The sequence below is a fragment of the Leuresthes tenuis genome, unplaced genomic scaffold (assembly GCF_036924035.1).
Source record: "Leuresthes tenuis unplaced genomic scaffold, fLeuTen1.0.hap1 SCAF_7, whole genome shotgun sequence".
Taxonomy (NCBI): Eukaryota; Metazoa; Chordata; class Actinopteri; order Atheriniformes; family Atherinopsidae; genus Leuresthes; species Leuresthes tenuis.
The window spans coordinates 32258789-32402967 of NW_027325361.1; positions in this window are offsets into that span (position 1 = coordinate 32258789).

Sequence of the window (144179 nt, forward strand, 5' to 3'; positions counted from 1 at the left end):
AGCCAGAACTTCTGGACAGGCGCACAAAACCACAAAGCATGTGCATAATCATCAGGTGTGTTATCTGTGCAATGTGAGCAGATGTTTGAGTGTGTTAGACCCATCTTGAACATCCTTTGTCCTGTATAGTGTGTTCTATGAAGGATTTTGTATTGTATGAGCTGTAAATTAGGATTTCGAGTCTTTATGAAGGTGTTCAAACATATTTGTGGTTAGAAGCTATGACCAGAACTGATGGATAAATCTGCCTCCCATTTTGAGGATGGAAGAGACATTGTGTCATCTATCTTAGACAATAATTTATATATTTTTGATAGTAGTTTTTGGGTGCAGATGCTTAGAAATTCTGCTACCCTAGTCGGGAGTTGTAAGTCTGGTTGGTGGAGGATATATCCATCCATCCATCCATCATCTGCCGCTTATCCGGGGGTCGGGTCGCGGGGGCAGGAGCTTGAGCAGAGAAACCCAGACGTCTCTGTCCCCAGCCACTTCCTCCAGCTCTTCCGGGGGGACCCCGAGGCGTTCCCAGGCCAGCCGAGAGACATAGTCTCTCCAACGTGTCCTGGGTCTACCCCGGTTTCTCCTCCCAGTGGGACGTGCCCGGAACACCTCCCCAGGGAGGCGCCCAGGGGGCATCCTAACCAGATGCCCGAGCCACCTCATCTGACTCCTCTCAATGCGGAGGAGCAGCGGTTCTACTCCGAGCCCCTCCCGGAAGACTGACCTTCTCACCCTATCTCTAAGGGAGAGCCCAGACACCCTGCGGAGGAAACCCATTTCGGCTGCTTGTATTCGCGATCTTGTTCTTTCGGTCACTACCCACAACTCGTGACCATAGGTGAGGATGGGAACGTAGATTGACCAGTAAGTAGAGAGCTTCGCCTTCTGGCTCAGCTCCCTCTTCACTAGGACGGGTCGGTGCAGAGCCCGCAACACTGCAGACGCCGCACCGATCCGCCCGTCAATCTCCCGCTCCATTCGTCCCTCACTCGTGAACAAGATCCCGAGATACTTGAACTCCTCCACTTGGGGAAGGATCTCATTCCCGACCCGGAGAGAGCATTCCACCCTTTTCCGGCTGAGAACCATAGTCTCGGATTTGGAGGTGCTGATTCTCATCCCAGCCGCTTCACACTCGGCTGCGAATCGCTCCAGTAAGAGCTGAAGGTCACGGCCTGACGACGCTAACAGAACCACATCATCTGCAAAAAGCAGAGACCCGATTCTGAGGTCGCCAAATCGGACACCCTCAACGCCCTGGCTCCGCCTAGAAATTCTGTCCATAAAAGTTAGGAACAGAATCGGTGACAAAGGGCAGCCCTGACGGAGTCCAACTACCCCCGGAAATGTATCCCACTTACTGCCGGCAATGCGGACCAAACTCTGGCACCGGTCATACAGAGACCAAACGGCCCCTATCAAGGGGTCCGGCACTCCATATTCCCGGAGCAACCCCCACAGGACTCCATGAGGGACACGGTCGAACGCTTTCTCCAAGTCCACAAAACACATGTAGATGCATAGATAGCATAGTTTGCCAAAAGCGGGTAAGCTGCGAATGACCGACTAAATATCAACAAAAGTGGGGGCGGAGGTCTTCGGATGCAAGTGGGTGTGAATATCCCACCATACAAGTATGGTGGAGAGGAAGCTGTGAACAGCCGACCATAGTTTGCAAAAAGCGGGTGAGAAAAGGTGCGAATGTCCAACCATACATGATCAAAACAGGGAGCGGAGGTGTTTGGCTGTGACAAGGTGTGAATGTCCACCCAAAATTAATGAAAAGCGGGCAACAAGTAGGTTTGAATGCCCAACCATACATCATCAAAAGCAGGAGTGGATGTGTTCGGCTACAAGAAGGTTTTAATGTCCGAGCATAGTTTGTAAAAAGCGGGTAAGGAAAGATTCGAATGCCCGAACATACACCATCAAAAGAGGGAGCGGAGGAGCTCCGCTGTAAGACGGTCTGAATGTCCATTAATAATTGCTAGAAAACATGAAAGAAAAGTTTCGAATATCCAACCAAACATAATCAAAAGCGGGAGCAGAGCTTTTCGACTGCAAGTAGGTGTGAATGTCCAGCCATAATTACTCACAAACGGGTAAGAAAAGGTAGTATTGCCAGACCATACATGATCAAAACAGGGAGCTGAGGTTGTTCAGCTGCAAGGTGTGAATGTCTGACTATAGTTTGTAAAAAGCGGGTAAGATAAGGTGTGAATGCCCAACATTGTATAATCAAAAGAGAGAGCGGAGGTTTTCGGCTACAAGAAGGTTTGAATGTCCGACCATAGTTTGTAAAAAGCGGGTAAGAAAAGGTTCAAATGCTTGACTATACACCATCAAAAGCGCGGAGCGGAGGTGTTCCGCTGTAAGACGGTGTGAATGTCCGACCATAGTTGGTAAAAAGCAGGTAAGAAAAGGTTAAAATACCCGACTGTACACAATCAATAGCGGGGACGGAGTTGTTCGGCTACAAGAACGTGTGAAACTCCAACCATGGTTTGTAAAAAGCTGGTAAGAAAAGGTTCGAATGCCAGACAATGTATGATCAAAAGAGGGAGCGGAGGTGTTCGGCTGCAAGAAGGTCTGAATGTCCAACCATAATTTGTAAAAACCGGGAAGGAAAGGCTCGAAAGCCCGACTATACACCATCAAAAGCGGGAGCAGAGTGGTTCAGCTGCAAGAAGGTAAATATTCCTGTAGTCTTCTCATACCGACTATGGACCCATTCATTGTTTAACTTCACTGTTTTGCAAATCCTAATTGAATATTACACATTGACATTGAACTTTACTGGATAAGCAGGTCTTCATTGCATTCAGCAACCTATATGTGAGCATCTATGTGTAAGCTGTTCTTCTTTGCATTTATCAGCAGCAAGCAATTCTTCATTGCACATGCATATGAAAATAGTAAAACAATTCCAATGCGTTAGCGAAACCTTCTATATCAGGAGTGTCCATCATGATGCTGGGAATAGAACCTCTTTCCCAGAATAGTTCAACCTTCATTACTCAACTGATCATAACTCCGCAATGAGCACATTTCAAAGTATCATTCCTCTACATGTATTCAAAAATCTATGTGTAAATGTTTAATATTTCTTATATTTGTTGATGTCATTCTGTGTGCATGTGGCCTAAACCCAATCTCTGTGTGGCAATTTTAATTTAAACAAGTTGAACTCTGCCTCTGATCATTTAAAAAAGGTGTGTACCAATATCAACCTTTCTCAGGTAATTACTGATCCTACAAAACCAAAGAGATCCTTAAAGGTTGTCCCTGATTGGCTCAATCTTAATAAATCAAAGGTAGAATATCCACAGTATCTGAACTTGGTGTTAGTTATCACTGCTCAATAGCCTGTATCAGAATTGCAAAAATGAAAACATTAGGTCCACGCTTGGTATCCAGATCCTGAAACATCTCCATGAGCAGGCTTTTTTTAACTGATCTGTTGAATAGTTATATGACACTGTTAAAATCTCAGATGAAGATCTAGCACTTGACCATTTTTGTAAATCTTCTAATTCCATAGTTGATAAACACGCCCCTTTTAAAAAGTATAGAACTTAGAACAGGTCTAGTCCCTGACTTTCGGCAGAACTGTCTTCTTTACTTTTTTTTCCCCTTGTCCTGTTCAGCATTATGTCAGAAGAATTGTAGTCTGAATACCTTTGATGCCAAACAGATTTGCTTTGCCAAGGGAAGTTTTATAAATGTAAAGCTCCCCTTGATGCCCATTTATTTATTTCTGTTTACAATATATGACATGAACTGAACTGAACCGGACCGGGGGACAAGGAAAGAAGAAGAGGAAAGAAGAGGAAACAGAACAAAAATAGAAACAAAAACCAGACAACCAGCTGATACACCTGTAAAAAACAAAACAGACAACAATCCATGGCCTCTGAGGGGAATCCAGCCTTAGCGCCACCAGGAGCACCTGAAAGCAGACAAGCAGAGAAAAAACAAACACACAAACAAACAAAAACAAGCACAAGAAGCGGCAATCGCATACAACACAGCTGTGGATATAGATGACCTGAGACGACATGATAATACATCAACTGCTTAGCGACCATGCTACTGGACTAATGAATGTGTGTGTGTGTGTGTGTGTGTGTGTGAGAACATGCAACACCCATGGCACAGGACCTACATGATAACCGTGCTTAGTTATGAGTGTATAAGCGTACAGGGCCACAATCCACAGCCCCCCCCAAGCAATCAGAAGCAGGCAGAGAGGGCCACAAGACCCAGGCCACCAGCAGCCCCCACAGAGCACAGAACCCAGGTAGCCCACCGCAGGGGCAACCACGCATCCACCCAGAAGACTGCAGAGGAAGCCCCCGGAAAGAGCCCCCATAAGCATAGGGCAGAGGCCCTCCGGGAGCCAGGGGAGACAGCCCACCGACCCCGCCAGGCCCCAGCCGCCCAGACATGGGCCGTGCACTGGACCCGGGCCCCAGGGGCCCGAGCGCCCCCAAACCCCCCGGCAGAGGCCCCACCCAATACCCAGGAGGGCAAAGCACCCCAGACAGCCACAAAGTGGGTCAGCGCCTTCCCCAGCGCCCCTTGCCAAGTGCCCTGGGAGTCAAGACGTGCCCACAGGTGGGTGAAGTCGCGAGCAGTGGGGAGAGGCAACGCTGACGCCCCATCGGGAGAAGCACAGGCAGGCCAGGCGACAGCAAGTCCCAGATCCAGGCCCAATCATTACCACACACACTTTCACGTCCCATACATCCACACATCCACACGTCCTACCTCCCTCGACTCTGCTGGGGTATAGTGCAGCGGGCACACCAGGGGGCCAGCAACCCCCCAGCCACCACAGACCCCGAACCAGCAGAACAATTAATTAATCCTCCTGGCCCCTCCTGCCCCGAACAGACACCAGGAAGCAGGGGTGTGCGAAGAAGACCCCTCCCCTCACCCTTCTGGCTCTTCAATATTTTCTAATAGTGAGCAATTAAAATTGAGGGGCAGCCAAACTTGTAGAACTGGGAGCGCGGCACTCTGGGCAGCCTACATACCCAAAGAGCCCCGCCCACCACATGCCACACAGTATAACCGCCCCCCAAGACCTAATGTGTGTGTGTTTGATAAGTAGTAATGTCTAAGGTGTAATTAAAACAGGGGCAGGGAACTGCAGAGTGCAACCAAAGGGGACCACCTACGTGGCCCCATCCACTTCACCCCACCGAACACACACGCCCCCAAAACCCTTCATGTGTGAGTGTGTGCTGTGTACAGGAGCCAGAAGGGAGAGGGGTATGGGGATATATACCGGGGGAGCTACTCTCCCCCAGAGAGGGCAGCCAGGGACTGACTGTAATAGGCATCCCTGCTACCTGGGAGCCAACAATGGGCAGGAGGGCCTGATGTCCACCAGGCTCGGGGCCTGCAGCGACCATATTCCGGGAGCTACTGTACCCCCAGAAGGTACCCATCCCGCCCCACCCCACCCCACTCAACCCAACCCCACCTCGGAGGACCTCTACAAAAAACAAACAAACAACATAAAAAAACAATCAAACAAACCACCCGGTCACACCAGTCGCAGCAGCCCGGGCCTGAGACCCACCATCACCCAGCAACCCACCACCACCACTATGTGATAAAACTAATCAGAGGGGACCAGAGAGAATGAAATTCAGCCAATTGATGTTTTGAGGAGGCAGACATTGTTTCCATGCTAATATAATCTAAAAGAAAATTTCTAAACTGGTTAATACACAGATTGTTCTTCGCTTTCCAGTTCATGAGAATAGTTTTCTTTGCGATACATAACACTGTGAGAACCATGTGTGCTGAGTTAATTTCCATGTTGATGTTGTCTAAGTCACCCAGTATGCACAGTGTGGGGCATGCAGGGATGCTACACTTTAGCCATGTTGATAGGTCCTCACAGACTTCAAGCCAGAACTTCTGGACAGGCGCACAAAACCACAAAGCATGTGCATAATCATCAGGTGTGTTATCTGTGCAATGTGAGCAGATGTTTGAGTGTGTTAGACCCATCTTGAACATCCTTTGTCCTGTATAGTGTGTTCTATGAAGGATTTTGTATTGTATGAGCTGTAAATTAGGATTTCGAGTCTTTATGAAGGTGTTCAAACATATTTGTGGTTAGAAGCTATGACCAGAACTGATGGATAAATCTGCCTCCCATTTTGAGGATGGAAGAGACATTGTGTCATCTATCTTAGACAATAATTGATATATTTTTGATAGTAGTTTTTGGGTGCAGATGCTTAGAAATTCTGCTACCCTAGTCGGGAGTTGTAAGTCTGGTTGGTGGAGGATATATCCATCCATCCATCCATCATCTGCCGCTTATCCGGGGGTCGGGTCGCGGGGGCAGGAGCTTGAGCAGAGAAACCCAGACGTCTCTGTCCCCAGCCACTTCCTCCAGCTCTTCCGGGGGGACCCCGAGGCGTTCCCAGGCCAGCCGAGAGACATAGTCTCTCCAACGTGTCCTGGGTCTACCCCGGTTTCTCCTCCCAGTGGGACGTGCCCGGAACACCTCCCCAGGGAGGCGCCCAGGGGGCATCCTAACCAGATGCCCGAGCCACCTCATCTGACTCCTCTCAATGCGGAGGAGCAGCGGTTCTACTCCGAGCCCCTCCCGGAAGACTGACCTTCTCACCCTATCTCTAAGGGAGAGCCCAGACACCCTGCGGAGGAAACCCATTTCGGCTGCTTGTATTCGCGATCTTGTTCTTTCGGTCACTACCCACAACTCGTGACCATAGGTGAGGATGGGAACGTAGATTGACCAGTAAGTAGAGAGCTTCGCCTTCTGGCTCAGCTCCCTCTTCACTAGGACGGGTCGGTGCAGAGCCCGCAACACTGCAGACGCCGCACCGATCCGCCCGTCAATCTCCCGCTCCATTCGTCCCTCACTCGTGAACAAGATCCCGAGATACTTGAACTCCTCCACTTGGGGAAGGATCTCATTCCCGACCCGGAGAGAGCATTCCACCCTTTTCCGGCTGAGAACCATAGTCTCGGATTTGGAGGTGCTGATTCTCATCCCAGCCGCTTCACACTCGGCTGCGAATCGCTCCAGTAAGAGCTGAAGGTCACGGCCTGACGACGCTAACAGAACCACATCATCTGCAAAAAGCAGAGACCCGATTCTGAGGTCGCCAAATCGGACACCCTCAACGCCCTGGCTCCGCCTAGAAATTCTGTCCATAAAAGTTAGGAACAGAATCGGTGACAAAGGGCAGCCCTGACGGAGTCCAACTCTCACCGGAAACGTATCCCACTTACTGCCGGCAATGCGGACCAAACTCTGGCACCGGTCATACAGAGACCAAACGGCCCCTATCAAGGGGTCCGGCACTCCATATTCCCGGAGCAACCCCCACAGGACTCCATGAGGGACACGGTCGAACGCTTTCTCCAAGTCCACAAAACACATGTAGATGCATAGATAGCATAGTTTGCCAAAAGCGGGTAAGCTGCGAATGACCGACTAAATATCAACAAAAGTGGGGGCGGAGGTCTTCGGATGCAAGTGGGTGTGAATATCCCACCATACAAGTATGGTGGAGAGGAAGCTGTGAACAGCCGACCATAGTTTGCAAAAAGCGGGTGAGAAAAGGTGCGAATGTCCAACCATACATGATCAAAACAGGGAGCGGAGGTGTTTGGCTGTGACAAGGTGTGAATGTCCACCCAAAATTAATGAAAAGCGGGCAACAAGTAGGTTTGAATGCCCAACCATACATCATCAAAAGCAGGAGTGGATGTGTTCGGCTACAAGAAGGTTTTAATGTCCGAGCATAGTTTGTAAAAAGCGGGTAAGGAAAGATTCGAATGCCCGAACATACACCATCAAAAGAGGGAGCGGAGGAGCTCCGCTGTAAGACGGTCTGAATGTCCATTAATAATTGCTAGAAAACATGAAAGAAAAGTTTCGAATATCCAACCAAACATAATCAAAAGCGGGAGCAGAGCTTTTCGACTGCAAGTAGGTGTGAATGTCCAGCCATAATTACTCACAAACGGGTAAGAAAAGGTAGTATTGCCAGACCATACATGATCAAAACAGGGAGCTGAGGTTGTTCAGCTGCAAGGAAATTTCCAACCATAATCTATAAAATGCGGTGAAAAAAAAAGGTGTGAAGGAATGAATTTTATAGCAAAATCCGAAATCATGCATAACTCCGCAAAAGGAACGTATTGCTCAACCAAAGGGATTCTTCTTTCTCATTCAGGGTAATATGAGGAACTTTATGCTTGATACATTTTAGACATGGATAACTATGAAGGACAAAGCAATTTTAACTTGGTTTGAGCAAAGCAATTCATTTTATAGGAAAATCCGAAATCGTGCAGGACTCATGAAAGTAAGCTTATTCTCGGATTCCTGATCCTCCAGTGTTGCTCTTTCCTATACTGCAAAATACAGCCTTGTTCTTTGTTGAAATCGATATAGACATTGATAAATATGAAGGACAAAGCAGTTTCCACTTTGTTTGAGTGAAGGAATTAATTTTATAGCAAAATCCCAAATCAAGCAGAATCCTCCTGATCCTTCAGTGTTGCTATTTCTTCTACTGCAAAATACAATGTTGTTCTTTGTTGAAGTCAATCTAGACATTGATAAATATGAAGGACAAAGCAGTTTTAACATAGTTTGAGTAAAGGAATTCATTTTATACATAAAATCCCAAATCATGCAGAACGTATGAAAATAAGCTTATTCTCGGATTCCTGTTCCTTCAAGTGTTGCTCTTTCTACTACTGCAAAATACAATGTTGTTCTTTGTTGAAGTAAATCTAGACATTGATAAATATGAAGGACAAAGCAGTTTCCACTTTGTTTGAGTGAAGGAATTAATTTTATAGCAAAATCCCAAATCAAGCAGAACGTATGAAAATAAGCTTGTTTTCGGATTCCTGATCCTTCAGTGTTGCTATTTCTTCTACTGCAAAATACAATGTTGTTCTTTGTTGAAGTCAATCTAGACATTGATAAATATGAAGGACAAAGCAGTTTCCACTTTGTTTGAGTGAAGGAATTAATTTTATAGCAAAATCCCAAATCAAGCAGAACGTATGAAAATAAGCTTGTTTTCGGATTCCTGATCCTTCAGTGTTGCTATTTCTTCTACTGCAAAATACAATGTTGTTCTTTGTTGAAGTCAATCTAGACATTGATAAATATGAAGGACAAAGCAGTTTTAACATAGTTTGAGAAAAGGAATTCATTTTATACATAAAATCCCAAATCATGCAGAACGTATGAAAATAAGCTTATTCTCGGATTCCTGTTCCTTCAAGTGTTGCTCTTTCTACTACTGCAAAATACAATGTTGTTCTTTGTTGAAGTAAATCTAGACATTGATAAATATGAAGGACAAAGCAGTTTTCACTTGGTTTGAGTGAAGGATTTGCAGCTGAAAACCTCCCGCTCCCGCTTTTGATTGTGTATAGTCGGGCTTTCGAGCCTTTTCTTACCCGGTTTTTAGAAATTATGGTTGGACATTCAGACCTTGCAGCCGAAGACCTCCACTCCCTCTTTTGATCATACATTGTCGGGCATTCGCACCTTGTCTTACCCGCTTTTTACAAACTATAGTCAGACATTCACACCTTGCAGCTGAACCACCTCAGCTCCCTGTTTTGATCATGTATGGTCTGGCAATAGTACCTTTTCTTACCCGTTTGGGAGTAATTATGGCTGGACATTCACACCTACTTGCAGTCGAACAGCTCTGCTCCCGCTTTTGATGGTATATATTCGGGCATTCGAACCTTTTCTTAACTGCTTTTTGCAAACTTTGGTCGGACGTTCACACCTTCTTGCAGCCGAACACCTCTGCTTCCGCTTTTGATGGTATATATTCGGGCATTCGAACCTTTTCTTAGCAGCTTTTTACAAACCATGGTTGAACTTTCACACCTTCTTGTAGCCGAACACCTCCACTCCCGCTTTTGATGGTGTATAGTCAGGCATTTGAACCTTTTCTTACCCGCTTTTTACAAACTATGGTCGGACATTCAAACCTTCTTGTAGACGAAAACCTCCGCTCCCGCTATTGATTGTGTACAGTCGGGTATTTTAACCTTTTCTTACCCGTTTTTTACCAATAATGGTTGGACATTCACACCTTCTTACAGCGGAACACCTCCGCTCCCTCTTTTGATGGTGTATGTTTGGGCATTCGAACCTTTTCTTACCCGCTTTTTACAAACTATAGTCAGACATTCACACCTTGCAGCTGAACCACCTCAGCTCCCTGTTTTGATCATGTATGGTCTGGCAATACTACCTTTTCTTACCCGTTTGTGAGTAATTATGGCTGGACATTCACACCTACTTGCAGTCGAACAGCTCTGCTCCCGCTTTTGATGGTGTATAGTCAGGCATTTGAACCTTTTCTTACCCACTTTTTACAAACTATGGTCGGACATTCAAACCTTCTTGTAGCCGAAAACCTCCGCTCCCTCTTTTGATCATACATTGTCGGGCATTAGCACCTTTTCTTACCCGCTTTTTACAAACCATAGTCGGACTTTCACATCTTTTAGTAGCCAAACAACTCCGCTCCCGCTATTGATTGTGTACAGTCGGGTATTTTAACCTTTTCTTACCCGCTTTTTACCAACTATGGTCGGACATTCACACCTTCTTACAGCGGAACACCTCCGCTCCCTCCTTTGATGGTGTATGTTCGGGCATTCGAACCTTTTCTTACCCGCTTTTTACAAACTATGGTCAGACGTTCAAACCTTCTTGTAGCCGAACATATCCACTCCTGCTTTTGATGATGTATGGTTGGGCATTCGAACCTACTTGTTGCCCGCTTTTCATTAATTATGGGTGGACATTCACACCTTGTCTCAGCCAAACACCTCCGCTCCCTGTTTTGATCATGTATGGTTTGACATTCGCACCTTTGCTTACCCTCTTTTTATACTGATTGCTCAAGATTAAGTTGTTCTTTCTCAAACTACAAATTTTTTTTAATTGTTGAAACTTGATTTGAACTGGATAAATAAGGAAGACAAACAGTTTTAAGTCAGGCTGATAGCAATTAATTTTATAGCAAAATCTGTATTTCGTCATTTGTCGAGAGATGCTTATTGCTGAAGAAGTTCTTTCTCATTCTACAAAGTACAACGTTGTTTATCATTGAAACTTGATTAGACATGAATAAATATGAAGGACAAAGCAGTCTTAACTTGGTTTGAGTTAAGGAATTCGTTTTATAGGAGAATCCGAATTCGTGCATAACTCGTAAAATAGAGCTTATTTTCGGATTCCTAAAGAATGAGTCTGGTTCTTTCTCATAATACAAAGTTTGTTGTTTATTGTTGAAACTTCATCAGACCGTTAGATATAGTCGGACTCATCTCGACGCACGGCTTGGGATCTGGAACCAGAACTCTTGAGAGGGGTTGGACTCTCTTACACTCTGGAGTTGCCCGTGGTGAGAGGCGCAGAGCAGGTGTGGGCATACTTATTGCCCCCCGGCTGTGTGCCAGTACATTGGGGTTTACCCCAGTGAACGAGAGGGTAGCCTCCCTCCGCCTTGGGTGGGGGGACGAGTCCTGACTGTTGTTTGTGCCTATGCGCCAAACAGCAGTTCAGAGTACCTACCCTTTTTGGAGTCTCTGGGGGAGGCACTGGAGAATGCTCCTACCGGAGACTCCCTCATTCTGCTGGGGGACTTCAATGCTCACGTGGGCAATGACAGTGAGACCTGGAGGGGTGTGATTGGGAGGAACGGCCCCCCCGATCTGAATCAGAGTGGTGTTATGTTGTTGGACTTCTGTGCCAGTCATAGAGTGTCCATAACGAACACCATGTTCAGGCATAAGGGTGTCCATATGTGCACTTGGCACCAGGACACCCTTGGCCGCAGTTCGATGATCGACTTTGTGGTTGTATCATCGGACTTGCGGCCGTATGTCCTGGACACTCGGGTGAAGAGAGGGGCGGAGCTGTCAACTGATCACCACCTGGTGGTGAGTTGGCTCCGCTGGTGGGGGAGGATGCCGATCAGACCTGGCAGGCCCAAACGTATTGTGAGGGTCTGCTGGGAGCGTTTGTCAGAATCCCCCGTCAGAAGGAGCTTTAACTCCCACCTCCGGCAGAGCTTCAACCATATTTGAGGTGGGGGACATTGAATGGGCCATGTTCCGTGACTCCATTGCCGAGGCAGCTGGTCGGAGTTGTGGCCGTAAGGTGGTCGGTGCCTGTCGTGGCGGCAACCCTCGAACCTGCTGGTGGACACCAGTGGTGAGGGAAGCCGTCAAGCTGAAGAAGGAGTCCTATCGGGCCTTTTTGGCCAGTGGGACCCTGGAAGAAGCTGATAGGTACCGACGGGCCAGACGGGCCACGGCTTCGGCGGTTGCTGAGGCAAAAACTCGGGCCTGGGAGGAGTTCGGTGAGACCATGGAGAACGATTTCCGGACGGCCTCGAAAAGATTCTGGTCCACCATCCGGCGTCTCAGGGGGGGGAAGCGGCTCACAGTCAACACTGTTTACAGTGGGGACGGGGCTTTGCTGACCTCAACTAGGGATGTTGTGAGTCGGTGGGGGGAGTACTTCGAGGAACTCCTCAATCCTACCAACACGTGCTCGGAAGAGGCAGAGTCGGAGAGCTCGGAGACGGGGCCTCCCATTTCTGGGGCTGAGGTTGCCGAGGTGGTTAAAAAGCTCCTCGGTGGCAAGGCCCCGGGGGTGGATGAGGTCCGTCCTGAGTTTCTCAAGGCTCTGGATGTTGTAGGGCTGTCTTGGCAGACACGCCTCTGCAGTATCGCGTGGACATCGGGGACAGTGCCTCTGGACTGGCAGATTGGGGTGGTGGTCCCCCTCTTTAAAAAGGGGGACTGGAGGGTGTGTTCCAACTATAGGGGTATCACACTCCTCAGCCTCCCTGGTAAGGTCTATTCGGGGGTATTGGAGAGGAGGATCCGTCGGATAATCGAGCCTCGGATTCAGGAGATGCAGTGTGGCTTTCGTCCTGGCCGTGGAACAGTGGACCAGCTCTATACCCTCGGCAGGATCCTGGAGGGTGCATGGGAGTTCGCCCAACCAGTCTACATGTGTTTTGTGGACTTGGAGAAAGCGTTCGACCGTGTCCCTCGTGGAGTCCTGTGGGGGGTGCTCCGGGAATATGGAGTGCCGGACCCCTTGATAGGGGCCGTTCGGTCTCTGTATGACCGGTGCCAGAGTTTGGTCCGCATTGCCGGCAGTAAGTCGGATACGTTTCCGGTGAGAGTTGGACTCCGTCAGGGCTGCCCTTTGTCACCGATTCTGTTCCTAACTTTTATGGACAGAATTTCTAGGCGGAGCCAGGGCGTTGAGGGTGTCCCATTTGGCGACCTCAGAATCGGGTCTCTGCTTTTTTGCAGATGATGTGGTTCTGTTAGCGTCGTCAGGCCGTGACCTTCAGCTCTCACTGGAGTGATTCGCAGCCGAGTGTGAAGCGGCTGGGATGAGAATCAGCACCTCCAAATCCGAGACTATGGTTCTCAGCCGGAAAAGGGTGGAATGCTCTCTCCGGGTCGGGAATGAGATCCTTCCCCAAGAGGAGGAGTTCAAGTATCTCGGGGTCTTGTTCACGAGTGACGGACGAATGGAGCGGGAGATTGACGGGCGGATCGGTGCGGCGCCTGCAGTGTTGCAGGCTCTGCACCGACCCGTCGTTGTGAAGAGGGAGCTGAGCCAGAAGGCGAAGCTCTCTACTTACTGGTCAATCTACGTTCCCATCCTCACCTATGGTCACGAGTTGTGGGTAGTGACCGAAAGAACAAGATCGCGAATACAAGCGGCCGAAATGGGTTTCCTCCGCAGGGTGTCTGGGCTCTCCCTTAGAGATAGGGTGAGAAGCTCAGTCATCCGGGAGGGGCTCGGAGTAGAACCGCTGCTCCTCCGCATTGAGAGGAGTCAGATGAGCTGGCTCGGGCATCTGGTTAGGATGCCCCCTGGGCGCCTCCCTGGGGAGGTGTTCCGGGCACGTCCCACTGGGAGGAGACCCCGGGGGAGACCCAGGACACGTTGGAGAGACTATGTCTCTCGGCTGGCCTGGGAACGCCTCGGGGTCCCCCCGGAAGAGCTGGAGGAAGTGGCTGGGGACAGAGACGTCTGGGTTTCTCTGCTCAAGCTGCTGCCCCCGCGACCCGACCCCCGGATAAGAGGCAGATGATGGATGGATGGATGGATATATCCTCCACCAACCAGACTTACAACCCCCGACTAGGGTAGCAGAATTTCTAAGCATCTGTACCCCAAAACTACTATCAAAAATATATAAATTATTGTCTAAGATAGATGACACAATGTCTCTTCCATCCTCAAAATGGGAGGCAGATTTATCCATCAGTTCTGGTCATAGCTTCTAACCACAAATATGTTTGAACACCTTCATAAAGACTCGAAATCCTAATTTACAGCTCATACAATACAAAATCCTTCATAGAACACACTATACAGGACAAAGGATGTTCAGGATGGGTCTAACACACTCAAACATCTGCTCACATTGCACAGATAACACACCTGATGATTATGCACACGCTTTGTGGTTTTCTGCGCCTGTCCAGAAGTTCTGGCTTGAAGTCTGTGAGGACCTATCAACAAGGCTAAAGTGTAGCATCCCTGCATGCCCCACACTGTGCATACTGGGTGACTTAGACAACATCAACATGGAAATTAACTCAGCACACGTGGTTGTCACAGTGTTATGTATCGCAAAGAAAACTATTCTCATGAACTGGAAAGCGAAGAACAATCTGTGTATTAACCAGTTTAGAAATTTTCTTTTAGATTATATTAGCATGGAAACAATGTCTGCCTCCTCAAAACATCAATTGTCTGAATTTCATTCTCTCTGGTCCCCTCTGATTAGTTTTATCACATAGTGGTGGTGGTGGTGGGTTGCTGGGTGATGGTGGGTCTCAGGCCCGGGCTGCTGCGACTGGTGTGACCGGGTGGTTTGTTTGTTTGTTTTTTGATGTTGTTTGTTTGTTTTTTGTAGAGGTCCTCCTGGGTGGGGTTGGGTTGAGTGGGGTGGGGCGGGATGGGTACCTTCTGGGGGTACAGTAGCTCCCGGAATATGGTCGCTGCAGGCCCCGAGCCTGGTGGACATCAGGCCCTCCTGCCCATTGTTGGCTCCCAGGTAGCGGGGATGCCTATTGCAGCCAGTCCCTGGCTGCCCTCTCTGGGGGAGAGTAGCTCCCCCGGTATATATCCCCATACCCCTCTCCCTTCTGGCTCCTGTACACAGCACACACTCACACATGAAGGGTTTTGGGGGCGTGTGTGTTCGGTGGGGTGTAGTGGATGGGGCCACGTAGGTGGTCCCCTTTGGTTGCACTCTGCAGTTCCCTGCCCCTGTTTTAATTACACCTTAGACATTACTACTTATCAAACACACTCACACACACACATTAGGTCTTGGGGGGTGGTTACACTGAGTGGCATCTGGTGGGCGGGGCTCTTTGGGTATGTAGGCTGCCCAGAGTGCCGCGCTCCCAGTTCTACAAGTTTGGCTGTCCCTCAATTTTAATTGCTCACTATTAGAAAATATTGAAGAGCCAGAAGGGTGAGGGGAGGGGTCTTCTTCGCACACCCCTGCTTCCTGGTGTCTGCTCGGGGCAGGAGGGGCCAGGAGGATTAATTAATTGTTCTGCTGGTTCGGGGTCTGTGGTGGCTGGGGGGTTGCTGGCCTCCTGGTGTGCCCGCTGCACTACACCCCAGCAGAGTCGAGGGAGGTAGGATGTGTGGATGTGTGGATGTATGGGACGTGAAAGTGTGTGTTTGATTGGGCCTGGATCTGGGACTTGCTGTCGCCTGGCCTGCCTGTGTTTCTCCCGATGGGGCATCAGCGTTGCCTCTCCACACTGCTCGCGACTTCACCCACTTGTGGGCACGTCTTGACTCCCAGGGCACTTGGCCAGGGGCGCTGGGGCAGGCGCTGACCCACTTTGTGGCTGTCTGGGGCGCTTGGCCCTTCTGGGTATTGGGTGGGGCCTCTGCCGGGGGGTTTGGGGGCGCTCGGGCTCCTGGGGCCCAGGTCCAGTGCACGGCCCATGTCTGGGCGGCTGGGGCCTGGCGGGGTCGGTGGGCTGTTACCCCTGGTTCCCGGAGTGCCTCTGCCCTATGATTATGGGGGCTCTTTCCGGGGGCTTCCTCTGCAGTCTTCTGGGTGGATGCGTGGTTGCCCCTGCGGTGGGCTGCCTGGGTTCTGTGCTCTGTGGGGGCTGCTGGTGGCCTGGGTCTTGTGGCCCTCTCTGCCTGCTTCTGATTGCTTGGGGGGGGGCTGTGGATTGTGGCCCTGTACGCTTATACACTCATAACTAAGCACGGTTATCATGTAGGTCCTGTGCCATGGGTGTTGCATGTTCTCACACACACACACACACATTCATTAGTCCAGTAGCATGGTCACTAAGCAGTTGATGTATTATCATGTCGTCTCAGGTCATCTATATCCACAGCTGTGTTGTATGCAATTGCCGCTTCTTGTGCTTGTTTTTGTTTGTTTGTGTGTTTGTTTTTTCTCTGCTTGTCTGCTTTCAGGTGCTCATGGTGGCGCTAAGGCTGGATTCCCCTCATAGGCCATGGATTGTTGTCTGTTTTGTTTTTTACAGGTGTAGCAGCTGGTTGTCTGGTTTTTGTTTCTATTTTTGTTCTGTTTCCTCTTCTTTCCTCTTCTTCTTTCCTTGTCCCCCGGTCCGGTTCAGTTCAGTTCATGTCATATATTGTAAACAGAAATAAATAAATGGGCATCAAGGGGAGCTTTACATTTATAAAACTTCCCTTGGCAAAACAAATCTGTTTGGCATCAAAGGTATTCAGACTACAATTCTTCTGACATAATGCTGAACAGGACAAGGGGAAAAAAAAGTAAAGAAGACAGTTCTGCCGAAAGCCAGGGATAGACCTGTTCTAAGTTCTATACTTTTTAAAAGGGGCGTGTTTATCAACTATGGAATTAGAAGATTTACAAAAATGGTCAAGTGCTAGATCTTCATCTGGGATTTTAACAGTGTCATATAACTATTCAACAGATCAGTTAAAAAAAAGACTGCTCATGGAGATGTTTCAGGATCTGGATACCAAGCGTGGACATAATGTTTTCATTTTTGCAATTCTGATACAGGCTATTGAGCAGTGATAACTAACACCAAGTTCAGATACTGCGGATTTTCTACCTTTGATTTGTTAAGATTGAGCCAATCAGGGACAACCTTGAAGGATCTCTTTGGTTTTGTAGGATCAGTAATTACCTGAGAAAGGTTGATATTGGTACACACCTTTTTTAAATGATCAGAGGCAGAGTTCAACTTGTTTAAATTAAAATTGCCACACAGAGATTGGGTTTAGGCCACATGCACACAGAATGACATCAACAAATATAAGAAATATTAAACATTTACACATAGATTTTTGAATATATGTAGAGGAATGATACTTTGAAATGTGCTCATTGCGGAGTTATGATCAGTTGAGTAATGAAGGTTGAACTATTCTGGGAAAGAGGTTCTATTCCCAGCATCATGATGGACACTCCTTATATAGAAGGTTTCGCTAACGCATTGGAATTGTTTTACTATTTTCATATGCATGTGCAATGAAGAATTGCTTGCTGCTGATAAATGCAAAGAAGAACAGCTTACACATAGATGCTCACATATAGGCTGCTGAATGCAATGAAGACCTGCTTATCAAGTAAAGTTCAATGTCAATGTGTAATATTCAATTAGGATTTGCAAAACAGTGAAGTTAAACAATGAATGGGTCCATAGTCGGTATGAGAAGACTACAGGAATATTTACCTGGGTGTACGTTCAAACAGAGATGAGAAAATTGCGATAAATAATTGTTTGTTTGTTTGTTAGTTTGTATAGGAATGTTATGTGTATAAACTGTGTTGAGTTATAGTTACTCAGTAGTGTCTCAGTGAAACAACCGACGGGGGAAGCCTTGCGGTGACAACAAAAGCAGTGTTTTACTGATCAGTCAAGTTGCTCCAGTGTACTCCATACAAACTGGTTGGCTACTGAAGGGATAGAAAATGGGGAATACTTGTTTTAAAGCAAACAAGGAATTAGATGGGAAAAATACATGTTTTAACGGGACCCAGACAATATTAAATACTCAGACAGATGGGAGAAGAAGTGTAGTTTTGTAGGAAATCACAAAATTATTACATAGAATTAGTGAAATCAATTGAAGAATGCCTTTCTGAAGAGCTGTTTACCACAGATGAGCAGCTTTGCGACCAAGCACATTGTAGATCGCTTTACTGCCAAAATGATCTAATTTAATGGATTGGTTTAGACATGCATAACAGCATTTTAAGAACAAAGAGAGAAACAAAAAGGGACAACGCTTCATGGTGGAAGGTGATGTATAAATAACTGTGTATATGATGAAGGGGGTGGTAACACCCATTCCGAAATCCCGCCATTCCGACATCCCGCTATTCCGACATCCCACCATTCCGACATTCCACCATTCCGACATACCACCATTCCGACATGCAAACGTCCCACCATTGCGACATCCCGCTATTCTGACGTTCAAATGTCCCACCATTCCGACAAGGCTTTCCGTATAAGGAAATGTGTGTTACTCAACAGGTGAGTCCCTGAAACGAAAGTTAACTAAAAGAAAGCAAATAAACAGTATGAAGTGGTCAAAATTGGTTTTACGCATGCCTATGTGCGTCTGGCACATGCGTCTTCGGGCTCTCCCACGTTGGTTTGTGGATGAAAGCTATATGTTCAGCTGTAATGTCATGTAAAAACAATCTCTACATGACATTTACTCCCAGGTGTGACCAGTTAGGTCCTTAAGATATCAACAGGCTGTATAAAGCTACAACCGTTGCGGCTGTGTGTTTGTGCCAAATGCGCAAAGCCCATCCGCGCTTCCCAAAATTGGAGTGAGTACTCATAAATCACGTGAATAACATGAATAAACGTTTTTACTGAATTTTGTTGTGTTTTATACGTTCTATGCTGTCATTTCTCTCTTCTCCTATTGGCAAGGCAAGGCAGAGTGCTCGCAACTGTGTCCTGTGCAGTAGCCGTGATATCTGTAATTGCAATTATTACTTTTGCATATGATGACAGCGTGCAAAAGACGCATGGGCTCTGTGGAGAGCTCCGCTCCAGCTGGCTGCTGTGACAGCTCACTGACACTGTATTTCTGCTTAATCAGTTTCAGTCTCGCCAGAGTTACATTAATATCTGTATTTTTATATTTGAAATTCAGGGGATTTTGATAATAGATTATTAAAGTTTGTTTGCGAGGCTGTGGCCTCTGCATGTGCAAAGCTTGTGCGCCAAACTTTAGGGCGTATTTGCGCCGGCATATCATTAGTGCAAAATGTTTTGGGTAAAAAATAGGCTATTAAAAGGAACTGTCGGAATGGCGGTATGTTAAAAAAAACAAAAAACATACCGCCATTCCGACCATAGGAGGAAAAAAGTGTCGGAATGGTGGGACGTTTGATAAAAAATTAAGTGTCGCCATTCCGACAATTGGAGACCCATGTCGGAATGGCAGCATGTAACCATGATGAAGGAGAGACCATTTGAGCAGCACAGCCATTTCGCAGCACAGGGACAGCAGTCCAAGTTACAGGATCTCCCACGTGGTATCACCTGTCACATTGTGTCAAGGCATCAAAAGAAGAAAAAATCACCAAACTCAAGGACAAAAAGACGAAGACGCCGGTGAACGAAGAGAGAGTACTGACAAACCAGAAATACAAAAGGATTCTCGATATCAAGATCCAGAAGAAGAGGCTAACAATGCCACGAACACTTACGATGCTGGGAATGATGCCAGCAATGAACAGAGAAGAAGATTCAGTGTCATCAATCTGCAACACGTGCCTCTAATGAGGGGGTGAATATAGAATCCTCAACGATTACAACGTCTCTGGGAACTGTGACAACAACAAGTTTTAAACCATTTTGATATATATTGTAACCTATTGGCTAAGGAATAGTGCTGAAAATGAGGTAAATCTAATCCACCATTGTCCTTGGTCTTCTGTAGGGTTTTTAAACTAATACGTGGTGGTTTGTTTTTCCACAGAAATTTGGAGATGCATGAATCTAGTTACTTAAACCAAGTAGCAGATGGTTTTATGGGGATCATTGAGAACAAATAGTTAACTTTTGGTAGTATCATCATTTTAATGGATGTAATTCTCCCCATAAGTGATATAGGTAAGGACTTCCAACGAGAGAGATCGTCCTCTACTGTCTTTAATAATTGCACATAATTTAGCTTTGTTAGCTCTGAGAGCCTGGAGGAAATGTTTATGCCTAAATATCTAATATTTCCTGACTGTAAAGTGATCGCAGGTATATTATGGACCCTACAGTTAATGGGCAGAACTGTTGTCTTAGACCAGTTGATAGAGTAGTCAGAAAGTGTTGAGAATTTATTTATGAGTGTGATCGTGTGAGTGAGAGACGTCTGTGAGTTCTGAAGGAAAAGTAATACATCATCAGCATAAAGACTTTTTTTATGCTCAATATTTTGGGATTAATTACTCACAAACGGGTAAGAAAAGGTAGTATTACCAGACCATACATGATCAAAACAGGGAGCGGAGGTCGTTCAGCTGCAAGAAGGTGTGAATGTCCAACTAAAGTTTATAAAAAGCGGGTAAGACAAGGTGCGAATGCCCGACAATGCATGATCAAAAGAGGGAGCGGAGGTTTTCGGCTGCAAGAAGGTCTGAATGTCCACCCATAATTCCTGAAAAATGGGTAAAAAAAGGGTGCGAATGCCAAACCATACATCATCAAAAGCAGGAGTGGATGTGTTCGGCTACAAGAAGGTTTGAATGTCCGAGCATAGTTTGTAAAAAGCGGGTAAGAAAAGGTTCGAATGCCCAAACATACACCATCAAAAGAGGGAGCGGAGGTGTTCCGCTGTAAGAAGGTGTGAATGTCCGACCATAGTTGGTAAAAAGTGGGTAAGAAAAGGTTAAAATACCCGACTGTACACAATCAATAGGGGGAGCGGAGTTGTTCGGCTACAAGAAGGTGTGAAAGTCCAACCATGGTTTGTAAAAAGCTGCTAAGAAAAGGTTCGAATGCCCGAATATATACCATCAAAAGCGGAAGCGGAGGTGTTCGGCTGCAAGAAGGTGTGAACGTCCAACCAAAGTTTGTAAAAAGCAGTTAAGAAAAGGTTCGAATATTCAACCAAACATAATCAAAAGCGGGAGCAGAGTTGTTCGACTGCCAGTAGGTGTGAATGTCCAGCCATAATTACTCACAAACGGGTAAGAAAAGGTAGTATTGCCAGACCATACATGATCAAAACAGGGAGCTGAGGTGGTTCAGCACCAAGGTGTGAATGTCTGACTATAGTTTGTAAAAAGCGGGTAAGATAAGGTGCGAATGCCCGACAATGTATAATCAAAAGAGGGAGCAGAGGTTTTCGGCTACAAGAAGGTTTGAATGTCCGACCATAGTTTGTAAAAAGCGGGTAAGAAAAGGTTCAAATGCCTGACAATACACCATCAAAAGCGGGAGCGGAGGTGTTCCGCTGTAAGACGGTGTGAATGTCCGACCATAGTTGGTAAAAAGCGGGTAAGAAAAGGTTAAAATACCCGACTGTACACAATCAATAGCGGGAGCGGAGTTGTTCGGCTACAAGAAGGTGTGAAAGTCCAACCATGGTTTGTAAAAAGCTGCTAAGAAAAGGTTCGAATGCCCGAATATATACCATCAAAAGCGGAAGCGGAGGTGTTCGGCTGCAAAAAGGTGTGAACGTCCGACCAAAGTTTGTAAAAAGCAGTTAAGAAAAGGTTCGAATATCCAACCAAACATAATCAAAAGCAGAGCTGTTCGACTGCAAGTAGGTGTGAATGTCCAGCCATAATTACTCACAAACGGGTAAGAAAAGGTAGTATTGCCAGACCATACATGATCAAAACAGGGAGCGGAGGTGGTTCAGCACCAAGGTGTGAATGTCTGACTATAGTTTGTAAAAAGCGGGTAAGCTGCGAATGACCGACTAAATATCAACAAAAGGTCTTCGGATGCAAGTGGGTGTGAATATCCCACCATACAAGTATGGTGGAGAGGAAGCTGTGAACAGCCGACCATAGTTTGCAAAAAGCGGGTGAGACAAGGTGCGAATGTCCAACCATACATGATCAAAACAGGGAGCGGAGGTGTTTGGCTGTGACAAGGTGTGAATGTCCACCCAAAATTAATGAAAAGCGGGCAACAAGTAGGTTTGAATGCCCAACCATACATCATCAAAAGCAGGAGTGGATGTGTTCGGCTACAAGAAGGTTTGAATGTCCGAGCATAGTTTGTAAAAAGCGGGTAAGAAAAGGTTCGAATGCCCAAACATACACCATCAAAAGAGGGAGCGGAGGTGCTCCGCTGTAAGAAGGTGTGAATGTCCGACCATAGTTGGTAAAAAACGGGTAAGAAAAGGTTAAAATACCCGACTGTACACAATCAATAGCGGGAGCGGATGTGTTTGGCTACAAGAATGTGTGACAGTCCGACCATGGTTTGTAAAAAACGGGTAAGAAAAGGTGCGAATGCCCGACAATGTATAATCAAAAGAGGGAGCAGAGGTTTTCGGCTACAAGAAGGTGTGAAAGTCCAACCATCGTTTGTAAAAAGCTGGTAAGAAAAGGTTCGAATGCCCGAATATATACCATCAAAAGCGGATGCGGAGGTGTTCGGCTGCAAGAAGGTGTGAACGTCCGACCAAAGTTGGCAAAAAGCAGTAAAGAAAAGGTTCGAATATCCAAACATAATTAAAAGCGAGAGAGATTGTGTTCAGCTGCAAGTAGGTGTGAATATCCAGCCATAATTACTCACAAACGGGTAAGAAAATGTAGTATTGCCAGACCATACATGATCAAAACAGGGAGCGGAGGTGGTTTAGCTGCAAAAAGGGGTGAATGTCCAACTAAAGTTCAAATATATTAACAAAAGCGGGAGGAGAGGTCTTCGGATTAGAGTGGTTGAAATTTCCAACCATAATCTATAAAATGCGGTGAAAAAAAAAGGTGTGAAGGAATGAATTTTATAGCAAAATCCGAAATCATGCATAACTCCGCAAAAGGAACGTATTGCTCAACCAAAGGGATTCTTCTTTCTCATTCAGGGTAATATGAGGAACTTTATGCTTGATACATTTTAGACATGGATAACTATGAAGGACAAACCAATTTTAACTTGGTTGGAGCAAAGCAATTCATTTTATAGGAAAATCCGAAATCGTGCAGGACTCATGAAAGTAAGCTTATTCTCGGATTCCTGATCCTCCAGTGTTGCTCTTTCCTATACTGCAAAATAAAGCCTTGTTCTTTGTTGAAATCGATATAGACATTGATAAATATGAAGGACAAAGCAGTTTCCACTTTGTTTGAGTGAAGGAATTAATTTTATAGCAAAATCCCAAATCAAGCAGAACGTATGAAAATAAGCTTGTTTTCGGATTCCTGATCCTTCAGTGTTGCTATTTCTTCTACTGCAAAATACAATGTTGTTCTTTGTTGAAGTCAATCTAGACATTGATAAATATGAAGGACAAAGCAGTTTTAACATAGTTTGAGTAAAGTAATTCATTTTATACATAAAATCCCAAATCATGCAGAACGTATGAAAATAAGCTTATTCTCGGATTCCTGTTCCTTCAAGTGTTGCTCTTTCTACTACTGCAAAATACAATGTTGTTCTTTGTTGAAGTAAATCTAGACATTGATAAATATGAAGGACAAAGCAGTTTCCACTTTGTTTGAGTGAAGGAATTAATTTTATAGCAAAATCCCAAATCAAGCAGAACGTATGAAAATAAGCTTGTTTTCGGATTCCTGATCCTTCAGTGTTGCTATTTCTTCTACTGCAAAATACAATGTTGTTCTTTGTTGAAGTCAATCTAGACATTGATAAATATGAAGGACAAAGCAGTTTTAACATAGTTTGAGTAAAGTAATTCATTTTATACATAAAATCCCAAATCATGCAGAACGTATGAAAATAAGCTTATTCTCGGATTCCTGTTCCTTCAAGTGTTGCTCTTTCTACTACTGCAAAATACAATGTTGTTCTTTGTTGAAGTAAATCTAGACATTGATAAATATGAAGGACAAAGCAGTTTCCACTTTGTTTGAGTGAAGGAATTAATTTTATAGCAAAATCCCAAATCATGCAGAACGTATGAAAATAAGCTTGTTTTCGGATTCCTGATCCTTCAGTGTTGCTATTTCTTCTACTGCAAAATACAATGTTGTTCTTTGTTGAAGTCAATCTAGACATTGATAAATATGAAGGACAAAGCAGTTTTAACATAGTTTGAGTAAAGGAATTCATTTTATACATAAAATCCCAAATCATGCAGAACGTATGAAAATAAGCTTATTCTCGGATTCCTGTTCCTTCAAGTGTTGCTCTTTCTACTACTGCAAAATACAATGTTGTTCTTTGTTGAAGTAAATCTAGACATTGATAAATATGAAGGACAAAGCAGTTTTCACTTGGTTTGAGTGAAGGATTTGCAGCTGAAAACCTCCCGCTCCCGCTTTTGATTGTGTATAGTCGGGCTTTCGAGCCTTTTCTTACCCGGTTTTTAGAAATTATGGTTGGACACTCAGACCTTGCAGCCGAAGACCTCCACTCCCTCTTTTGATCATACATTGTCGGGCATTCGCACCTTGTCTTACCCGCTTTTTACAAACTATAGTCAGACATTCACACCTTGCAGCTGAACCACCTCAGCTCCCTGTTTTGATCATGTATGGTCTGGCAATACTACCTTTTCTTACCCGTTTGGGAGTAATTATGGCTGGACATTCACACCTACTTGCATTCGAACAGCTCTGCTCCCGCTTTTGATGGTATATATTCGGGCATTCGAACCTTTTCTTAACTGCTTTTTGCAAACTTTGGTCGGACGTTCACACATTCTTGCAGCCGAACACCTCTGCTTCCGCTTTTGATGGTATATATTCGGGCATTCGAACATTTTCTTAGCAGCTTTTTACAAACCATGGTTGAACTTTCACACCTTCTTGTAGCCGAACACCTCCACTCCCGCTTTTGATGGTGTATAGTCAGGCATTTGAACCTTTTCTTACCCGCTTTTTACAAACTATGGTCGGACATTCAAACCTTCTTGTAGCCGAAAACCTCCGCTCCCTCTTTTGATCATACATTGTCGGGCATTCGCACCTGTTCTTACCCGTTTTTTACAAACCATGGTCGGACTGTCACACATTCTTGTAGCCAAACACATCCGCTCCCGCTATTGATTGTGTACAGTCGGGTATTTTAACCTTTTCTTACCCGTTTTTTACCAACTATGGTTGGACATTCACACCTTCTTACAGCGGAACACCTCCGCTCCCTCTTTTGATGGTCTATGTTCGGGCATTCGAACCTTTTCTTACCCGCTTTTTACAAACTATAGTCAGACATTCACACCTTGCAGCTGAACCACCTCAGCTCCCTGTTTTGATCATGTATGGTCTGGCAATACTACCTTTTCTTACCCGTTTGTGAGTAATTATGGCTGGACATTCACACCTACTTGCAGCCGAACAGCTCTGCTCCCGCTTTTGATGGTATATATTCGGGCATTCGAACCTTTTCTTAACTGCTTTTTGCAAACTTTGGTCGGACGTTCACACCTTCTTGCAGCCGAACACCTCTGCTTCCGCTTTTTATGGTGTATAGTCAGGCATTTGAACCTTTTCTTACCCGCTTTTTACAAACTATGGTCGGACATTCAAACCTTCTTGTAGCCGAAAACCTCCGCTCCCTCTTTTGATCATACATTGTCGGGCATTCGCACCTGTTCTTACCCGTTTTTTACAAACCATGGTCGGACTGTCACACATTCTTGTAGCCAAACACATCCGCTCCCGCTATTGATTGTGTACAGTCGGGTATTTTAACCTTTTCTTACCCGTTTTTTACCAACTATGGTCGGACATTCACACCTTCTTACAGCGGAACACCTCTGCTCCCTCTTTTGATGGTGTATGTTTGGGCATTCGAACCTTTTCTTACCCGCTTTTTACAAACTATGCTCGGACATTCAAACCTTCTTGTAGCCGAACACATCCACTCCTGCTTTTGATGATGTATGGTTGGGCATTCAAACCTACTTGTTGCCCGCTTTTCATTAATTTTGGGTGGACATTCACACCTTGTCACAGCCAAACACCTCCGCTCCCTGTTTTGATCATGTATGGTTGAACATTCGCACCTTTTCTCACCCGCTTTTTGCCAACTATGGTCGGCTGTTCACAGCTTCCTCTCCACCATACTTGTATGGTGGGATATTCACACCCACTTGCATCCGAAGATCTTTTGTTGATATTTAGTCGGTCATTCGCAGCTTACCCGCTTTTGGCAAACTATGTTCTTCATGCAGCCAAACACCTCTGATCTCGCTTTTGATGATGTAAGGTTGGGCATTCAGACCTTGCTTCACCTGCTTTTCACCAAATATAGTCGGACATTCACACCTTCTTGCAGCCGAACACTTCCGCTCCACCTTTTAGTGTTCTATCACACCTTTTTTTTCACCGCATTTTATAGATTATGGTTGGAAATTCTCAACCACTCTCATCCGAAGACCTCTCCTCCCGCTTTTGTTAATATATTTGAACTTTAGTCGGACATTCACACCTTCTTGCAGCTGAACCACCTCCGCTCCCTGTTTTGATCATGTATGGTCTGGCAATACTACCTTTTCTTACCCGTTTGTTAGTAATTATGGCTGGACATTCACACCTACTTGCAGCCGAACACCACCTCTCCCGCTTTTGATGATGTATGGACCGGCATTCTTACCTTTTCTAACACATTTTTCAGCAATTATGGTCGGAGATTCACACTTACTCACAGCCGAACAACTCCGCTCCCGCATTTGATGGTGTATAGTCGGGCATTCTCACCCTTTCTCATCAGCTTTTTGCAAATTATGATCTGACATTCACACTTGCTTTTGATAATGTATGGTTGGGCATTCGCACCTTTTCTTACCCATTTTTCAGTAATTATGGGTGGACATTCACACCTTCTTGCAGCTGAACACCTCCTCTCCCGCTATTGATTGTGTACAGTCGGGTATTTTAACCTTTTCTTACCCGCTTTTTACCAAATATGGTCGGACATTCACACCGTCTTACAGCGGAACACCTCTGCTCCCGCTTTTGATGGTGTATAGTCAGGCATTTGAACCTTTTCTTACCCGCTTTTTACAAACTATGGTTGGACATTCAAACCTTCTTGTAGCCGAAAACCTCCGCTCCATCTTTTGATTATACATTGTTGGGCATTCGCACCTTATTTACAAACTATAGTCAGACATTCACACCTTGCAGCTGAGCCACCTCAGCTCCCTGTTTTGATAGTGTATGTTCGGGCATTCGAACCTATTCTTACCCCCTTTTTACAAACTATGCTCGGAGATTCACACCTACTCACAGCCGAACAACTCCGCTCCCGCATTTGATGATGTCTTGTCCGGCATTCTAGTCTCTTCTAACACATTTTTCAGCAATTATGGTCGGACATTCACACCTACTCACAGCCGAACACTTAAAATGATGATACTACCAAAAGTTAACTATTTGTTCTCAATGATCCCCATAAAACCATCTGCTACTTGGTTTAAGTCACTAGATTCATGCATCTCCAAATTTCTGTGGAAAAACTAACCACCACGTATTAGTTTAAAAACCCTACAGAAGACCAAGGACAGTGGTGGATTAGATTTACCTCATTTTCAGCACTATTCCTTAGACAATAGGTTACAATATATATCAAAATGGTTTAAACCTTGTTGTTGTCACAGTTCCCAGAGACGTTGTAATCGTTGAGGATTCTATATTCACCCCCTCATTAGAGGCACGTAATGCAGATTGATGACACTGAATCTTCTTCTCTGTTCATTGCTGGCATCATTCCCAGCATCGTAAGTGTTCGTGGCATTGTTAGCCTCTTCTTCTGGATCTTGATATCGAGAATCCTTTTGTATTTCTGGTTTGTCAGTCCTCTGTCTTCGTTCACCGGAGTCTTTGTCTTTTTGTCCTTGAGTTTGGTGATTTTTTCTTCTTTTGATGCCTTGACACAATGTGACAGGTGATACCACGTGGGAGATCCTGTAACTTGGATTGCTGTCCCTGTGCTGCGAAATGGCTGTGCTGCTCAAATGGTCTCTCCTTCATCATGGTTACATGCTGCCATTCCGACATGGGTCTCCAATTGTCGGAATGGCGACACTTAATTTTTTATCAAACGTCCCACCATTCCGACACTTTTTTCCTCCTATGGTCGGAATGGCGGTATGTTTTTTTGTTTTTTTTAACATACCGCCATTCCGACAGTTCCTTTTAATAGCCTATTTTTTACCCAAAACATTTTGCACTAATGATATGCCGGCGCAAATATGCCCTAAAGTTTGGCGCACAAGCTTTGCACATGCAGAGGCCACAGCCTCGCAAACAAACTTTAATAATCTATTATCAAAATCCCCTGAATTTCAAATATAAAAATACAGATATTAATGTAACTCTGGCGAGACTGAAACTGATTAAGCAGAAATACAGTGTCAGTGAGCCGTCACAGCAGCCAGCTGGAGCGGAGCTCTCCACAGAGCCCATGCGTCTTTTGCACGCTGTCATCATATGCAAAAGTAATAATTGCAATTACAGATATCACGGCTACTGCACAGGACACAGTTGCGAGCACTCTGCCTTGCCTTGCCAATAGGAGAAGAGAGAAATGACAGCATAGAACGTATAAAGCACAACAAAATGCAGTAAAAACGTTTATTCATGTTATTCACGTGATTTATGAGTACTCACTCCAATTTTGGGAAGCGCGGATGGGTTTTGCGCATTTGGCACAAACACACAGCCGCAACGGTTGTAGCTTTATACAGCCTGTTGATATCTTAAGGACCTAACTGGTCACACCTGGGAGTAAATGTCATGTAGAGATTGTTTTTACATGACATTACAGCTGAACATATAGCTTTCATCCACAAACCAACGTGGGAGAGCCCGAAGACGCATGTGCCAGACGCACATAGGCATGCGTAAAACCAATTTTGACCACTTCATACTGTTTATTTGCTTTCTTTTAGTTAACTTTCGTTTCTTTTGGATTCTTGTGCGTGTTATGGAGCCGTTTTGGTCCATTTGGTTTGTAAGCCTTTTTTTCCTGGATTAAATTTTCGGAAGTTGAAACAAGTGGCATTGGAGTGTGTGATTGAAAACCACCGCGGACTGCTTCTCCTCCTCCAGTTGCCGAGACTTTGTGTTTTTAATAAAGCTTGTCTATAAACATGTGTTAAACATATAAATTGCATGAACAGAAAGAAGGGACTCACCTGTTGAGTAACACACATTTCCTTATACGGAAAGCCTTGTCGGAATGGTGGGACATTTGAACGTCAGAATAGCGGGATGTCGCAATGGTGGGATGTCGGAATGGTGGGATGTTTGCATGTCGGAATGGTGGTATGTCGGAATGGTGGGATGTCGGAATGGTAGGATGTCGGAATAGCGGGATGTCGGAATGGCGGGATTTCGGAATGGGTGTTGCCACCCCCTTCATCATATACACAGTTATTTATACATCACCTTCCACCATGAAGCGTTGTCCCTTTTTGTTTCTCTCTTTGTTCTTAAAATGCTGTTATGCATGTCTAAACCAATCCATTAAATTAGATCATTTTGGCAGTAAAGCGATCTACAATGTGCTTGGTCGCAAAGCTGCTCATCTGTGGTAAACAGCTCTTCAGAAAGGCATTCTTCAATTGATTTCACTAATTCTATGTAATAATTTTGTGATTTCCTACAAAACTACACTTCTTCTCCCATCTGTCTGAGTATTTAATATTGTCTGGGTCCCGTTAAAACATGTATTTTTCCCATCTAATTCCTTGTTTGCTTTAAAACAAGTATTCCCCATTTTCTATCCCTTCAGTAGCCAACCAGTTTGTATGGAGTACACTGGAGCAACTTGACTGATCAGTAAAACACTGCTTTTGTTGTCACCGCAAGGCTTCCCCCGTCGGTTGTTTCACTGAGACACTACTGAGTAACTATAACTCAACACAGTTTATACACATAACATTCATATACATACTAACAAACAAACAAACAATTATTTATCGCAATTTTCTCATCTCTGTTTGAACGTACACCCAGGTAAATATTCCTGTAGTCTTCTCATACCGACTATGGACCCATTCATTGTTTAACTTCACTGTTTTGCAAATCCTAATTGAATATTACACATTGACATTGAACTTTACTTGATAAGCAGGTCTTCATTGCATTCAGCAGCCTATATATGAGCATCTATGTGTAAGCTGTTCTTCTTTGCATTTATCAGCAGCAAGCAATTCTTCATTGCACATGCATATGAAAATAGTAAAACAATTCCAATGCGTTAGCAAAACCTTCTATATCAGGAGTGTCCATCATGATGCTGGGAATAGAACCTCTTTCCCAGAATAGTTCAACCTTCATTACTCAACTGATCATAACTCCGCAATGAGCACATTTCAAAGTATCATTCCTCTACATATATACATATATATATATATACATATATACTTATATTTGTTGATGTCATTCTGTGTGCATGTGGCCTAAACCCAATCTCTGTGTGGCAATTTTAATTTAAACAAGTTGAACTCTGCCTCTGATCATTTAAAAAAGGTGTGTACCAATATCAACCTTTCTCAGGTAATTACTGATCCTACAAAACCAAAAAGATCCTTCAAGGTTGTCCCTGATTGGCTCAATCTTAACAAATCAAAGGTAGAAAATCCGCAGTATCTGAACTTGGTGTTAGTTATCACTGCTCAATAGCCTGTATCAGAATTGCAAAAATGAAAACATTAGGTCCACGCTTGGTATCCAGATCCTGAAACATCTCCATCAGCAGGCTTTTTTTTAACTGATCTGTTGAATAGTTATATGACACTGTTAAAATCCCAGATGAAGATCTAGCACTTGACCATTTTTGTAAATCTTCTAATTCCATAGTTGATAAACACGCCCCTTTTAAAAAGTATAGAACTTAGAACAGGTCTATCCCTGGCTTTCGGCAGAACTGTCTTCTTTACTTTTTTTTCCCCTTGTCCTGTTCAGCATTATGTCAGAAGAATTGTAGTCTGAATACCTTTGATGCCAAACAGATTTGTTTTGCCAAGGGAAGTTTTATAAATGTAAAGCTCCCCTTGATGCCCATTTATTTATTTCTGTTTACAATATATGACATGAACTGAACTGAACCGGACCAGGGGACAAGGAAAGAAGAAGAGGAAAGAAGAGGAAACAGAACAAAAATAGAAACAAAAACCAGACAACCAGCTGCTACACCTGTAAAAAACAAAACAGACAACAATCCATGGCCTATGAGGGGAATCCAGCCTTAGCGCCACCAGGAGCACCTGAAAGCAGACAAGCAGAGAAAAAACAAACACACAAACAAACAAAAACAAGCACAAGAAGCGGCAATCGCATACAACACAGCTGTGGATATAGATGACCTGACACGACATGATAATACATCAACTGCTTAGTGACCATGCTACTGGACTAATGAATGTGTGTGTGTGTGTGTGAGAACATGCAACACCCATGGCACAGGACCTAAATGATAACCGTGCTTAGTTATGAGTGTATAAGCGTACAGGGCCACAATCCACAGCCCCCCCCCAAGCAATCAGAAGCAGGCAGAGAGGGCCACAAGACCCAGGCCACCAGCAGCCCCCACAGAGCACAGAACCCAGGCAGCCCACCGCAGGGGCAACCACGCATCCACCCAGAAGACTGCAGAGGAAGCCCCCGGAAAGAGCCCCCATAAGCATAGGGCAGAGGCACTCCGGGAACCAGGGGCAACAGCCCACCTACCCCGCCAGGCCCCAGCCGCCCAGACATGGGCCGTGCACTGGACCTGGGCCCCAGGAGCCCGAGCGCCCCCAAACCCCCCGGCAGAGGCCCCACCCAATACCCAGGAAGGACAAGCGCCCCAGACAGCCACAAAGTGGGTCAGCGCCTGCCCCAGCGCCCCTGGCCAAGTGCCCTGGGAGTCAAGACGTGCCCACAGGTGGGTGAAGTCGCGAGCAGTGGGGAGAGGCAACGCTGATGCCCCATCGGGAGAAACACAGGCAGGCCAGGCGACAGCAAGTCCCAGATCCAGGCCCAATCATTACCACACACACTTTCACGTCCCATACATCCACACATCCACACGTCCTACCTCCCTCGACTCTGCTGGGGTGTAGTGCAGCGGGCACACCAGGAGGCCAGCAACCCCCCAGCCACCGCAGACCCCGAACCAGCAGAACAATTAATTAATCCTCCTGGCCCCTCCTGCCCCGAGCAGACACCAGGAAGCAGGGGTGTGCGAAGAAGACCCCTCCCCTCACCCTTCTGGCTCTTCAATATTTTCTAATAGTGAGCAATTAAAATTGAGGGGCAGCCAAACTTGTAGAACTGGGAGCGCGGCACTCTGGGCAGCCTACATACCCAAAGAGCCCCGCCCACCAGATGCCACTCAGTGCAACCACCCCCCAAGACCTAATGTGTGTGTGTGAGTGTGTTTGATAAGTAGTAATGTCTAAGGTGTAATTAAAACAGGGGCAGGGAACTGCAGAGTGCAACCAAAGGGGACCACCTACGTGGCCCCATCCACTACACCCCACCGAACACACACGCCCCCAAAACCCTTCATGTGTGAGTGTGTGCTGTGTACAGGAGCCAGAAGGGAGAGGGGTATGGGGATATATACCGGGGGAGCTACTCTCCCCCAGAGAGGGCAGCCAGGGACTGGCTGCAATAGGCATCCCCGCTACCTGGGAGCCAACAATGGGCAGGAGGGCCTGATATCCACCAGGCTCGGGGCCTGCAGCGACCATATTCCGGGAGCTACTGTACCCCCAGAAGGTACCCATCCCGCCCCACCCCACTCAACCCAACCCCACCCAGGAGGACCTCTACAAAAAACAAACAAACAACATCAAAACACAAACAAACAAACCACCCGGTCACACCAGTCGCAGCAGCCCGGGCCTGAGACCCACCATCACCCAGCAACCCACCACCACCACTATGTGATAAAACTAATCAGAGGGGACCAGAGAGAATGAAATTCAGCCAATTGATGTTTTGAGTAGGCAGACATTGTTTCCATGCTAATATAATCTAAAAGAAAATTTCTAAACTGGTTAATACACAGATTGTTCTTCGCTTTCCAGTTCATGAGAATAGTTTTCTTTGCGATACATAACACTGTGAGAACCATGTGTGCTGAGTTAATTTCCATGTTGATGTTGTCTAAGTCACCCAGTATGCACAGTGTGGGGCATGCAGGGATGCTACACTTTAGCCATGTTGATAGGTCCTCACAGACTTCAAGCCAGAACTTCTGGACAGGCGCAGAAAACCACAAAGCGTGTGCATAATCATCAGGTGTGTTATCTGTGCAATGTGAGCAGATGTTTGAGTGTGTTAGACCCATCCTGAACATCCTTTGTCATTTATAGTGTGTTCTATGAAGGATTTTGTATTGTATGAGCTGTAAATTAGGATTTCGAGTCTTTATGAAGGTGTTCAAACATATTTGTGGTTAGAAGCTATGACCAGAACTGATGGATAAATCTGCCTCCCATTTTGAGGATGGAAGAGACATTGTGTCATCTATCTTAGACAATAATTTATATATTTTTGATAGTAGTTTTGGGGTACAGATGCTTAGAAATTCTGCAACCCTAGTCGGGGGTTGTAAGTCTGGTTGGTGGAGGAAATATCCATCCATCCATCCATCATCTGCCGCTTATCCGGGGGTCGGGTCGCGGGGGCAGCAGCTTGAGCAGAGAAACCCAGACGTCTCTGTCCCCGGCCACTTCCTCCAGCTCTTCCGGGGGGACCCCGAGGCGTTCCCAGGCCAGCCGAGAGACATAGTCTCTCCAACGTGTCCTGGGTCTCCCCCGGGGTCTCCTCCCAGTGGGACGTGCCCGGAACACCTCCCCAGGGAGGCGCCCAGGGGGCATCCTAACCAGATGCCCGAGCCACCTCATCTGACTCCTCTCAATGCGGAGGAGCAGCGGTTCTACTCCGAGCCCCTCCCGGATGACTGAGCTTCTCACCCTATCTCTAAGGGAGAGCCCAGACACCCTGCGGAGGAAAGCCATTTCGGCCGCTTGTATTCGCGATCTTGTTCTTTCGGTCACTACCCACAACTCGTGACCATAGGAGAGGATGGGAACGTAGATTGACCAGTAAGTAGAGAGCTTCGCCTTCTGGCTCAGCTCCCTCTTCACAACGACGGGTCGGTGCAGAGCCTGCAACACTGCAGGCGCCGCACCGATCCGCCCGTCAATCTCCCGCTCCATTCGTCCGTCACTCGTGAACAAGACCCCGAGATACTTGAACTCCTCCTCTTGGGGAAGGATCTCATTCCCGACCCGGAGAGAGCATTCCACCCTTTTCCGGCTGAGAACCATAGTCTCGGATTTGGAGGTGCTGATTCTCATCCCAGCCGCTTCACACTCGGCTGCGAATCACTCCAGTGAGAGCTGAAGGTCACGGCCTGACGACGCTAACAGAACCACATCATCTGCAAAAAGCAGAGACCCGATTCTGAGGTCGCCAAATGGGACACCCTCAACGCCCTGGCTCCGCCTAGAAATTCTGTCCATAAAAGTTAGGAACAGAATCGGTGACAAAGGGCAGCCCTGACGGAGTCCAACTCTCACCGGAAACGTATCCGACTTACTGCCGGCAATGCGGACCAAACTCTGGCACCGGTCATACAGAGACCGAACGGCCCCTATCAAGGGGTCCGGCACTCCATATTCCCGGAGCACCCCCCACAGGACTCCACGAGGGACACGGTCGAACGCTTTCTCCAAGTCCACAAAACACATGTAGACTGGTTGGGTGAACTCCCATGCACCCTCCAGGATCCTGCCGAGGGTATAGAGCTGGTCCACTGTTCCACGGCCAGGACGAAAGCCACACTGCATCTCCTGAATCCGAGGCTCGATTATCCGACGGATCCTCCTCTCCAATACCCCCGAATAGACCTTACCAGGGAGGCTGAGGAGTGTGATACCCCTATAGTTGGAACACACCCTCCGGTCCCCCTTTTTAAAGAGGGGGACCACCACCCCAATCTGCCAGTCCAGAGGCACTGTCCCCGATGTCCACGCGATACTGCAGAGGCGTGTCAGCCAAGACAGCCCTACAACATCCAGAGCCTTGAAAAACTCAGGACGGACCTCATCCACCCCCGGGGCCTTGCCACCGAGGAGGTTTTTAACCACCTCGGCAACCTCAGCCCCAGAAATGGGAGGCCCCGTCTCCGAGCTCTCCGACTCTGCCTCTTCCGAGCACGTGTTGGTAGGATTGAGGAGTTCCTCGAAGTACTCCCCCCACCGACTCACAACATCCCTAGTTGAGGTCAGCAAAGTGAGCTTCCCCCCCCTGAGACGCCGGATGGTGGACCAGAATCTTTTCGAGGCCGTCCGGAAATCGTTCTCCATGGTCTCACCGAACTCCTCCCAGGCCCGAGTTTTTGCCTCAGCAAACGCCGAAGCCGCGGCCCGTCTGGCCCGTCGGTACCTATCAGCTTCTTCCAGGGTCCCACTGGCCAAAAAGGCCCGATAGGACTCCTTCTTCAGCTTGACGGCTTCCCTCACCACTGGTGTCCACCAGCAGGTTCGAGGGTTGCCGCCACGACAGGCACCGACCACCTTACGGCCACAACTCCGACCAGCTGCCTCGGCAATGGAGTCACGGAACATGGCCCATTCAATGTCCCCCACCTCAAATATGGTTGAAGCTCTGCCGGAGGTGGGAGTTAAAGCTCCTTCTGACGGGGGATTCTGACAAACGCTCCCAGCAGACCCTCACAATACGTTTGGGCCTGCCAGGTCTGATCGGCATCCTCCCCCACCAGCGGAGCCAACTCACCACCAGGTGGTGATCAGTTGACAGCTCCGCCCCTCTCTTCACCCGAGTGTCCAGGACATACGGCCGCAAGTCCGATGATACAACCACAAAGTCGATCATCGAACTGCGGCCAAGGGTGTCCTGGTGCCAAGTGCACATATGGACACCCTTATGCCTGAACATGGTGTTCGTTATGGACAGTCTATGACTGGCACAGAAGTCCAACACCATAACACCACTCTGATTCAGATCGGGGGGGCCGTTCCTCCCCATCACACCCCTCCAGGTCTCACTGTCATTGCCCACGTGAGCATTGAAGTCCCCCAGCAGAATGAGGGAGTCTCCGGTAGGAGCATTCTCCAGTGCCTCCCCCAGAGACTCCATAAAAGGGTAGGTACTCTGAACTGCTGTTTGGCGCATAGGCACAAACAACAGTCAGGACTCGTCCCCCCACCCAAGGCGGAGGGAGGCTACCCTCTCGTTCACTGGGGTAAACCCCAATGTACTGGCACACAGCCGGGGGGCAATAAGTATGCCCACACCTGCTCTGCGCCTCTCACCACGGGCAACTCCAGAGTGGAAGAGAGTCCAACCCCTCTCAAGAGTACTGGTTCCAGATCCCAAGCCGTGCGTCGAGGTGAGTCCGACTATATCTAACGGTCTGATGAAGTTTCAACAATAAACAACAAACTTTGTATTATAAGAAAGAACCAGACTCATTCTTCAGGAATCCGAAAATAAGCTCTATTTTACGAGTTATGCACGAATTCGGATTCTCCTATAAAACGAATTCCTTAACTCAAACCAAGTTAAGACTGCTTTGTCTTAACTTGGTGTTAAGATCCCGCTCCATTCGTCCGTCACTCGTGAACAAGACCCCGAGATACTTGAACTCCTCCTCTTGGGGAAGGATCTCATTCCCGACCCGGAGAGAGCATTCCACCCTTTTCCGGCTGAGAACCATAGTCTCGGATTTGGAGGTGCTGATTCTCATCCCAGCCGCTTCACACTCGGCTGCGAATCACTCCAGTGAGAGCTGAAGGTCACGGCCTGACGACGCTAACAGAACCACATCATCTGCAAAAAGCAGAGACCCGATTCTGAGGTCGCCAAATGGGACACCCTCAACGCCCTGGCTCCGCCTAGAAATTCTGTCCATAAAAGTTAGGAACAGAATCGGTGACAAAGGGCAGCCCTGACGGAGTCCAACTCTCACCGGAAACGTATCCGACTTACTGCCGGCAATGCGGACCAAACTCTGGCACCGGTCATACAGAGACCGAACGGCTCCTATCAAGGGGTCCGGCACTCCATATTCCCGGAGCACCCCCCACAGGACTCCACGAGGGACACGGTCGAACGCTTTCTCCAAGTCCACAAAAAACATGTAGACTGGTTGGGCGAACTCCCATGCACCCTCCAGTATCCTGCCGAGGGTATAGAGCTGGTCCACTGTTCCACGGCCAGGACGAAAGCCACACTGCATCTCCTGAATCCGAGGCTCGATTATCCGACGGATCCTCCTCTCCAATACCCCCGAATAGACCTTACCAGGGAGGCTGAGGAGTGTGATACCCCTATAGTTGGAACACACCCTCCGGTCCCCCTTTTTAAAGAGGTGGACCACCACCCCAATCTGCCAGTCCAGAGGCACTGTCCCCGATGTCCACGCGATACTGCAGAGGCGTGTCAGCCAAGACAGCCCTACAACATCCAGAGCCTTGAAAAACTCAGGACGGACCTCATCCACCCCCGGGGCCTTGCCACCGAGGAGGTTTTTAACCACCTCGGCAACCTCAGCCCCAGAAATGGGAGGCCCCGTCTCCGAGCTCTCCGACTCTGCCTCTTCCGAGCACGTGTTGGTAGGATTGAGGAGTTCCTCGAAGTACTCCCCCCACCGACTCACAACATCCCTAGTTGAGGTCAGCAAAGTGAGCTTCCCCCCCCTGAGACGCCGGATGGTGGACCAGAATCTTTTCGAGGCCGTCCGGAAATCGTTCTCCATGGTCTCACCGAACTCCTCCCAGGCCCGAGTTTTTGCCTCAGCAAACGCCGAAGCCGCAGCCCGTCTGGCCCGTCGGTACCTATCAGCTTCTTCCAGGGTCCCACTGGCCAAAAAGGCCCGATAGGACTCCTTCTTCAGCTTGACGGCTTCCCTCACCACTGGTGTCCACCAGCAGGTTCGAGGGTTGCCGCCACGACAGGCACCGACCACCTTACGGCCACAACTCCGACCAGCTGCCTCGGCAATGGAGTCACGGAACATGGCCCATTCAATGTCCCCCACCTCAAATATGGTTGAAGCTCTGCCGGAGGTGGGAGTTAAAGCTCCTTCTGACGGGGGATTCTGACAAACGCTCCCAGCAGACCCTCACAATACGTTTGGGCCTGCCAGGTCTGATCGGCATCCTCCCCCACCAGCGGAGCCAACTCACCACCAGGTGGTGATCAGTTGACAGCTCCGCCCCTCTCTTCACCCGAGTGTCCAGGACATACGGCCGCAAGTCCGATGATACAACCACAAAGTCGATCATCGAACTGCGGCCAAGGGTGTCCTGGTGCCAAGTGCACATATGGACACCCTTATGCCTGAACATGGTGTTCGTTATGGACAGTCTATGACTGGCACAGAAGTCCAACACCATAACACCACTCTGATTCAGATCGGGGGGGCCGTTCCTCCCCATCACACCCCTCCAGGTCTCACTGTCATTGCCCACGTGAGCATTGAAGTCCCCCAGCAGAATGAGGGAGTCTCCGGTAGGAGCATTCTCCAGTGCCTCCCCCAGAGACTCCATAAAAGGGTAGGTACTCTGAACTGCTGTTTGGCGCATAGGCACAAACAACAGTCAGGACTCGTCCCCCCACCCAAGGCGGAGGGAGGCTACCCTCTCGTTCACTGGGGTAAACCCCAATGTACTGGCACACAGCCGGGGGGCAATAAGTATGCCCACACCTGCTCTGCGCCTCTCACCACGGGCAACTCCAGAGTGGAAGAGAGTCCAACCCCTCTCAAGAGTACTGGTTCCAGATCCCAAGCCGTGCGTCGAGGTGAGTCCGACTATATCTAACGGTCTGATGAAGTTTCAACAATAAACAACAAACTTTGTATTATAAGAAAGAACCAGACAGGAATCCGAAAATAAGCTCTATTTTACGAGTTATGCACGAATTCGGATTCTCCTATAAAACGAATTCCTTAACTCAAACCAAGTTAAGACTGCTTTGTCCTTCATATTTATTCATGTCTAATCAAGTTTCAATGATAAACAACGTTGTACTTTGTAGAATGAGAAAGAACTTCTTCAGCAATAAGCATCTCTCGACAAATGACGAAATACAGATTTTGCTATAAAATTAATTGCTATCAGCCTGACTTAAAACTGTTTGTCTTCCTTATTTATCCACTTCAAATCAAGTTTCAACAATTAAAAAAAATTTGTAGTTGGAGAAAGAACAACTTAATCTTGAGGAATCAGTATAAAAAGAGGGTAAGCAAAGGTGCGAATGTCAAACCATACATGATCAAAACAGGGAGTGGAGGTGTTTGGCTGAGACAAGGTGTGAATGTCCACCCATAATTAATGAAAAGCGGGAAACAAGTAGGTTCGAATGCCCAACCATACATCATCAAAAGCAGGAGTGGATATGTTCGGCTACAAGAAGGTTTGAACGTCTGACCATAGTTTGTAAAAAGCGGGTAAGAAAAGGTTCGAATGCCCGAACATACACCATCAAAGGAGGGAGCGGAGGTGTTCCGCTGTAAGAAGGTGTGAATGTCCGACCATAGTTGGTAAAAAACGGGTAAGAAAAGGATAAAATACCCGACTGTACACAATCAGTAGCGGGTGCGGAGTTGTTCGGCTACTAAAAGGTGTGAAAGTCCAACCATGGTTTGTAAAAAGCGGGTAAGAAAAGGTGCGAATGCCCGAAAATGTATGATCAAAAGAGGGAGCGGAGGTGTTCGGCTGCAAGAAGGTGTGAATGTACACCCATAATTACTGAAAAATGGGTAAGAAAAGGTGCGAATGCCCAACTATACACCATCATAAGTGGGAGAGGAGGTGTTCAGCTGCAAGAAGGTGTGAATGTCCACCCATAATTACTGAAAAATGGGTAAGAAAAGGTGCGAATGCCCAAACATACATCATCAAAAGCAGGAGTGGATGTGTTGGGCTACATGAAGGTTTGAAAGTCCGACCATGGTTTGTAAAAAACGGGTAAGAAAAGGTGCGAATGCCCCACAATGTATGTTCAAAAGAGGGAGCGGAGGATTTTGGCTACAAGAAGGTTTGAATGTCCGACCATAGTTTGTAAAAAGCGGGTAAGAAAAGGTTCAAATGCCTGACTATACACAATCAAAAGCGGGAGCGGAGGTGTTCCGCTGTAAGACGGTGTGAATGTCCGACCATAGTTGGTAAAAAGCGGGTAAGAAAAGGTTAAAATACCCGACTGTACACAATCAAAAGGGGAAGCGGAGTTGTTCGGCTACAAGAAGGTGTGAAAGTCCAACCATGGTTTGTAAAAAGCTGGTAAGAAAAGGTTCGAATGCCCGAATATATACCATCAAAAGCGGAAGCGGAGGTGTTCGGCTGCAAGAAGGTGTGAACGTCCGACCAAAGTTTGTAAAAAGCAGTTAAGAAAAGGTTCGAATATCCAACCAAACATAATCAAAAGCGGGAGCAGAGCTGTTCAACTGCAAGTAGGTGTGAATGTCCAGCCATAATTACTCACAAACGGGTAAGAAAAGGTAGTATTGCCAGACCATACATGATCAAAACAGGGAGCAGAGGTGGTTCAGCTGCAAGGTGTGAATGTCTGACTATAGTTTGTAAAAAGCGGGTAAGATAAGGTGCGAATGCCCGACAATGTATGATCAAAAGAGGGAGCAGAGGTTTTCGGCTGCAAGAAGGTCTGAATGTCCACCCAAAATTCCTGAAAAATGGGTAAAAAAAGGGTGCGAATGCCAAACCATACATCATCAAAAGCAGGAGTGGATGTGTTCGGCTACAAGAAGATTTGAATGTCCATCAATAATTGCTTTAAAACATTAAAGAAAATTTTCGAATATCAAACCGCACATGATCATAAGCGGGAGAGGAGTTGTTCAGCTGCAAGAAGGTGTGAATGTCCACCCATAATTACTGAAAAATGGGTAAGAAAAGGTGAAAATGCCCAACCATACATCATCAAAAGCAGGAGTGGATGTGTTCGGCTACAAGAAGGTTTGAATGTCCGACCATAGTTTGTAAAAAGCGGGTAAGAAAAGGTTCGAATGCCCGAACATAGACCATCAAAAGAGGGAGCGGAGGTGTTCCGCTGTAAGAAGGTGTAAATGTCCGACCATAGTTGGTAAAAAGCTGGTAAGAAAAGGTTAAAATACCCGACTGTACACAATCAATAGCGGGAGCGGAGTTGTTTGGCTACAAGAAGGTGTGAAAGTCCGACCACGGTTTGTAAAAAGCGGGTAAGAAAAGGTTCGAATGCCAGAATATATACCATCAAAAGTGGAAGTGGATGTGTTCGGCTGCAAGAAGGTGTGAACGTCCGACCAAAGTTTGTAAAAAGCAGTTAAGAAAAGGTTCGAATATCCAACCAAACATAATCAAAAGCGGGAAAAGAGCTGTTCGACTGCAAGTAGGTGTGAATGTCAGATCATAATTTGCAAAAAGCTGATGAGAAAAGGTGAGAATGCCCGGCTATACACCATCAAATGCGGGAGCGGAAGTGTTTGGCTGTGAGTAGGTGTGAATGTCCGACCATAATTGCTGAAAAATGTGTTAGAAGAGACTAGAATGCCGGACAATACATCATCAAATGCGGGAGCGGAGTTGTTCGGCTGTGAGTAGGTGTGAATCTCCGAGCATAGTTTGTAAAAATGGGGTAAGAATAGGTTCGAATGCCCGAACATACACTATCAAAACAGGGAGCTGAGGTGGCTCAGCTGCAAGGTGTGAATGTCTGACTATAGTTTGTAAATAAGGTGCGAATGCCCAACAATGTATAATCAAAAGAGGGAGCGGAGGTTTTCGGCTACAAGAAGGTTTGAATGTCCGACCATAGTTAGTAAAAAGCGGGTAAGAAAAGGTTCAAACGCCTGACTATACACCATCAAAAGCGGGAGCAGAGGTGTTCCGCTGTAAGACGGTGTGAATGTCCGACCATATTTGGTAAAAAGCGGGTAAGAAAAGGTTAAAATACCCGACTGTACACAATCAATAGCGGGAGAGGAGGTGTTCAGCTGCAAGAAGGTGTGAATGTCCACCCATAATTACTGAAAAATGGGTAAGAAAAGGTGCGAATGCCCAACCATACATTATCAAAAGCAGGTGTGAATGTCAGATCATAATTTGCAAAAAGCTGATGAGAAAGGGTGAGAATGCCCGACTATACACCATCAAATGCGGGAGCGGAGTTGTTCGGCTGTGAGTAAGTGTGAATCTCCGACCATAATTGCTGAAAAATGTGTTAGAAAAGGTAAGAATGCCGGTCCATACATCATCAAAAGCGGGAGAGGTGGTGTTCGGCTGCAAGTAGGTGTGAATGTCCAGCCATAATTACTAACAAACGGGTAAGAAAAGGTAGTACTGCCAGACCATACATGATCAAAACAGGGAGCGGAGGTGGTTCAGCTGCAAGAAGGTGTGAATGTCCGACTAAAGTTCAAATATATTAACAAAAACGGGAGGAGAGGTCTTCGGATGAGAGTGGTTGAGAATTTTCAACCATAATCTATAAAATGCGGTGAAAAAAAAGGTGTGATAGAACACTAAAAGGTGGAGCGGAAGTGTTCGGCTGCAAGAAGGTGTGAATGTCCTCCTATATTTGGTGAAAAGCAGGTGAAGCAAGGTCTGAATGCCCAACCTTACATCATCAAAAGCGAGATCAGAGGTGTTTGGCTGCATGAAGGCCATAGTTTGCCAAAAGCGGGTAAGCTGCGAATGACCGACTAAATATCAACAAAAGGTCTTCGGATGCAAGTGGGTGTGAATATCCCACCATACAAGTATGGTGGAGAGGAAGCTGTGAACAGCCGACCATAGTTGGCAAAAAGCGGGTGAGAAAAGGTGCGAATGTCCAACCATACATGATCAAAACAGGGAGCGGAGGTGTTTGGCTGTGACAAGGTGTGAATGTCCACCCAAAATTAATGAAAAGCGGGCAACAAGTAGGTTTGAATGCCCAACCATACATCATCAAAAGCAGGAGTGGATGTGTTCGGCTACAAGGTTTGAATGTCCGAGCATAGTTTGTAAAAAGCGGGTAAGAAAAGGTTCGAATGCCCAAACATACACCATCAAAAGAGGGAGCGGAGGTGTTCCGCTGTAACAAGGTGTGAATGTCTGACTATAGTTTGTAAAAAGCGGGTAAGATAAGGTGCGAATGCCCGACAATGTATGATCAAAAGAGGGAGCAGAGGTTTTCGGCTGCAAGAAGGTCTGAATGTCCACCCAAAATTCCTGAAAAATGGGTAAAAAAAGGGTGCGAATGCCAAACCATACATCATCAAAAGCAGGAGTGGATGTGTTCGGCTACAAGAAGATTTGAATGTCCATCAATAATTGCTTTAAAACATGAAAGAAAATTTTCGAATATCAAACCGCACATGATCATAAGCGGGAGAGGAGTTGTTCAGCTGCAAGAAGGTGTGAATGTCCACCCATAATTACTGAAAAATGGGTAAGAAAAGGTGAAAATGCCCAACCATACATCATCAAAAGCAGGAGTGGATGTGTTCGGCTACAAGAAGGTTTGAATGTCCGACCATAGTTTGTAAAAAGCGGGTAAGAAAAGGTTCGAATGCCCGAACATAGACCATCAAAAGAGGGAGCGGAGGTGTTCCGCTGTAAGAAGGTGTAAATGTCCGACCATAGTTGGTAAAAAGCTGGTAAGAAAAGGTTAAAATACCCGACTGTACACAATCAATAGCGGGAGCGGAGTTGTTTGGCTACAAGAAGGTGTGAAAGTCCGACCACGGTTTGTAAAAAGCGGGTAAGAAAAGGTTCGAATGCCAGAATATATACCATCAAAAGTGGAAGTGGATGTGTTCGGCTGCAAGAAGGTGTGAACGTCCGACCAAAGTTTGTAAAAAGCAGTTAAGAAAAGGTTCGAATATCCAACCAAACATAATCAAAAGCGGGAAAAGAGCTGTTCGACTGCAAGTAGGTGTGAATGTCAGATCATAATTTGCAAAAAGCTGATGAGAAAAGGTGAGAATGCCCGGCTATACACCATCAAATGCGGGAGCGGAAGTGTTTGGCTGTGAGTAGGTGTGAATGTCCGACCATAATTGCTGAAAAATGTGTTAGAAGAGACTAGAATGCCGGACAATACATCATCAAATGCGGGAGCGGAGTTGTTCGGCTGTGAGTAGGTGTGAATCTCCGAGCATAGTTTGTAAAAATGGGGTAAGAATAGGTTCGAATGCCCGAACATACACTATCAAAACAGGGAGCTGAGGTGGCTCAGCTGCAAGGTGTGAATGTCTGACTATAGTTTGTAAATAAGGTGCGAATGCCCAACAATGTATAATCAAAAGAGGGAGCGGAGGTTTTCGGCTACAAGAAGGTTTGAATGTCCGACCATAGTTAGTAAAAAGCGGGTAAGAAAAGGTTCAAACGCCTGACTATACACCATCAAAAGCGGGAGCAGAGGTGTTCCGCTGTAAGACGGTGTGAATGTCCGACCATATTTGGTAAAAAGCGGGTAAGAAAAGGTTAAAATACCCGACTGTACACAATCAATAGCGGGAGAGGAGGTGTTCAGCTGCAAGAAGGTGTGAATGTCCACCCATAATTACTGAAAAATGGGTAAGAAAAGGTGCGAATGCCCAACCATACATTATCAAAAGCAGGTGTGAATGTCAGATCATAATTTGCAAAAAGCTGATGAGAAAGGGTGAGAATGCCCGACTATACACCATCAAATGCGGGAGCGGAGTTGTTCGGCTGTGAGTAAGTGTGAATCTCCGACCATAATTGCTGAAAAATGTGTTAGAAAAGGTAAGAATGCCGGTCCATACATCATCAAAAGCGGGAGAGGTGGTGTTCGGCTGCAAGTAGGTGTGAATGTCCAGCCATAATTACTAACAAACGGGTAAGAAAAGGTAGTACTGCCAGACCATACATGATCAAAACAGGGAGCGGAGGTGGTTCAGCTGCAAGAAGGTGTGAATGTCCGACTAAAGTTCAAATATATTAACAAAAGCGGGAGGAGAGGTCTTCGGATGAGAGTGGTTGAGAATTTTCAACCATAATCTATAAAATGCGGTGAAAAAAAAGGTGTGATAGAACACTAAAAGGTGGAGCGGAAGTGTTCGGCTGCAAGAAGGTGTGAATGTCCTCCTATATTTGGTGAAAAGCAGGTGAAGCAAGGTCTGAATGCCCAACCTTACATCATCAAAAGCGAGATCAGAGGTGTTTGGCTGCATGAAGGCCATAGTTTGCCAAAAGCGGGTAAGCTGCGAATGACCGACTAAATATCAACAAAAGGTCTTCGGATGCAAGTGGGTGTGAATATCCCACCATACAAGTATGGTGGAGAGGAAGCTGTGAACAGCCGACCATAGTTGGCAAAAAGCGGGTGAGAAAAGGTGCGAATGTCCAACCATACATGATCAAAACAGGGAGCGGAGGTGTTTGGCTGTGACAAGGTGTGAATGTCCACCCAAAATTAATGAAAAGCGGGCAACAAGTAGGTTTGAATGCCCAACCATACATCATCAAAAGCAGGAGTGGATGTGTTCGGCTACAAGGTTTGAATGTCCGAGCATAGTTTGTAAAAAGCGGGTAAGAAAAGGTTCGAATGCCCAAACATACACCATCAAAAGAGGGAGCGGAGGTGTTCCGCTGTAACAAGGTGTGAATGTCTGACTATAGTTTGTAAAAAGCGGGTAAGATAAGGTGCGAATGCCCGACAATGTATGATCAAAAGAGGGAGCAGAGGTTTTCGGCTGCAAGAAGGTCTGAATGTCCACCCAAAATTCCTGAAAAATGGGTAAAAAAAGGGTGCGAATGCCAAACCATACATCATCAAAAGCAGGAGTGGATGTGTTCGGCTACAAGAAGATTTGAATGTCCATCAATAATTGCTTTAAAACATGAAAGAAAATTTTCGAATATCAAACCGCACATGATCATAAGCGGGAGAGGAGTTGTTCAGCTGCAAGAAGGTGTGAATGTCCACCCATAATTACTGAAAAATGGGTAAGAAAAGGTGAAAATGCCCAACCATACATCATCAAAAGCAGGAGTGGATGTGTTCGGCTACAAGAAGGTTTGAATGTCCGACCATAGTTTGTAAAAAGCGGGTAAGAAAAGGTTCGAATGCCCGAACATAGACCATCAAAAGAGGGAGCGGAGGTGTTCCGCTGTAAGAAGGTGTAAATGTCCGACCATAGTTGGTAAAAAGCTGGTAAGAAAAGGTTAAAATACCCGACTGTACACAATCAATAGCGGGAGCGGAGTTGTTTGGCTACAAGAAGGTGTGAAAGTCCGACCACGGTTTGTAAAAAGCGGGTAAGAAAAGGTTCGAATGCCAGAATATATACCATCAAAAGTGGAAGTGGATGTGTTCGGCTGCAAGAAGGTGTGAACGTCCGACCAAAGTTTGTAAAAAGCAGTTAAGAAAAGGTTCGAATATCCAACCAAACATAATCAAAAGCGGGAAAAGAGCTGTTCAACTGCAAGTAGGTGTGAATGTCAGATCATAATTTGCAAAAAGCTGATGAGAAAAGGTGAGAATGCCCGGCTATACACCATCAAATGCGGGAGCGGAAGTGTTTGGCTGTGAGTAGGTGTGAATGTCCGACCATAATTGCTGAAAAATGTGTTAGAAGAGACTAGAATGCCGGACAATACATCATCAAATGCGGGAGCGGAGTTGTTCGGCTGTGAGTAGGTGTGAATCTCCGAGCATAGTTTGTAAAAATGGGGTAAGAATAGGTTCGAATGCCCGAACATACACTATCAAAACAGGGAGCTGAGGTGGCTCAGCTGCAAGGTGTGAATGTCTGACTATAGTTTGTAAATAAGGTGCGAATGCCCAACAATGTATAATCAAAAGAGGGAGCGGAGGTTTTCGGCTACAAGAAGGTTTGAATGTCCGACCATAGTTAGTAAAAAGCGGGTAAGAAAAGGTTCAAACGCCTGACTATACACCATCAAAAGCGGGAGCAGAGGTGTTCCGCTGTAAGACGGTGTGAATGTCCGACCATATTTGGTAAAAAGCGGGTAAGAAAAGGTTAAAATACCCGACTGTACACAATCAATAGCGGGAGAGGAGGTGTTCAGCTGCAAGAAGGTGTGAATGTCCACCCATAATTACTGAAAAATGGGTAAGAAAAGGTGCGAATGCCCAACCATACATTATCAAAAGCAGGTGTGAATGTCAGATCATAATTTGCAAAAAGCTGATGAGAAAGGGTGAGAATGCCCGACTATACACCATCAAATGCGGGAGCGGAGTTGTTCGGCTGTGAGTAAGTGTGAATCTCCGACCATAATTGCTGAAAAATGTGTTAGAAAAGGTAAGAATGCCGGTCCATACATCATCAAAAGCGGGAGAGGTGGTGTTCGGCTGCAAGTAGGTGTGAATGTCCAGCCATAATTACTAACAAACGGGTAAGAAAAGGTAGTACTGCCAGACCATACATGATCAAAACAGGGAGCGAAGGTGGTTCAGCTGCAAGAAGGTGTGAATGTCCGACTAAAGTTCAAATATATTAACAAAAGCGGGAGGAGAGGTCTTCGGATGAGAGTGGTTGAGAATTTTCAACCATAATCTATAAAATGCGGTGAAAAAAAAGGTGTGATAGAACACTAAAAGGTGGAGCGGAAGTGTTCGGCTGCAAGAAGGTGTGAATGTCCTCCTATATTTGGTGAAAAGCAGGTGAAGCAAGGTCTGAATGCCCAACCTTACATCATCAAAAGCGAGATCAGAGGTGTTTGGCTGCATGAAGGCCATAGTTTGCCAAAAGCGGGTAAGCTGCGAATGACCGACTAAATATCAACAAAAGGTCTTCGGATGCAAGTGGGTGTGAATATCCCACCATACAAGTATGGTGGAGAGGAAGCTGTGAACAGCCGACCATAGTTGGCAAAAAGCGGGTGAGAAAAGGTGCGAATGTCCAACCATACATGATCAAAACAGGGAGCGGAGGTGTTTGGCTGTGACAAGGTGTGAATGTCCACCCAAAATTAATGAAAAGCGGGCAACAAGTAGGTTTGAATGCCCAACCATACATCATCAAAAGCAAGAGTGGATGTGTTCGGCTACAAGGTTTGAATGTCCGAGCATAGTTTGTAAAAAGCGGGTAAGAAAAGGTTCGAATGCCCAAACATACACCATCAAAAGAGGGAGCGGAGGTGTTCCGCTGTAAGAAGGTGTGAATGTCCGACCATAGTTGGTAAAAAACGGGTAAGAAAAGATTAAAATACCCGACTGTACACAATCAATAGCGGGAGCGGATGTGTTTGGCTACAAGAATGTGTGACAGTCCGACCATGGTTTGTAAAAAACGGGTAAGAAAATGTGCGAATGCCCGACAATGTATGATCAAAAGAGGGAGCGGAGGTTTTCGGCTACAAGAAGGTTTGAATGTCCGACCATAGTTTGTAAAAAGCGGGTAAGAAAAGGTTCAAATGCCTGACTATACACCATCAAAAGAGGGAGCGGAGGTGTTCCGCTGTAAGAAGGTGTAAATGTCCGACCATAGTTGGTAAAAAGCGGGTAAGAAAAGGTTAAAATACCTGACTGTACACAATCAATAGCGGGAGCGGAGTTGTTCGGCTACAAGAAGGTGTGAAAGTTCAACCATGGTTTGTAAAAAGCTGGTAAGAAAAGGTTCGAATGCCCGAATTTATACCATCAAAGGCGGAAGCGGAGGTGTTCGGCTGCAAGAAGGTGTGAACGTCCGACCAAAGTTTGCAAAAAGCAGTTAAGAAAAGGTTCGAATGCCCGAATATATACCATCAAAAGCGGGAGCAGAGCTGTTCGACTGCAAGTAGGTGTGAATGTCCAGCCATAATTACTCACAAACGGGTAAGAAAATGTAGTATTGCCAGACCATACATGATCAAAACAGGGAGCTGAGCTGGTTCAGCTGCAAGGAGTGAATGTCTGACTATAGTTTGTAAAAAGCGGGTAAGACAAGGTGCGAATGCCCGACAATGTATGATCAAAAGAGGGAGTGGAGGTCTTCGGCTGCAAGGTCTGAATGTCCAACCATAATTTCTAAAAACCGGGTAAGAAAAGGCTCGAAAGCCCGACTATACACAATCAAAAGTGGGAGCGGGAGGTTTTCAGCTGCAAATCCTTCACTCAAACCAAGTGAAAACTGCTTTGTCCTTCATATTTATCAATGTCTAGATCGACTTCAACAAAGAACAACATTGTACTTTGCAGTAAAGAAAGAGCAAATCAAAAGTTTTAGGAATCCGAGAATAAGCTTATTTTCATGAGTTCTGCACGATTATTGATTTTACTATAAATGAATGCCTCCACTCAAACTATGTTAAAACTGCTTTGTCCTTCATATTTATCAATGTCTAGATTGACTTCAACAAAGAACAACACTGGATTTTGCAGTAGAAGAAAGAGCAACACTGAAGGATCAGTAATCCGAGAATAAGCTTATTTTCATACGTTCTGCATGATTTGGGATTTTATGTATAAAATGAATTCCTTCACTCAAACCAAGTTAAAACTGCTTTATCCTTCATATTTATCAATGTCTAGATCGACTTCAACAAAGAACAACATTGTATTTTGCAGTAGAAGAAAAAGCAACACTGAAGGATCAGGAATCCGAGAATAAGCTTCTTTTCATACGTTTTGAATGATTTGGGATTTTATGTATAAAATGAATTCCTTCACTTGAAACCAAGTGAAAACTGCTTTGTCCTTCATATTTATCAATGTCTAGATTTACTTCAACAAAGAACAACATTGTATTTTGCAGTAGTAGAAAGAGCAACACTGAAGGATCAGGAATCCGAGAATAAGCTTATTTTCATGAGTTCTGCACGATTATTGATTTTACTATAAATGAATGCCTTCACTCAAACTATGTTAAAACTGCTTTGTCCTTCATATTTATCAATGTCTAGATTGACTTCAACAAAGAACAACACTGGATTTTGCAGTAGAAGAAAGAGCAACACTGAAGGATCAGTAATCCGAGAATAAGCTTATTTTCATACGTTCTGCATGATTTGGGATTTTATGTATAAAATGAATTCCTTCACTCAAACCAAGTTAAAACTGCTTTATCCTTCATATTTATCAATGTCTAGATCGACTTCAACAAAGAACAACATTGTATTTTGCAGTAGAAGAAAAAGCAACACTGAAGGATCAGGAATCCGAGAATAAGCTTCTTTTCATACGTTTTGAATGATTTGGGATTTTATGTATAAAATGAATTCCTTCACTCAAACCAAGTGAAAACTGCTTTGTCCTTCATATTTATCAATGTCTAGATCGACTTCAACAAAGAACAACATTGTACTTTGCAGTAAAGAAAGAGCAAATCAAAAGTTTTAGGAATCCGAGAATAAGCTTATTTTCATGAGTTCTGCACGATTATTGATTTTACTATAAATGAATGCCTCCACTCAAACTATGTTAAAACTGCTTTGTCCTTCATATTTATCAATGTCTAGATTGACTTCAACAAAGAACAACACTGGATTTTGCAGTAGAAGAAAGAGCAACACTGAAGGATCAGTAATCCGAGAATAAGCTTATTTTCATACGTTCTGCATGATTTGGGATTTTATGTATAAAATGAATTCCTTCACTCAAACCAAGTTAAAACTGCTTTATCCTTCATATTTATCAATGTCTATATAAATTTCAACAAAGAACAAGGCTGTATTTTTCATTATAGGAAAGAGCAACACTGGAGGATCAGGATTCCGAGAAAAAGCTTACTTTCATGAGTCCTGCACGATTTCGGATTTTCCTATAAAATGAATTGCTTTGCTCAAACCAAGTTAAAATTGCTTTGTCCTTCATAGTTATCCATGTCTAAAATGTATCAAGCATAAAGTTCCTCATATTACCCTGAATGAGAAAGAAGCATCCCTTTGGTTGAGCAATACGTTCCTTTTGCGGAGTTATGCATGATTTCGGATTTTGCTATAAAATTCATTCCTTCACACCTTTTTTTTTCACCACATTTTATAGATTATGGTTGGAAATTCTCAACCACTCTAATCCGAAGACCTCTCCTCCCGCTTTTGTTAATATATTTGAACTTTAGTTGGACATTCACCCCTTTTTGCAGCTAAACCACCTCTGCTTCCTGTTTTGATCATGTATGGTCAAGCAATAATACATTTTCTTACCCGTTTGTGAGTAATTATGGCTGGATATTCACACCTACTTGCAGCTGAACACAATCTCTCTCGCTTTTAATTATGTTTGGATATTCGAACCTTTTCTTTACAGCTTTTTGCCAACTTTGGTTGGACGTTCACACCTTCTTGCAGCCGAACACCTCCGCTTCCGCTTTTAATGGTATATATTCGGGCATTCGAACCTTTTCTTACCAGCTTTTTACAAACGATGGTTGGACTTTCACACCTTCTTGTAGCCGAACAACTCCGCTCCCGCTATTGATTGTGTACAGTCGGGTATTTTAACCTTTTCTTACCCGCTTTTTACCAACTATGGTCGGACATTCACACCGTCTTACAGCGGAACATCTCCGCTCCCGCTTTTGATGGTGTATAGTCAGGCATTTGAACCTTTTCTTACCCGCTTTTTACAAACTATGGTCGGACATTCAAACCTTCTTGTAGCCGAAAACCTCTGCTCCCTCTTTTGATTATACATTGTCAGGCATTCTTACCTTATCTTACCCGCTTTGTACAAACTATAGTCAGACATTCACACCTTGGTGCTGAACCACCTCAGCTCCCTGTTTTGATCATGTATGGTCTGGCAATACTACATTTTCTTACCCGTTTGTGAGTAATTATGGCTGGACATTCAAACCTACTTGCAGTCGAACAGCTCTGCTCCCGCTTTTGATTATGTTTGGTTGGATATTCGAACCTTTTCTTAACTGCTTTTTACAAACTTTGGTCGGACGTTCACACCTTCTTGCAGCCGAACACTTCCGCTTCCACTTTTGATGGTATATATTCGGGCATTCGAACCTTTTCTTACCAGCTTTTTACAAACCATGGTTGGACTTTCACACCTTCTTGTAGCCGAACAACTCCGCTCCCCCTATTGATTGTGTACAGTCGGGTATTTTAACCTTTTCTTACCCGCTTTTTACCAACTATGGTCGGACATTCACACCGTCTTACAGCGGAACACCTCCGCTCCCGCTTTTGATGGTGTATAGTCAGGCATTTGAACCTTTTCTTACCCGCTTTTTACAAACTATGGTCGGACATTCAAACCTTCTTGTAGCCGAACACATCCACTCCTTCTTTTGATGATGTATGCTTGGGCATTCAAACCTAATTTTTTGCCCGCTTTTCCTTAATTTTTGGTGGACATTCACACCTTGTCACAGCCAAACACCTCCGCTCCCTGTTTTGATCATGTATGGTTGGACATTCGCACCTTTTCTCAACCGCTTTTTGCAAACTATGGTTGGCTGTTCACAGCTTCCTCTCCACCATACTTGTATGGTGGGATGTTCACACCCAGTTGCATCCGAAGACCTCCGCCCCCACTTTTGTTGATATTTAGTTGGTCATTCGCAGCTTACCCGCTTTTGGCAAACTATGGCCTTCTTGCAGCCAAACACCTCTGATCTCGCTTTTGATGATGTAAGGTTGGGCATTCAGACCTTGCTTCACCTGCTTTTCACCAAATATAGTCGGACATTCACACCTTCTTGCAGCCGAACACTTCCGCTCCACCTTTTAGTGTTCTATCACACCTTTTTTTCACCGAATTTTATAGATTATGGTTGGAAATTCTCAACCACTCTCATCCGAAGACCTCTCCTCCCGCTTTTGTTAATATATTTGAACTTTAGTCGGACATTCACACCTTCTTGCAGCTGAACCACCTCCGCTCACTGTTTTGATCATGTATGGTCTGGCAATACTACCTTTTCTTACCCGTTTGTGAGTAATTATGGCTGGACATTCACACCTACTTGCAGCCGAACACCACCTCTCCCGCTTTTGATGATGTATTGTCCGGCATTCTAGTCTCTTCTAACACATTTTTCAGCAATTATGGTCGGACATTCACACCTACTCACAGCCGAACACTTCCGCTCCCGCATTTGATGGTGTATAGCCGGGCATTCTCACCCTCTCTCATCAGCTTTTTGCAAATTATGATCTGACATTCACACCTACTTGCAGTCGAACAGCTCTTCTCCCGCTTTTGATTATGTTTGGTTGGATATTCGAACCTTTTCTTAACTGCTTTTTACAAACTTTGGTCGGACGTTCACACCTTATTGCAGCCGAACACCTCCACTTCCACTTTTGATGGTATATATTCGGGCATTCGAACCTTTTCTTACCCGCTTTTTACAAACCGTGGTCGGACTTTCACACCTTCTTGTAGCCGAACAACTCCGCTCCCGCTATTGATTGTGTACAGTCGGGTATTTTAACCTTTTCTTACCCGCTTTTTACCAACTATGGTCGGACATTTACACCTTCTTACAGCGGAACACCTCCGCTCCCTCTTTTGATGGTCTATGTTTGGGCATTCGAACCTTTTCTTACCCGCTTTTTACAAACTATGGTCGGACATTCAAACCTTCTTCTAGCCGAACACATCCACTCCTGCTTTTGATGATGTATGGTTTGGCATTCGCACCCTTTTTTTACCCATTTTTCAGGAATTATGGGTGGACATTCAGACCTTCTTGCAGCCGAAAACCTCCGCTCCGTCTTTTGATCATGCATTGTCGGGCATTCGCACCTTGTCTTACCCGCTTTTTATAAACTATAGTCAGACATTCACACCTTCTTGCAGCTGAACGACCTCCGCTCCCTGTTTTGATCATGTATGGTCTGGCAATACTACCTTTTCTTACCCGTTTGTGAGTAATTAATCCCAAAATATTGAGCATAAAATAAGTCTTTATGCTGATGATGTATTACTTTTCCTTCAGAACTCACAGACGTCTCTCACTCACACGATCACACTCATAAATAAATTCTCAGCACTTTCTGACTACTCTATGAACTGGTCTAAGACCACAGTTCTGCCCATTAACTGTAGGGTCCATAATATACCTGCGATCACTTTACAGTCAGGAAATATTAGATATTTAGGCATAAACATTTCCTCCAGGCTCTCAGAGCTAACAAAGCTAAATTATGTGCAATTATTAAAGACAGTAGAGGACGATCTCTCTCGTTGGAAGTCCTTACCTATATCACTTATGGGGAGAATTATAGATGACCTGAGACGACATGATAATACATCAACTGCTTAGCGACCATGCTACTGGACTAATGAATGTGTGTGTGTGTGTGTGTGTGTGTGAGAACATGCAACACCCATGGCACAGGACCTACATGATAACCGTGCTTAGTTATGAGTGTATAAGCGTACAGGGCCACAATCCACAGCCCCCCCCAAGCAATCAGTAGCAGGCAGAGAGGGCCACAAGACCCAGGCCACCAGCAGCCCCCACAGAGCACAGAACCCAGGTAGCCCACCGCAGGGGCAACCACGCATCCACCCAGAAGACTGCAGAGGAAGCCCCCGGAAAGAGCCCCCATAAGCATAGGGCAGAGGCCCTCCGGGAGCCAGGGGCAACAGCCCACCGACCCCGCCAGGCCCCAGCTGCCCAGACATGGGCCGTGCACTGGACCCGGGCCCCAGGGGCCCGAGCGCCCCCAAACCCCCCGGCAGAGGCCCCACCATAGATTATGGTTGGAAATTCTCAACCACTCTAATCCGAAGACCTCTCCTCCCGCTTTTGTTAATATATTTGAACTTTAGTTGGACATTCACCCCTTTTTGCAGCTAAACCACCTCTGCTTCCTGTTTTGATCATGTATGGTCAAGCAATACTACATTTTCTTACCCGTTTGTGAGTAATTATGGCTGGATATTCACACCTACTTGCAGCTGAACACAATCTCTCTCGCTTTTAATTATGTTTGGATATTCGAACCTTTTCTTTACAGCTTTTTGCCAACTTTGGTTGGACGTTCACACCTTCTTGCAGCCGAACACCTCCGCTTCCGCTTTTAATGGTATATATTCGGGCATTCGAACCTTTTCTTACCAGCTTTTTACAAACGATGGTTGGACTTTCACACCTTCTTGTAGCCGAACAACTCCGCTCCCGCTATTGATTGTGTACAGTCGGGTATTTTAACCTTTTCTTACCCGCTTTTTACAAACTATGGTCGGACATTCAAACCTTCTTGTAGCCGAAAACCTCTGCTCCCTCTTTTGATTATACATTGTCAGGCATTCGCACCTTATCTTACCCGCTTTGTACAAACTATAGTCAGACATTCACACCTTGGTGCTGAACCACCTCAGCTCCCTGTTTTGATCATGTATGGTCTGGCAATACTACATTTTCTTACCCGTTTGTGAGTAATTATGGCTGGACATTCAAACCTACTTGCAGTCGAACAGCTCTGCTCCCGCTTTTGATTATGTTTGGTTGGATATTCGAACCTTTTCTTAACTGCTTTTTACAAACTTTGGTCGGACGTTCACACCTTCTTGCAGCCGAACACTTCCGCTTCCACTTTTGATGGTATATATTCGGGCATTCGAACCTTTTCTTACCAGCTTTTTACAAACCATGGTTGGACTTTCACACCTTCTTGTAGCCGAACAACTCCGCTCCCCCTATTGATTGTGTACAGTCGGGTATTTTAACCTTTTCTTACCCGCTTTTTACCAACTATGGTCGGACATTCACACCGTCTTACAGCGGAACACCTCCGCTCCCGCTTTTGATGGTGTATAGTCAGGCATTTGAACCTTTTCTTACCCGCTTTTTACAAACTATGGTCGGACATTCAAACCTTCTTGTAGCCGATCACATCCACTCCTTCTTTTGATGATGTATGCTTGGGCATTCAAACCTAATTTTTTGCCCGCTTTTCCTTAATTTTTGGTGGACATTCACACCTTGTCACAGCCAAACACCTCCGCTCCCTGTTTTGATCATGTATGGTTGGACATTCGCACCTTTTCTCAACCGCTTTTTGCAAACTATGGTTGGCTGTTCACAGCTTCCTCTCCACCATACTTGTATGGTGGGATGTTCACACCCAGTTGCATCCGAAGACCTCCGCCCCCACTTTTGTTGATATTTAGTTGGTCATTCGCAGCTTACCCGCTTTTGGCAAACTATGGCCTTCTTGCAGCCAAACACCTCTGATCTCGCTTTTGATGATGTAAGGTTGGGCATTCAGACCTTGCTTCACCTGCTTTTCACCAAATATAGTCGGACATTCACACCTTCTTGCAGCCGAACACTTCCGCTCCACCTTTTAGTGTTCTATCACACCTTTTTTTCACCGAATTTTATAGATTATGGTTGGAAATTCTCAACCACTCTCATCCGAAGACCTCTCCTCCCGCTTTTGTTAATATATTTGAACTTTAGTCGGACATTCACACCTTCTTGCAGCTGAACCACCTCCGCTCACTGTTTTGATCATGTATGGTCTGGCAATACTACCTTTTCTTACCCGTTTGTGAGTAATTATGGCTGGACATTCACACCTACTTGCAGCCGAACACCACCTCTCCCGCTTTTGATGATGTATTGTCCGGCATTCTAGTCTCTTCTAACACATTTTTCAGCAATTATGGTCGGACATTCACACCTACTCACAGCCGAACACTTCCGCTCCCGCATTTGATGGTGTATAGCCGGGCATTCTCACCCTCTCTCATCAGCTTTTTGCAAATTATGATCTGACATTCACACCTACTTGCAGTCGAACAGCTCTTCTCCCGCTTTTGATTATGTTTGGTTGGATATTCGAACCTTTTCTTAACTGCTTTTTACAAACTTTGGTCGGACGTTCACACCTTATTGCAGCCGAACACCTCCACTTCCACTTTTGATGGTATATATTCGGGCATTCGAACCTTTTCTTACCCGCTTTTTACAAACCGTGGTCGGACTTTCACACCTTCTTGTAGCCGAACAACTCCGCTCCCGCTATTGATTGTGTACAGTCGGGTATTTTAACCTTTTCTTACCCGCTTTTTACCAACTATGGTCGGACATTTACACCTTCTTACAGCGGAACACCTCCGCTCCCTCTTTTGATGGTCTATGTTTGGGCATTCGAACCTTTTCTTACCCGCTTTTTACAAACTATGGTCGGACATTCAAACCTTCTTCTAGCCGAACACATCCACTCCTGCTTTTGATGATGTATGGTTTGGCATTCGCACCCTTTTTTTACCCATTTTTCAGGAATTATGGGTGGACATTCAGACCTTCTTGCAGCCGAAAACCTCCGCTCCGTCTTTTGATCATGCATTGTCGGGCATTCGCACCTTGTCTTACCCGCTTTTTATAAACTATAGTCAGACATTCACACCTTCTTGCAGCTGAACGACCTCCGCTCCCTGTTTTGATCATGTATGGTCTGGCAATACTACCTTTTCTTACCCGTTTGTGAGTAATTAATCCCAAAATATTGAGCATAAAATAAGTCTTTATGCTGATGATGTATTACTTTTCCTTCAGAACTCACAGACGTCTCTCACTCACACGATCACACTCATAAATAAATTCTCAGCACTTTCTGACTACTCTATGAACTGGTCTAAGACCACAGTTCTGCCCATTAACTGTAGGGTCCATAATATACCTGCGATCACTTTACAGTCAGGAAATATTAGATATTTAGGCATAAACATTTCCTCCAGGCTCTCAGAGCTAACAAAGCTAAATTATGTGCAATTATTAAAGACAGTAGAGGACGATCTCTCTCGTTGGAAGTCCTTACCTATATCACTTATGGGGAGAATTATAGATGACCTGAGACGACATGATAATACATCAACTGCTTAGCGACCATGCTACTGGACTAATGAATGTGTGTGTGTGTGTGTGTGTGTGTGAGAACATGCAACACCCATGGCACAGGACCTACATGATAACCGTGCTTAGTTATGAGTGTATAAGCGTACAGGGCCACAATCCACAGCCCCCCCCAAGCAATCAGTAGCAGGCAGAGAGGGCCACAAGACCCAGGCCACCAGCAGCCCCCACAGAGCACAGAACCCAGGTAGCCCACCGCAGGGGCAACCACGCATCCACCCAGAAGACTGCAGAGGAAGCCCCCGGAAAGAGCCCCCATAAGCATAGGGCAGAGGCCCTCCGGGAGCCAGGGGCAACAGCCCACCGACCCCGCCAGGCCCCAGCTGCCCAGACATGGGCCGTGCACTGGACCCGGGCCCCAGGGGCCCGAGCGCCCCCAAACCCCCCGGCAGAGGCCCCACCCAATACCCAGGAGGGCAAAGCGCCCCAGACAGCCACAAAGTGGGTCAGCGCCTGCCCCAGCGCCCCTTGCCAAGTGCCCTGGGAGTCAAGACGTGCCCACAGGTGGGTGAAGTCGCGAGCAGTGGGGAGAGGCAACGCTGACGCCCCATCGGGAGAAGCACAGGCAGGCCAGGCGACAGCAAGTCCCAGATCCAGGCCCAATCATTACCACACACACTTTCACGTCCCATACATCCACACATCCACACGTCCTACCTCCCTCGACTCTGCTGGGGTATAGTGCAGCGGGCACACCAGGGGGCCAGCAACCCCCCAGCCACCACAGACCCCGAACCAGCAGAACAATTAATTAATCCTCCTGGCCCCTCCTGCCCCGAACAGACACCAGGAAGCAGGGGTGTGCGAAGAAGACCCCTCCCCTCACCCTTCTGGCTCTTCAATATTTTCTAATAGTGAGCAATTAAAATTGAGGGGCAGCCAAACTTGTAGAACTGGGAGCGCGGCACTCTGGGCAGCCTACATACCCAAAGAGCCCCGCCCACCAGATGCCACTCAGTGTAACCACCCCCCAAGCCCTAATGTGTGTGTGTGAGTGTTTTTGATAAGTAGTAATGTCTAAGGTGTAATTAAAACAGGGGCAGGGAACTGCAGAGTGCAACCAAAGGGGACCACCTACGTGGCCCCATCCACTACACCCCACCGAACACACACGCCCCCAAAACCCTCATGTGTGAGTGTGTGCTGTGTACAGGAGCCAGAAGGGAGAGGGGTATGGGGATATATACCGGGGGAGCTACTCTCCCCCAGAGAGGGCAGCCAGGGACTGGCTGTAATAGGCTTCCCTGCTACCTGGGAGCCAACAATGGGCAGGAGGGCCTGATGTCCACCAGGCTCGGGGCTGCAGCGACCATATTCCGGGAGCTACTGTACCCCCAGAAGGTACCCATCCCGCCCCACCCCACTCAACCCAACCCCACCCCGGAGGACCTCTACAAAAAACAAACAAACAACATAAAAAAACAATCAAACAAACCACCCGGTCACACCAGTCGCAGCAGCCCGGGCCTGAGACCCACCATCACACAGCAACCCACCACCACCACTATGTGATAAAACTAATCAGAGGGGACCAGAGAGAATGAAATTCAGCCAATTGATGTTTTGAGGAGGCAGACATTGTTTCCATGCTAATATAATCTAAAATAAAATTTCTAAACTGGTTAATACACAGATTGTTCTTCGCTTTCCAGTTCATGAGAATAGTTTTCTTTGCGATACATAACACTGTGAGAACCATGTGTGCTGAGTTAATTTCCATGTTGATGTTGTCTAAGTCACCCAGTATGCACAGTGTGGGGCATGCAGGGATGCTACACTTTAGCCATGTTGATAGGTCCTCACAGACTTCAAGCCAGAACTTCTGGACAGGCGCACAAAGCATGTGCATAATCATCAGGTGTGTTATCTGTGCAATGTGAGCAGATGTTTGAGTGTGTTAGACCCATCTTGAACATCCTTTGTCCTGTATAGTGTGTTCTATGAAGGATTTTGTATTGTATGAGCTGTAAATTAGGATTTCGAGTCTTTATGAAGGTGTTCAAACATATTTGTGGTTAGAAGCTATGACCAGAACTGATGGATAAATCTGCCTCCCATTTTGAGGATGGAAGAGACATTGTGTCATCTATCTTAGACAATAATTTATATATTTTTGATAGTAGTTTTTGGGTGCAGATGCTTAGAAATTCTGCTACCCTAGTCGGGATTTGTAAGTCTGGTTGGTGGAGGATATATCCATCCATCCATCCATCATCTGCCGCTTATCCGGGGGTCGGGTCGCGGGGGCAGGAGCTTGAGCAGAGAAACCCAGACGTCTCTGTCCCCAGCCACTTCCTCCAGCTCTTCCGGGGGGACCCCGAGGCGTTCCCAGGCCAGCCGAGAGACATAGTCTCTCCAACGTGTCCTGGGTCTCCCCCGGTTTCTCCTCCCAGTGGGACGTGCCCGGAACACCTCCCCAGGGAGGCGCCCAGGGGGCATCCTAACCAGATGCCCGAGCCACCTCATCTGACTCCTCTCAATGCGGAGGAGCAGCGGTTCTACTCCGAGCCCCTCCCGGAAGACTGACCTTCTCACCCTATCTCTAAGGGAGAGCCCAGACACCCTGCGGAGGAAACCCATTTCGGCTGCTTGTATTCGCGATCTTGTTCTTTCGGTCACTACCCACAACTCGTGACCATAGGTGAGGATGGGAACGTAGATTGACCAGTAAGTAGAGAGCTTCGCCTTCTGGCTCAGCTCCCTCTTCACTACGACGGGTCGGTGCAGAGCCCGCAACACTGCAGATGCCGCACCGATCCGCCCGTCAATCTCCCGCTCCATTCGTCCCTCACTCGTGAACAAGATCCCGAGATACTTGAACTCCTCCACTTGGGGAAGGATCTCATTCCCGACCCGGAGAGAGCATTCCACCCTTTTCCGGCTGAGAACCATAGTCTCGGATTTGGAGGTGCTGATTCTCATCCCAGCCGCTTCACACTCGGCTGCGAATCGCTCCAGTAAGAGCTGAAGGTCACGGCCTGACGACGCTAACAGAACCACATCATCAGCAAAAAGCAGAGACCCGATTCTGAGGTCGCCAAATCGGACACCCTCAACGCCCTGGCTCCGCCTAGAAATTCTGTCCATAAAAGTTAGGAACAGAATCGGTGACAAAGGGCAGCCCTGACGGAGTCCAACTCTCACCGGAAACGTATCCCACTTACTGCCGGCAATGCGGACCAAACTCTGGCACCGGTCATACAGAGACCGAACGGCCCCTATCAAGGGGTCCGGCACTCCATATTCCCGGAGCAACCCCCACAGGACTCCATGAGGGACACGGTCGAACGCTTTCTCCAAGTCCACAAAACACATGTAGATGCATAGATAGCATAGTTTGCCAAAAGCGGGTAAGCTGCGAATGACTGACTAAATATCAACAAAAGTGGGGGCGGAGGTCTTCGGATGCAAGTGGGTGTGAATATCCCACCATACAAGTATGGTGGAGAGGAAGCTGTGAACAGCCGACCATAGTTTGCAAAAAGCGGGTGAGAAAAGGTGCGAATGTCCAACCATACATGATCAAAACAGGGAGCGGAGGTGTTTGGCTGTGACAAGGTGTGAATGTCCACCCAAAATTAATGAAAAGCGGGCAACAAGTAGGTTTGAATGCCCAACCATACATCATCAAAAGCAGGAGTGGATGTGTTCGGCTACAAGAAGGTTTGAATGTCCGAGCATAGTTTGTAAAAAGCGGGTAAGGAAAGATTCGAATGCCCGAACATACACCATCAAAAGAGGGAGCGGAGGAGCTCCGCTGTAAGACGGTCTGAATGTCCATTAATAATTTCTAGAAAACATGAAAGAAAATTTTCGAATATCAAACCGCACATGATCATAAGCTCGGAGAAGGTGTTCGACTACAAGTAGGTGTGAATGTCAGATTATAATTTGTAAAAAGCGGCTAAGAAAAGGTAAGAATGTCCAACCATAAATTATGAAAAGCGGCAGCAGAGATGTTCGGCTGGTATTTATCAATATTTCTATCTATTGATAGATTTCAACAAAAAAACAACGTTGTACTTTGCAGTAAAAGAAAGAGCAAATCTAAAGTTTCAGGAATCGAGTATAAGCTTGCTTTCATGAATTCTGCACGATTTCAGATTTTGCTATAAATGAATTCCTTCACTCAAACTATGTTAAAACTGCTTTGTCCTTCATATTTATCAATGTCTAGATCAACTTCAACAAAGAACAACATTGGATTTTGCAGTAGAAGAAAGAGCAACACTGAAGGATCAGGAATCCGAGAATAAGCTTATTTTCATACGTTCTGCATGATTTGGGATTTTATGTATAAAATGAATTCCTTCACTCAAACTAAGTTAAAACTGCTTTGTCCTTCATATTTATCAATGTCTAGATCGATTTCAACAAAGAACAAGGTTGTATTTTGCAGTATAGGAAAGAGCAAAACTGGAGGATCAGGAATCCGAGAAAAAGCTTACTTTCATGAGTCCTGCACGATTTCATATTTTCCTATAAAATGAATTGCTTTGCTCAAACCAAGTTAAAATATCTTTGTCCTTCATAGTTATCCATGTCTAAAATGTATCAAGCATAAAGTTCCTCATATTACCCTGAATGAGAAAGAAGCATCCCTTTGGTTGAGCAATACGTTCCTTTTGCGGAGTTATGCATGATTTCGGATTTTGCTATAAAATTCATTCCTTCACACCTTTTTATTCACCGCATTTTATAGATTATGGTTGGAAATTCTCAACCACTCTCATCCGAAGACCTCTCTTCCCGCTTTTGTTAATATATTTGAACTTTAGTCGGACATTCACCCCTTTTTGCAGCTAAACCACCTCCGCTCCCTGTTTTGATCATGTATGGTCGGGCAATACTACCTTTTCTTACCCGTTTGTGAGTAATTATGGCTGGATATTCACACCTACTTGCAGCTGAACACAATCTCTCTCGCTTTTGATGATGTATGGACCGGCATTCTTACCTTTTCTAACACATTTTTCAGCAATTATGGTCGGAGATTCACACCTAATCACAGACGAACAGCTCTGCTCCCACTTTTGATTATGTTTGGTTGGATATTAAAACCTTTTCCTAACTGATTTTTAAAAACTTTGGTTGGACGTTCACACCTTCTCATAGCCGAACACATCCACTCCTGCTTATGATGATGTATGGGTGGACATTCACACCTTCTTGCAGCTGAACACCCCCTCTCCCACTTATGATCATGTGCGGTTTGATTTTCGGAAATTTTCTTCACACCTCCGGCAGAGCTTCAACCATATCCCGGGGGAGGTGGGGGACATTGAGTCCGAATGGGCCATGTTCCCTAACTCCATTGCCGAGGCAGCTGGTCGGAGTTGTGGCCGTAAGGTGGTCGGTGCCTGTCGTGGCGGCAACCCTCCAACCTGCTGGTGGACACCAGTGGTGAGGGAAGCCGTCAAGCTGAAGAAGAAGTCCTATCGGGCCTTTTTGGCCAGTGGGACCCTGGAAGCAGCTGATAGGTACCGACGGGCCAGACGGGCAGCGGCTTCGGCGGTTGCTGAGGCAAAAACTCGGGCCTGGGAGGAGTTCGGTGAGACCATGGAGAATGATTTCCGGACGGCCTCGAAAAGATTCTGGTCCATCATCCGGCGTCTCAGGGGGGGGAAGCGGCTCACAGTCAACACTGTTTACAGTGGGGACGGGGCTTTGCTGACCTCAACTAGGGATGTTGTGAGTCGGTGGGGGGAGTACTTCGAGGAACTCCTCAATCCTACCAACACGTGCTCGGAAGAGGCAGAGTCGGAGAGCTCAGAGACGGGGCCTCCCATTTCTGGGGCTGAGGTTGCCGAGGTGGTTAAAAAGCTCCTTGGTGGCAAGGCCCCGGGGGTGGATGAGGTCCGTCCTGAGTTTCTCAAGGCTCTGGATGTTGTAGGGCTGTCTTGGCTGACACGCCTCTGCAGTATCGCGTGGACATCGGGGACAGTGCCTCTGGACTGGCAGATTGGGGTGGTGGTCCCCCTCTTTAAAAAGGGGGACCGGAGGGTGTGTTCCAACTATAGGGGTATCACACTCCTCAGCCTCCCTGGTAAGGTCTATTCGGGGGTATTGGAGAGGAGGATCCGTCGGATAATCGAGCCTCGGATTCAGGAGATGCAGTGTGGCTTTCGTCCTGGCCGTGGAACAGTGGACCAGCTGCTGGGAGTTCGCCCAACCAGTCTACATGTGTTTTGTGGACTTGGAGAAAGCGTTCGACCGTGTCCCTCGTGGAGTCCTGTGGGGGTTGCTCCGGGAATATGGAGTGCCGGACCCCTTGATAGGGGCCGTTCGGTCTCTGTATGACCGGTGCCAGAGTTTGGTCCGCATTGCCGGCAGTAAGTGGGATACGTTTCCGGTGAGAGTTGGACTCCGTCAGGGCTGCTCTTTGTCACCGATTCTGTTCCTAACTTTTATGGACAGAATTTCTAGGCGGAGCCAGGGCGTTGAGGGTGTCCGATTTGGCGACCTCAGAATCGGGTCTCTGCTTTTTGCAGATGATGTGGTTCTGTTAGCGTCGTCAGGCCGTGACCTTCAGCTCTTACTGGAGCGATTCGCAGCCGAGTGTGAAGCGGCTGGGATGAGAATCAGCACCTCCAAATCCGAGACTATGGTTCTCAGCCGGAAAAGGGTGGAATGCTCTCTCCGGGTCGGGAATGAGATCCTTCCCCAAGTGGAGGAGTTCAAGTATCTCGGGATCTTGTTCACGAGTGAGGGACGAATGGAGCGGGAGATTGACGGGCGGATCGGTGCGGCGTCTGCAGTGTTGCGGGCTCTGCACCGACCCGTCGTAGTGAAGAGGGAGCTGAGCCAGAAGGCGAAGCTCTCTACTTACTGGTCAATCTACGTTCCCATCCTCACCTATGGTCACGAGTTGTGGGTAGTGACCGAAAGAACAAGATCGCGAATACAAGCAGCCGAAATGGGTTTCCTCCGCAGGGTGTCTGGGCTTTCCCTTAGAGATAGGGTGAGAAGGTCAGTCTTCCGGGAGGGGCTCGGAGTAGAACCGCTGCTCCTCCGCATTGAGAGGAGTCAGATGAGGTGGCTCGGGCATCTGGTTAGGATGCCCCCTGGGCGCCTCCCTGGGGAGGTGTTCCGGGCACGTCCCACTGGGAGGAGAAACCGGGGGAGACCCAGGACACGTTGGAGAGACTATGTCTCTCGGCTGGCCTGGGAACGCCTCGGGGTCCCCCCGGAAGAGCTGGAGGAAGTGGCTGGGGACAGAGACGTCTGGGTTTCTCTGCTCAAGCTCCTGCCCCCGCGACCCGACCCCCGGATAAGCGGCAGATGATGGATGGATGGATATATCCTCCACCAACCAGACTTACAACTCCCGACTAGGGTAGCAGAATTTCTAAGCATCTGCACCCCAAAACTACTATCAAAAATATATAAATTATTGTCTAAGATAGATGACACAATGTCTCTTCCATCCTCAAAATGGGAGGCAGATTTATCCATCAGTTCTGGTCATAGCTTCTAACCACAAATATGTTTGAACACCTTCATAAAGACTCGAAATCCTAATTTACAGCTCATACAATACAAAATCCTTCATAGAACACACTATACAGGACAAAGGATGTTCAGGATGGGTCTAACACACTCAAACATCTGCTCACATTGCACAGATAACACACCTGATGATTATGCACATGCTTTGTGCGCCTGTCCAGAAGTTCTGGCTTGAAGTCTGTGAGGACCTATCAACATGGCTAAAGTGTAGCATCCCTGCATGCCCCACACTGTGCATACTGGGTGACTTAGACAACATCAACATGGAAATTAACTCAGCACACATGGTTCTCACAGTGTTATGTATCGCAAAGAAAACTATTCTCATGAACTGGAAAGCGAAGAACAATCTGTGTATTAACCAGTTTAGAAATTTTCTTTTAGATTATATTAGCATGGAAACAATGTCTGCCTCCTCAAAACATCAATTGGCTGAATTTCATTCTCTCTGGTCCCCTCTGATTAGTTTTATCACATAGTGGTGGTGGTGGGTTGCTGTGTGATGGTGGGTCTCAGGCCCGGGCTGCTGCGACTGGTGTGACCGGGTGGTTTGTTTGATTGTTTTTTTATGTTGTTTGTTTGTTTTTTGTAGAGGTCCTCCGGGGTGGGGTTGGGTTGAGTGGGGTGGGGCGGGATGGGTACCTTCTGGGGGTACAGTAGCTCCCGGAATATGGTCGCTGCAGCCCCGAGCCTGGTGGACATCAGGCCCTCCTGCCCATTGTTGGCTCCCAGGTAGCAGGGAAGCCTATTACAGCCAGTCCCTGGCTGCCCTCTCTGGGGGAGAGTAGCTCCCCCGGTATATATCCCCATACCCCTCTCCCTTCTGGCTCCTGTACACAGCACACACTCACACATGAGGGTTTTGGGGGCGTGTGTGTTCGGTGGGGTGTAGTGGATGGGGCCACGTAGGTGGTCCCCTTTGGTTGCACTCTGCAGTTCCCTGCCCCTGTTTTAATTACACCTTAGACATTACTACTTATCAAACACACTCACACACACACATTAGGGCTTGGGGGGTGGTTACACTGAGTGGCATCTGGTGGGCGGGGCTCTTTGGGTATGTAGGCTGCCCAGAGTGCCGCGCTCCCAGTTCTACAAGTTTGGCTGCCCCTCAATTTTAATTGCTCACTATTAGAAAATATTGAAGAGCCAGAAGGGTGAGGGGAGGGGTCTTCTTCGCACACCCCTGCTTCCTGGTGTCTGTTCGGGGCAGGAGGGGCCAGGAGGATTAATTAATTGTTCTGCTGGTTCGGGGTCTGTGGTGGCTGGGGGGTTGCTGGCCCCCTGGTGTGCCCGCTGCACTATACCCCAGCAGAGTCGAGGGAGGTAGGACGTGTGGATGTGTGGATGTATGGGACGTGAAAGTGTGTGTGGTAATGATTGGGCCTGGATCTGGGACTTGCTGTCGCCTGGCCTGCCTGTGCTTCTCCCGATGGGGCGTCAGCGTTGCCTCTCCCCACTGCTCGCGACTTCACCCACCTGTGGGCACGTCTTGACTCCCAGGGCACTTGGCAAGGGGCGCTGGGGCAGGCGCTGACCCACTTTGTGGCTGTCTGGGGCGCTTTGCCCTCCTGGGTATTGGGTGGGGCCTCTGCCGGGGGGTTTGGGGGCGCTCGGGCCCCTGGGGCCCGGGTCCAGTGCACGGCCCATGTCTGGGCAGCTGGGGCCTGGCGGGGTCGGTGGGCTGTTGCCCCTGGCTCCCGGAGGGCCTCTGCCCTATGCTTATGGGGGCTCTTTCCGGGGGCTTCCTCTGCAGTCTTGGGTGGATGCGTGGTTGCCCCTGCGGTGGGCTGCCTGGGTTCTGTGCTCTGTGGGGGCTGCTGGTGGCCTGGGTCTTGTGGCCCTCTCTGCCTGCTTCTGATTGCTTGGGGGGGGGCTGTGGATTGTGGCCCTGTACGCTTATACACTCATAACTAAGCACGGTTATCATGTAGGTCCTGTGCCATGGGTGTTGCATTTTCTCACACACACACACACACACACACACACATTTATTAGTCCAGTAGCATGGTCGCTAAGCAGTTGATGTATTATCATGTCGTCTCAGGTCATCTATATCCACAGCTGTGTTGTATGCGATTGCCGCTTCTTGTGCTTGTTTTTGTTTGTTTGTGTGTTTGTTTTTTCTCTGCTTGTCTGCTTTCAGGTGCTCCTGGTGGCGCTAAGGCTGGATTCCCCTCAGAGGCCATGGATTGTTGTCTGTTTTGTTTTTTACAGGTGTAGCAGCTGGTTGTCTGGTTTTTGTTTCTATTTTTGTTCTGTTTCCTCTTCTTTCCTCTTCTTCTTTCCTTGTCCCCCGGTCCGGTTCAGTTCAGTTCATGTCATATATTGTAAACAGAAATAAATAAATGGGCATCAAGGGGAGCTTTACATTTATAAAACTTCCCTTGGCAAAGCAAATCTGTTTGGCATCAAAGGTATTCAGACTACAATTCTTCTGACATAATGCTGAACAGGACAAGGGGGAAAAAAAGTAAAGAAGACAGTTCTGCCGAAAGTCAGGGACTAGACCTGTTCTAAGTTCTATACTTTTTAAAAGGGGCGTGTTTATCAACTATGGAATTAGAAGATTTACAAAAATGGTCAAGTGCTAGATCTTCATCTGAGATTTTAACAGTGTCATATAACTATTCAACAGATCAGTTAAAAAAAAGCCTGCTCATGGAGATGTTTCAGGATCTGGATACCAAGCGTGGACCTAATGTTTTCATTTTTGCAATTCTGATACAGGCTATTGAGCAGTGATAACTAACACCAAGTTCAGATACTGTGGATATTCTACCTTTGATTTGTTAAGATTGAGCCAATCAGGGACAACCTTTAAGGATCTCTTTGGTTTTGTAGGATCAGTAATTACCTGAGAAAGGTTGATATTGGTACACACCTTTTTTAAATGATCAGAGGCAGAGTTCAACTTGTTTAAATTAAAATTGCCACACAGAGATTGGGTTTAGGCCACATGCACACAGAATGACATCAACAAATATAAGAAATATTAAACATTTACACATAGATTTTTGAATACATGTAGAGGAATGATACTTTGAAATGTGCTCATTGCGGAGTTATGATCAGTTGAGTAATGAAGGTTGAACTATTCTGGGAAAGAGGTTCTATTCCCAGCATCATGATGGACACTCCTGATATAGAAGGTTTCGCTAACGCATTGGAATTGTTTTACTATTTTCATATGCATGTGCAATGAAGAATTGCTTGCTGCTGATAAATGCAAAGAAGAACAGCTTACACATAGATGCTCACATATAGGTTGCTGAATGCAATGAAGACCCGCTTATCCAGTAAAGTTCAATGTCAATGTGTAATATTCAATTAGGATTTGCAAAACAGTGAAGTTAAACAATGAATGGGTCCATAGTCGGTATGAGAAGACTACAGGAATATTTACCTGGGTGTACGTTCAAACAGAGATGAGAAAATCGCGATAAATAATTGTTTGTTTGTTTGTTAGTATGTATATGAATGTTATGTGTATAAACTGTGTTGACTTATAGTTACTCAGTAGTGTCTCAGTGAAACAACCGACGGGGGATGCCTTGCGGTGACAACAAAAGCAGTGTTTTACTGATCAGTCAAGTTGCTCCAGTGTACTCCATACAAACTGGTTGGCTACTGAAGGGATAGAAAATGGGGAATTCTTGTTTTAAAGCAAACAAGGAATTAGATGGGAAAAATACATGTTTTAACGGGACCCAGACAATATTAAATACTCAGACAGATGGGATAAGAAGTGTAGTTATGTAGGAAATCACAAAATTATTACATGAAATTAGTGAAATCAATTGAAGAATGCCTTTCTGAAGAGCTGTTTACCACAGATGAGCAGCTTTGCGACCAAGCACAATGTAGATCGCTTTACTGACAAAATGATCTAATTTAATGGATTGGTTTAGACATGCATAACAGCATTTTAAGAACAAAGAGAGAAACAAAAAGGGACAACGCTTCATGGTGGAAGGTGATGTATAAATAAAAGTGTATATGATGAAGGGGGTGGCAACACCCATTCCGAAATCCCGCCATTCCGACATCCCGCTATTCCGACATCCCACCATTCCGACATACCACCATTCCGACATGCAAACGTCCCACCATTCCGACGTTCAAATGTCCCACCATTCCGACAAGGCTTTCTGTATAAGGAAATGTGTGTTACTCAACAGGTGAGTCCCTTCTTTCTGTTCATGCAATTTATATGTTTAACACATGTTTATAGACAAGCGTTATTAAAAACACAAAGTCTCGGCAACTGGAGGAGGAGAAGCAGTCCGCGGTGGTTTTCAATCACACACTCCAATGCCACTTGTTTCAACTTCCGAAAATTTAATCCAGGAAAAAAAGGCTTACAAACATGGACCAAAACGGCTCCATAACACGCACAAGAATCCAAAAGAAACGAAAATTAACTAAAAGAAAGCAAATAAACAGTATGAAGTGGTCAAAATTGGTTTTACGCATGCCTATGTGCGTCTGGCACATGCGTCTTCGGGCTCTCCCACATTGGTTTGTGGATGAAAGCTATATGTTCAGCTGTAATGTCATGTAAAAACAATCTCTACATGACATTTACTCCCAGGTGTGACCAGTTACGTCCTTAAGATATCAACAGGCTGTATAAAGCCTTGCGCAACGGCTGTGTGTTTGTGCCAAATGCGCAAAGCCCATCCGCGCTTCCCAAAATTGGAGCGAGTACTCACGTGAATAACATGAATAAACGTTTTTACTGCATTTTGTTGTGTTTTATACGTTCTATGCTGTCATTTCTCTCTTCTCCTATTGGCAAGGCAAGGCAGAGTGCTCGCAACTGTGTCCTGTGCCGTAGCCGTGATATCTATTATTGCAATTATTACTTTTGCATATGATGACAGCGTGCAAAAGACGCATGGGCTCTGTGGAGAGCTCCGCTCCAGCTGGCTGCTGTGACAGCTCACTGACAATGTATTTCTGCTTAATCAGTTTCAGTCTCGCCAGAGTTACATTAATATCTATATTTTTATATTTGAAATTCAGGGGATTTTGATAATAGATTATTAAAGTTTGTTTGCGAGGCTGTGGCCTCTGCATGTGCAGAGCTTGTGCGCCAAACTTTAGGGCGTATTTGCGCCGGTATATCATTAGTGCAAAATGTTTTGGGTAAAAAATAGGCTATTAAAAGGAACTGTCGGAATGGCGGTATGTTAAAAAAAAAAAAACATACCGCCATTCCGACCATAGGAGGAAAAAAGTGTCGGAATGGTGGGACGTTTGATAAAAAATTAAGTGTCGCCATTCCGACAATTGGAGACCCATGTCGGAATGGCGAGATGTCGGAATGGCAGCATGTAACCATGATGAAGGAGAGACCATTTGAGCAGCACAGCCATTTCGCAGCACAGGGACAGCAGTCCAAGTTACAGGATCTCCCACGTGGTATCACCTGTCACATTGTGTCAAGGCATCAAAAGAAGAAAAAATCACCAAACTCAAGGACAAAAAGACGAAGACGCCGGTGAACGAAGAGAGAGCACTGACAAACCAGAAATACAAAAGGATTCTCGATATCAAGATCCAGAAGAAGAGGCTAACAATGCCACGAACACTTACGATGCTGGGAATGATGCCAGCAATGAACAGAGAAGAAGATTCAGTGTCATCAATCTGCAACACGTGCCTCTAATGAGGGGGTGAATATAGAATCCTCAACGATTACAACGTCTCTGGGAACTGTGACAAAAACAAGGTTTAAACCATTTTGATATATATTGTAACCTATTGGCTAAGGAATAGTGCTGAAAATGAGGTAAATCTAATCCACCATTGTCCTTGGTCTTCTGTAGGGTTTTTAAACTAATACGTGGTGGTTTGTTTTTCCACAGAAATTTGGAGATGCATGAATCTAGTTACTTAAACCAAGTAGCAGATGGTTTTATGGGGATCATTGAGAACAAATAGTTAACTTTTGGTAGTATCATCATTTTAATGGATGTAATTCTCCCCATAAGTGATATAGGTAAGGACTTCCAACGAGAGAGATCGTCCTCTACTGTCTTTAATAATTGCACATAATTTAGCTTTGTTAGCTCTGAGAGCCTGGAGGAAATGTTTATGCCTAAATATCTAATATTTCCTGACTGTAAAGTGATCGCAGGTATATTATGGACCCTACAGTTAATGGGCAGAACTGTGGTCTTAGACCAGTTGATAGAGTAGTCAGAAAGTGCTGAGAATTTATTTATGAGTGTGATCGTGTGAGTGAGAGACGTCTGTGAGTTCTGAAGGAAAAGTAATACATCATCAGCATAAAGACTTATTTTATGCTCAATATTTTGGGATTAATTACTCACAAACGGGTAAGAAAAGGTAGTATTGCCAGACCATACATGATCAAAACAGGGAGCGGAGGTCGTTCAGCTGCAAGAAGGTGTGAATGTCTGACTAAAGTTTATAAAAAGCGGGTAAGACAAGGTGCGAATGCCCGACAATGCATGATCAAAAGAGGGAGCGGAGGTTTTCGGCTGCAAGAAGGTCTGAATGTCCACCCATAATTCCTGAAAAATGGGTAAAAAAAGGGTGCGAATGCCAAACCATACATCATCAAAAGCAGGAGTGGATGTGTTCGGCTAGAAGAAGGTTTGAATGTCCGACCATAGTTTGTAAAAAGCGGGTAAGAAAAGGTTCGAATGCCCAAACATAGACCATCAAAAGCGGGAGCGGAGGTGTTCCGCTATAAGACGGTGTGAATGTCCGACCATAGTTGGTAAAAAGCGGGTAAGAAAAGGTTAAAATACCCGACTGTACACAATCAATAGGGGGAGCGGAGTTGTTCGGCTACAAGAAGGTGTGAAAGTCCAACCATGGTTTGTAAAAAGCTGGTAAGAAAAGGTTCGAATGCCCGAATATATACCATCAAAAGTGGAAGCGGAAGTGTTCGGCTGCAAGAAGGTGTGAACGTCCGACCAAAGTTTGTAAAAAGCAGTTAAGAAAAGGTTCGAATATCCAACCAAACATAATCAAAAGCGGGAGCAGAGCTGTTCGACTGCAAGTAGGTTTGAATGTCCAGCCATAATTACTCACAAACGGGTAAGAAAATGTAGTATTGCCAGACCATACATGATCAAAACAGGGAGCTGAGGTGGTTCAGCACCAAGGTGTGAATGTCTGACTATAGTTTGTACAAAGCGGGTAAGATAAGGTGCGAATGCCCGACAATGTATAATCAAAAGAGGGAGCAGAGGTTTTCGGCTACAAGAAGGTTTGAATGTCCGACCATAGTTTGTAAAAAGCGGGTAAGAAAAGGTTCAAATGCCTGACTATACACCATCAAAAGCGGGAGCGGAGATGTTCCGCTTTAAGACGGTGTGAATGTCCGACCATAGTTGGTAAAAAGCGGGTAAGAAAAGGTTAAAATACCCGACTGTACACAATCAATAGCGGGAGCGGAGTTGTTCGGCTACAAGAAGGTGTGAAAGTCCAACCATCGTTTGTAAAAAGCTGGTAAGAAAAGGTTCGAATGCCCGAATATATACCATCAAAAGCGGAAGCGGAGGTGTTCGGCTGCAAGAAGGTGTGAACGTCCAACCAAAGTTGGCAAAAAGCTGTAAAGAAAAGGTTCGAATATCCAAACATAATTAAAAGCGAGAGAGATTGTGTTCAGCTGCAAGTAGGTGTGAATATCCAGCCATAATTACTCACAAACGGGTAAGAAAATGTAGTATTGCTTGACCATACATGATCAAAACAGGGAGCAGAGGTGGTTTAGCTGCAAAAAGGGGTGAATGTCCAACTAAAGTTCAAATATATTAACAAAAGCGGGAGGAGAGGTCTTCGGATTAGAGTGGTTGAGAATTTCCAACCATAATCTATAAAATGTGGTGAAAAAAAAAGGTGTGAAGGAATGAATTTTATAGCAAAATCCGAAATCATGCATAACTCCGCAAAAGGAACGTATTATTCAACCAAAGGGATGCTTCTTTCTCATTCAGGGTAATATGAGGAACTTTATGCTTGATACATTTTAGACATGGATAACTATGAAGGACAAAGCAATTTTAACTTGGTTTGAGCAAAGCAATTCATTTTATAGGAAAATCCGAAATCGTGCAGGACTCATGAAAGTAAGCTTTTTCTCGGATTCCTGATCCTCCAGTGTTGCTCTTTCCTATAATGAAAAATACAGCCTTGTTCTTTGTTGAAATTTATATAGACATTGATAAATATGAAGGACAAAGCAGTTTCCACTTTGTTTGAGTGAAGGAATTAATTTTATAGCAAAATCCCAAATCAAGCAGAACGTATGAAAATAAGCTTGTTCTCGGATTCCTGATCCTTCAGTGTTGCTATTTCTTCTACTGCAAAATACAATGTTGTTCTTTGTTGAAGTCAATCTACACATTGATAAATATGAAGGACAAAGCAGTTTTAACATAGTTTGAGTAAAGGAATTCATTTTATACATAAAATCCCAAATCATGCAGAACGTATGAAAATAAGCTTATTCTCGGATTCCTGATCTTTCAGTGTTGCTCTTTCTACTACTGCAAAATACAATGTTGTTCTTTGTTGAAGTAAATCTAGACATTGATAAATATGAAGGACAAAGCAGTTTTCACTTGGTTTGAGTGAAGGAATTCATTTTATACATAAAATCCCAAATCATTCAAAACGTATGAAAAGAAGCTTATTCTCGGATTCCTGATCCTTCAGTGTTGCTTTTTCTTCTACTGCAAAATACAATGTTGTTCTTTGTTGAAGTCGATCTAGACATTGATAAATATGAAGGATAAAGCAGTTTTAACTTGGTTTGAGTGAAGGAATTCATTTTATACATAAAATCCCAAATCATGCAGAACGTATGAAAATAAGCTTATTCTCGGATTACTGATCCTTCAGTGTTGCTCTTTCTTCTACTGCAAAATCCAGTGTTGTTCTTTGTTGAAGTCAATCTAGACATTGATAAATATGAAGGACAAAGCAGTTTTAACATAGTTTGAGTGAAGGCATTCATTTATAGTAAAATCAATAATCGTGCAGAACTCATGAAAATAAGCTTATTCTCGGATTCCTAAAACTTTTGATTTGCTCTTTCTTTACTGCAAAGTACAATGTTGTTCTTTGTTGAAGTCGATCTAGACATTGATAAATATGAAGGACAAAGCAGTTTTCACTTGGTTTGAGTGAAGGATTTGCAGCTGAAAACCTCCCGCTCCCGCTTTTGATTGTGTATAGTCGGGCTTTCGAGCCTTTTCTTACCAAGTTTTTAGAAATTATGGTTGGACATTCAGACCTTGCAGCCGAAGACCTCCACTCCCTCTTTTGATCATACATTGTCGGGCATTCGCACCTTGTCTTACCCGCTTTTTACAAACTATAGTCAGACATTCACACCTTGCAGCTGAACCAGCTCAGCTCCCTGTTTTGATCATGTATGGTCTGGCAATACTACATTTTCTTACCCGTTTGTGAGTAATTATGGCTGGACATTCACACCTACTTGCAGTCGAAAAGCTCTGCTCCCGCTTTTGATTATGTTTGGTTGGATATTCGAAACTTTTCTTAACTGCTTTTTACAAACTTTGGTCGGACGTTCACACCTTCTTGCAGCCGAACACCTCCGCTTCCGCTTTTGATGGTATATATTCGGGCATTCGAACCTTTTCTTACCAGCTTTTTACAAACGATGGTTGGACTTTCACACCTTCTTGTAGCCGAACAACTCCGCTCCCGCTATTGATTGTGTACAGTCGGGTATTTTAACCTTTTCTTACCCGCTTTTTACCAACTATGGTCGGACATTCACACCGTCTTAAAGCGGAACATCTCCGCTCCCGCTTTTGATGGTGTATAGTCAGGCATTTGAACTTTTTCTTACCCGCTTTTTACAAACTATGGTCGGACATTCAAACCTTCTTGTAGCCGAAAACCTCCGCTCCCTCTTTTGATCATACATTGTCGGGCATTCGCACCTTTTCTTACCCGTTTTTTAAAAACCATGGTCGGACTGTCACACATTCTTGTAGCCAAACACATCCGCTCCCGCTATTGATTGTGTACAGTCGGGTATTTTAACCTTTTCTTACCCCCGTTTTACAAAATATGCTCGGAGATTCACACCTACTCACAGCCGAACAACTCCGCTCCCGCATTTGATGGTGTATAGTCGGGCATTCTCACCCTTTCTCATCAGCTTTTTGCAAATTATGATCTGACATTCACACCTACTTGCAGTCGAACAGCTCTGCTCCCGCTTTTGATTATGTTTGTTTGGATATTCGAAACTTTTCTTAACTGCTTTTTACAAACTTTGGTAGGACGTTCAAACTTTCAAGCAGCCGAACACCTCCGCTTCCGCTTTTGATGTTGTATATTCGGGCATACAAACCTTTTCTTACCCACTTTTTACAAACCATGGTCAGACTTTCACTCTTTGTTGCTGAACAACTCCGCTCCCTCTTTTGATTGTGTACAGTCGGGTATTTTCACCTTTTCTTACCTCCTTTTTACAAACTTTGGTCGGACATTCAAACCTTCTTGTAGCCGAACACATCCACTCCTGCTTTTGATGATGTATGGTTGGGCATTCGCACCTTTTCTTACCCATTTTTCAGTAATTATTGGTGGACATTCAGACCTTCTTGCAGCTGAACACCTCTGCTCCCTCTTTTGATCATACATTGTCGGGCATTCGCACCTTGTCTTACCCACTTTTTACAAACTTTAGTCAGACATTCACACCTTGCAGCTGAACCACCTCCGCTCCCTGTTTTGATCATGTATGGTCTGGCAATACTACCTTTTCTTACCCGTTTGTGAGTAATTATGGCTGGACATTCACACCTACTTGCAGCCGAACACCACCTCTCCCGCTTTTGATGATGTATTGTCCGGCATTCTAGTCTCTTCTAACACATTTTTCAGCAATTATGGTCGGACATTCACACCTACTCACAGCCGAACACTTCCGCTCCCGCATTTGATGGTGTATAGCCGGGCATTCTCACCCTCTCTCATCAGCTTTTTGCAAATTATGATCTGACATTCACACCTACTTGCAGTCGAACAGCTCTTCTCCCGCTTTTGATTATGTTTGGTTGGATATTCGAACCTTTTCGTAACTGCTTTTTACAAACTTTGGTCGGACGTTCACACCTTATTGCAGCCGAACACCTCCACTTCCACTTTTGATGGTATATATTCGGGCATTCGAACCTTTTCTTACCCGCTTTTTACAAACCGTGGTCGGACTTTCACACCTTCTTGTAGCCGAACAACTCCGCTCCCGCTATTGATTGTGTACAGTCGGGTATTTTAACCTTTTCTTACCCGCTTTTTACCAACTATGGTCGGACATTTACACCTTCTTACAGCGGAACACCTCCGCTCCCTCTTTTGATGGTCTATGTTTGGGCATTCGAACCTTTTCTTACCCGCTTTTTACAAACTATGGTCGGACATTCAAACCTTCTTCTAGCCGAACACATCCACTCCTGCTTTTGATGATGTATGGTTTGGCATTCGCACCCTTTTTTTACCCATTTTTCAGGAATTATGGGTGGACATTCAGACCTTCTTGCAGCCGAAAACCTCCGCTCCCTCTTTTGATCATGCATTGTCGGGCATTCGCACCTTGTCTTACCCGCTTTTTATAAACTATAGTCAGACATTCACACCTTCTTGCAGCTGAACGACCTCCGCTCCCTGTTTTGATCATGTATGGTCTGGCAATACTACCTTTTCTTACCCGTTTGTGAGTAATTAATCCCAAAATATTGAGCATAAAATAAGTCTTTATGCTGATGATGTATTACTTTTCCTTCAGAACTCACAGACGTCTCTCACTCACACGATCACACTCATAAATAAATTCTCAGCACTTTCTGACTACTCTATCAACTGGTCTAAGACCACAGTTCTGCCCATTAACTGTAGGGTCCATAATATACCTGCAATCACTTTACAGTCAGGAAATATTAGATATTTAGGCATAAACATTTCCTCCAGGCTCTCAGAGCTAACAAAGCTAAATTATGTGCAATTATTAAAGACAGTAGAGGACGATCTCTCTCGTTGGAAGTCCTTACCTATATCACTTATGGGGAGAATTATAGATGACCTGAGACGACATGATAATACATCAACTGCTTAGCGACCATGCTACTGGACTAATGAATGTGCGTGTGTGTGTGTGTGTGTGTGAGAACATGCAACACCCATGGCACAGGACCTACATGATAACCGTGCTTAGTTATGAGTGTATAAGCGTACAGGGCCACAATCCATAGCCCCCCCCCAAGCAATCAGTAGCAGGCAGAGAGGGCCACAAGACCCAGGCCACCAGCAGCCCCCACAGAGCACAGAACCCAGTTAGCCCACCGCAGGGGCAACCACGCATCCACCCAGAAGACTGCAGAGGAAGCCCCCGGAAAGAGCCCCCATAAGCATAGGGCAGAGGCCCTCCGGGAGCCAGGGGAGACAGCCCACCGACCCCGCCAGGCCCCAGCCGCCCAGACATGGGCCGTGCACTGGACCCGGGCCCCAGGGGCCCGAGCGCCCCCAAACCCCCCGGCAGAGGCCCCACCCAATACCCAGGAGGGCAAAGCACCCCAGACAGCCACAAAGTGGGTCAGCGCCTTCCCCAGCGCCCCTTGCCAAGTGCCCTGGGAGTCAAGACGTGCCCACAGGTGGGTGAAGTCGCGAGCAGTGGGGAGAGGCAACGCTGACGCCCCATCGGGAGAAGCACAGGCAGGCCAGGCGACAGCAAGTCCCAGATCCAGGCCCAATCATTACCACACACACTTTCACGTCCCATACATCCACACATCCACACGTCCTACCTCCCTCGACTCTGCTGGGGTATAGTGCAGCGGGCACACCAGGGGGCCAGCAACCCCCCAGCCACCACAGACCCCGAACCAGCAGAACAATTAATTAATCCTCCTGGCCCCTCCTGCCCCGAACAGACACCAGGAAGCAGGGGTGTGCGAAGAAGACCCCTCCCCTCACCCTTCTGGCTCTTCAATATTTTCTAATAGTGAGCAATTAAAATTGAGGGGCAGCCAAACTTGTAGAACTGGGAGCGCGGCACTCTGGGCAGCCTACATACCCAAAGAGCCCCGCCCACCACATGCCACTCAGTATAACCGCCCCCCAAGACCTAATGTGTGTGTGTTTGATAAGTAGTAATGTCTAAGGTGTAATTAAAACAGGGGCAGGGAACTGCAGAGTGCAACCAAAGGGGACCACCTACGTGGCCCCATCCACTTCACCCCACCGAACACACACGCCCCCAAAACCCTTCATGTGTGAGTGTGTGCTGTGTACAGGAGCCAGAAGGGAGAGGGGTATGGGGATATATACCGGGGGAGCTACTCTCCCCCAGAGAGGGCAGCCAGGGACTGGTTGTAATAGGCATCCCTGCTACCTGGGAGCCAACAATGGGCAGGAGGGCCTGATGTCCACCAGGCTCGGGGCCTGCAGCGACCATATTCCGGGAGCTACTGTACCCCCAGAAGGTACCCATCCCGCCCCACCCCACTCAACCCAACCCCACCCAGGAGGACCTCTACAAAAAACAAACAAACAACATCAAAAAACAAACAAACAAACCACCCGGTCACACCAGTCGCAGCAGCCCGGGCCTGAGACCCACCATCACCCAGCAACCCACCACCACCACTATGTGATAAAACTAATCAGAGGGGACCAGAGAGAATGAAATTCAGCCAATTGATGTTTTGAGGAGGCAGACATTGTTTCCATGCTAATATAATCTAAAAGAAAATTTCTAAACTGGTTAATACACAGATTGTTCTTCGCTTTCCAGTTCATGAGAATAGTTTTCTTTGCGATACATAACACTGTGAGAACCATGTGTGCTGAGTTAATTTCCATGTTGATGTTGTCTAAGTCACCCAGTATGCACAGTGTGGGGCATGCAGGGATGCTACACTTTAGCCATGTTGATAGGTCCTCACAGACTTCAAGCCAGAACTTCTGGACAGGCGCACAAAGCATGTGCATAATCATCAGGTGTGTTATCTGTGCAATGTGAGCAGATGTTTGAGTGTGTTAGACCCATCTTGAACATCCTTTGTCCTGTATAGTGTGTTCTATGAAGGATTTTGTATTGTATGAGCTGTAAATTAGGATTTCGAGTCTTTATGAAGGTGTTCAAACATATTTGTGGTTAGAAGCTATGACCAGAACTGATGGATAAATCTGCCTCCCATTTTGAGGATGGAAGAGACATTGTGTCATCTATCTTAGACAATAATTTATATATTTTTGATAGTAGTTTTTGGGTGCAGATGCTTAGAAATTCTGCTACCCTAGTCGGGAGTTGTAAGTCTGGTTGGTGGAGGATATATCCATCCATCCATCCATCATCTGCCGCTTATCCGGGGGTCGGGTCGCGGGGGCAGGAGCTTGAGCAGAGAAACCCAGACGTCTCTCTCCCCAGCCACTTCCTCCAGCTCTTCCGGGGGGACCCCGAGGCGTTCCCAGGCCAGCCGAGAGACATAGTCTCTCCAACGTGTCCTGGGTCTCCCCCGGTTTCTCCTCCCAGTGGGACGTGCCCGGAACACCTCCCCAGGGAGGCGCCCAGGGGGCATCCTAACCAGATGCCCGAGCCACCTCATCTGACTCCTCTCAATGCGGAGGAGCAGCGGTTCTACTCCGAGCCCCTCCCGGAAGACTGACCTTCTCACCCTATCTCTAAGGGAGAGCCCAGACACCCTGCGGAGGAAACCCATTTCGGCTGCCTGTATTCGCGATCTTGTTCTTTCGGTCACTACCCACAACTCGTGACCATAGGTGAGGATGGGAACGTAGATTGACCAGTAAGTAGAGAGCTTCGCCTTCTGGCTCAGCTCCCTCTTCACTACGACGGGTCGGTGCAGAGCCCGCAACACTGCAGACGCCGCACCGATCCGCCCGTCAATCTCCCGCTCCATTCGTCCCTCACTCGTGAACAAGATCCCGAGATACTTGAACTCCTCCACTTGGGGAAGGATCTCATTCCCGACCCGGAGAGAGCATTCCACCCTTTTCCGGCTGAGAACCATAGTCTCGGATTTGGAGGTGCTGATTCTCATCCCAGCCGCTTCACACTCGGCTGCGAATCGCTCCAGTAAGAGCTGAAGGTCACGGCCTGACGACGCTAACAGAACCACATCATCTGCAAAAAGCAGAGACCCGATTCTGAGGTCGCCAAATCGGACACCCTCAACGCCCTGGCTCCGCCTAGAAATTCTGTCCATAAAAGTTAGGAACAGAATCGGTGACAAAGGGCAGCCCTGACGGAGTCCAACTCTCACCGGAAACGTATCCCACTTACTGCCGGCAATGCGGACCAAACTCTGGCACCGGTCATACAGAGACCGAACGGCCCCTATCAAGGGGTCCGGCACTCCATATTCCCGGAGCAACCCCCACAGGACTCCATGAGGGACACGGTCGAACGCTTTCTCCAAGTCCACAAAACACATGTAGATGCATAGATAGCATAGTTTGCCAAAAGCGGGTAAGCTGCGAATGACCGACTAAATATCAACAAAAGTGGGGGCGGAGGTCTTCGGATGCAAGTGGGTGTGAATATCCCACCATACAAGTATGGTGGAGAGGAAGCTGTGAACAGCCGACCATAGTTTGCAAAAAGCGGGTGAGAAAAGGTGCGAATGTCCAACCATACATGATCAAAACAGGGAGCGGAGGTGTTTGGCTGTGACAAGGTGTGAATGTCCACCCAAAATTAATGAAAAGCGGGCAACAAGTAGGTTTGAATGCCCAACCATACATCATCAAAAGTAGGAGTGGATGTGTTCGGCTACAAGAAGGTTTGAATGTCCGAGCATAGTTTGTAAAAAGCGGGTAAGGAAAGATTCGAATGCCCGAACATACACCATCAAAAGAGGGAGCGGAGGAGCTCCGCTGTAAGACGGTCTGAATGTCCATTAATAATTGCTAGAAAACATGAAAGAAAATTTTCGAATATCAAACCGCACATGATCATGTGCATGTGAATGTCCAACCATAAATTATGAAAAGCGGCAGCAGAGATGTTCGGCTGGTATTTATCAATATTTCTATCTATTGATAGATTTCAACAAAAAAACAACGTTGTACTTTGCAGTAAAAGAAAGAGCAAATCTAAAGTTTCAGGAATCGAGTATAAGCTTGCTTTCATGAATTCTGCACGATTTCAGATTTTGCTATAAATGAATTCCTTCACTCAAACTATGTTAAAACTGCTTTGTCCTTCATATTTATCAATGTCTAGATCAACTTCAACAAAGAACAACATTGGATTTTCCAGTAGAAGAAAGAGCAACACTGAAGGATCAGGAATCCGAGAATAAGCTTATTTTCATACGTTCTGCATGATTTGGGATTTTATGTATAAAATGAATTCCTTCACTCAAACTAAGTTAAAACTGCTTTGTCCTTCATATTTATCAATGTCTAGATCGATTTCAACAAAGAACAAGGTTGTATTTTGCAGTATAGGAAAGAGCAAAACTGGAGGATCAGGAATCCGAGAAAAAGCTTACTTTCATGAGTCCTGCACGATTTCATATTTTCCTATAAAATGAATTGCTTTGCTCAAACCAAGTTAAAATATCTTTGTCCTTCATAGTTATCCATGTCTAAAATGTATCAAGCATAAAGTTCCTCATATTACCCTGAATGAGAAAGAAGCATCCCTTTGGTTGAGCAATACGTTCCTTTTGCGGAGTTATGCATGATTTCGGATTTTGCTATAAAATTCATTCCTTCACACCTTTTTTTTCACCGCATTTTATAGATTATGGTTGGAAATTCTCAACCACTCTCATCCGAAGACCTCTCTTCCCGCTTTTGTTAATATATTTGAACTTTAGTCGGACATTCACCCCTTTTTGCAGCTAAACCACCTCCGCTCCCTGTTTTGATCATGTATGGTCGGGCAATACTACCTTTTCTTACCCGTTTGTGAGTAATTATGGCTGGATATTCACACCTACTTGCAGCTGAACACAATCTCTCTCGCTTTTGATGATGTATGGACCGGCATTCTTACCTTTTCTAACACATTTTTCAGCAATTATGGTCGGAGATTCACACCTAATCACAGACGAACAGCTCTGCTCCCACTTTTGATTATGTTTGGTTGGATATTAAAACCTTTTCCTAACTGATTTTTAAAAACTTTGGTTGGACGTTCACACCTTCTCATAGCCGAACACATCCACTCCTGCTTATGATGATGTATGGGTGGACATTCACACCTTCTTGCAGCTGAACACCCCCTCTCCCACTTATGATCATGTGCGGTTTGATTTTCGGAAATTTTCTTCACACCTCCGGCAGAGCTTCAACCATATCCCGGGGGAGGTGGGGGACATTGAGTCCGAATGGGCCATGTTCCCTAACTCCATTGCCGAGACAGCTGGTCGGAGTTGTGGCCGTAAGGTGGTCGGTGCCTGTCGTGGCGGCAACCCTCCAACCTGCTGGTGGACACCAGTGGTGAGGGAAGCCGTCAAGCTGAAGAAGAAGTCCTATCGGGCCTTTTTGGCCAGTGGGACCCTGGAAGCAGCTGAAAGGTACCGACGGGCCAGACGGGCAGCGGCTTCGGCGGTTGCTGAGGCAAAAACTCGGGCCTGGGAGGAGTTCGGTGAGACCATGGAGAACGATTTCCGGACGGCCTCGAAAAGATTCTGGTCCACCATCCGGCGTCTCAGGGGGGGGAAGCGGCTCACAGTCAACACTGTTTACAGTGGGGACGGGGCTTTGCTGACCTCAACTAGGGATGTTGTGAGTCGGTGGGGGGAGTACTTCGAGGAACTCCTCAATCCTACCAACACGTGCTCGGAAGAGGCAGAGTCGGAGAGCTCAGAGACGGGGCCTCCCATTTCTGGGGCTGAGGTTGCCGAGGTGGTTAAAAAGCTCCTTGGTGGCAAGGCCCCGGGGGTGGATGAGGTCCGTCCTGAGTTTCTCAAGGCTCTGGATGTTGTAGGGCTGTCTTGGCTGACACGCCTCTGCAGTATCGCGTGGACATCGGGGACAGTGCCTCTGGACTGGCAGATTGGGGTGGTGGTCCCCCTCTTTAAAAAGGGGGACCGGAGGGTGTGTTCCAACTATAGGGGTATCACACTCCTCAGCCTCCCTGGTAAGGTCTATTCGGGGGTATTGGAGAGGAGGATCCGTCGGATAATCGAGCCTCGGATTCAGGAGATGCAGTGTGGCTTTCGTCCTGGCCGTGGAACAGTGGACCAGCTGCTGGGAGTTCGCCCAACCAGTCTACATGTGTTTTGTGGACTTGGAGAAAGCGATCGACCGTGTCCCTCGTGGAGTCCTGTGGGGGTTGCTCCGGGAATATGGAGTGCCGGACCCCTTGATAGGGGCCGTTCGGTCTCTGTATGACCGGTGCCAGAGTTTGGTCCGCATTGCCGGCAGTAAGTGGGATACGTTTCCGGTGAGAGTTGGACTCCGTCAGGGCTGCCCTTTGTCACCGATTCTGTTCCTAACTTTTATGGACAGAATTTCTAGGCGGAGCCAGGGCGTTGAGGGTGTCCGATTTGGCGACCTCAGAATCGGGTCTCTGCTTTTTGCAGATGATGTGGTTCTGTTAGCGTCGTCAGGCCGTGACCTTCAGCTCTTACTGGAGCGATTCGCAGCCGAGTGTGAAGCGGCTGGGATGAGAATCAGCACCTCCAAATCCGAGACTATGGTTCTCAGCCGGAAAAGGGTGGAATGCTCTCTCCGGGTCGGGAATGAGATCCTTCCCCAAGTGGAGGAGTTCAAGTATCTCGGGATCTTGTTCACGAGTGAGGGACGAATGGAGCGGGAGATTGACGGGCGGATTGGTGCGGCGTCTGCAGTGTTGCGGGCTCTGCACCGACCCGTCGTAGTGAAGAGGGAGCTGAGCCAGAAGGCGAAGCTCTCTACTTACTGGTCAATCTACGTTCCCATCCTCACCTATGGTCACGAGTTGTGGGTAGTGACCGAAAGAACAAGATCGCGAATACAAGCAGCCGAAATTGGTTTCCTCCGCAGGGTGTCTGGGCTCTCCCTTAGAGATAGGGTGAGAAGGTCAGTCTTCCGGGAGGGGCTCGGAGTAGAACCGCTGCTCCTCCGCATTGAGAGGAGTCAGATGAGGTGGCTCGGGCATCTGGTTAGGATGCCCCCTGGGCGCCTCCCTGGGGAGGTGTTCCGGGCACGTCCCACTGGGAGGAGAAACCGGGGGAGACCCAGGACACGTTGGAGAGACTATGTCTCTCGGCTGGCCTGGGAACGCCTCGGGGTCCCCCCGGAAGAGCTGGAGGAAGTGGCTGGGGACAGAGACGTCTGGGTTTCTCTGCTCAAGCTCCTGCCCCCGCGACCCGACCCCCGGATAAGCGGCAGATGATGGATGGATGGATGGATGGATATATCCTCCACCAACCAGACTTACAACTCCCGACTAGGGTAGCAGAATTTCTAAGCATCTGCACCCCAAAACTACTAGCAAAAATATATAAATTATTGTCTAAGATAGATGACACAATGTCTCTTCCATCCTCAAAATGGGAGGCAGATTTATCCATCAGTTCTGGTCATAGCTTCTAACCACAAATATGTTTGAACACCTTCATAAAGACTCGAAATCCTAATTTACAGCTCATACAATACAAAATCCTTCATAGAACACACTATACAGGACAAAGGATGTTCAGGATGGGTCTAACACACTCAAACATCTGCTCACATTGCACAGATAACACACCTGATGATTATGCACATGCTTTGTGCGCCTGTCCAGAAGTTCTGGCTTGAAGTCTGTGAGGACCTATCAACATGGCTAAAGTGTAGCATCCCTGCATGCCCCACACTGTGCATACTGGGTGACTTAGACAACATCAACATGGAAATTAACTCAGCACACATGGTTCTCACAGTGTTATGTATCGCAAAGAAAACTATTCTCATGAACTGTAAAGCGAAGAACAATCTGTGTATTAACCAGTTTAGAAATTTTCTTTTAGATTATATTAGCATGGAAACAATGTCTGCCTCCTCAAAACATCAATTGGCTGAATTTAATTCTCTCTGGTCCCCTCTGATTAGTTTTATCACATAGTGGTGGTGGTGGGTTGCTGTGTGATGGTGGGTCTCAGGCCCGGGCTGCTGCGACTGGTGTGACCGGGTGGTTTGTTTGATTGTTTTTTTATGTTGTTTGTTTGTTTTTTGTAGAGGTCCTCCGGGGTGGGGTTGGGTTGAGTGGGGTGGGGCGGGATGGGTACCTTCTGGGGGTACAGTAGCTCCCGGAATATGGTCGCTGCAGCCCCGAGCCTGGTGGACATCAGGCCCTCCTGCCCATTGTTGGCTCCCAGGTAGCAGGGAAGCCTATTACAGCCAGTCCCTGGCTGCCCTCTCTGGGGGAGAGTAGCTCCCCCGGTATATATCCCCATACCCCTCTCCCTTCTGGCTCCTGTACACAGCACACACTCACACATGAGGGTTTTGGGGGCGTGTGTGTTCGGTGGGGTGTAGTGGATGGGGCCACGTAGGTGGTCCCCTTTGGTTGCACTCTGCAGTTCCCTGCCCCTGTTTTAATTACACCTTAGACATTACTACTTATCAAACACACTCACACACACACATTAGGTCTTGGGGGGTGGTTACACTGAGTGGCATCTGGTGGGCGGGGCTCTTTGGGTATGTAGGCTGCCCAGAGTGCCGCGCTCCCAGTTCTACAAGTTTGGCTGCCCCTCAATTTTAATTGCTCACTATTAGAAAATATTGAAGAGCCAGAAGGGTGAGGGGAGGGGTCTTCTTCGCACACCCCTTCTTCCTGGTGTCTGTTCGGGGCAGGAGGGGCCAGGAGGATTAATTAATTGTTCTGCTGGTTCGGGGTCTGTGGTGGCTGGGGGGTTGCTGGCCCCCTGGTGTGCCCGCTGCACTATACCCCAGCAGAGTCGAGGGAGGTAGGACGTGTGGATGTGTGGATGTATGGGACGTGAAAGTGTGTGTGGTAATGATTGGGCCTGGATCTGGGACTTGCTGTCGCCTGGCCTGCCTGTGCTTCTCCCGATGGGGCGTCAGCGTTGCCTCTCCCCACTGCTCGCGACTTCACCCACCTGTGGGCACGTCTTGACTCCCAGGGCACTTGGCAAGGGGCGCTGGGGCAGGCGCTGACCCACTTTGTGGCTGTCTGGGGCGCTTTGCCCTCCTGGGTATTGGGTGGGGCCTCTGCCGGGGGGTTTGGGGGCGCTCGGGCCCCTGGGGCCCGGGTCCAGTGCACGGCCCATGTCTGGGCAGCTGGGGCCTGGCGGGGTCGGTGGGCTGTTGCCCCTGGCTCCCGGAGGGCCTCTGCCCTATGCTTATGGGGGCTCTTTCCGGGGGCTTCCTCTGCAGTCTTCTGGGTGGATGCGTGGTTGCCCCTGCGGTGGGCTGCCTGGGTTCTGTGCTCTGTGGGGGCTGCTGGTGGCCTGGGTCTTGTGGCCCTCTCTGCCTGCTTCTGATTGCTTGGGGGGGGCTGTGGATTGTGGCCCTGTACGCTTATACACTCATAACTAAGCACGGTTATCATGTAGGTCCTGTGCCATGGGTGTTGCATTTTCTCACACACACACACACACACACACACACATTCATTAGTCCAGTAGCATGGTCGCTAAGCAGTTGATGTATTATCATGTCGTCTCAGGTCATCTATATCCACAGCTGTGTTGTATGCGATTGCCGCTTCTTGTGCTTGTTTTTGTTTGTTTGTGTGTTTGTTTTTTCTCTGCTTGTCTGCTTTCAGGTGCTCCTGGTGGCGCTAAGGCTGGATTCCTGTTTTGTTTTTTACAGGTGTAGCAGCTGGTTGTCTGGTTTTTGTTTCTATTTTTGTTCTGTTTCCTCTTCTTTCCTCTTCTTCTTTCCTTGTCCCCCGGTCCGGTTCAGTTCAGTTCATGTCATATATTGTAAACAGAAATAAATAAATGGGCATCAAGGGGAGCTTTACATTTATAAAACTTCCCTTGGCAAAGCAAATCTGTTTGGCATCAAAGGTATTCAGACTACAATTCTTCTGACATAATGCTGAACAGGACAAGGGGAAAAAAAAGTAAAGAAGACAGTTCTGCCGAAAGTCAGGGACTAGACCTGTTCTAAGTTCTATACTTTTTAAAAGGGGCGTGTTTATCAACTATGGAATTAGAAGATTTACAAAAATGGTCAAGTGCTAGATCTTCATCTGAGATTTTAACAGTGTCATATAACTATTCAACAGATCAGTTAAAAAAAAGCCTGCTCATGGAGATGTTTCAGGATCTGGATACCAAGCGTGGACCTAATGTTTTCATTTTTGCAATTCTGATACAGGCTATTGAGCAGTGATAACTAACACCAAGTTCAGATACTGTGGATATTCTACCTTTGATTTGTTAAGATTGAGCCAATCAGGGACAACCTTTAAGGATCTCTTTGGTTTTGTAGGATCAGTAATTACCTGAGAAAGGTTGATATTGGTACACACCTTTTTTAAATGATCAGAGGCAGAGTTCAACTTGTTTAAATTAAAATTGCCACACAGAGATTGGGTTTAGGCCACATGCACACAGAATGACATCAACAAATATAAGAAATATTAAACATTTACACATAGATTTTTGAATACATGTAGAGGAATGATACTTTGAAATGTGCTCATTGCGGAGTTATGATCAGTTGAGTAATGAAGGTTGAACTATTCTGGGAAAGAGGTTCTATTCCCAGCATCATGATGGACACTCCTGATATAGAAGGTTTCGCTAACGCATTGGAATTGTTTTACTATTTTCATATGCATGTGCAATGAAGAATTGCTTGCTGCTGATAAATGCAAAGAAGAACAGCTTACACATAGATGCTCACATATAGGTTGCTGAATGCAATGAAGACCTGCTTATCCAGTAAAGTTCAATGTCAATGTGTAATATTCAATTAGGATTTGCAAAACAGTGAAGTTAAACAATGAATGGGTCCATAGTCGGTATGAGAAGACTACAGGAATATTTACCTGGGTGTACGTTCAAACAGAGATGAGAAAATCGCGATAAATAATTGTTTGTTTGTTTGTTAGTATGTATATGAATGTTATGTGTATAAACTGTGTTGACTTATAGTTACTCAGTAGTGTCTCAGTGAAACAACCGACGGGGGATGCCTTGCGGTGACAACAAAAGCAGTGTTTTACTGATCAGTCAAGTTGCTCCAGTGTACTCCATACAAACTGGTTGGCTACTGAAGGGATAGAAAATGGGGAATTCTTGTTTTAAAGCAAACAAGGAATTAGATGGGAAAAATACATGTTTTAACGGGACCCAGACAATATTAAATACTCAGACAGATGGGATAAGAAGTGTAGTTTTGTAGGAAATCACAAAATTATTACATGAAATTAGTGAAATCAATTGAAGAATGCCTTTCTGAAGAGCTGTTTACCACAGATGAGCAGCTTTGCGACCAAGCACAATGTAGATCGCTTTACTGACAAAATGATCTAATTTAATGGATTGGTTTAGACATGCATAACAGCATTTTAAGAACAAAGAGAGAAACAAAAAGGGACAACGCTTCATGGTGGAAGGTGATGTATAAATAAAAGTGTATATGATGAAGGGGGTGGCAACACCCATTCCGAAATCCCGCCATTCCGACATCCCGCTATTCCGACATCCCACCATTCCGACATACCACCATTCCGACATACCACCATTCCGACATGCAAACGTCCCACCATTCCGACGTTCAAATGTCCCACCATTCCGACAAGGCTTTCTTTATAAGGAAATGTGTGTTACTCAACAGGTGAGTCCCTTCTTTCTGTTCATGCAATTTATATGTTTAACACATGTTTATAGACAAGCGTTATTAAAAACACAAAGTCTCGGCAACTGGAGGAGGAGAAGCAGTCCGCGGTGGTTTTCAATCACACACTCCAATGCCACTTGTTTCAACTTCCGAAAATTTAATCCAGGAAAAAAAGGCTTACAAACATGGACCAAAACGGCTCCATAACACGCACAATAATCCAAAAGAAACGAAAATTAACTAAAAGAAAGCAAATAAACAGTATGAAGTGGTCAAAATTGGTTTTACGCATGCCTATGTGCGTCTGGCACATGCGTCTTCGGGCTCTCCCACATTGGTTTGTGGATGAAAGCTATATGTTCAGCTGTAATGTCATGTAAAAACAATCTCTACATGACATTTACTCCCAGGTGTGACCAGTTACGTCCTTAAGATATCAACAGGCTGTATAAAGCCTTGCGCAACGGCTGTGTGTTTGTGCCAAATGCGCAAAGCCCATCCGCGCTTCCCAAAATTGGAGCGAGTACTCATAAATCACGTGAATAACATGAATAAACGTTTTTACTGCATTTTGTTGTGTTTTATACGTTCTATGCTGTCATTTCTCTCTTCTCCTATTGGCAAGGCAAGGCAGAGTGCTCGCAACTGTGTCCTGTGCCGTAGCCGTGATATCTATTATTGCAATTATTACTTTTGCATATGATGACAGCGTGCAAAAGACGCATGGGCTCTGTGGAGAGCTCCGCTCCAGCTGGCTGCTGTGACAGCTCACTGACAATGTATTTCTGCTTAATCAGTTTCAGTCTCGCCAGAGTTACATTAATATCTGTATTTTTATATTTGAAATTCAGGGGATTTTGATAATAGATTATTAAAGTTTGTTTGCGAGGCTGTGGCCTCTGCATGTGCAGAGCTTGTGCGCCAAACTTTAGGGCGTATTTGCGCCGGCATATCATTAGTGCAAAATGTTTTGGGTAAAAAATAGGCTATTAAAAGGAACTGTCGGAATGGCGGTATGTTAAAAAAAAAAAAACATACCGCCATTCCGACCATAGGAGGAAAAAAGTGTCGGAATGGTGGGACGTTTGATAAAAAATTAAGTGTCGCCATTCCGACAATTGGAGACCCATGTCGGAATGGCGAGATGTCGGAATGGCAGCATGTAACCATGATGAAGGAGAGACCATTTGAGCAGCACAGCCATTTCGCAGCACAGGGACAGCAGTCCAAGTTACAGGATCTCCCACGTGGTATCACCTGTCACATTGTGTCAAGGCATCAAAAGAAGAAAAAATCACCAAACTCAAGGACAAAAAGACGAAGACGCCGGTGAACGAAGAGAGAGCACTGACAAACCAGAAATACAAAAGGATTCTCGATATCAAGATCCAGAAGAAGAGGCTAACAATGCCACGAACACTTACGATGCTGGGAATGATGCCAGCAATGAACAGAGAAGAAGATTCAGTGTCATCAATCTGCAACACGTGCCTCTAATGAGGGGGTGAATATAGAATCCTCAACGATTACAACGTCTCTGGGAACTGTGACAAAAACAAGGTTTAAACCATTTTGATATATATTGTAACCTATTGGCTAAGGAATAGTGCTGAAAATGAGGTAAATCTAATCCACCATTGTCCTTGGTCTTCTGTAGGGTTTTTAAACTAATACGTGGTGGTTTGTTTTTCCACAGAAATTTGGAGATGCATGAATCTAGTTACTTAAACCAAGTAGCAGATGGTTTTATGGGGATCATTGAGAACAAATAGTTAACTTTTGGTAGTATCATCATTTTAATGGATGTAATTCTCCCCATAAGTGATATAGGTAAGGACTTCCAACGAGAGAGATCGTCCTCTACTGTCTTTAATAATTGTACATAATTTAGCTTTGTTAGCTCTGAGAGCCTGGAGGAAATGTTTATGCCTAAATATCTAATATTTCCTGACTGTAAAGTGATCGCAGGTATATTATGGACCCTACAGTTAATGGGCAGAACTGTGGTCTTAGACCAGTTGATAGAGTAGTCAGAAAGTGCTGAGAATTTATTTATGAGTGTGATCGTGTGAGTGAGAGACGTCTGTGAGTTCTGAAGGAAAAGTAATACATCATCAGCATAAAGACTTATTTTATGCTCAATATTTTGGGATTAATTACTCACAAACGGGTAAGAAAAGGTAGTATTGCCAGACCATACATGATCAAAACAGGGAGCGGAGGTCGTTCAGCTGCAAGAAGGTGTGAATGTCTGACTAAAGTTTATAAAAAGCGGGTAAGACAAGGTGCGAATGCCCGACAATGCATGATCAAAAGAGGGAGCGGAGGTTTTCGGCTGCAAGAAGGTCTGAATGTCCACCCATAATTCCTGAAAAATGGGTAAAAAAAGGGTGCGAATGCCAAACCATACATCATCAAAAGCAGGAGTGGATGTGTTCGGCTAGAAGAAGGTTTGAATGTCCGACCATAGTTTGTAAAAAGCGCGTAAGAAAAGGTTCGAATGCCCAAACATAGACCATCAAAAGAGGGAGCGGAGGTGTTCCGCTGTAAGAAGGTGTAAATGTCCGACCATAGTTGGTAAAAAGCGGGTAAGAAAAGGTTAAAATACCCGACTGTACACAATCAATAGCGGGAGCGGATGTGTTTGGCTACAAGAATGTGTGACAGTCCGACCATGGTTTTTAAAAAACGGGTAAGAAAAGGTGCGAATGCCCGACAATGTATGATCAAAAGAGGGAGCGGAGATTTTCGGCTACAAGAAGGTTTGAATGTCCGACCATAGTTTGTAAAAAGCGGGTAAGAAAAAGTGCAAATGCCTGACTATACACCATCAAAAGCGGGAGCGGAGGTGTTCCGCTGTAAGACGGTGTGAATGTCCGACCATAGTTGGTAAAAAGCGGGTAAGAAAAGGTTAAAATACCTGACTGTACACAATCAATAGCGGGAGCGGAGTTGTTCGGCTACAAGAAGGTGTGAAAGTTCAACCATGGTTTGTAAAAAGCTGCTAAGAAAAGGTTCGAATGCCCGAATATATACCATCAAAAGCGGAAGCGGAGGTGTTCGGCTGCAAGAAGGTGTGAACGTCCGACCAAAGTTTGTAAAAAGCAGTTAAGAAAAGTTTCGAATATCCAACCAAACATAATCAAAAGCGGGAGCAGAGCTTTTCGACTGCAAGTAGGTGTGAATGTCCAGCCATAATTACTCACAAACGGGTAAGAAAAGGTAGTATTGCCAGACCATACATGATCAAAACAGGGAGCTGAGGTTGTTCAGCTGCAAGGTGTGAATGTCTGACTATAGTTTGTACAAAGCGGGTAAGATAAGGTGCGAATGCCCGACAATGTATAATCAAAAGAGGGAGCAGAGGTTTTCGGCTACAAGAAGGTTTGAATGTCCGACCATAGTTTGTAAAAAGCGGGTAAGAAAAGGTTCAAATGCCTGACTATACACCATCAAAAGCGGGAGCGGAGATGTTCCGCTTTAAGACGGTGTGAATGTCCGACCATAGTTGGTAAAAAGCGGGTAAGAAAAGGTTAAAATACCCGACTGTACACAATCAATAGCGGGAGCGGAGTTGTTCGGCTACAAGAAGGTGTGAAAGTCCAACCATCGTTTGTAAAAAGCTGGTAAGAAAAGGTTCGAATGCCCGAATATATACCATCAAAAGCGGAAGTGGAGGTGTTCGGCTGCAAGAAGGTGTGAACGTCCAACCAAAGTTGGCAAAAAGCTGTAAAGAAAAGGTTCGAATATCCAAACATAATTAAAAGCGAGAGAGATTGTGTTCAGCTGCAAGTAGGTGTGAATATCCAGCCATAATTACTCACAAACGGGTAAGAAAATGTAGTATTGCTTGACCATACATGATCAAAACAGGGAGCAGAGGTGGTTTAGCTGCAAAAAGGGGTGAATGTCCAACTAAAGTTCAAATATATTAACAAAAGCGGGAGGAGAGGTCTTCGGATTAGAGTGGTTGAGAATTTCCAACCATAATCTATAAAATGTGGTGAAAAAAAAAGGTGTGAAGGAATGAATTTTATAGCAAATCCGAAATCATGCATAACTCCGCAAAAGGAACGTATTATTCAACCAAAGGGATGCTTCTTTCTCATTCAGGGTAATATGAGGAACTTTATGCTTGATACATTTTAGACATGGATAACTATGAAGGACAAAGCAATTTTAACTTGGTTTGAGCAAAGCAATTCATTTTATAGGAAAATCCGAAATCGTGCAGGACTCATGAAAGTAAGCTTTTTCTCGGATTCCTGATCCTCTAGTGTTGCTCTTTCCTATAATGAAAAATACAGCCTTGTTCTTTGTTGAAATTTATATAGACATTGATAAATATGAAGGACAAAGCAGTTTCCACTTTGTTTGAGTGAAGGAATTAATTTTATAGCAAAATCCCAAATCAAGCAGAACGTATGAAAATAAGCTTGTTTTCGGATTCCTGATCCTTCAGTGTTGCTATTTCTTCTACTGCAAAATACAATGTTGTTCTTTGTTGAAGTCAATCTACACATTGATAAATATGAAGGACAAAGCAGTTTTAACATAGTTTGAGTAAAGGAATTCATTTTATACATAAAATCCCAAATCATGCGGAACTTATGAAAATAAGCTTATTCTCGGATTCCTGATCCTTCAGTGTTGCTCTTTCTACTACTGCAAAATACAATGTTGTTCTTTGTCGAAGTAAATCTAGACATTGATAAATATGAAGGACAAAGCAGTTTTCACTTGGTTTGAGTGAAGGAATTCATTTTATACATAAAATCCCAAATCATTCAAAACGTATGAAAAGAAGCTTATTCTCGGATTCCTGATCCTTCAGTGTTGCTTTTTCTTCTACTGCAAAATACAATGTTGTTCTTTGTTGAAGTCAATCTACACATTGATAAATATGAAGGACAAAGCAGTTTTAACATAGTTTGAGTAAAGGAATTCATTTTATACATAAAATCCCAAATCATGCAGAACGTATGAAAATAAGCTTATTCTCGGATTCCTGATCCTTCAGTGTTGCTCTTTCTACTACTGCAAAATACAATGTTGTTCTTTGTTGAAGTAAATCTAGACATTGATAAATATGAAGGACAAAGCAGTTTTCACTTGGTTTGAGTGAAGGAATTCATTTTATACATAAAATCCCAAATCATTCAAAACGTATGAAAAGAAGCTTATTCTCGGATTCCTGATCCTTCAGTGTTGCTTTTTCTTCTACTTCAAAATACAATGTTGTTCTTTGTTGAAGTCGATCTAGACATTGATAAATATGAAGGACAAAGCAGTTTTAACATAGTTTGAGTGAAGGCATTCATTTATAGTAAAATCAATAATCGTGCAGAACTCATGAAAATAAGCTTATTCTCGGATTCCTAAAACTTTTGATTTGCTCTTTCTTTACTGCAAAGTACAATGTTGTTCTTTGTTGAAGTAGATCTAGACATTGATAAATATGAAGGACAAAGCAGTTTTCACTTGGTTTGAGTGAAGGATTTGCAGCTGAAAACCTCCCGCTCCCGCTTTTGATTGTGTATAGTCGGGCTTTCGAGCCTTTTCTTACCCGGTTTTTAGAAATTATGGTTGGACATTCAGACCTTGCAGCCGAAGACCTCCACTCCCTCTTTTGATCATACATTGTCGGGCATTCGCACCTTGTCTTACCCGCTTTTTACAAACTATAGTCAGACATTCACACCTTGCAGCTGAACCAGCTCAGCTCCCTGTTTTGATCATGTATGGTCTGGCAATACTACATTTTCTTACCCGTTTGTGAGTAATTATGGCTGGACATTCACACCTACTTGCAGTCGAACAGCTCTGCTCCCGCTTTTGATGGTATATATTCGGGCATTCGAACCTTTTCTTAACTGCTTTTTGCAAACTTTGGTCGGACGTTCACACCTTCTTGCAGCCGAACACCTCCGCTTCCGCTTTTGATGGTATAAATTCGGGCATTCGAACCTTTTCTTACCAGCTTTTTACAAACCATGGTTGAACTTTCACACCTTCTTGTAGCCGAACAACTCCGCTCCCGCTATTGATTGTGTACAGTCAGGTATTTTAACCTTTTCTTACCCGCTTTTTACCAACTATGGTCGGAACTTTACACCTTCTTACAGCGGAACACCTCCGCTCCCTCTTTTGATGGTGTATAGTCAGGCATTTGAACCTTTTCTTACCCGCTTTTTACAAACTATGGTCGGACATTCAAACCTTCTTGTAGCCGAAAACCTCCGCTCCCTCTTTTGATCATACATTGTCGGGCATTCGCACATTTTCTTACCCGTTTTTTACAAACCATGGTCGGACTGTCACACATTCTTGTAGCCAAACACATCCGCTCCCGCTATTGATTGTGTACAGTCGGGTATTTTAACCTTTTCTTACCCGTTTTTTACCAACTATGGTCGGACATTCACACCTTCTTACAGCGGAACACCTCCGCTCCCTCTTTTGATGGTGTATGTTTGGGCATTCGAACCTTTTCTTACCCGCTTTTTACAAACTATGCTCGGACATTCAAACCTTGTAGCCGAACACATCCACTCCTGCTTTTGATGATGTATGGTTGGGCATTCAAACCTACTTGTTGCCCGCTTTTCATTAATTTTGGGTGGACATTCACACCTTGTCACAGCCAAACACCTCCGCTCCCTGTTTTGATCATGTATGGTTGGACATTCGCACCTTTTCTCACCCGCTTTTTGCCAACTATGGTCGGCTGTTCACAGCTTCCTCTCCACCATACTTGTATGGTGGGATATTCACACCCACTTGCATCCGAAGACCTTTTGTTGATATTTAGTCGGTCATTCGCAGCTTACCCGCTTTTGGCAAACTATGGCCTTCATGCAGCCAAACACCTCTGATCTCGCTTTTGATGATGTAAGGTTGGGCATTCAGACCTTGCTTCACCTGCTTTTCACCAAATATAGGAGGACATTCACACCTTCTTGCAGCCGAACACTTCCGCTCCACCTTTTAGTGTTCTATCACACCTTTTTTTTCACCGCATTTTATAGATTATGGTTGGAAATTCTCAACCACTCTCATCCGAAGACCTCTCCTCCCGCTTTTGTTAATATATTTGAACTTTAGTCGGACATTCACACCTTCTTGCAGCTGAACCACCTCCGCTCCCTGTTTTGATCATGTATGGTCTGGCAATACTACCTTTTCTTACCCGTTTGTTAGTAATTATGGCTGGACATTCACACCTACTTGCAGCCGAACACCACCTCTCCCGCTTTTGATGATGTATGGACCGGCATTCTTACCTTTTCTAACACATTTTTCAGCAATTATGGTCGGAGATTCACACTTACTCACAGCCGAACAACTCCGCTCCCGCATTTGATGGTGTATAGTCGGGCATTCTCACCCTTTCTCATCAGCTTTTTGCAAATTATGATCTGACATTCACACCTGCTTTTGATAATGTATGGTTGGGCATTCGCACCTTTTCTTACCCATTTTTCAGTAATTATGGGTGGACATTCACACCTTCTTGCAGCTGAACACCTCCTCTCCCGCTATTGATTGTGTACAGTCGGGTATTTTAACCTTTTCTTACCCGCTTTTTACCAAATATGGTCGGACATTCACACCGTCTTACAGCGGAACACCTCTGCTCCCGCTTTTGATGGTGTATAGTCAGGCGTTTGAACCTTTTCTTACCCGCTTTTTACTAACTATGGTCGGACATTCAAACCTTCTTGTAGCCGAAAACCTCCGCTCCCTGTTTTGATTATACATTGTTGGGCATTCGCACCTTATTTACAAACTATAGTCAGACATTCACACCTTGCAGCTGAGCCACCTCAGCTCCCTGTTTTGATAGTGTATGTTCGGGCATTCGAACCTATTCTTACCCCCTTTTTACAAACTATGCTCGGAGATTCACACCTACTCACAGCCGAACAACTCCGCTCCCGCATTTGATGATGTATTGTCCGGCATTCTAGTCTCTTCTAACACATTTTTCAGCAATTATGGTCGGACATTCACACCTACTCACAGCCAAACACTTCCGCTCCCGCATTTGATGGTGTATAGCCGGGCATTCTCACCTTTTCTCATCAGCTTTTTGCAAATTATGATCTGACATTCACACCTACTTGCAGTCGAACAGCTCTTTTCCCGCTTTTGATTATGTTTGGTTGGATATTCGAACCTTTTCTTAACTGCTTTTTACAAACTTTGGTCGGACGTTCACACCTTCTTGCAGCCGAACACATCCACTTCCACTTTTGATGGTATATATTCTGGCATTCGAACCTTTTCTTACCCGCTTTTTACAAACCGTGGTCGGACTTTCACACCTTCTTGTAGCCAAACAACTCCGCTCCCGCTATTGATTGTGTACAGTCGGGTATTTTAACCTTTTCTTACCAGCTTTTTACCAACTATGGTCGGACATTTACACCTTCTTACAGCGGAACACCTCCGCTCCCTCTTTTGATGGTCTATGTTCGGGCATTCGAACCTTTTCTTACCCGCTTTTTACAAACTATGGTCGGACATTCAAACCTTCTTGTAGCCGAACACATCCACTCCTGCTTTTGATGATGTATGGTTGGGCATTTTCACCTTTTCTTACCCATTTTTCAGTAATTATGGGTGGACATTCACACCTTCTTGCAGCCGAAAACCTCCGCTCCCTCTTTTGATCATGCATTGTCGGGCATTCGCACCTTGTCTTACCCGCTTTTTATAAACTTTAGTCATACATTCACACCTTCTTGCAGCTGAACGACCTCCGCTCCCTGTTTTGATCATGTATGGTCTGGCAATACTACCTTTTCTTACCCGTTTGTGAGTAATTAATCCCAAAATATTGAGCATAAAATAAGTCTTTATGCTGATGATGTATTACTTTTCCTTCAGAACTCACAGACGTCTCTCACTCACACGATCACACTCATAAATAAATTCTCAGCACTTTCTGACTACTCTATCAACTGGTCTAAGACCACAGTTCTGCCCATTAACTGTAGGGTCCATAATATACCTGCGATCACTTTACAGTCAGGAAATATTAGATATTTAGGCATAAACATTTCCTCCAGGCTCTCAGAGCTAACAAAGCTAAATTATGTGCAATTATTAAAGACAGTAGAGGACGATCTCTCTCGTTGGAAGTCCTTACCTATATCACTTATGGGGAGAATTACATCCATTAAAATGATGATACTACCAAAAGTTAACTATTTGTTCTCAATGATCCCCATAAAACCATCTGCTACTTGGTTTAAGTAACTAGATTCATGCATCTCCAAATTTCTGTGGAAAAACAAACCACCACGTATTAGTTTAAAAACCCTACAGAAGACCAAGGACAATGGTGGATTAGATTTACCTCATTTTCAGCACTATTCCTTAGCCAATAGGTTACAATATATATCAAAATGGTTTAAACCTTGTTTTTGTCACAGTTCCCAGAGACGTTGTAATCGTTGAGGATTCTATATTCACCCCCTCATTAGAGGCACGTGTTGCAGATTGATGACACTGAATCTTCTTCTCTGTTCATTGCTGGCATCATTCCCAGCATCGTAAGTGTTCGTGGCATTGTTAGCCTCTTCTTCTGGATCTTGATATCGAGAATCCTTTTGTATTTCTGGTTTGTCAGTGCTCTCTCTTCGTTCACCGGCGTCTTCGTCTTTTTGTCCTTGAGTTTGGTGATTTTTTCTTCTTTTGATGCCTTGACACAATGTGACAGGTGATACCACGTGGGAGATCCTGTAACTTGGACTGCTGTCCCTGTGCTGCGAAATGGCTGTGCTGCTCAAATGGTCTCTCCTTCATCATGGTTACATGCTGCCATTCCGACATCTCGCCATTCCGACATGGGTCTCCAATTGTCGGAATGGCGACACTTAATTTTTTATCAAACGTCCCACCATTCCGACACTTTTTTCCTCCTATGGTCGGAATGGCGGTATGTTTTTTTTTTTTTAACATACCGCCATTCCGACAGTTCCTTTTAATAGCCTATTTTTTACCCAAAACATTTTGCACTAATGATATGCCGGCGCAAATACGCCCTAAAGTTTGGCGCACAAGCTCTGCACATGCAGAGGCCACAGCCTCGCAAACAAACTTTAATAATCTATTATCAAAATCCCCTGAATTTCAAATATAAAAATACAGATATTAATGTAACTCTGGCGAGACTGAAACTGATTAAGCAGAAATACATTGTCAGTGAGCTGTCACAGCAGCCAGCTGGAGCAGAGCTCTCCACAGAGCCCATGCGTCTTTTGCACGCTGTCATCATATGCAAAAGTAATAATTGCAATAATAGATATCACGGCTACGGCACAGGACACAGTTGCGAGCACTCTGCCTTGCCTTGCCAATAGGAGAAGAGAGAAATGACAGCATAGAACGTATAAAACACAACAAAATGCAGTAAAACCGTTTATTCATGTTATTCACGTGATTTATGAGTACTCGCTCCAATTTTGGGAAGCGCGGATGGGCTTTGCGCATTTGGCACAAACACACAGCCGTTGCGCAAGGCTTTATACAGCCTGTTGATATCTTAAGGACGTAACTGGTCACACCTGGGAGTAAATGTCATGTAGAGATTGTTTTTACATGACATTACAGCTGAACATATAGCTTTCATCCACAAACCAATGTGGGAGAGCCCGAAGACGCATGTGCCAGACGCACATAGGCATGCGTAAAACCAATTTTGACCACTTCATACTGTTTATTTGCTTTCTTTTAGTTAATTTTCGTTTCTTTTGGATTATTGTGCGTGTTATGGAGCCGTTTTGGTCCATGTTTGTAAGCCTTTTTTTCCTGGATTAAATTTTCGGAAGTTGAAACAAGTGGCATTGGAGTGTGTGATTGAAAACCACCGCGGACTGCTTCTCCTCCTCCAGTTGCCGAGACTTTGTGTTTTTAATAACGCTTGTCTATAAACATGTGTTAAACATATAAATTGCATGGACAGAAAGAAGGGACTCACCTGTTGAGTAACACACATTTCCTTATACAGAAAGCCTTGTCGGAATGGTGGGACATTTGAACGTCGGAATGGTGGAACGTTTGCATGTCGGAATGGTGGTATGTCGGAATGGTGGGATGTCGGAATAGCGGGATGTCGGAATGGCGGGATTTCGGAATGGGTGTTGCCACCCCCTTCATCATATACACTTTTATTTATACATCACCTTCCACCATGAAGCGTTGTCCCTTTTTGTTTCTCTCTTTGTTCTTAAAATGCTGTTATGCATGTCTAAACCAATCCATTAAATTAGATCATTTTGTCAGTAAAGCGATCTACATTGTGCTTGGTCGCAAAGCTGCTCATCTGTGGTAAACAGCTCTTCAGAAAGGCATTCTTCAATTGATTTCACTAATTTCATGTAATAATTTTGTGATTTCCTACAAAACTACACTTCTTATCCCATCTGTCTGAGTATTTAATATTGTCTGGGTCCCGTTAAAACATGTATTTTTCCCATCTAATTCCTTGTTTGCTTTAAAACAAGAATTCCCCATTTTCTATCCCTTCAGTAGCCAACCAGTTTGTATGGAGTACACTGGAGCAACTTGACTGATCAGTAAAACACTGCTTTTGTTGTCACCGCAAGGCATCCCCCGTCGGTTGTTTCACTGAGACACTACTGAGTAACTATAAGTCAACACAGTTTATACACATAACATTCATATACATACTAACAAACAAACAAACAATTATTTATCGCGATTTTCTCATCTCTGTTTGAACGTACACCCAGGTAAATATTCCTGTAGTCTTCTCATACCGACTATGGACCCATTCATTGTTTAACTTCACTGTTTTGCAAATCCTAATTGAATATTACACATTGACATTGAACTTTACTGGATAAGCAGGTCTTCATTGCATTCAGCAACCTATATGTGAGCATCTATGTGTAAGCTTTTCTTCTTTGCATTTATCAGCAGCAAGCAATTCTTCATTGCACATGCATATGAAAATAGTAAAACAATTCCAATGCGTTAGCGAAACCTTCTATATCAGGAGTGTCCATCATGATGCTGGGAATAGAACCTCTTTCCCAGAATAGTTCAACCTTCATTACTCAACTGATCATAACTCCGCAATGAGCACATTTCAAAGTATCATTCCTCTACATGTATTCAAAAATCTATGTGTAAATGTTTAATATTTCTTATATTTGTTGATGTCATTCTGTGTGCATGTGGCCTAAACCCAATCTCTGTGTGGCAATTTTAATTTAAACAAGTTGAACTCTGCCTCTGATCATTTAAAAAAGGTGTGTACCAATATCAACCTTTCTCAGGTAATTACTGATCCTACAAAACCAAAGAGATCCTTAAAGGTTGTCCCTGATTGGCTCAATCTTAACAAATCAAAGGTAGAATATCCACAGTATCTGAACTTGGTGTTAGTTATCACTGCTCAATAGCCTGTATCAGAATTGCAAAAATGAAAACATTAGGTCCACGCTTGGTATCCAGATCCTGAAACATCTCCATGAGCAGGCTTTTTTTTAACTGATCTGTTGAATAGTTATATGACACTGTTAAATTCTCAGATGAAGATCTAGCACTTGACCATTTTTGTAAATCTTCTAATTCCATAGTTGATAAACACGCCCCTTTTAAAAAGTATAGAACTTAGAACAGGTCTAGTCCCTGACTTTCGGCAGAACTGTCTTCTTTACTTTTTTTTCCCCTTGTCCTGTTCAGCATTATGTCAGAAGAATTGTAGTCTGAATACCTTTGATGCCAAACAGATTTGCTTTGCCAAGGGAAGTTTTATAAATGTAAAGCTCCCCTTGATGCCCATTTATTTATTTCTGTTTACAATATATGACATGAACTGAACTGAACCGGACCGGGGGACAAGGAAAGAAGAAGAGGAAAGAAGAGGAAACAGAACAAAAATAGAAACAAAAACCAGACAACCAGCTGATACATCTGTAAAAAACAAAACAGACAACAATCCATGGCCTCTGAGGGGAATCCAGCCTTAGCGCCACCAGGAGCACCTGAAAGCAGTCAAGCAGAGAAAAAACAAACACACAAACAAACAAAAACAAGCACAAGAAGCGGCAATCGCATACAACACAGCTGTGGATATAGATGACCTGAGACGACATGATAATACATCAACTGCTTAGCGACCATGCTACTGGACTAATGAATGTGTGTGTGTGTGTGTGAGAACATGCAACACCCATGGCACAGGACCTACATGATAACCGTGCTTAGTTATGAGTGTATAAGCGTACAGGGCCACAATCCACAGCCCCCCCCAAGCAATCAGAAGCAGGCAGAGAGGGCCACAAGACCCAGGCCACCAGCAGCCCCCACAGAGCACAGAACCCAGGTAGCCCACCGCAGGGGCAACCACGCATCCACCCAGAAGACTGCAGAGGAAGCCCCCGGAAAGAGCCCCCATAAGCATAGGGCAGAGGCCCTCCGGGAGCCAGGGGAGACAGCCCACCGACCCCGCCAGGCCCCAGCCGCCCAGACATGGGCCGTGCACTGGACCCGGGCCCCAGGGGCCCGAGCGCCCCCAAACCCCCCGGCAGAGGCCCCACCCAATACCCAGGAGGGCAAAGCACCCCAGACAGCCACAAAGTGGGTCAGCGCCTTCCCCAGCGCCCCTTGCCAAGTGCCCTGGGAGTCAAGACGTGCCCACAGGTGGGTGAAGTCGCGAGCAGTGGGGAGAGGCAACGCTGACGCCCCATCGGGAGAAGCACAGGCAGGCCAGGCGACAGCAAGTCCCAGATCCAGGCCCAATCATTACCACACACACTTTCACGTCCCATACATCCACACATCCACACGTCCTACCTCCCTCGACTCTGCTGGGGTATAGTGCAGCGGGCACACCAGGGGGCCAGCAACCCCCCAGCCACCACAGACCCCGAACCAGCAGAACAATTAATTAATCCTCCTGGCCCCTCCTGCCCCGAACAGACACCAGGAAGCAGGGGTGTGCGAAGAAGACCCCTCCCCTCACCCTTCTGGCTCTTCAATATTTTCTAATAGTGAGCAATTAAAATTGAGGGGCAGCCAAACTTATAGAACTGGGAGCGCGGCACTCTGGGCAGCCTACATACCCAAAGAGCCCCGCCCACCACATGCCACTCAGTATAACCGCCCCCCAAGACCTAATGTGTGTGTGTTTGATAAGTAGTAATGTCTAAGGTGTAATTAAAACAGGGGCAGGGAACTGCAGAGTGCAACCAAAGGGGACCACCTACGTGGCCCCATCCACTTCACCCCACCGAACACACACGCCCCCAAAACCCTTCATGTGTGAGTGTGTGCTGTGTACAGGAGCCAGAAGGGAGAGGGGTATGGGGATATATACCGGGGGAGCTACTCTCCCCCAGAGAGGGCAGCCAGGGACTGGCTGTAATAGGCATCCCTGCTACCTGGGAGCCAACAATGGGCAGGAGGGCCTGATGTCCACCAGGCTCGGGGCCTGCTGCGACCATATTCCGGGAGCTACTGTACCCCCAGAAGGTACCCATCCCGCCCCACCCCACCCCACTCAACCCAACCCCACCTCGGAGGACCTCTACAAAAAACAAACAAACAACATAAAAAAACAATCAAACAAACCACCCGGTCACACCAGTCGCAGCAGCCCGGGCCTGAGACCCACCATCACCCAGCAACCCACCACCACCACTATGTGATAAAACTAATCAGAGGGGACCAGAGAGAATGAAATTCAGCCAATTGATGTTTTGAAGAGGCAGACATTGTTTCCATGCTAATATAATCTAAAAGAAAATTTCTAAACTGGTTAATACACAGATTGTTCTTCGCTTTCCAGTTCATGAGAATAGTTTTCTTTGCGATACATAACACTGTGAGAACCATGTGTGCTGAGTTAATTTCCATGTTGATGTTGTCTAAGTCACCCAGTATGCACAGTGTGGGGCATGCAGGGATGCTACACTTTAGCCATGTTGATAGGTCCTCACAGACTTCAAGCCAGAACTTCTGGACAGGCGCACAAAACCACAAAGCATGTGCATAATCATCAGGTGTGTTATCTGTGCAATGTGAGCAGATGTTTGAGTGTGTTAGACCCATCTTGAACATCCTTTGTCCTGTATAGTGTGTTCTATGAAGGATTTTGTATTGTATGAGCTGTAAATTAGGATTTCGAGTCTTTATGAAGGTGTTCAAACATATTTGTGGTTAGAAGCTATGACCAGAACTGATGGATAAATCTGCCTCCCATTTTGAGGATGGAAGAGACATTGTGTCATCTATCTTAGACAATAATTTATATATTTTTGATAGTAGTTTTTGGGTGCAGATGCTTAGAAATTCTGCTACCCTAGTCGGGAGTTGTAAGTCTGGTTGGTGGAGGATATATCCATCCATCCATCCATCATCTGCCGCTTATCCGGGGGTCGGGTCGCGGGGGCAGGAGCTTGAGCAGAGAAACCCAGACGTCTCTGTCCCCAGCCACTTCCTCCAGCTCTTCCGGGGGGACCCCGAGGCGTTCCCAGGCCAGCCGAGAGACATAGTCTCTCCAACGTGTCCTGGGTCTCCCCCGGTTTCTCCTCCCAGTGGGACGTGCCCGGAACACCTCCCCAGGGAGGCGCCCAGGGGGCATCCTAACCAGATGCCCGAGCCACCTCATCTGACTCCTCTCAATGCGGAGGAGCAGCGGTTCTACTCCGAGCCCCTCCCGGAAGACTGACCTTCTCACCCTATCTCTAAGGGAGAGCCCAGACACCCTGCGGAGGAAACCAATTTCGGCTGCTTGTATTCGCGATCTTGTTCTTTCGGTCACTACCCACAACTCGTGACCATAGGTGAGGATGGGAACGTAGATTGACCAGTAAGTAGAGAGCTTCGCCTTCTGGCTCAGCTCCCTCTTCACTACGACGGGTCGGTGCAGAGCCCGCAACACTGCAGACGCCGCACCAATCCGCCCGTCAATCTCCCGCTCCATTCGTCCCTCACTCGTGAACAAGATCCCGAGATACTTGAACTCCTCCACTTGGGGAAGGATCTCATTCCCGACCCGGAGAGAGCATTCCACCCTTTTCCGGCTGAGAACCATAGTCTCGGATTTGGAGGTGCTGATTCTCATCCCAGCCGCTTCACACTCGGCTGCGAATCGCTCCAGTAAGAGCTGAAGGTCACGGCCTGACGACGCTAACAGAACCACATCATCTGCAAAAAGCAGAGACCCGATTCTGAGGTCGCCAAATCGGACACCCTCAACGCCCTGGCTCCGCCTAGAAATTCTGTCCATAAAAGTTAGGAACAGAATCGGTGACAAAGGGCAGCCCTGACGGAGTCCAACTCTCACCGGAAACGTATCCCACTTACTGCCGGCAATGCGGACCAAACTCTGGCACCGGTCATACAGAGACCGAACGGCCCCTATCAAGGGGTCCGGCACTCCATATTCCCGGAGCAACCCCCACAGGACTCCACGAGGGACACGGTCGATCGCTTTCTCCAAGTCCACAAAACACATGTAGACTGGTTGGGCGAACTCCCAGCAGCTGGTCCACTGTTCCACGGCCAGGACGAAAGCCACACTGCATCTCCTGAATCCGACCAGTAAGTAGAGAGCTTCGCCTTCTGGCTCAGCTCCCTCTTCACTACGACGGGTCGGTGCAGAGCCCGCAACACTGCAGACGCCGCACCGATCCGCCCGTCAATCTCCCGCTCCATTCGTCCCTCACTCGTGAACAAGATCCCGAGATACTTGAACTCCTCCACTTGGGGAAGGATCTCATTCCCGACCCGGAGAGAGCATTCCACCCTTTTCCGGCTGAGAACCATAGTCTCGGATTTGGAGGTGCTGATTCTCATCCCAGCCGCTTCACACTCGGCTGCGAATCGCTCCAGTAAGAGCTGAAGGTCACGGCCTGACGACGCTAACAGAACCACATCATCTGCAAAAAGCAGAGACCCGATTCTGAGGTCGCCAAACCCCCACAGGACTCCATGAGGGACACGGTCGAACGCTTTCTCCAAGTCCACAAAACACATGTAGATGCATAGATAGCATAGTTTGCCAAAAGCGGGTAAGCTGCGAATGACCGACTAAATATCAACAAAAGTGGGGGCGGAGGTCTTCGGATGCAAGTGGGTGTGAATATCCCACCATACAAGTATGGTGGAGAGGAAGCTGTGAACAGCCGACCATAGTTTGCAAAAAGCGGGTGAGAAAAGGTGCGAATGTCCAACCATACATGATCAAAACAGGGAGCGGAGGTGTTTGGCTGTGACAAGGTGTGAATGTCCACCCAAAATTAATGAAAAGCGGGCAACAAGTAGGTTTGAATGCCCAACCATACATCATCAAAAGCAGGAGTGGATGTGTTCGGCTACAAGAAGGTTTGAATGTCCGAGCATAGTTTGTAAAAAGCGGGTAAGGAAAGATTCGAATGCCCGAACATACACCATCAAAAGAGGGAGCGGAGGAGCTCCGCTGTAAGACGGTCTGAATGTCCATTAATAATTGCTAGAAAACATGAAAGAAAATTTTCGAATATCAAACCGCACATGATCATAAGCTCGGAGAAGGTGTTCGACTACAAGTAGGTGTGAATGTCAGATTATAATTTGTAAAAAGCGGGTAAGAAAAGGTAAGAATGTCCAACCATAAATTATGAAAAGCGGCAGCAGAGATGTTCGGCTGGTATTTATCAATATTTCTATCTATTGATAGATTTCAACAAAAAAACAACGTTGTACTTTGCAGTAAAAGAAAGAGCAAATCTAAAGTTTCAGGAATCCGAGTATAAGCTTGCTTTCATGAATTCTGCACGATTTCAGATTTTGCTATAAATGAATTCCTTCACTCAAACTATGTTAAAACTGCTTTGTCCTTCATATTTATCAATGTCTAGATCAACTTCAACAAAGAACAACATTGGATTTTGCAGTAGAAGAAAGAGCAACACTGAAGGATCAGGAATCCGAGAATAAGCTTATTTTCATACGTTCTGCATGATTTGGGATTTTATGTATAAAATGAATTCCTTCACTCAAACTAAGTTAAAACTGCTTTGTCCTTCATATTTATCAATGTCTAGATCGATTTCAACAAAGAACAAGGTTGTATTTTGCAGTATAGGAAAGAGCAAAACTGGAGGATCAGGAATCCGAGAAAAAGCTTACTTTCATGAGTCCTGCACGATTTCATATTTTCCTATAAAATGAATTGCTTTGCTCAAACCAAGTTAAAATTGCTTTGTCCTTCATAGTTATCCATGTCTAAAATGTATCAAGCATAAAGTTCCTCATATTACCCTGAATGAGAAAGAAGCATCCCTTTGGTTGAGCAATACGTTCCTTTTGCGGAGTTATGCATGATTTCGGATTTTGCTATAAAATTCATTCCTTCACACCTTTTTTTTCACCGCATTTTATAGATTATGGTTGGAAATTCTCAACCACTCTCATCCGAAGACCTCTCTTCCCGCTTTTGTTAATATATTTGAACTTTAGTCGGACATTCACCCCTTTTTGCAGCTAAACCACCTTCGCTCCCTGTTTTGATCATGTATGGTCGGGCAATACTACCTTTTCTTACCCGTTTGTGAGTAATTATGGCTGGATATTCACACCTACTTGCAGCTGAACACAATCTCTCTCGCTTTTGATGATGTATGGACCGGCATTCTTACCTTTTCTAACACATTTTTCAGCAATTATGGTCGGACGTTCACACCTAATCACAGACGAACAGCTCTGCTCCCACTTTTGATTATGTTTGGTTGGATATTAAAACCTTTTCCTAACTGATTTTTAAAAACTTTGGTTGGACATTCACACCTTCTCATAGCCGAACACATCCACTCCTGCTTATGATGATGTATGGGTGGACATTCACACCTTCTTGCAGCTGAACACCCCCTCTCCCACTTATGATCATGTGCGGTTTGATTTTCGGAAATTTTCTTCACACCTCCGGCAGAGCTTCAACCATATCCCGGGGGAGGTGGGGGACATTGAGTCCGAATGGGCCATGTTCCGTGACTCCATTGCCGAGGCAGCTGGTCGGAGTTGTGGCCGTAAGGTGGTCGGTGCCTGTCGTGGCGGCAACCCTCCAACCTGCTGGTGGACACCAGTGGTGAGGGAAGCCGTCAAGCTGAAGAAGGAGTCCTATCGGGCCTTTTTGGCCAGTGGGACCCTGGAAGCAGCTGATAGGTACCGACGGGCCAGACGGGCAGCGGCTTCGGCGGTTGCTGAGGCAAAAACTCGGGCCTGGGAGGAGTTCGGTGAGACCATGGAGAACGATTTCCGGACGGCCTCGAAAAGATTCTGGTCCACCATCCGGCGTCTCAGGGGGGGGAAGCGGCTCACAGTCAACACTGTTTACAGTGGGGACGGGGCTTTGCTGACCTCAACTAGGGATGTTGTGAGTCGGTGGGGGGAGTACTTCGAGGAACTCCTCAATCCTACCAACACGTGCTCGGAAGAGGCAGAGTCGGAGAGCTCAGAGACGGGGCCTCCCATTTCTGGGGCTGAGGTTGCCGAGGTGGTTAAAAAGCTCCTTGGTGGCAAGGCCCCGGGGGTGGATGAGGTCCGTCCTGAGTTTCTCAAGGCTCTGGATGTTGTAGGGCTGTCTTGGCTGACACGCCTCTGCAGTATCGCGTGGACATCGGGGACAGTGCCTCTGGACTGGCAGATTGGGGTGGTGGTCCCCCTCTTTAAAAAGGGGGACCGGAGGGTGTGTTCCAACTATAGGGGTATCACACTCCTCAGCCTCCCTGGTAAGGTCTATTCGGGGGTATTGGAGAGGAGGATCCGTCGGATAATCGAGCCTCGAATTCAGGAGATGCAGTGTGGCTTTCGTCCTGGCCGTGGAACAGTGGACCAGCTGCTGGGAGTTCGCCCAACCAGTCTACATGTGTTTTGTGGACTTGGAGAAAGCGTTCGACCGTGTCCCTCGTGGAGTCCTGTGGGGGTTGCTCCGGGAATATGGAGTGCCGGACCCCTTGATAGGGGCCGTTCGGTCTCTGTATGACCGGTGCCAGAGTTTGGTCCGCATTGCCGGCAGTAAGTGGGATACGTTTCCGGTGAGAGTTGGACTCCGTCAGGGCTACCCTTTGTCACCGATTCTGTTCCTAACTTTTATGGACAGAATTTCTAGGCGGAGCCAGGGCGTTGAGGGTGTCCGATTTGGCGACCTCAGAATCGGGTCTCTGCTTTTTGCAGATGATGTGGTTCTTTTAGCGTCGTCAGGCCGTGACCTTCAGCTCTTATTGGAGCGATTCGCAGCCGAGTGTGAAGCGGCTGGGATGAGAATCAGCACCTCCAAATCCGAGACTATGGTTCTCAGCCGGAAAAGGGTGGAATGCTCTCTCGGGGTCGGGAATGAGATCCTTCCCCAAGTGGAGGAGTTCAAGTATCTCGGGATCTTGTTCACGAGTGAGGGACGAATGGAGCGGGAGATTGACGGGCGGATCGGTGCGGCGTCTGCAGTGTTGCGGGCTTTGCACCGACCCGTCGTAGTGAAGAGGGAGCTGAGCCAGAAGGCGAAGCTCTCTACTTACTGGTCAATCTACGTTCCCATCCTCACCTATGGTCACGAGTTGTGGGTAGTGACCGAAAGAACAAGATCGCGAATACAAGCAGCCGAAATGGGTTTCCTCTGCAGGGTGTCTGGGCTCTCCCTTAGAGATAGGGTGAGAAGGTCAGTCTTCCGGGAGGGGCTCGGAGTAGAACCGCTGCTCCTCCGCATTGAGAGGAGTCAGATGAGGTGGCTCGGGCATCTGGTTAGGATGCCCCCTGGGCGCCTCCCTGGGGAGGTGTTCCGGGCACGTCCCACTGGGAGGAGAAACCGGGGGAGACCCAGGACACGTTGGAGAGACTATGTCTCTCGGCTGGCCTGGGAACGCCTCGGGGTCCCCCCGGAAGAGCTGGAGGAAGTGGCTGGGGACAGAGACGTCTGGGTTTCTCTGCTCAAGCTCCTGCCCCCGCGACCCGACCCCCGGATAAGCGGCAGATGATGGATGGATGGATGGATATATCCTCCACCAACCAGACTTACAACTCCCGACTAGGGTAGCAGAATTTCTAAGCATCTGCACCCCAAAACTACTATCAAAAATATATAAATTATTGTCTAAGATAGATGACACAATGTCTCTTCCATCCTCAAAATGGGAGGCAGATTTATCCATCAGTTCTGGTCATAGCTTCTAACCACAAATATGTTTGAACACCTTCATAAAGACTCGAAATCCTAATTTACAGCTCATACAATACAAAATCCTTCATAGAACACACTATACAGGACAAAGGATGTTCAGGATGGGTCTAACACACTCAAACATCTGCTCACATTGCACAGATAACACACCTGATGATTATGCACATGCTTTGTGCGCCTGTCCAGAAGTTCTGGCTTGAAGCCTGTGAGGACCTATCAACATGGCTAAAGTGTAGCATCCCTGCATGCCCCACACTGTGCATACTGGGTGACTTAGACAACATCAACATGGAAATTAACTCAGCACACATGGTTCTCACAGTGTTATGTATCGCAAAGAAAACTATTCTCATGAACTGGAAAGCGAAGAACAATCTGTGTATTAACCAGTTTAGAAATTTTCTTTTAGATTATATTAGCATGGAAACAATGTCTGCCTCCTCAAAACATCAATTGGCTGAATTTCATTCTCTCTGGTCCCCTCTGATTAGTTTTATCACATAGTGGTGGTGGTGGGTTGCTGTGTGATGGTGGGTCTCAGGCCCGGGCTGCTGCGACTGGTGTGACCGGGTGGTTTGTTTGATTGTTTTTTGTAGAGGTCCTCCGGGGTGGGGTTGGGTTGAGTGGGGTGGGGCGGGATGGGTACCTTCTGGGGGTACAGTAGCTCCCGGAATATGGTCGCTGCAGCCCCGAGCCTGGTGGACATCAGGCCCTCCTGCCCATTGTTGGCTCCCAGGTAGCAGGGAAGCCTATTACAGCCAGTCCCTGGCTGCCCTCTCTGGGGGAGAGTAGCTCCCCCGGTATATATCCCCATACCCCTCTCCCTTCTGGCTCCTGTACACAGCACACACTCACACATGAGGGTTTTGGGGGCGTGTGTGTTCGGTGGGGTGTAGTGGATGGGGCCACGTAGGTGGTCCCCTTTGGTTGCACTCTGCAGTTCCCTGCCCCTGTTTTAATTACACCTTAGACATTACTACTTATCAAACACACTCACACACACACATTAGGTCTTGGGGGGTGGTTACACTGAGTGGCATCTGGTGGGCGGGGCTCTTTGGGTATGTAGGCTGCCCAGAGTGCCGCGCTCCCAGTTCTACAAGTTTGGCTGCCCCTCAATTTTAATTGCTCACTATTAGAAAATATTGAAGAGCCAGAAGGGTGAGGGGAGGGGTCTTCTTCGCACACCCCTGCTTCCTGGTGTCTGTTCGGGGCAGGAGGGGCCAGGAGGATTAATTAATTGTTCTGCTGGTTCGGGGTCTGTGGTGGCTGGGGGGTTGCTGGCCCCCTGGTGTGCCCGCTGCACTATACCCCAGCAGAGTCGAGGGAGGTAGGACGTGTGGATGTGTGGATGTATGGGACGTGAAAGTGTGTGTGGTAATGATTGGGCCTGGATCTGGGACTTGCTGTCGCCTGGCCTGCCTGTGCTTCTCCCGATGGGGCGTCAGCGTTGCCTCTCCCCACTGCTCGCGACTTCACCCACCTGTGGGCACGTCTTGACTCCCAGGGCACTTGGCAAGGGGCGCTGGGGCAGGCGCTGACCCACTTTGTGGCTGTCTGGGGCGCTTTGCCCTCCTGGGTATTGGGTGGGGCCTCTGCCGGGGGGTTTGGGGGCGCTCGGGCCCCTGGGGCCCGGGTCCAGTGCACGGCCCATGTCTGGGCAGCTGGGGCCTGGCGGGGTCGGTGGGCTGTTGCCCCTGGCTCCCGGAGGGCCTCTGCCCTATGCTTATGGGGGCTCTTTCCGGGGGCTTCCTCTGCAGTCTTCTGGGTGGATGCGTGGTTGCCCCTGCGGTGGGCTGCCTGGGTTCTGTGCTCTGTGGGGGCTGCTGGTGGCCTGGGTCTTGTGGCCCTCTCTGCCTGCTTCTGATTGCTTGGGGGGGGCTGTGGATTGTGGCCCTGTACGCTTATACACTCATAACTAAGCACGGTTATCATGTAGGTCCTGTGCCATGGGTGTTGCATTTTCTCACACACACACACACACACACATTCATTAGTCCAGTAGCATGGTCGCTAAGGAGTTGATGTATTATCATGTCGTCTCAGGTCATCTATATCCACAGCTGTGTTGTATGCGATTGCCGCTTCTTGTGCTTGTTTTTGTTTGTTTGTGTGTTTGTTTTTTCTCTGCTTGTCTGCTTTCAGGTGCTCCTGGTGGCGCTAAGGCTGGATTCCCCTCAGAGGCCATGGATTGTTGTCTGTTTTGTTTTTTACAGGTGTAGCAGCTGGTTGTCTGGTTTTTGTTTCTATTTTTGTTCTGTTTCCTCTTCTTTCCTCTTCTTCTTTCCTTGTCCCCCGGTCCGGTTCAGTTCAGTTCATGTCATATATTGTAAACAGAAATAAATAAATGGGCATCAAGGGGAGCTTTACATTTATAAAACTTCCCTTGGCAAAGCAAATCTGTTTGGCATCAAAGGTATTCAGACTACAATTCTTCTGACATAATGCTGAACAGGACAAGGGAAAAAAAAAAAAAAAGTAAAGAAGACAGTTCTGCCGAAAGTCAGGGACTAGACCTGTTCTAAGTTCTATACTTTTTAAAAGGGGCATGTTTATCAACTATGGAATTAGAAGATTTACAAAAATGGTCAAGTGCTAGATCTTCATCTGAGATTTTAACAGTGTCATATAACTATTCAACAGATCAGTTAAAAAAAAGCCTGCTCATGGAGATGTTTCAGGATCTGGATACCAAGCGTGGACCTAATGTTTTCATTTTTGCAATTCTGATACAGGCTATTGAGCAGTGATAACTAACACCAAGTTCAGATACTGCGGATATTCTACCTTTGATTTGTTAAGATTGAGCCAATCAGGGACAACCTTGAAGGATCTCTTTGGTTTTGTAGGATCAGTAATTACCTGAGAAAGGTTGATATTGGTACACACCTTTTTTAAATGATCAGAGGCAGAGTTCAACTTGTTTAAATTAAAATTGCCACACAGAGATTGGGTTTAGGCCACATGCACACAGAATGACATCAACAAATATAAGAAATATTAAACATTTACACATAGATTTTTGAATACATGTAGAGGAATGATACTTTGAAATGTGCTGTCTGTGGTGGCTGGGGGGTTGCTGGCCCCCTGGTGTGCCCGCTGCACTATACCCCAGCAGAGTCGAGGGAGGTAGGACGTGTGGATGTGTGGATGTATGGGACGTGAAAGTGTGTGTGGTAATGATTGGGCCTGGATCTGGGACTTGCTGTCGCCTGGCCTGCCTGTGCTTCTCCCGATGGGGCGTCAGCGTTGCCTCTCCCCACTGCTCGCGACTTCACCCACCTGTGGGCACGTCTTGACTCCCAGGGCACTTGGCAAGGGGCGCTGGGGCAGGCGCTGACCCACTTTGTGGCTGTCTGGGGCGCTTTGCCCTCCTGGGTATTGGGTGGGGCCTCTGCCGGGGGGTTTGGGGGCGCTCGGGCCCCTGGGGCCCGGGTCCAGTGCACGGCCCATGTCTGGGCAGCTGGGGCCTGGCGGGGTCGGTGGGCTGTTGCCCCTGGCTCCCGGAGGGCCTCTGCCCTATGCTTATGGGGGCTCTTTCCGGGGGCTTCCTCTGCAGTCTTCTGGGTGGATGCGTGGTTGCCCCTGCGGTGGGCTGCCTGGGTTCTGTGCTCTGTGGGGGCTGCTGGTGGCCTGGGTCTTGTGGCCCTCTCTGCCTGCTTCTGATTGCTTGGGGGGGGCTGTGGATTGTGGCCCTGTACGCTTATACACTCATAACTAAGCACGGTTATCATGTAGGTCCTGTGCCATGGGTGTTGCATTTTCTCACACACACACACACACACACATTCATTAGTCCAGTAGCATGGTCGCTAAGGAGTTGATGTATTATCATGTCGTCTCAGGTCATCTATATCCACAGCTGTGTTGTATGCGATTGCCGCTTCTTGTGCTTGTTTTTGTTTGTTTGTGTGTTTGTTTTTTCTCTGCTTGTCTGCTTTCAGGTGCTCCTGGTGGCGCTAAGGCTGGATTCCCCTCAGAGGCCATGGATTGTTGTCTGTTTTGTTTTTTACAGGTGTAGCAGCTGGTTGTCTGGTTTTTGTTTCTATTTTTGTTCTGTTTCCTCTTCTTTCCTCTTCTTCTTTCCTTGTCCCCCGGTCCGGTTCAGTTCAGTTCATGTCATATATTGTAAACAGAAATAAATAAATGGGCATCAAGGGGAGCTTTACATTTATAAAACTTCCCTTGGCAAAGCAAATCTGTTTGGCATCAAAGGTATTCAGACTACAATTCTTCTGACATAATGCTGAACAGGACAAGGGAAAAAAAAAAAAAAAGTAAAGAAGACAGTTCTGCCGAAAGTCAGGGACTAGACCTGTTCTAAGTTCTATACTTTTTAAAAGGGGCATGTTTATCAACTATGGAATTAGAAGATTTACAAAAATGGTCAAGTGCTAGATCTTCATCTGAGATTTTAACAGTGTCATATAACTATTCAACAGATCAGTTAAAAAAAAGCCTGCTCATGGAGATGTTTCAGGATCTGGATACCAAGCGTGGACCTAATGTTTTCATTTTTGCAATTCTGATACAGGCTATTGAGCAGTGATAACTAACACCAAGTTCAGATACTGCGGATATTCTACCTTTGATTTGTTAAGATTGAGCCAATCAGGGACAACCTTGAAGGATCTCTTTGGTTTTGTAGGATCAGTAATTACCTGAGAAAGGTTGATATTGGTACACACCTTTTTTAAATGATCAGAGGCAGAGTTCAACTTGTTTAAATTAAAATTGCCACACAGAGATTGGGTTTAGGCCACATGCACACAGAATGACATCAACAAATATAAGAAATATTAAACATTTACACATAGATTTTTGAATACATGTAGAGGAATGATACTTTGAAATGTGCTCATTGCGGAGTTATGATCAGTTGAGTAATGAAGGTTGAACTATATGGGAAAGAGGTTCTATTCCCAGCATCATGATGGACACTCCTGATATAGAAGGTTTCGCTAACGCATTGGAATTGTTTTACTATTTTCATATGCATGTGCAATGAAGAATTGCTTGCTGCTGATAAATGCAAAGAAGAACAGCTTACACATAGATGCTCACATATAGGTTGCTGAATGCAATGAAGACCTGCTTATCCAGTAAAGTTCAATGTCAATGTGTAATATTCAATTAGGATTTGCAAAACAGTGAAGTTAAACAATGAATGGGTCCATAGTCGGTATGAGAAGACTACAGGAATATTTACCTGGGTGTACGTTCAAACAGAGATGAGAAAATCGCGATAAATAATTGTTTGTTTGTTTGTTAGTATGTATATGAATGTTATGTGTATAAACTGTGTTGACTTATAGTTACTCAGTAGTGTCTCAGTGAAACAACCGACGGGGGATGCCTTGCGGTGACAACAAAAGCAGTGTTTTACTGATCAGTCAAGTTGCTCCAGTGTACTCCATACAAACTGGTTGGCTACTGAAGGGATAGAAAATGGGGAATTCTTGTTTTAAAGCAAACAAGGAATTAGATGGGAAAAATACATGTTTTAACGAGACCCAGACAATATTAAATACTCAGACAGATGGGATAAGAAGTGTAGTTTTGTAGGAAATCACAAAATTATTACATGAAATTAGTGAAATCAATTGAAGAATGCCTTTCTGAAGAGCTGTTTACAACAGATGAGCAGCTTTGCGACCAAGCACAATGTAGATCGCTTTACTGACAAAATGATCTAATTTAATGGATTGGTTTAGACATGCATAACAGCATTTTAAGAACAAAGAGAGAAACAAAAAGGGACAACGCTTCATGGTGGAAGGTGATGTATAAATAAAAGTGTATATGATGAAGGGGGTGGCAACACCCATTCCGAAATCCCGCCATTCCGACATCCCGCTATTCCGACATCCCACCATTCCGACATACCACCATTCCGACATACCACCATTCCGACATGCAAACGTCCCACCATTCCGACGTTCAAATGTCCCACCATTCCGACAAGGCTTTCTTTATAAGGAAAAGTGTGTTACTCAACAGGTGAGTCCCTTCTTTCTGTTCATGCAATTTATATGTTTAACACATGTTTATAGACAAGCGTTATTAAAAACACAAAGTCTCGGCAACTGGAGGAGGAGAAGCAGTCCGCGGTGGTTTTCAATCACACACTCCAATGCCACTTGTTTCAACTTCCGAAAATTTAATCCAGGAAAAAAAGGCTTACAAACATGGACCAAAACGGCTCCATAACACGCACAATAATCCAAAAGAAACGAAAATTAACTAAAAGAAAGCAAATAAACAGTATGAAGTGGTCAAAATTGGTTTTACGCATGCCTATGTGCGTCTGGCACATGCGTCTTCGGGCTCTCCCACATTGGTTTGTGGATGAAAGCTATATGTTCAGCTGTAATGTCATGTAAAAACAATCTCTACATGACATTTACTCCCAGGTGTGACCAGTTACGTCCTTAAGATATCAACAGGCTGTATAAAGCCTTGCGCAACGGCTGTGTGTTTGTGCCAAATGCGCAAAGCCCATCCGCGCTTCCCAAAATTGGAGCGAGTACTCATAAATCACGTGAATAACATGAATAAACGGTTTTACTGCATTTTGTTGTGTTTTATACGTTCTATGCTGTCATTTCTCTCTTCTCCTATTGGCAAGGCAAGGCAGAGTGCTCGCAACTGTGTCCTGTGCCGTAGCCGTGATATCTGTTATTGCAATTATTACTTTTGCATATGATGACAGCGTGCAAAAGACGCATGGGCTCTGTGGAGAGCTCCGCTCCAGCTGGCTGCTGTGTCAGCTCACTGACAATGTATTTCTGCTTAATCAGTTTCAGTCTCGCCAGAGTTACATTAATATCTGTATTTTTATATTTGAAATTCAGGGGATTTTGATAATAGATTATTAAAGTTTGTTTGCGAGGCTGTGGCCTCTGCATGTGCAGAGCTTGTGCGCCAAACTTTAGGGCGTATTTGCGCCGGCATATCATTAGTGCAAAATGTTTTGGGTAAAAAATAGGCTATTAAAAGGAACTGTCGGAATGGCGGTATGTTAAAAAAAAAAAAAACATACCGCCATTCCGACCATAGGAGGAAAAAAGTGTCGGAATGGTGGGACGTTTGATAAAAAATTAAGTGTCGCCATTCCGACAATTGGAGACCCATGTCGGAATGGCGAGATGTCGGAATGGCAGCATGTAACCATGATGAAGGAGAGACCATTTGAGCAGCACAGCCATTTCGCAGCACAGGGACAGCAGTCCAAGTTACAGGATCTCCCACGTGGTATCACCTGTCACATTGTGTCAAGGCATCAAAAGAAGAAAAAATCACCGAACTCAAGGACAAAAAGACGAAGACGCCGGTGAATGAAGAGAGAGTACTGACAAACCAGAAATACAAAAGGATTCTCGATATCAAGATCCAGAAGAAGAGGCTAACAATGCCACGAACACTTACGATGCTGGGAATGATGCCAGCAATGAACAGAGAAGAAGATTCAGTGTCATCAATCTGCAACACGTGCCTCTAATGAGGGGGTGAATATAGAATCCTCAACGATTACAACGTCTCTGGGAACTGTGACAAAAACAAGGTTTAAACCATTTTGATATATATTGTAACCTATTGGCTAAGGAATAGTGCTGAAAATGAGGTAAATCTAATCCACCATTGTCCTTGGTCTTCTGTAGGGTTTTTAAACTAATACGTGGTGGTTTGTTTTTCCACAGAAATTTGGAGATGCATGAATCTAGTTACTTAAACCAAGTAGCAGATGGTTTTATGGGGATCATTGAGAACAAATAGTTAACTTTTGGTAGTATCATCATTTTAATGGATGTAATTCTCCCCATAAGTGATATAGGTAAGGACTTCCAATGAGAGAGATCGTCCTCTACTGTCTTTAATAATTGCACATAATTTAGCTTTGTTAGCTCTGAGAGCCTGGAGGAAATGTTTATGCCTAAATATCTAATATTTCCTGACTGTAAAGTGATCGCAGGTATATTATGGACCCTACAGTTAATTGGCAGAACTGTGGTCTTAGACCAGTTGATAGAGTAGTCAGAAAGTGTTGAGAATTTATTTATGAGTGTGATCGTGTGAGTGAGAGACGTCTGTGAGTTCTGAAGGAAAAGTAATACATCATCAGCATAAAGACTTATTTTATGCTCAATATTTTGGGATTAATTACTCACAAACGGGTAAGAAAAGGTAGTATTGCCAGACCATACATGATCAAAACAGGGAGCGGAGGTCGTTCAGCTGCAAGAAGGTGTGAATGTCCAACTAAAGTTTATAAAAAGCGGGTAAGACAAGGTGCGAATGCCCGACAATGCATGATCAAAAGAGGGAGCGGAGGTTTTCGGCTGCAAGAAGGTCTGAATGTCCACCCATAATTCCTGAAAAATGGGTAAAAAAAGGGTGCGAATGCCAAACCATACATCATCAAAAGCAGGAGTGGATGTGTTCGGCTAGAAGAAGGTTTGAATGTCCGACCATAGTTTGTAAAAAGCGGGTAAGAAAAGGTTCAAATGCCCGAACATAGACCATCAAAAGAGGGAGCGGAGGTGTTCCGCTGTAAGAAGGTGTAAATGTCCGACCATAGTTGGTAAAAAGCGGGTAAGAAAAGGTTAAAATACCCGACTGTACACAATCAATAGCGGGAGCGGAGTTGTTCGGCTACAAGAAGGTGTGAAAGTCCGACCACGGTTTGTAAAAAGCGGGTAAGAAAAGGTTCGAATGCCCGAATATATACCATCAAAAGTGGAAGTGGAGGTGTTCGGCTGCAAGAAGGTGTGAACGTCCGACCAAAGTTTGTAAAAAGCAGTTAAGAAAAGGTTCGAATATCCAACCAAACATAATCAAAAGCGGGAGCAGAGCTGTTCGACTGCAAGTAGGTGTGAATGTCAGATCATAATTTGCAAAAAGCTGATGAGAAAGGGTGAGAATGCCCGGCTATACACCATCAAATGCGGGAGCGGAAGTGTTCGGCTGTGAGTAGGTGTGAATGTCCGACCATAATTGCTGAAAAATGTGTTAGAAGAGACTAGAATGCCGGACAATACATCATCAAAAGCGGGAGAGGTGGTGTTCGGCTGCAAGTAGGTGTGAATGTCCAGCCATAATTACTCACAAATGGGTAAGAAAAGGTAGTATTGCCAGACCATACATGATCAAAACAGGGAGCGGAGGTGGTTCAGCTGCAAGGTGTGAATGTCTGACTAAAGTTTGTAAAAAGCGGGTAAGACAAGGTGCGAATGCCCGACAATGTATGATCAAAAGAGGGAGCAGAGGTGTTCAGCTGCAAGAAGGTCTGAATGTCCACCAATAATTACTGAAAAATGGGTAAGTAAAGGTGCGAATGCCCAACCATACATCATCAAAAGCAGGAGTGGATGTGTTCGGCTACAAGAAGGTTTGAATGTCCGACCAAAGTTTGTAAAAAGCAGGTAAGAAAAGGTGAAAATACCCTACTGTACACAATCAAAAGAGGGAGCGGAGTTGTTCAGCAACAAAGAGTGAAAGTCTGACCATGGTTTGTAAAAAGTGGGTAAGAAAAGGTTTGTATGCCCGAATATACAACATCAAAAGCGGAAGCGGAGGTGTTCGGCTGCTTGAAAGTTTGAACGTCCTACCAAAGTTTGTAAAAAGCAGTTAAGAAAAGTTTCGAATATCCAACCAAACATAATCAAAAGTGGGAGCAGAGCTGTTCGACTGCAAGTAGGTGTGAATGTCAGATCATAATTTGCAAAAAGCTGATGAGAAAGGGTGAGAATGCCCAACTATACACCATCAAATGCGGGAGCGGAGTTGTTCGGCTGTGAGTAGGTGTGAATCTCCAAGCATATTTTGTAAAAAACGGGTAAGAAAAGGTTAAAATACCCGACTGTACACAATCAATAGCGGGAGCGGATGTGTTTGGCTACAAGAATGTGTGACAGTCCGACCATGGTTTGTAAAAAACGGGTAAGAAAAGGTGCGAATGCCCGACAATGTATGATCAAAAGAGGGAGCGGAGGTTTTCGGCTACAAGAAGGTTTGAATGTCCGACCATAGTTGGTAAAAAGCGGGTAAGAAAAGGTTAAAATACCTGACTGTACACAATCAATAGCGGGAGCGGAGTTGTTCGGCTACAAGAAGGTGTGAAAGTTCAACCATGGTTTGTAAAAAGCTGCTAAGAAAAGGTTCGAATGCCCGAATATATACCATCAAAAGCGGAAGCGGAGGTGTTCGGCTGCAAGAAGGTGTGAACGTCCGACCAAAGTTTGTAAAAAGCAGTTAAGAAAAGGTTCGAATATCCAACCAAACATAATCAAAAGCGGGAGCAGAGCTTTTCGACTGCAAGTAGGTGTGAATGTCCAGCCATAATTACTCACAAACGGGTAAGAAAAGGTAGTATTGCCAGACCATACATGATCAAAACAGGGAGCTGAGGTTGTTCAGCTGCAAGGTGTGAATGTCTGACTATAGTTTGTAAATAGCGGGTAAGATAAGGTGCGAATGCCCAACATTGTATAATCAAAAGAGAGAGCGGAGGTTTTCAGCTACAAGAAGGTTTGAATGTCCGACCATAGTTTGTAAAAAGCGGGTAAGAAAAGGTTCAAATGCCTGACTATACACCATCAAAAGCGCGGAGCGGAGGTGTTCCGCTGTAAGACGGTGTGAATGTCCGACCATAGTTGGTAAAAAGCATGTAAGAAAAGGTTAAAATACCCGACTGTACACAATCAATAGCGGGGACGGAGTTGTTCGGCTACAAGAACGTGTGAAACTCCAACCATGGTTTGTAAAAAGCTGGTAAGAAAAGGTTCGAATGCCAGACAATGTATGATCAAAAGAGGGAGCGGAGGTGTTCGGCTGCAAGAAGGTCTGAATGTCCAACCATAATTTGTAAAAACCGGGAAGGAAAGGCTCGAAAGCCAGACTATACACCATCAAAAGCGGGAGCAGAGTGGTTCAGCTGCAAGAAGGTCTGAATGTCCATCAATAATTGCTTTAAAACATGAAAGAAAATTTTCGAATATCATCCGCACATGATCATAAGAAGGAGAGGTGTTCAGCTGCAAGAAGGTGTGAATGTCCACCCATAATTCCTGAAAAATGGGTAAAAAAAAGGTGCGAATGCCCAACCATACATCATCAAAAGCAGGAGTGGATGTGTTCGGCTACAAGAAGGTGTGAACGTCCAACCAAAGTTTGTAAAAAGCAGTTAAGAAAAGGTTTGAATATCCAACCAAACATAATCAAAAGCGGGAGCATAGCTTTTCGACTGCAAGTAGGTGTGAATGTCAGATCATAATTTGCAAAAAGCTGATGAGAAAGGGTGAGAATGTCCGACTGCACACCATCAAATGCGGGAGCGGAAGTGTTCGGCTGTGAGTAGGTGTGAATGTCCGACCATAATTGCTGAAAAATGTGTTAGAAGAGACTAGAATGCCGGACAAGACATCATCAAATGCGGGAGCGGAGTTGTTCGGCTGTGAGTAGGTGTGAATCTCCGACTGTAATTTCTGAAAAATGTGTTAGAAAAGGTAAGAATGCCGGTCCATACATCATCAAAAGCGAGAGAGGTGGTGTTCGGCTGCAAGTAAGTGTGAATGTCCAGCCATAATTACTCACAAACGGGTAAGAAAAGGTAGTATTGCCAGACCATACATGATCAAAACAGGGAGCGGAGGTGGTTCAGCTGCAAGAAGGTGTGAATGTCCGACTAAAGTTCAAATATATTAACAAAAGCGGTAGGAGAGGTCTTCGGATGAGAGTGGTTGAGAATTTCCAACCATAATCTATAAAATTCGGTGAAAAAAAGGTGTGATAGAACACTAAAAGGTGGAGCGGAAGTGTTCGGCTGCAAGAAGGTGTGAATGTCCGACTATATTTGGTGAAAAGCAGGTGAAGCAAGGTCTGAATGCCCAACCTTACATCATCAAAAGCGAGATCAGAGGTGTTTGGCTGCAAGAAGACCATAGTTTGAAAAAAGCGGGTAAGCTGCGAATGACCAACTAAATATCAACAAAAGTGGGGGCGGAGGTCTTCGGATGCAACTGGGTGTGAACATCCCACCATACAAGTATGGTGGAGAGGAAGCTGTGAACAGCCAACCATAGTTTGCAAAAAGCGGGTGAGAAAAGGTGCGAAGGTCCAACCATACATGATCAAAACAGGGAGCGGAGGTGTTTGGCTGTGACAAGGTGTGAATGTCCACCCAAAATGAATGAAAAGCGGGCAAAAATATTAGGTTTGAATGCCCAAGCATACATCATCAAAAGAAGGAGTGGATGTGTTCAGCTACAAGAAGGTTTGAATGTCCGACCATAGTTTGTAAAAAGCGGGTAAGATAAGGTGCGAATGCCCGACAATGTATAATCAAAAGAGGGAGCAGAGGTTTTCGGCTACAAGAAGGTGTGAAAGTCCAACCATCGTTTGTAAAAAGCTGGTAAGAAAAGGTTCGAATGCCCGAATATATACCATCAAAAGCGGATGCGGAGGTGTTCGGCTGCAAGAAGGTGTGAACGTCCGACCAAAGTTGGCAAAAAGCAGTAAAGAAAAGGTTCGAATATCCAAACATAATTAAAAGCGAGAGAGATTGTGTTCAGCTGCAAGTAGGTGTGAATATCCAGCCATAATTACTCACAAACGGGTAAGAAAATGTAGTATTGCCAGACCATACATGATCAAAACAGGGAGCGGAGGTGGTTTAGCTGCAAAAAGGGGTGAATGTCCAACTAAAGTTCAAATATATTAACAAAAGCGGGAGGAGAGGTCTTCGGATTAGAGTGGTTGAAATTTCCAACCATAATCTATAAAATGCGGTGAAAAAAAAAGGTGTGAAGGAATGAATTTTATAGCAAAATCCGAAATCATGCATAACACCGCAAAAGGAACGTATTGCTCAACCAAAGGGATTCTTCTTTCTCATTCAGGGTAATATGAGGAACTTTATGCTTGATACATTTTAGACATGGATAACTATGAAGGACAAACCAATTTTAACTTGGTTGGAGCAAAGCAATTCATTTTATAGGAAAATCCGAAATCGTGCAGGACTCATGAAAGTAAGCTTATTCTCGGATTCCTGATCCTCCAGTGTTGCTCTTTCCTATACTGCAAAATAAAGCCTTGTTCTTTGTTGAAATCGATATAGACATTGATAAATATGAAGGACAAAGCAGTTTCCACTTTGTTTGAGTGAAGGAATTAATTTTATAGCAAAATCCCAAATCAAGCAGAACGTATGAAAATAAGCTTGTTTTCGGATTCCTGATCCTTCAGTGTTGCTATTTCTTCTACTGCAAAATACAATGTTGTTCTTTGTTGAAGTCAATCTAGACATTGATAAATATGAAGGACAAAGCAGTTTTAACATAGTTTGAGTAAAGGAATTCATTTTATACATAAAATCCCAAATCATGCAGAACGTATGAAAATAAGCTTATTCTCGGATTCCTGTTCCTTCAAGTGTTGCTCTTTCTACTACTGCAAAATACAATGTTGTTCTTTGTTGAAGTAAATCTAGACATTGATAAATATGAAGGACAAAGCAGTTTCCACTTTGTTTGAGTGAAGGAATTAATTTTACAGCAAAATCCCAAATCAAGCAGAACGTATGAAAATAAGCTTGTTTTCGGATTCCTGATCCTTCAGTGTTGCTATTTCTTCTACTGCAAAATACAATGTTGTTCTTTGTTGAAGTCAATCTAGACATTGATAAATATGAAGGACAAAGCAGTTTCCACTTTGTTTGAGTGAAGGAATTAATTTTATAGCAAAATCCCAAATCAAGCAGAACGTATGAAAAAAAGCTTGTTTTCGGATTCCTGATCCTTCAGTGTTGCTATTTCTTCTACTGCAAAATACAATGTTGTTCTTTGTTGAAGTCAATCTAGACATTGATAAATATGAAGGACAAAGCAGTTTTAACATAGTTTGAGTAAAGGAATTCATTTTATACATAAAATCCCAAATCATGCAGAACGTATGAAAATAAGCTTATTCTCGGATTCCTGTTCCTTCAAGTGTTGCTCTTTCTACTACTGCAAAATACAATGTTGTTCTTTGTTGAAGTAAATCTAGACATTTATAAATATGAAGGACAAAGCAGTTTCCACTTTGTTTGAGTGAAGGAATTAATTTTATAGCAAAATCCCAAATCAAGCAGAACGTATGAAAATAAGCTTGTTTTCGGATTCCTGATCCTTCAGTGTTGCTATTTCTTCTACTGCAAAATACAATGTTGTTCTTTGTTGAAGTCAATCTAGACATTGATAAATATGAAGGACAAAGCAGTTTTAACATAGTTTGAGTAAAGTAATTCATTTTATACATAAAATCCCAAATCATGCAGAACGTATGAAAATAAGCTTATTCTCGGATTCCTGTTCCTTCAAGTGTTGCTCTTTCTACTACTGCAAAATACATTGTTGTTCTTTGTTGAAGTAAATCTAGACATTGATAAATATGAAGGACAAAGCAGTTTCCACTTTGTTTGAGTGAAGGAATTAATTTTATAGCAAAATCCCAAATCAAGCAGAACGTATGAAAATAAGCTTGTTTTCGGATTCCTGATCCTTCAGTGTTGCTATTTCTTCTACTGCAAAATACAATGTTGTTCTTTGTTGAAGTCAATCTAGACATTGATAAATATGAAGGACAAAGCAGTTTTAACATAGTTTGAGTAAAGGAATTCATTTTATACATAAAATCCCAAATCATGCAGAACGTATGAAAATAAGCTTATTCTCGGATTCCTGTTCCTTCAAGTGTTGCTCTTTCTACTACTGCAAAATACAATGTTGTTCTTTGTTGAAGTAAATCTAGACATTGATAAATATGAAGGACAAAGCAGTTTTCACTTGGTTTGAGTGAAGGATTTGCAGCTGAAAACCTCCCGCTCCCGCTTTTGATTGTGTATAGTCGGGCTTTCGAGCCTTTTCTTACCCGGTTTTTAGAAATTATGGTTGGACACTCAGACCTTGCAGCCGAAGACCTCCACTCCCTCTTTTGATCATACATTGTCGGGCATTCGCACCTTGTCTTACCCGCTTTTTACAAACTATAGTCAGACATTCACACCTTGCAGCTGAACCACCTCAGCTCCCTGTTTTGATCATGTATGGTCTGGCAATACTACCTTTTCTTACCCGTTTGGGAGTAATTATGGCTGGACATTCACACCTACTTGCATTCGAACAGCTCTGCTCCCGCTTTTGATGGTATATATTCGGGCATTCGAACCTTTTCTTAACTGCTTTTTGCAAACTTTGGTCGGACGTTCACACATTCTTGCAGCCGAACACCTCTGCTTCCGCTTTTGATGGTATATATTCGGGCATTCGAACATTTTCTTAGCAGCTTTTTACAAACCATGGTTGAACTTTCACACCTTCTTGTAGCCGAACACCTCCACTCCCGCTTTTGATGGTGTATAGTCAGGCATTTGAACCTTTTCTTACCCGCTTTTTACAAACTATGGTCGGACATTCAAACCTTCTTGTAGCCGAAAACCTCCGCTCCCTCTTTTGATCATACATTGTCGGGCATTCGCACCTGTTCTTACCCGTTTTTTACAAACCATGGTCGGACTGTCACACATTCTTGTAGCCAAACACATCCGCTCCCGCTATTGATTGTGTACAGTCGGGTATTTTAACCTTTTCTTACCCGTTTTTTACCAACTATGGTTGGACATTCACACCTTCTTACAGCGGAACACCTCCGCTCCCTCTTTTGATGGTCTATGTTCGGGCATTCGAACCTTTTCTTACCCGCTTTTTACAAACTATAGTCAGACATTCACACCTTGCAGCTGAACCACCTCAGCTCCCTGTTTTGATCATGTATGGTCTGGCAATACTACCTTTTCTTACCCGTTTGTGAGTAATTATGGCTGGACATTCACACATTCTTGCAGCCGAACACCTCTGCTCCCTCTTTTGATGGTGTATGTTTGGGCATTCGAACCTTTTCTTACCCGCTTTTTACAAACTATGCTCGGACATTCAAACCTTCTTGTAGCCGAACACATCCACTCCTGCTTTTGATGATGTATGGTTGGGCATTCAAACCTACTTGTTGCCCGCTTTTCATTAATTTTGGGTGGACATTCACACCTTGTCACAGCCAAACACCTCCGCTCCCTGTTTTGATCATGTATGGTTGAACATTCGCACCTTTTCTCACCCGCTTTTTGCCAACTATGGTCGGCTGTTCACAGCTTCCTCTCCACCATACTTGTATGGTGGGATATTCACACCCACTTGCATCCGAAGATCTTTTGTTGATATTTAGTCGGTCATTCGCAGCTTACCCGCTTTTGGCAAACTATGTTCTTCATGCAGCCAAACACCTCTGATCTCGCTTTTGATGATGTAAGGTTGGGCATTCAGACCTTGCTTCACCTGCTTTTCACCAAATATAGTCGGACATTCACACCTTCTTGCAGCCGAACACTTCCGCTCCACCTTTTAGTGTTCTATCACACCTTTTTTTTCACCGCATTTTATAGATTATGGTTGGAAATTCTCAACCACTCTCATCCGAAGACCTCTCCTCCCGCTTTTGTTAATATATTTGAACTTTAGTCGGACATTCACACCTTCTTGCAGCTGAACCACCTCCGCTCCCTGTTTTGATCATGTATGGTCTGGCAATACTACCTTTTCTTACCCGTTTGTTAGTAATTATGGCTGGACATTCACACCTACTTGCAGCCGAACACCACCTCTCCCGCTTTTGATGATGTATGGACCGGCATTCTTACCTTTTCTAACACATTTTTCAGCAATTATGGTCGGAGATTCACACTTACTCACAGCCGAACAACTCCGCTCCCGCATTTGATGGTGTATAGTCGGGCATTCTCACCCTTTCTCATCAGCTTTTTGCAAATTATGATCTGACATTCACACTTGCTTTTGATAATGTATGGTTGGGCATTCGCACCTTTTCTTACCCATTTTTCAGTAATTATGGGTGGACATTCACACCTTCTTGCAGCTGAACACCTCCTCTCCCGCTATTGATTGTGTACAGTCGGGTATTTTAACCTTTTCTTACCCGCTTTTTACCAAATATGGTCGGACATTCACACCGTCTTACAGCGGAACACCTCTGCTCCCGCTTTTGATGGTGTATAGTCAGGCATTTGAACCTTTTCTTACCCGCTTTTTACAAACTATGGTTGGACATTCAAACCTTCTTGTAGCCGAAAACCTCCGCTCCATCTTTTGATTATACATTGTTGGGCATTCGCACCTTATTTACAAACTATAGTCAGACATTCACACCTTGCAGCTGAGCCACCTCAGCTCCCTGTTTTGATAGTGTATGTTCGGGCATTCGAACCTATTCTTACCCCCTTTTTACAAACTATGCTCGGAGATTCACACCTACTCACAGCCGAACAACTCCGCTCCCGCATTTGATGATGTCTTGTCCGGCATTCTAGTCTCTTCTAACACATTTTTCAGCAATTATGGTCGGACATTCACACCTACTCACAGCCGAACACTTAAAATGATGATACTACCAAAAGTTAACTATTTGTTCTCAATGATCCCCATAAAACCATCTGCTACTTGGTTTAAGTCACTAGATTCATGCATCTCCAAATTTCTGTGGAAAAACTAACCACCACGTATTAGTTTAAAAACCCTACAGAAGACCAAGGACAGTGGTGGATTAGATTTACCTCATTTTCAGCACTATTCCTTAGACAATAGGTTACAATATATATCAAAATGGTTTAAACCTTGTTGTTGTCACAGTTCCCAGAGACGTTGTAATCGTTGAGGATTCTATATTCACCCCCTCATTAGAGGCACGTAATGCAGATTGATGACACTGAATCTTCTTCTCTGTTCATTGCTGGCATCATTCCCAGCATCGTAAGTGTTCGTGGCATTGTTAGCCTCTTCTTCTGGATCTTGATATCGAGAATCCTTTTGTATTTCTGGTTTGTCAGTCCTCTGTCTTCGTTCACCGGAGTCTTTGTCTTTTTGTCCTTGAGTTTGGTGATTTTTTCTTCTTTTGATGCCTTGACACAATGTGACAGGTGATACCACGTGGGAGATCCTGTAACTTGGATTGCTGTCCCTGTGCTGCGAAATGGCTGTGCTGCTCAAATGGTCTCTCCTTCATCATGGTTACATGCTGCCATTCCGACATGGGTCTCCAATTGTCGGAATGGCGACACTTAATTTTTTATCAAACGTCCCACCATTCCGACACTTTTTTCCTCCTATGGTCGGAATGGCGGTATGTTTTTTTGTTTTTTTTAACATACCGCCATTCCGACAGTTCCTTTTAATAGCCTATTTTTTACCCAAAACATTTTGCACTAATGATATGCCGGCGCAAATATGCCCTAAAGTTTGGCGCACAAGCTTTGCACATGCAGAGGCCACAGCCTCGCAAACAAACTTTAATAATCTATTATCAAAATCCCCTGAATTTCAAATATAAAAATACAGATATTAATGTAACTCTGGCGAGACTGAAACTGATTAAGCAGAAATACAGTGTCAGTGAGCCGTCACAGCAGCCAGCTGGAGCGGAGCTCTCCACAGAGCCCATGCGTCTTTTGCACGCTGTCATCATATGCAAAAGTAATAATTGCAATTACAGATATCACGGCTACTGCACAGGACACAGTTGCGAGCACTCTGCCTTGCCTTGCCAATAGGAGAAGAGAGAAATGACAGCATAGAACGTATAAAGCACAACAAAATGCAGTAAAAACGTTTATTCATGTTATTCACGTGATTTATGAGTACTCACTCCAATTTTGGGAAGCGCGGATGGGTTTTGCGCATTTGGCACAAACACACAGCCGCAACGGTTGTAGCTTTATACAGCCTGTTGATATCTTAAGGACCTAACTGGTCACACCTGGGAGTAAATGTCATGTAGAGATTGTTTTTACATGACATTACAGCTGAACATATAGCTTTCATCCACAAACCAACGTGGGAGAGCCCGAAGACGCATGTGCCAGACGCACATAGGCATGCGTAAAACCAATTTTGACCACTTCATACTGTTTATTTGCTTTCTTTTAGTTAACTTTCGTTTCTTTTGGATTCTTGTGCGTGTTATGGAGCCGTTTTGGTCCATTTGGTTTGTAAGCCTTTTTTTCCTGGATTAAATTTTCGGAAGTTGAAACAAGTGGCATTGGAGTGTGTGATTGAAAACCACCGCGGACTGCTTCTCCTCCTCCAGTTGCCGAGACTTTGTGTTTTTAATAAAGCTTGTCTATAAACATGTGTTAAACATATAAATTGCATGAACAGAAAGAAGGGACTCACCTGTTGAGTAACACACATTTCCTTATACGGAAAGCCTTGTCGGAATGGTGGGACATTTGAACGTCAGAATAGCGGGATGTCGCAATGGTGGGATGTCGGAATGGTGGGATGTTTGCATGTCGGAATGGTGGTATGTCGGAATGGTGGGATGTCGGAATGGTAGGATGTCGGAATAGCGGGATGTCGGAATGGCGGGATTTCGGAATGGGTGTTGCCACCCCCTTCATCATATACACAGTTATTTATACATCACCTTCCACCATGAAGCGTTGTCCCTTTTTGTTTCTCTCTTTGTTCTTAAAATGCTGTTATGCATGTCTAAACCAATCCATTAAATTAGATCATTTTGGCAGTAAAGCGATCTACAATGTGCTTGGTCGCAAAGCTGCTCATCTGTGGTAAACAGCTCTTCAGAAAGGCATTCTTCAATTGATTTCACTAATTCTATGTAATAATTTTGTGATTTCCTACAAAACTACACTTCTTCTCCCATCTGTCTGAGTATTTAATATTGTCTGGGTCCCGTTAAAACATGTATTTTTCCCATCTAATTCCTTGTTTGCTTTAAAACAAGTATTCCCCATTTTCTATCCCTTCAGTAGCCAACCAGTTTGTATGGAGTACACTGGAGCAACTTGACTGATCAGTAAAACACTGCTTTTGTTGTCACCGCAAGGCTTCCCCCGTCGGTTGTTTCACTGAGACACTACTGAGTAACTATAACTCAACACAGTTTATACACATAACATTCATATACATACTAACAAACAAACAAACAATTATTTATCGCAATTTTCTCATCTCTGTTTGAACGTACACCCAGGTAAATATTCCTGTAGTCTTCTCATACCGACTATGGACCCATTCATTGTTTAACTTCACTGTTTTGCAAATCCTAATTGAATATTACACATTGACATTGAACTTTACTTGATAAGCAGGTCTTCATTGCATTCAGCAGCCTATATATGAGCATCTATGTGTAAGCTGTTCTTCTTTGCATTTATCAGCAGCAAGCAATTCTTCATTGCACATGCATATGAAAATAGTAAAACAATTCCAATGCGTTAGCAAAACCTTCTATATCAGGAGTGTCCATCATGATGCTGGGAATAGAACCTCTTTCCCAGAATAGTTCAACCTTCATTACTCAACTGATCATAACTCCGCAATGAGCACATTTCAAAGTATCATTCCTCTACATATATACATATATATATATATACATATATACTTATATTTGTTGATGTCATTCTGTGTGCATGTGGCCTAAACCCAATCTCTGTGTGGCAATTTTAATTTAAACAAGTTGAACTCTGCCTCTGATCATTTAAAAAAGGTGTGTACCAATATCAACCTTTCTCAGGTAATTACTGATCCTACAAAACCAAAAAGATCCTTCAAGGTTGTCCCTGATTGGCTCAATCTTAACAAATCAAAGGTAGAAAATCCGCAGTATCTGAACTTGGTGTTAGTTATCACTGCTCAATAGCCTGTATCAGAATTGCAAAAATGAAAACATTAGGTCCACGCTTGGTATCCAGATCCTGAAACATCTCCATTAGCAGGCTTTTTTTTAACTGATCTGTTGAATAGTTATATGACACTGTTAAAATCCCAGATGAAGATCTAGCACTTGACCATTTTTGTAAATCTTCTAATTCCATAGTTGATAAACACGCCCCTTTTAAAAAGTATAGAACTTAGAACAGGTCTATCCCTGGCTTTCGGCAGAACTGTCTTCTTTACTTTTTTTTCCCCTTGTCCTGTTCAGCATTATGTCAGAAGAATTGTAGTCTGAATACCTTTGATGCCAAACAGATTTGTTTTGCCAAGGGAAGTTTTATAAATGTAAAGCTCCCCTTGATGCCCATTTATTTATTTCTGTTTACAATATATGACATGAACTGAACTGAACCGGACCAGGGGACAAGGAAAGAAGAAGAGGAAAGAAGAGGAAACAGAACAAAAATAGAAACAAAAACCAGACAACCAGCTGCTACAACTGTAAAAAACAAAACAGACAACAATCCATGGCCTATGAGGGGAATCCAGCCTTAGCGCCACCAGGAGCACCTGAAAGCAGACAAGCAGAGAAAAAACAAACACACAAACAAACAAAAACAAGCACAAGAAGCGGCAATCGCATACAACACAGCTGTGGATATAGATGACCTGACACGACATGATAATACATCAACTGCTTAGTGACCATGCTACTGGACTAATGAATGTGTGTGTGTGTGTGTGAGAACATGCAACACCCATGGCACAGGACCTAAATGATAACCGTGCTTAGTTATGAGTGTATAAGCGTACAGGGCCACAATCCACAGCCCCCCCCCAAGCAATCAGAAGCAGGCAGAGAGGGCCACAAGACCCAGGCCACCAGCAGCCCCCACAGAGCACAGAACCCAGGCAGCCCACCGCAGGGGCAACCACGCATCCACCCAGAAGACTGCAGAGGAAGCCCCCGGAAAGAGCCCCCATAAGCATAGGGCAGAGGCACTCCGGGAACCAGGGGCAACAGCCCACCTACCCCGCCAGGCCCCAGCCGCCCAGACATGGGCCGTGCACTGGACCTGGGCCCCAGGAGCCCGAGCGCCCCCAAACCCCCCGGCAGAGGCCCCACCCAATACCCAGGAAGGACAAGCGCCCCAGACAGCCACAAAGTGGGTCAGCGCCTGCCCCAGCGCCCCTGGCCAAGTGCCCTGGGAGTCAAGACGTGCCCACAGGTGGGTGAAGTCGCGAGCAGTGGGGAGAGGCAACGCTGATGCCCCATCGGGAGAAACACAGGCAGGCCAGGCGACAGCAAGTCCCAGATCCAGGCCCAATCATTACCACACACACTTTCACGTCCCATACATCCACACATCCACACGTCCTACCTCCCTCGACTCTGCTGGGGTGTAGTGCAGCGGGCACACCAGGAGGCCAGCAACCCCCCAGCCACCGCAGACCCCGAACCAGCAGAACAATTAATTAATCCTCCTGGCCCCTCCTGCCCCGAGCAGACACCAGGAAGCAGGGGTGTGCGAAGAAGACCCCTCCCCTCACCCTTCTGGCTCTTCAATATTTTCTAATAGTGAGCAATTAAAATTGAGGGGCAGCCAAACTTGTAGAACTGGGAGCGCGGCACTCTGGGCAGCCTACATACCCAAAGAGCCCCGCCCACCAGATGCCACTCAGTGCAACCACCCCCCAAGACCTAATGTGTGTGTGTGAGTGTGTTTGATAAGTAGTAATGTCTAAGGTGTAATTAAAACAGGGGCAGGGAACTGCAGAGTGCAACCAAAGGGGACCACCTACGTGGCCCCATCCACTACACCCCACCGAACACACACGCCCCCAAAACCCTTCATGTGTGAGTGTGTGCTGTGTACAGGAGCCAGAAGGGAGAGGGGTATGGGGATATATACCGGGGGAGCTACTCTCCCCCAGAGAGGGCAGCCAGGGACTGGCTGCAATAGGCATCCCCGCTACCTGGGAGCCAACAATGGGCAGGAGGGCCTGATATCCACCAGGCTCGGGGCCTGCAGCGACCATATTCCGGGAGCTACTGTACCCCCAGAAGGTACCCATCCCGCCCCACCCCACTCAACCCAACCCCACCCAGGAGGACCTCTACAAAAAACAAACAAACAAACCACCCGGTCACACCAGTCGCAGCAGCCCGGGCCTGAGACCCACCATCACCCAGCAACCCACCACCACCACTATGTGATAAAACTAATCAGAGGGGACCAGAGAGAATGAAATTCAGCCAATTGATGTTTTGAGGAGGCAGACATTGTTTCCATGCTCATATAATCTAAAAGAAAATTTCTAAACTGGTTAATACACAGATTGTTCTTCGCTTTCCAGTTCATGAGAATAGTTTTCTTTGCGATACATAACACTGTGACAACCATGTGTGCTGAGTTAATTTCCATGTTGATGTTGTCTAAGTCACCCAGTATGCACAGTGTGGGGCATGCAGGGATGCTACACTTTAGCCATGTTGATAGGTCCTCACAGACTTCAAGCCAGAACTTCTGGACAGGCGCAGAAAACCACAAAGCGTGTGCATAATCATCAGGTGTGTTATCTGTGCAATGTGAGCAGATGTTTGAGTGTGTTAGACCCATCCTGAACCTTTGTCCTGTATAGTGTGTTCTATGAAGGATTTTGTATTGTATGAGCTGTAAATTAGGATTTCGAGTCTTTATGAAGGTGTTCAAACATATTTGTGGTTAGAAGCTATGACCAGAACTGATGGATAAATCTGCCTCCCATTTTGAGGATGGAAGAGACATTGTGTCATCTATCTTAGACAATAATTTATATATTTTTGATAGTAGTTTTGGGGTACAGATGCTTAGAAATTCTGCTACCCTAGTCGGGGGTTGTAAGTCTGGTTGGTGGAGGATATATCCATCCATCCATCCATCATCTGCCGCTTATCCGGGGGTCGGGTCGCGGGGGCAGCAGCTTGAGCAGAGAAACCCAGACGTCTCTGTCCCCGGCCACTTCCTCCAGCTCTTCCGGGGGGACCCCGAGGCGTTCCCAGGCCAGCCAAGAGACATAGTCTCTCCAACGTGTCCTGGGTCTCCCCCGGGGTCTCCTCCCAGTGGGACGTGCCCGGAACACCTCCCCAGGGAGGCGCCCAGGGGGCATCCTAACCAGATGCCCGAGCCACCTCATCTGATTCCTCTCAATGCGGAGGAGCAGCGGTTCTACTCCGAGCCCCTCCCGGATGACTGAGCTTCTCACCCTATCTCTAAGGGAGAGCCCAGACACCCTGCGGAGGAAACCCATTTCGGCCGCTTGTATTCGCGATCTTGTTCTTTCGGTCACTACCCACAACTCGTGACCATAGGTGAGGATGAGAACGTAGATTGACCAGTAAGTAGACAGCTTCGCCTTCTGGCTCAGCTCCCTCTTCACAACGACGGGTCGGTGCAGAGCCTGCAACACTGCAGGCGCTGCACCGATCCGCCCGTCAATCTCCCGCTCCATTCGTCCGTCACTCGTGAACAAGACCCCGAGATACTTGAACTCCTCCTCTTGGGGAAGGATCTCATTCCCGACCCGGAGAGAGCATTCCACCCTTTTCCGGCTGAGAACCATAGTCTTGGATTTGGAGGTGCTGATTCTCATCCCAGCCGCTTCACACTCGGCTGCGAATCGCTCCAGTAAGAGCTGAAGGTCACGGCCTGACGACGCTAACAGAACCACATCATCTGCAAAAAGCAGAGACCCGATTCTGAGGTCGCCAAATCGGACACCCTCAACGCCCTGGCTACGCCTAGAAATTCTGTCCATAAAAGTTAGGAACAGAATCGGTGACAAAGGGCAGCCCTGACGGAGTCCAACTCTCACCGGAAACGTATCCGACTTACTGCCGGCAATGCGGACCAAACTCTGGCACCGGTCATACAGAGACCGAACGGCCCCTATCAAGGGGTCCGGCACTCCATATTCCCGGAGCACCCCCCACTGGACTCCACGAGGGACACGGTCGAACGCTTTCTCCAAGTCCACAAAACACATGTAGACTGGTTGGGCGAACTCCCATGCACCCTCCAGGATCCTGCCGAGGGTATAGAGCTGGTCCACTGTTCCACGGCCAGGACGAAAGCCACACTGCATCTCCTGAATCCGAGGCTCGATTATCCGACGGATCCTCCTCTCCAATACCCCCGAATAGACCTTACCAGGGAGGCTGAGGAGTGTGATACCCCTATAGTTGGAACACACCCTCCGGTCCCCCTTTTTAAAGAGGGGGACCACCACCCCAATCTGCCAGTCCAGAGGCACTGTCCCCAATGTCCACGCGATACTGCAGAGGCGTGTCAGCCAAGACAGCCCTACAACATCCAGAGCCTTGAGAAACTCAGGACGGACCTCATCCACCCCCGGGGCCTTGCCACCGAGGAGCTTTTTAACCACCTCGGCAACCTCAGCCCCAGAAATGGGAGGCCCCGTCTCCGAGCTCTCCGACTCTGCCTCTTCCGAGCACGTGTTGGTAGGATTGAGGAGTTCCTCAAAGTACTCCCCCCACCGACTCACAACATCCCTAGTTGAGGTCAGCAAAGCCCCGTCCCCACTGTAAACAGTGTTGACTGTGAGCCGCTTCCCCCCCCTGAGACGCCGGATGGTGGACCAGAATCTTTTCGAGGCCGTCCGGAAATCGTTCTCAATGGTCTCACCGAACTCCTCCCAGGCCCGAGTTTTTGCCTCAGCAACCGCCGAAGCCGCAGCCCGTCTGGCCCGTCGGTACCTATCAGCTTCTTCCAGGGTCCCACTGGCCAAAAAGGCCCGATAGGACTCCTTCTTCAGCTTGACGGCTTCCCTCACCACTGGTGTCCACCAGCAGGTTGGAGGGTTGCCGCCACGACAGGCACCGACCACCTTACGGCCACAACTCCGACCAGCTGCCTCGGCAATGGAGTCACGGAACATGGCCCATTCAATGTCCCCCACCTCAAATATGGTTGAAGCTCTGCCGGAGGTGGGAGTTAAAGCTCCTTCTGACGGGGGATTCTGACAAACGCTCCCAGCAGACCCTCACAATACGTTTGGGCCTGCCAGGTCTGATCGGCATCCTCCCCCACCAGCGGAGCCAACTCACCACCAGGTGGTGATCAGTTGACAGCTCCGCCCCTCTCTTCACCCGAGTGTCCAGGACATACGGCCGCAAGTCCGATGATACAACCACAAAGTCGATCATCGAACTGCGGCCAAGGGTGTCCTGGTGCCAAGTGCACATATGGACACCCTTATGCCTGAACATGGTGTTCGTTATGGACAGTCTATGACTGGCACAGAAGTCCAACAACATAACACAACTCTGATTCAGATCGGGGGGGCCGTTCCTCCCAATCACACCCCTCCAGGTCTCACTGTCATTGCCCACGTGAGCATTGAAGTCCCCCAGCAGAATGAGGGAGTCTCCGGTAGGAGCATTCTCCAGTGCCTCCCCCAGAGACTCCAAAAAGGGTAGGTACTCTGAACTGCTGTTTGGCGCATAGGCACAAACAACAGTCAGGACTCGTCCCCCCACCCAAGGCGGAGGGAGGCTACCCTCTCGTTCACTGGGGTAAACCCCAATGTACTGGCACACAGCCGGGGGGCAATAAGTATGCCCACACCTGCTCTGCGCCTCTCACCACGGGCAACTCCAGAGTGGAAGAGAGTCCAACCCCTCTCAAGAGTACTGGTTCCAGATCCCAAGCCGTGCGTCGAGGTGAGTCCGACTATATCTAACGGTCTGATGAAGTTTCAACAATAAACAACAAACTTTGTATTATGAGAAAGAACCAGACTCATTCTTCAGGAATCCGAAAATAAGCTCTATTTTACGAGTTATGCACGAATTCGGATTCTCCTATAAAACGAATTCCTTAACTCAAACCAAGTCAAGACTGCTTTGTCTTTCATATTTATTCATGTCTAATCAAGTTTCAATGATAAACAACGTTGTACTTTGTAGAATGAGAAAGAACTTCTTCAGCAATAAGCATCTCTCGACAAATGACGAAATACAGATTTTGCTATAAAATTAATTGCTATCAGCCTGACTTAAAACTGTTTGTCTTCCTTATTTATCCAGTTCAAATCAAGTTTCAACAATTAAAAAAAATTTGTAGTTTGAGAAAGAACAACTTAATCTTGAGCAATCAGTATAAAAAGAGGGTAAGCAAAGGTGCGAATGTCAAACCATACATGATCAAAACAGGGAGCGGAGGTGTTTGGCTGAGACAAGGTGTGAATGTCCACCCATAATTAATGAAAAGCGGGCAACAAGTAGGTTCGAATGCCCAACCATACATCATCAAAAGCAGGAGTGGATATGTTCGGCTACAAGAAGGTTTGAACGTCTGACCATAGTTTGTAAAAAGCGGGTAAGAAAAGGTTCGAATGCCCGAACATACACCATCAAAGGAGGGAGCGGAGGTGTTCCGCTGTAAGAAGGTGTGAATGTCCGACCATAGTTGGTAAAAAGCGGGTAAGAAAAGGTTAAAATACCCGACTGTACACAATCAATAGCGGGAGCGGAGTTGTTCGGCTACTAAAAGATGTGAAAGTCCGACTATGGTTTGTAAAAAGCGGGTAAGAAAAGGTGCTAATGCCCGACAATGTATGATCAAAAGAGGGAGTGGAGGTTTTCGGCTGTAAGAAGGTCTGAATGTCCAACTATAATTTGTAAAAACCGGGTAAGAAAAGGCTTGAAAGCCCAACTATACACCATCATAAGCGGGAGAGGAGGTGTTCAGCTGCAAGAAGGTGTGAATGTCCATCCATAATTACTGAAAAATGGGTAAGAAAAGGTGCGAATGCCCAAACATACATCATCAAAAGCAGGAGTGGATGTGTTGGGCTACAAGAAGGTTTGAAAGTCCGACCATGGTTTGTAAAAAAACGGGTAAGAAAAGGTGCGAATGCCCGACAATGCATGATCAAAAGAGGGAGCGGAGGTTTTTGGCTACAAGAAGGTTTGAATGTCCAACCATAGTTTGTAAAAAGCGGGTAAGAAAAGTTTCAAATGCCTGACAATACACCATCAAAAGCGGGAGCGGAGGTGTTCCGCTGTAAGACGGTGTGAATGTCCGACCATAGTTGGTAAAAAGCGGGTAAGAAAAGGTTAAAATACCCGACTGTACACAATCAATAGCGGGAGCGGAGTTGTTCGGCTTCAAGAAGGTGTGAAAGTCCAACCATGGTTTGTAAAAAGCTGCTAAGAAAAGGTTCGAATGCCCGAATATATACCATCAAAAGCGGAAGCGGAGGTGTTCGGCTGCAAGAAGGTGTGAACGTCCGACCAAAGTTTGTAAAAAGCAGTTAAGAAAAGGTTCGAATATCCAACCAAACATAATCAAAAGCGGGAGCAGAGCTGTTCGACTGCAAGTAGGTGTGAATGTACAGCCATAATTACTCACAAACGGGTAAGAAAAGGTAGTATTGCCAAACCATACATCATCAAAACAGGGAGCGGAGGTGGTTCAGCTGCAAGGTGTGAATGTCTGACTATAGTTTGTAAAAAGCGGGTAAGATAAGGTGCAAATGCCCGACAATGTATGATCAAAAGAGGGAGCAGAGGTTTTCGGCTGCAAGAAGGTCTGAATGTCCACCCAAAATTCCTGAAAAATGGGTAAAAAAAGGGTGCGAATGCCAAACCATACATCATCAAAAGCAGGAGTGGATGTGTTCGGCTACAAGAAGATTTGAATGTCCATCAATAATTGCTTTAAAACATGAAAGAAAATTTTCGAATATTAAACCGCACATGATCATAAGCGGGAGAGGAGTTGTTCAGCTGCAAGAAGGTGTGAATGTCCATCCATAATTACTGAAAAATGGGTAAGAAAAGGTGAAAATGCCCAACCATACATCATCAAAAGCAGGAGTGGATGTGTTCGGCTACAAGAAGGTTTGAATGTCCGACCATAGTTTGTAAAAAGCGGGTAAGAAAAGGTTCGAATGCCCGAACATAGACCATCAAAAGAGGGAGCGGAGGTGTTCCGCTATAAGAAGGTGTAAATGTCCGACCATAGTTGGTAAAAAGCGGGTAAGAAAAGGTTAAAATACCCGACTGTACACAATCAATAGCGGGAGCGGAGTTGTTTGGCTACAAGAAGGTGTGAAAGTCCGACCACGGTTTGTAAAAAGCGGGTAAGAAAAGGTTCGAATGCCCGAATATATACCATCAAAAGTGGAAGTGGATGTGTTCGGCTGCAAGAAGGTGTGAACGTCCGACCAAAGTTTGTAAAAAGCAGTTAAGAAAAGGTTCGAATATCCAACCAAACATAATCAAAAGCGGGAGCAGAGCTGTTCGACTGCAAGTAGGTGTGAATGTCAGATCATAATTTGCAAAAAGCTGATGAGAAAGGGTGAGAAGCCCGGCTATACACCATCAAATGCGGGAGCGGAAGTGTTCGGCTGTGAGTAGGTGTGAATGTCCGACCATAATTGCTGAAAAATGTGTTAGAAGAGACTAGAATGCCGGACAAGACATCATCAAATGCGGGAGCGGAGTTGTTCGGCTGTGAGTAGGTGTGAATCTCCGAGCATAGTTTGTAAAAAGGGGGTAAGAATAGGTTCGAATGCCCGAACATACACTATCAAAACAGGGAGCTGAGGTGGCTCAGCTGCAAGGTGTGAATGTCTGACTATAGTTTGTAAATAAGGTGCGAATGCCCAACAATGTATAATCAAAAGAGGGAGCGGAGGTTTTCGGCTACAAGAAGGTTTGAATGTCCGACCATAGTTTGTAAAAAGCGGGTAAGAAAAGGTTCAAGCGCCTGACTATACACCATCAAAAGCGGGAGCAGAGGTGTTCCGCTGTAAGACGGTGTGAATGTCCGACCATATTTGGTAAAAAGCGGGTAAGAAATGGTTAAAATACCCGACTGTACACAATCAATAGCGGGAGAGGAGGTGTTCAGCTGCAAGAAGGTGTGAATGTCCACCCATAATTACTGAAAAATGGGTAAGAAAAGGTGCGAATGCCCAACCATACATTATCAAAAGCAGGTGTGAATGTCAGATCATAATTTGCAAAAAGCTGATGAGAAAGGGTGAGAATGCCCGACTATACACCATCAAATGCGGGAGCGGAGTTGTTCGGCTGTGAGTAAGTGTGAATCTCCGACCATAATTGCTGAAAAATGTGTTAGAAAAGGTAAGAATGCCGGTCCATACATCATCAAAAGCGGGAGAGGTGGTGTTTGGCTGCAAGTAGGTGTGAATGTCCAGCCATAATTACTAACAAACAGGTAAGAAAAGGTAGTATTGCCATACCATACATGATCAAAACAGGGAGCGGAGGTGGTTCAGCTGCAAGAAGGTGTGAATGTCCGACTAAAGTTCAAATATATTAACAAAAGCGGGAGGAGAGGTCTTCGGATGAGAGTGGTTGAGAATTTCCAACCATAATCTATAAAATGCGGTGAAAAAAAAGGTGTGATAGAACACTAAAAGGTGGAGCGGAAGTGTTCGGCTGCAAGAAGGTGTGAATGTCCTACTATATTTGGTGAAAAGCAGGTGAAGCAAGGTCTGAATGCCCAACCTTACATCATCAAAAGCGAGATCAGAGGTGTTTGGCTGCATGAAGGCCATAGTTTGCCAAAAGCGGGTAAGCTGCGAATGACCGACTAAATATCAACAAAAGGTCTTCGGATGCAAGTGGGTGTGAATATCCCACCATACAAGTATGGTGGAGAGGAAGCTGTGAACAGCCGACCATAGTTGGCAAAAAGCGGGTGAGAAAAGGTGCGAATGTCCAACCATACATGATCAAAACAGGGAGCGGAGGTGTTTGGCTGTGACAAGGTGTGAATGTCCACCCAAAATTAATGAAAAGCGGGCAACAAGTAGGTTTGAATGCCCAACCATACATCATCAAAAGCAGGAGTGGATGTGTTCGGCTACAAGAAGGTTTGAATGTCCGAGCATAGTTTGTAAAAAGCGGGTAAGAAAAGGTTCGAATGCCCAAACATACACCATCAAAAGAGGGAGCGGAGGTGTTCCGCTGTAAGAAGGTGTGAATATCCGACCATAGTTGGTAAAAAACGGGTAAGAAAAGGTTAAAATACCCGACTGTACACAATCAATAGCGGGAGCGGATGTGTTTGGCTACAAGAATGTGTGACAGTCCGACCATGGTTTGTAAAAAACGGGTAAGAAAAGGTGCGAATGCCCGACAATGTATGATCAAAAGAGGGAGCGGAGGTGTTCGGCTACAAGAAGGTTTGAATGTCCGACCATAGTTGGTAAAAAGCGGGTAAGAAAAGGTTAAAATACCTGACTGTACACAATCAATAGCGGGAGCGGAGTGGTTCGGCTACAAGAAGGTGTGAAAGTTCAACCATGGTTTGTAAAAAGCTGCTAAGAAAAGGTTCGAATGCCCGAATATATACCATCAAAAGCGGGAGCAGAGCTGTTCGACTGCAAGTAGGTGTGAATGTCCAGCCATAATTACTCACAAACGGGTAAGGAAAGGTAGTATTGCCAGACCATACATGATCAAAACAGGGAGCTGAGGTGGTTCAGCTGCAAGGTGTGAATGTCTGACTATAGTTTGTAAAAAGCGGGTAAGACAAGGTGCGAATGCCCGACAATGTATGATCAAAAGAGGGAGTGGAGGTCTTTGGCTGCAAGGTCTGAATGTCCAACCATAATTTCTAAAAACCGGGTAAGAAAAGGCTCGAAAGCCCGACTATACACAATCAAAAGCGGGAGCGGGAGGTTTTCAGCTGCAAATCCTTCACTCAAACCAAGTGAAAACTGCTTTGTCCTCCATATTTATCAATGTCTAGATCGACTTAAACAAAGAACAACATTGTACTTTGCAGTAAAGAAAGAGCAAATCAAAATTTTTAGGAATCCGAGAATAAGCTTATTTTCATGAGTTCTGCACGATTATTGATTTTTACTATAAATGAATGCCTTCACTTCACTCTTATTTACGTTCTGCATGATTTGGGATTTTATGTATAAAATGAATTCCTTCACTCAAACCAAGTTAAAACGGCTTTGTCCTTCATATTTATCAATGTCTAGATCGACTTCAACAAAGAACAACATTGTATTTTACAGTAGAAGAAAAAGCAACACTGAAGGATCAGGAATCAGAGAATAAGCTTATTTTCATACGTTCTGCATGATTTGGGATTTTATGTATAAAATGAATTCCTTCACTCAAACCAAGTGAAAACTGCTCTGTCCTTCATATTTATCAATGTCTAGATTTACTTAAACAAAGAACAACATTGTATTTTGCAGTAGAAGAAATAGCAACACTGAAGGATCAGGAATCCGAAAACAAGCTTATTTTCATACGTTCTGCTTGATTTGGGATTTTGCTATAAAATGAATTCCTTCACTCAAACAAAGTGGAAACTGCTTTGTCCTTCATATTTATCAATGTCTATATCGATTTCAACAAAGAACAAGGCTTTATTTTGCAGTATAGGAAAGAGCAACACTGGACGATCAGGAATCCGAGAATAAGCTTAATTTCATGAGTCCTGCTCGATTTCGGATTTTCCTATAAAATGAATTGCTTTGCTCAAACCAAGTTATAATTGCTTTGTCCTTCATAGTTATCCATGTCTAAAATGTATCAAGCATAAAGTTCCTCATATTACCCTGAATGAGAAAGAAGCATCCCTTTGGTTGAGCAATACGTTCCTTTTGCGGAGTTATGCATGATTTCGGATTTTGCTATAAAATTCATTCCTTCACACCTTTTTTTTTCACCGCATTTTATAGATTATGGTTGGAAATTCTCAACCACTCTAATCCGAAGACCTCTCCTCCCGCTTTTGTTAATATATTTGAACTTTAGTTGGACATTCACCCCTTTTTGCAGCTAAACCACCTCCGCTCCCTGTTTTGATCATGTATGGTCAAGCAATACTACCTTTTCTTACCCGTTTGTGAGTAATTATGGCTGGATATCCACACCTACTTGCAGCTGAACACAATCTCTCTCGCTTTTAATTATGTTTGGATATTCGAACCTTTTCTTTACTGCTTTTTGCGAACTTTGGTCGGACGTTCACACCTTCTTGCAGCCGAACACCTCCGCTCCCTCTTTTGATCATACATTTTCGGGCATTCGCACCTTTTCTTACCCGCTTTTTACAAACCATGGTCGGACTTTCACACCTTTTAGTAGCCGAACAACTCCGCACCCGCTACTGATTGTGTACAGTCGGGTATTTTAACCTTTTCTTACCCGTTTTTTACCAACTATGGTCGGACATTCACACCTTCTTACAGCGGAACACCTCCGCTCCCTCCTTTGATGGTGTATGTTCGGGCATTCGAACCTTTTCTTACCCGCTTTTTACAAACTATGGTCAGACGTTCAAACCTTGTAGCCGAACATATCCACTCCTGCTTTTGATGATGTATGGTTGGGCATTCGAACCTACTTGTTGCCCGCTTTTCATTAATTATGGGTGGACATTCACACCTTGTCTCAGCCAAACACCTCCGCTCCCTGTTTGGTTTGACATTCGTACCTTTGCTTACCCTCTTTTTATACTGATTGCTCAAGATTAGGTTGTTCTTTCTCAAAGTACAAAATTTTTTTAATTGTTGAAACTTGATTTGAAGTGGATAAATAAGGAAGACAAACAGTTTTAAGTCAGGCTGATAGCAATTAATTTTATAGCAAAATCTGTATTTCGTCATTTGTCGAGAGATGCTTATTGCTGAAGAAGTTCTTTGTCATTCTACAAAGTACAACGTTGTTAATCATTGAAACTTGATTAGACATGAATAAATATGAAGGACAAAGCAGTCTTAACTTGGTTTGAGTTAAGGAATTCGTTTTATAGGAGAATCCGAATTCGTGCATAACTCGTAAAATAGAGCTTATTTTCGGATTCCTGAAGAATGAGTCTGGTTCT